The sequence below is a fragment of the Nyctereutes procyonoides genome, unplaced genomic scaffold, assembly GCF_905146905.1.
Source record: "Nyctereutes procyonoides isolate TBG_1078 unplaced genomic scaffold, NYPRO_anot_genome, whole genome shotgun sequence".
Lineage (NCBI taxonomy): Eukaryota > Metazoa > Chordata > Mammalia > Carnivora > Canidae > Nyctereutes > Nyctereutes procyonoides.
Genome location: NW_026575042.1, coordinates 18,321,546 through 18,465,724, shown reverse-complemented (window position 1 = coordinate 18,465,724; position 144,179 = coordinate 18,321,546). Strand labels below are relative to the sequence as shown.

Here is a 144,179-nt window from a genome sequence, read left to right as displayed (position 1 = left end):
GGAAGGAATACTTGGATCCACTCTTTAAGCAAGGCCCTAGAATGATTAGCACCAGAGTTCAAACTCCAGTTTTCCTTCAAATCAAACCCAAATTGGAAGGATAGGGATATATATATATCTACTTCTCCCTCTGCCTATGTCTGTGCCTCTCTCTGTGTTTCTCATGAGTAAGTAAATAAAATTTAAAGAAATAAAAATAAAATTACTGTGTGCTTATTATTCATCTAATTACCCCAAAGGCCCCATTCTTCCAAGTCTTAAGTATATTACTCTTATTATCAAGTATTGATATTAACATTTATTAGGAAACCTATTCAGAAAAATTAATCCAAGGGAAAAATTAAAAGGCAGTATTTTACTGGCAAATGTTAAATGTTACTTTCAAAAAGAACTATTTTTACTGGTACCTAATGAAGCTTACACCAACTATCATGACCAACTATTAATAATTACTCTAGGCAAAATTATTAAATAGTTTATCTTTTAAGACCTCAGCCACATAAATCCTCTATCTTATCACATCATAAGGATCTGAAAAAACATTTGCATTCAGGATTATGTACTTTAAAATAGACAAAGGTCTTTAGAGGGGGAGGGGTAGAGGAAAGGGAGAGAAAGAAACTCAAGCAGGCTCCATATCCAGTGCAGAGCCCATGTGGGCCACAGTCTCACAATCCTGAGATCATGACCTAAGCTGAAATCAAGAGTTTGATACTTAACGAACTGAGCCATCCAGGCACCACTCAGCATTATTTACAATAGCCAAATTATGGAAGCAACCTTAGAGTTCTTCAAAAGATGAATGGATAAAGAAGATATGTTGTGTACATACACACACAGAGGAAGATCACTCAGCCATAGAAAAGAATAAAATCTTGCTATTTGTAACAACACAGATGGATCTAGTGGTATAATGCTAAGTGAAATAAGTCAAAGAAAGACAAAAACCATATAATTTCACTTATATGTGAATTTAAGAAATAAAACAAAGAAAAACGAGACAAACGAAAAACCCACTCTTAAATATAAAGAGCAAACTGGCAATTACCAGGAATGAGCAAAATAGGCAAATGGGATTAAGAGTATAATTATTGTGATGAGCACTGAGTAATGTATAGAGTTGTTGAATCACTATATTGTACACCTACAACTAATATAACACTATACATTAATTACACTAGAATTAAAACATTAAATTAATTAATTTTTAAAAAGACAATTTGGAACTGGCATAAGTATAAACATTATTGGTCAATGAAATAGAGTTGAAAGTCCAGAAACAAATCCATATCTACTGTCAATTAATTTTCAACAATGGTCCCAAGATTATTCAATAAAGAATCATTCTGTCAATAGATGGTACTGGAACAACTGGAAAGCCACATACAAAAAAACTGAAGTTGGACCCTGACTTCACACCATATATACAATAATAAACTAAAAAGTGGATCAAACAGCTAAATGGCAGAGTCAAAACTATAAAACTCTTAGACAAAAACATAGGGTAATTATTCATGACCCTGGATTTAGAAGAAATTTTTTTAAGATTTTATTTTTAAGTAATCTCTATACCCAATGTGGGGCTTCAGCTCAAAATCCCAAGATCAAGAGTCACATCCTCTACTGACTGAGCCAGCCAGGCATCTCTGGAAGGAATTCTTAAATGTAACACCAAAAGCATGAGCATCAACAGAAAAATAGACAATTTGGACTTCATCAAAATTGAGTTTTGTGGGCAGCTCCAGTGGCTCAGCGGCTTAGCGCCACCTTCGGCCCAGGGTATGATCCTGGAAACCTGGGATGGAGTCCCACGTTGGGCTCCCTGCACGGAGCCTGCTTCTCCCTATGCCTGTGTCTCTGCCTCTCTCTCTCTCTCTCTCTCTCTCTCTCTCTGTCTCTCATGAATAAATAAATAAAATCTTTTTTAAAAAATTAACTTTTGTGCTGCAAAAGATACCATCAAAACTGGAAAGACAAACCACAGGAAAAAAATCTTTGCAAATCATATATCTGGTAAGTGACTTGTCTCTAGAGTATATAAAGAACTCTCATAATTTCCAATGATAAAAAGACAACTCAATTTTTAAAAGGGCAAAGGATCTGAATTGACATTTCTCCAAAGACAGTCAATAAGCACATGAAAAGATGTTCGTCACCATTAGTCATGAAAGAAATGCAAATTAAAATCCCAATGAGATACCACTTCAGACCCAGTAGGAGCGCTATAATCAAAAAGTTGGATAACAGTAAGTGTTGACAGAATGTGGAGAAATCAGAATTCTCATACTCTGCAGATAGAAACAAAATGCTCCACCCACTTTGGAAAACGGCCTAACAGCTCCTCACTGTTTAAACATAGAATTGCTATTTGACTCTATAATTCCATTCCTCAGTATACACCCAGGAGTATTCAAAACATACGTCCACACAAAGGCTTGTACAGGAATGTTCATAGCAGTATCATGCATAATATCCAAAAGATGGAAACTACCCATAGGTTCATCAATTGATAAATGAATAAATAAAATCTATCCATATAATGAGAGATTATTTGGCCATAAAAGGAATGGAATACTAATGCATGCTACAACATGAATCAACTTTAAAAATATTATGCAAGGTGAAAGAAGCTAGCCACAAAAGATCATATGTTACATGATTCCATTCATATAAAATATCCAGAACAGGAAAGTATACAGTGATAGGAGACCATGATCAGCTGAGGGAAGGGGGGGGGTGGGGGGGGACTGGTGGGTGATAGCTAAAGTATTGAGTTTCTTTTTGAGGTGATGAAATGTTCCAAAGTTGGTTGTAGTAAAGGTTGCACAACTCTGAATCTACTTTTTGTGTACTTAAATGAATGGATTATTCATTTAATTATAAATCTTTATATGAATATTTATAATTCTAAATATTACATTATTTATATTAATTATAAATAAATTATAATTATAAATAATTATTCATTAATTATGAATATTTAAAAATGTCAAAATGTGGTTAGTGAACTAGTGCCTTCCATGAACTGTGTTATCGGTCCATGAAGAGTTAAGGAGCTTGCACCAGAATACAAAATTGTAACAATACTTTATCAAAAGGAATTCGTGCATTGATTAACCAAGCACAAACTGCTTCTCTCACAGACAGGCTCCTTTGAGTAGCACTGACCTACAGCACCTCATATGTTAAACAGAAAGATTTCCAGTGACTCTGACTCTTGAGATGGAAGCCAGGAAGTCAAGTGATTCTGTAAGAGGGACTACTCCAAAGTTTTCATACTGGCAGGTAGATGAATCACCAAGGGCATGAGAAAGAATAGGAACAGAAATACAAAGATAAATGCAAGAGGGAAAGTTGGACAGGAGAACCAGAGCTAAGGCAACAGCAACAGCAATTTATTCAAAGTTAGCTTCTTTACGAAGCACCTGCAGAGCGAAAGATGTGAGCGCCAAGCTGCCACCCCACTGCCCTGGTTGGGATATAGAAGAACCTGAGGTGAGGGTAAGGAATCTATACAAGCACTCCAGACAATTCTAATTCAAGCTGTCCTTGAGCTCCACGTTGAAACAGTGAAGCAGAGGAAGGAGCAGAAAATAAATGTGCAGGGCAATGTAGGAATACTTTCAGGGATTTTATGAAATCCCTAGTAGTCATGGGAGGACTCCTAAAAAACAAAACAAAACAAAACAAAACAAAACAAACAAACAAACAAAAAACAAGAAAAATCTCATCTTAAGAAAAATCTATCCTGGGGCACCTGGGTGGCTCAGTCTGTTGGGTGGTTGCCTGCAGCTCGGGTCATGATTCCTGGATAGAGGCCAATGTTGGGCTTCCTGCTTTGCAGAGTCTGCTTCTCCCTCTCCCTCTGCTCCTCCTCCCACTTGTGCTGTCTCTCTCTCTCTCTGAATCTTGCTCATTCTCTCTCTCAAATAAATAGATAAAATCTTAAAACAAAAAGAAAAATCTATCCTTAGCCATTTTACAATATAAGCTTTTGACTTATTCTTACTCTACTTATAAATCAGAATTTTAAACAAGTTCCGATTTTTAATTCAAACATTAAAAGTAGGGTGTAGGGGACACCTGGGTGGCTCAGAGGTTGAACTTCTGCCTTCAGCTCAGGCCGAGATCCCAGGATCTGGGTTCGAGTCCCTCATCGGGCTCCTTGCAGGGAGCCTGCTTCTCCCTCTGCCTATATCTCTGCCTCTCTCTCTGTGTCTCTCATAAATAAATTTTTTTAAAAAGCAGGTTGTAGTAATAAAAGGTGTTAGCATGTAATAATAAAATTAACAATAAAATTATAGCTTACATGAATTTCAGCTTTTCTCAATTTAGACTTGTAGAGGTATACTTCAATAATGCATTACAATTAAAATAATTTTATTAGGCTAAATATTGGGTTAGAGTCAAGAGATCTATGGGTTAGGGTTAAATTTAAAGATAGCTACAAACATAGGAAAAGTAGGCCTTAAATAATCAACGAACTTACAAGCATTTATTGAATACCAACCACATAACCATCATTATATAGGTACCGTGAAAAAGAAGACAAATTTAAAACACTGTCCTTGACTCCAAGGATACTATAAATATGGAGACAAGGCATTTAATAATAAATGAGAATCATTTATTCATTCAACAAACATTGACTGAGTACCTACAGAGCTGCTGAACTATGAAGGAATATTTTATATGTTATATTATTCTTTATGTCTTCTTATATGTCTAAAATAATTTATGATGATTTTAAAGCAGTAATTAAATTGTCCAGTATGAGTGTTGGTTGGTATCTAACAACTGCTGTATTAAATTTCAGGTTTTGAAAAAGAAATACAGCACTCAAGGCAGAATTAAGATTAACACTAATTGGAAATGATGCTTTCAAATTATCCCAGCCAAAGTAATCTGGTAACTCCTTTTTGCTTTGAATGACTTGGATTTGCCTTTCCTTTCAAGGTGGGTTTTTTATGAACTCTTCCTTCATAATGACACTTAATGAACATGATGCCCAGTGTTGTTTGTAAGACTTTTACACATGTGTATTTTGGTCTCTGAATAGAGTCAAGGGACGGAAGCCCTACATTATGCCTCTTTGTATTCCCATCATGCAGCACCATATCCTAAAGTTTGTTAATAATGTCGTTCAAATATGAAAGATCCTTGTTATAGAAACAATATAATTGGACAGCGTAATAGTAAGCTATGGGCTTGTCACATTATTTTAATCTTTCACTGAAAGGGTTAGGTTTCTAAGAATGTAAGTGATGCCCTATTCCAAAGAAAAGTAAACAGTGAAATAATGGAATGATGCCATTTTACGAAGAAAGCTGGTAACAGGTTTCCCTGATGAAGAATGATTAGATTCATGGATCATTTAAGTCCATGTGCTTGCTCAGAACTAAAGTATTTGAATATGCTGATCCGCCCCGCTCCCTGTGCAATGTGTGCCTGTGTAAATGCAAATCCCAAAGTAAAATCTCTGCCCAGTAGAAATGTAAAATCCAAAGCAAAGATAACAGGGAAAGGGGAGACATTTATTTAAAAGGAAAGAAGATAAGAATTTTAATGCACTTGGTTTAGCTTTTGTGTATTTAGAGAGTACTATGAACTGATTGTGGGTGGTAGGATTTTTCCCACAGAGCATGGCAATATTAGGTGCGCTCATATATCAGCTTCTGGAAACTACATGACTTGTTTTTATTCTGCTTTGCCAAACAAATCAAACAACTCGGACCTACGTTAAGTACCGTCAGCTTGTTACTTCTACTCAAATGCCTGCTTCCACCTTCAAAGTCCTCCTCGTTGGACCTGTAGTCCCTGGCTGATGGCTCCTCTTAACCTCCTCAGCTTTCCTTTCCCTCTTTTCCTTCTATGGAGCTCCAGCCCTGGCTCCCACCCTCCACTGGTCCTCTGGGACGCTGGGGCTGCTGAGCGTGGCTGGAAAAAAAACCCAAACCACCTTTGACTCAATGGTCCTCAGCATCAGCATCACCTGGGCATTTCTGGGAACTGCAGAATCTCCGGCCTGCCCCAGGCCCACTGACTCTGCATCTGTAGGGTAAAAAGGTCCCTGGGTGATTCTTATGCATATTAAGATTGGGATACTAGTGTTGCTACAAGAATCATGGTCTCATGTCCCAACTGGCCTCGGCCACCTCCAGACACCCTTGAGAGGTTTCCCTAGGCGGCATGCCATCCCATTCCCGGGAGCTGGGACTTCAAACTCGATACTCTCTTTAGAAATCTACCCATTACTTTTCCCCTTTTGTCAGCAGTTCACATTATCTCTTCTTTTATTGAGAGAGACAGACAGACAGACTGAGTATGCACCTCAGGCAGAAGTCCTCCATTGCTGCCCAACCACCTAAATCCCACCTCAGTGTCACTTACTTCCGTGCCTACTCCTTCGCCTCTCCTCAACAATAGAAGAGGTGCTTTCCTACCTCCTATGGCCAGATCTTCTGTAGCCTCAAATCTATCTTCTCCCTCCACCTCCAGTGTTTCACTCCATCAACAGACAAATTTCATCTGCCATCTTCATTCTAATAGGCTTCTTTTATGGCCTCAACTAACTCCATTCTTTCGCCACCAGCTTCTACCCTCACTGTCTCATCTCTGATTCAATCCTCAGCTCATTGCCATCTGGCTTTTCCCTTCACTATTCAGGGAACCCTACTCCAAGAACCCAGTCTCACTCGGCAGCATCTGACACTGCCACTCTCTCATCGGGGCCCTCTCTGGAGTTCACTTCTGGGATACCTCTCCACCTGGCTTTGATTTGCAATCTCTCACTATCCTTCCAAGATATTCCCTTCAAAAATCCATTCTCTTTTACCCAGACCTCAAGATTGGTGTTCCCAGAGACACATCCTTCACTTTTCCCTTCTCTCCTTCTTCACTGTCTGATCTCATCCGTTTTGCCATATGCTGCTGATTCCCAGTCTACAGCCCAGACCTCCCTGATGAACCTACATTATCCATCTGCTTGTGTGTACCTCCACTGAGCTGTAACTGAGGCAACTCTAATTCAGCACATCCCAAATTGATGTCATTTGTTCATTCAAGAACTATTGATGGAGCATCTACCTTGAGCCAATTCTAGGTGCTGGAGATATAGTAATAATTAGGCACATCCTCGGCCCTCAGTCTGAACTTTCTATGAGGGAAATGTATAGACATAAATAGACACTGGGTGGTGGTGTTGGGAAGACCATTGAAAGGATATGGTAGCTGATTGACCTGTGAGCTGAACCCAGGCATTCGGAGGCTCTTATCCCCACCCCTGTCTTTGGGGGTTCTGCTTGCATTTCCTGCTCCCAGAGGCTCTAAGGACACAGCCTTGAGATAACAAAGTGGTGTTCAGAACAACTTGCATAGCATATGTGACTGAACCCAGTTGAGGCCTCTTTATGAACTTCTGAAGTTTGGCAGGTGGGTGTGGAGGTCCATTCGTCTTGCTGCCATCCAACAGAGGCCTCATGTGTAAGTTCCTCTGCTGTTTTTTCTTTTTCATTTTTTTTTTCCTCTGCTGTTAAACCTGCTACGGGCCCACCTAGAATGGCTAGACTCTTTCTTCCTTCTAGGCCTGCCCTCCATCCAGGGCCAGTTTCAGATTTCACTCAAGAAACTTCTAGGAGGGTTGCAAACCAGTAGGTGGTAAGGGTATGAGAAAAATAAAGGCCGCCAAGGGAGAGAAAGGACACCAGGTGAGAGAAGGTGTGTTCATTGATTTGTGGTGTGCTCTTCGACATGCTGACATTTGAGAAGAACTTGAAGGAAGGGAGGCAAGGAGCCAATGGGGAGAGAATATTCCAGGATTAGGGAAGGGCAGGTACAGACACCCAGGGGTGGAAGTATGTTCCAGAACCAGCCAGGCTGGCGCAACAGAACGAAAGGGAAAGAGGCAGGAGGTGAACTGGAGAAGCTGGGCCATTTAGTCCAGAATCCAGAGAGTTGTGGGAAGGACTTCTCTTTTACACTAGTGAAGCAAGAGCCACTTGAGCAACAGAATGGCATGTTCTGACGTGATTCGTATTTACCCAGACTCACCCTCCCCAACCTGTTCTTCTCCTTGTCCTCTGTCCCAGGGAAAGGCCCTCCTATCATCTTGACTCTTAGTTCTCATTCTCTTTCTGAAGCTTCATGGACCCCCAATAAAATACTCCAGTTTTAAAAACTGTTATTCTGCATTAAGGGTCTTAGTTGTTTAGAGCTCACAATTTATAATGACGTGCCACATAATGCCATTAATTTGAAAATTAATTTTCCAAATCCAGCAAGTAATAAAAGGACTTCAAATCTAAGGATTGTTTTAAAAGGAGAAAACGCATGAATTACTTTAGCATTAGAATAACAGAAATCTTGAAGTAAGGTAGTTGGTCTTTCTGTGTTATAAGAACGTATTTATCACAAAGCAGTACATTCCCAAAGTGTTCTATTAGAGATCCCAGAGGATTTTGCCATGAATTACAAAAATGATCATTTCACAGAACAGGAAACTGAAGCTGGGAAAACAGGGTGACCTGGTTCACACTTCACAATTCCCGGGAATATAAACTGTCTCCTGGCTCCTTGCTTTTTCCACTTTACCATGTCTCTGCAGGAAAGCCAAACTGCAACAGGTGCACCTTTATTTTTTGACAACCCTTGTGAAGAAGCAAAAAACAAATCGTCACATTGTTCTGTTTGAGAGAGGATAGCAAGACATGTTAACTGCAGAGAGGAGGTCAAGTGTGCTCAGAAGTCCTTGGGACCTCCCTGGAGAAGGAGGTCCCAGCAATCATCAAGTCACAACCTGGAACCTTTCCCACTACTCCCAAACTTCTCAAACTACTCAGCCCCTAGGCAAGGATTCATCATACTCATCCCTTAGTTCTCTCCTGGCTGAAGCATATGGTTTCCCCCTATTCAGTATGGCATTTATGTTATATCACTCACAAAGGAAACCAATGGCCTTCTTCGTGGTCGTCTTTTCAAAAAGTCTTCCTTCAGGGTAATGCTTTAAATACAAGTCACTCACGTAGCAGGAGAGAAGGTGGGCAGTGTACAGACTTAGAAGGAGTGTGTATATCACAGAGAGACTGGTTATTCAAGAAATGGTTAAAATACCCCGGCGCATATAAAGAAAACAGCACACCCAGGCATTATTTATCTAAATAACTCTTCTTATCCTTGCCCCATATCTGGCATCATTAATGATGCCTAATAAATGAATGAACATGTCCCATCCTGAAGCCCTGAACTTGTGCACAGAATGCCTCAGATCATAATGTTACTGATGAAGGCATGAAGCAATGCCAGCCGCACTTTTTGATGCACTGGGCTCTAATTAGCTTTGGCTGAGAGCAAGAGACAAAGGTCTTCAGTTTCGTGGCTTTTGATTTGTTGGCTTTTTTCCCCCCCTCCAAAGATCTTAGATCCTGACAATATTGGGAAAAGCAGATTTGAGAGAGAAGATGTACTTTGTCTGAGACTCGTTAAGTGAATATCTCCAGTAACTTGGAGGAGATGGGTCTGGAACTGCCCTGAGTATAAACATTTCAGATACAATTTTTGCAACATGCCCACACAGGTTGACTAGGGGAGACTGTGAAGGTAGGTGCATAGGTCCAGGAAGAGCACACAAAGTGGGAGGAGGCTGTAAGGAGGACTCCATGGATTTCACCAGCAGCCCAACAAACTGCAGGTAATGCAGGGAAGCATGGCCCAGTTGAGAGATGAGGGATGGTAGAGAGAGTGATGGAGAAGCTGAAAGGAAAAGAAACAAAGGAAGCAAAGCCATGAGCAGAGTGAAAGGCTTGCAGAAAAGGAAGAGGATTGGTTGTAGCTCTCAGCTGTGTAACCTTGAATTTGCCATTTCATATCCCTCTCATCATTTGTACCTCCCATATGCAACTGTGCCAAGGTTCTAGCTTCTGCCCTTACGATGACAAATAAGCTCTCTGATCAACATGTTAAGAGTTCTCCTCAAAACACAGTGCCTGAACCCAAACCAGTAACTCTTTCTAAGGGTAGAAGTCAGGCCATTTGAAAAGAATAGAGAAGGAAAAAGGAGAGAAGATATCCCAGAATATGGATAATCTTTCTATCTCTCCCCACCCCACCCTGACAAAATAAGTTACACACGAGTAAGTCCAACCTCAGTGGGCTCGCTTACACCCATTAACCTGCATGGCTCCATTTATAACATGTCCTGTACAAAGCCTAGAAGTTGCAAGATACATATTTCTGGCAGCAGCAACAAGCAGAGAGGCCCCTCACTCCCATAAACTCCACATTCTTCCTCCAGCTGCATGCCAGACCAACAATAACCAAACTATACTACTCCCTCAGGACAAGCAGGAATGTGAAAATAGAACAGAACTGAAATCTATTAAGATTCATATCCATAGACGTTTTTATGAGGCCAACAAAGGACATTAGAAAAAAACTGAGACCAACTGTAACACAACCCCCATCTTTAAATTGCTCAGAGGTTGAATCAAAGTGCTCGAGTTAATTAGGATTTCCTTTGTGGGGAAGAGAACACAGTTCAACAAAGCTATTAGCTGTTTGGATATTGGAAGAGAAACCCGGTAATATATTGTGCTTTGGAGAAAAGTAATAAAACCCATTCATGATCTGAATCCCAAAAAGCTCAAAATTCCCAATTTATTTAATCATAGATTCTGTTCTTATAATGCTGTGAACACTGCAAAAGGAGGGGAAGTAAAGCCATACTTCCTACTCTTAAAAACAAAGACATCTATCCTAGATATCTGTCTGTATGTTGTTTCAACCTTGTGTGAGAGCACTCCAAACCTGGAATGCAAAGTTTTTCTTGTTTTTGTTTTTAATTTTTAAAGAACTTAAAATACCTTTGTAAAGATAACAATAATCATATAATGTCGCTGGACTGTAGAAAATAAGATGCCTTGACTTTTGGTGCTTCAAGAAGTTGACCAGACCAAGAGTTTGTGGAAACTCTTATGTAGTTAAGAACAACAAATACGACTTTCTGGAACTCCCAGCACTGCTCTGCCTTGGTATAACAAGAAACCTCTCTGGTTCTGAGACATTCTGGAATCTGTGTAGACTGGTAGGGAGAGTGCTATGATCTGAATGCTTGCCTCCCCCCCCAAATTCCTATGTTGAAATCCTAAAAACTGATGTGATAGTATTAGGAGATGGGGACTTTGGGCTCTGAAGTCATGAGAATGAGGACGAGGATTAGTTCTTTTATAAAAGAGGCTACAGAGAACTCCTCAGCTCCTTCTGCCATGTGAGGACACAACAGAAAAGTCTGCAACCCAGACAGTCTGCACCTGTCTGTGCTATCATTGATTGTGAGCAATACATGTTTCATGTTTATAAGGTATCCAGTGTGTAATCTTTTTTAAAATTTAAATTCAATTTGCCAATGTATAGTATAACACCCAGTGCTCATCTCATTATGTGCCCTCCTTAATGCCCATCACCAAGTGTGATCTTTTTTATAGCAGTGAACAGACTAAGGCAAGGAAAGGGCCTTACTTGGTCCAAACAGAGAGGAAAATCCTGGGGAGGAAGGTCTGTATTGTGTATAGTGTTGGGAGAGGGGGTTAGGGTGGGGGATTATAGTTATTTCCATATCCCTATTATTGGTATATACTTGGCACATGTTTCCATAAAATAAGTGAACTAATTCTAGTTGTCGTTTTGCTGTGGCTTCAGGAAAGTGAATTTGCTTGATCTTCAGTTTTTCCATCTGTAAAGTGGGGATGGCCCCTAAGATAGCACCCATGAACAAATTTATGAACTCTAAAGCTCTGTGCACATGAAAAGGATGGAGAATTAGAGTTGCCTCTGTTTTTCCTCTTCTCAGATACTGGCAGATGTTAAACTTTCAGTCTCAAAACCACTACTAGTATTCTCAATGACTTTCTTCTGATCAAAAAGTTTCTTTGGCTTGTAAACATATATTTCCCCATAGGTTAAAAGTTAATTTCATTATGAAATTTTTTTAAAAAATATGCTCTAAAACATCTTTTTTTTTTTCAGAATTGAATCTCAGAAAACATGTTCACCTTGGTTTAAAGTAAGATGGGGTTTGGGGTTTCTAAGCTATTCTACAATAGCTCATTTTAGTGCACAGTGTAGTAACCTGCTGTCAATCCTAAATTCTGACAACAGACTGCCCAGCTCTATCTATCACTGCTAGTCTATATGTTAATAATTGAATACTTATTATGTCCTAGGCTCTGCACTTTGCATTTTATATATATTCTCTTAAAGCTTTCTACCAACTCAGTGGGGAAGATACTCCTTTTCTACACATGTAAAAAGAGGCACTGAAGTTAAAGGACTTCATCCAGCCAGTACATAATACAATCAAGATTTGACCAGGCTTGACTTACTTAAAAGTCCTTAGTCTTTCCACTATGTGGATTGATTGATTGATTGATTGATTGATTGATTGGAGAGAGAGAGAATGAATACTGAGCAGGAGGAGGGGGAAGGGGAGTAGCAGGGGGAGCAAGGGGGAGAGGTAGAGGGATAAGGAGACTCCCAGCTGAGCCTGCCCTGGCAGCTAGATCCCAGGACCCTGCGATTATGGACTGAGCCACCCAGGTGTCCCATGACTGACTGACTTTAAAATACACTTATGGAACACAACTCACTGATAAACTAGAGCCTGTATTTATCAATATTAGAACCATTGACTTGTTTAAAAAAGAAGAAAAGAACCCCTAGTAATTTGTAACTTTTCCAAAACTCTATTTGTGGTGCCTCAAATCACCATACTCAGCGCTCTTCATTATTTGGTGTGGACTGAATCAAATCAATAATATGCACTTTTTGAACATTTTCTAATTCAAATAACAAAACAGCCTTGAAAATACTCAAACTAGAAAGGTGCTGTGAAGAAGACAATGCTCCCTGTGTAAAAAGAATCTTGAAGGATTAAAAAAATAAATACCCACCATCAGACACACAAAGGAAATCCCTGCATCTTTGCTGTATTACATTATATATTCCTGATTTCGACTTCAGCAGGGAATAACTTGCTTAGTGGTCACTGGTGGGTCTTTTCAGATTTAGCTACAGGCATTGTCTTGTCCTTAAGAATGAGCAGCTTCTTCTAGTGTTATCACACTGGCTAGAGGCAAAATTGTCAAGAAACATATAGTAGAATTTGGCTTAAAGCCCTCCGAACATATAATTACTTTCTAAAGTTCCAATCTACACAATAGCAATTTACAGTAGCAACATCATCTCAGCACATTGAGAGAAATGTTAAACTTAGCTTATTGGCAAGAAGAGTCTAAGGCAGCATCAAAGAGTGATACATGTTTTAAATAACTTTGAAACATAAGCTAAATTCCCACATTTCTCCCCAGTCTGCTTGGAACATGGGCAACTTGACACTCAGCCTACAATTAGAAAGTTTGGAGTGTGCAATCAAAAGAGCTAAAAGAGCTTGTAACTGTGAACCAAAGAAATATGCATATTCCAGTCAATTATTGAAGAGTGAATTATCCAGAATGACTCCATATTAGCCAGAATGGATCTGGCTAATCTACTTCTTCTCCCTCATTTTCAGTCACCGGTCAGCAAGTTGTACATCTTTCAGAAATAGTGACAAAAACTAAGCTGAGAAAAAAAGGAACTCTCCCTTCAGTTGATATTTAACATTCTAAAATCTAATTTTCATAAAGAATAGCAATGGTTATCTACTGGGGTGATTGAGAGGAAACAATACACCACGATCACCCTATGAACTATTTAAACCAACTCATTGTTTTTTTTCAGTTTGTGAACTTTGATTATACTGTGAACATAGCTGGACTATGTGATTAATCTAAAGTTCTTACCAAACCTTGCTTAAAGTTAGATCAACACCACCTTTGGAAATCTGAAGTGGGGAAATGGGTGGGAGGGGAAAGCACTTCCACTCCAAATGCAAACATTTAACATTTCATGTAAAACTTCTCTTCAATGTAAAATAATTAAACTCCACATGCTCAGTGTATTCAACTGATTTACAAACATTTATGCAGTAGCCCAAAACCCTAACGTTACAATCCTGTTTAGCGATGGTCTTGCTCACGAGCAGCTCATAGACAGATGATTGGCAGGTTGGCTGGGTCTAAAAATAAAAGAATGAGAAAAAAGGATTGAGCATACACAGAGACATAGAAAATAATGAGGCTGATTTGCAAGTGAGGATTATGGAAATCAGTATCTTCACCTTAAAGACACACATTGTGAATGATTCAAGTTTTAATGAACCACAAGTTAGATTGTGACTCCAAATTATTTCATGAGATTGAAGTGTACTTAAAACTTTAATCTCCTTAGTCTATTTCACTGTCAACAATCATTTTACAATGCCACGGTGCATTTATTAGTTGTAAATGAAAATAACCTGAAAGAAGTGTAATATTATAGTTATGAATTCAATCTTAATGAATTGCACATTTAAGCTAAAACAAAACTGTAACCTCACATTTTGGAAACCAACCAATGAGTTAGTTCATGAGGCATTCAACATTTCTTAAAAACCTACTATGTTCCAGGAATCCAGTTTGTGGGGAATAAAGGGCAAGTTTGATCTGGGGATTGATCTGACGAAATGAATGATTTAGAAAGATCACCTATCATGGTAACAATGGTATGTGGAATATCTTGGAAGGGAGATACCAGAAGCATGGAAACCAGTTAGGGGGGGATGAGGGCCTGGATTGTGTTGTGGGATTAGAAAGGAGTAGGTGAAAGAAACATTTTAAAGGAATAATCAACAAAAAGGACTTGATAGTTTTGTGTGGCATTATTGATAGGGGAAATATGGGAAATGGAATTGCTTGGAGATGTGGAGCTGCATTTGGGGTTGGTGTAGAATACCTTAAATTTAAGATGATGGTGGCTCATCTAAATGGTTGCTGGATCAATTTCATTGACTATAAGAATCCACACTATGTGTAATTTCTTCCCAATGGTGCCTACCACAATTTATACGGTGATTAGTTTTGAAAGAAGCAATCTATTAGTTATATTTTTACACATTTACCTTCTGTTGACTAATACTAGTCACATATAACATCTATTGCAGAAAGCTGAGATTTAACTGTATATTTGAGGCCATATTTTCTTCTAGAATGAACACTGCCTACATCTTATCTATATACAGTCAACAGTTTCATACTTTGCCCATGTTGGCAGCTTGTCAGGAGATTGGGGACTACACCTGTCTTGCATAATACTGATTTAATCATAGCTTGCCATTAACTTTGAAACAGCTCACAGAGGCCAGTGTGTTTAATGTGGATCTCTGAATTCTAGAAATTGGAGTCTCCATATCTATGATTTCTTGTAAACAGGCAACAGCTCCCCAGGCCTATACTTAGCCATCAGACTCTATTTTAATCTCACTTCCTCTTCAAAATTACTGTCATTCTGCAATGCCAAACATATCTGCCACTGATTATGGAGCCCTTTCCAATTCTTGTGATATTCAGCTAATTTTTATGTTACATGAGAATAAGCAGTAAGATTGTGTTTTGTTTTTTAAGCACATAAGAAACAAGAAGACTAGAAAATGGTATATTTGATATTCTATATGTTTAGATTAGCTAATACATTTGAGATTAAAATTTAAAAAATATCTCTGTACCAATCATGCATGTTCCACTAAATCTGGCTGATTTAACTTTTATTAGAGTAAACCAAAAATGTCTTCCTAAGACCCTTGTTTAACAGAAACAGACCCATAAATATGGAGAACAAACTGATGGTTGCCAGAGGGAAGAGTTTGCAAGGAGGGTAAAAATGGCTGAAGGGGAGTGGGAGGTACAGGCTATGAAAAGAATAAACGGTGGGGATAAAAGATACAGCATAGAGACTATAGCCAATGGTGTTGTAGTAGTGCTGTATGGTGACAGATGGTCACTACACTTGTGGTGAGCACAGGATAACATATAGAGTTATCAAATCACTATGTTGTACACCTGAAACTGATATAACAAGGTGTGTCAATTATACTTCAATTGAAAAATATGCAATATGTATAATCTATGTTATATATATATACATATATATATATACATTTACATATATGTATAAAACAAAAGAAAAGAAAACCTTGCCTAAGTATTTCTCTCCCAAAAGTATTAGTCCTAGGCTAAGGAGTCAGGAAGCTCCTTGAAGCCTGGGCTGGGATCCTGAGTCCCACTATAGCATTTGATATACAAGAGATATCCAGGAGTGGCAGGAGGAGGAAGGAAGAAGTTATGTGCCTTGGTGATGGTCACAGTGAATTGGTGATTGTCTCTAAGAGGTTACTAAAGGAAGTGTTGGATACTAGACTTGAGTCTATATCATCTCAAGACATGTTCTGAGTATTTGATTTTTTAAAAGATTTTATTATTTATTTATTCATGAGAGACACATACAGAGAGAGACAGAGAGAGAGACAGAGAGAGAGAGAGAGAGAGAGAGAGGTAGAGACACAGGCAGAGGGAGAAACAGGCTCCACGCAGGGAGCCTGACGCAGGACCGATCCTGGGTCTCCAGAATCAAACCCTGGGCCAAAAGCGGCACTAAACCGCCCAGCCACCCAGGCTGCCCATGATCTTTTTTCAATATTTGCGGAGAGCTGCCTTTTCTCTTCCTTTACCTCTTAAAAAAATTGACAAAAAACACAACAAAACAAACTAATCAAATCATTAAAAACCCAACAAGAGACTGGAATGCTATATAACTGACTACTATGCAATCATAAAAAATGATGAAAAGCACATTATTTATATTCACACATATATTTATAGAACATTATATATAGAGCAATTCTATTTTTGAAAAAATAGATATATAAACTTTAAAATATGTATCCTTATTTATATAAAGACAAATATTAGAATCTAACAGTGGTTATCTCTGAGTAATGGAATTTAGGTAATTTTTAATTTTTTCATCTGTATTTTAATTTTTTCTGTAGTGAATGAATTTATAATAAGTAAAAGTTAGCTCAAGTGTCCATCAATTGATGAATGGATAAATAAGATGTAGTATTTATATATAAAATGGAATATGACTCAGCCATAAAAAGAATGTAATCTTGCCATTTGCAAGGACATGGTTGGACCTAGAGAGTATAATGCTAAGTGAAATAAGTCAGTCAGAGAAAAACAAATATCATATGATTTCAATCATATGTGGAATTTAGGAAACAAAACAAACAAGCAAAGGGAGAAAAAAAAGGGAAAGAGAGACAAATCAAGAAGAAGACTCTTAATTATAGAGAACAAACTGACCATTACCAGAGGTGTGGTGGGAGATGAGTGAAACAGGTGATGGAAATTCAGGAGTGCACTGACTGTGATGAAGTCTGGTATGGAATTGTTGAATCACTATATTGTACACCTGAAACTAATATAACATTTCATGTCAACTAACTGGAATTAAAATAAAAATTAAAAAAATAAGAAAAAAATCCAAAAATTTAATTGCTTTCAAGTTAATAAAAAACATCACTGCATGCTATTAAATGTCTTCAATATCTCTAATATTCTTGCTACATTTTTGAAAACAAGAATTGCAAATTTACAAAATGATGTGAAAAGTGAAGCAAAATTATGAATGAGAAGAAAAATATCTAAACAGGAATGGCCAAGGCCAAAATTTTGGAATAAAGTACAGTTTGGTCAGGCCTGGCCCTCTAAGGAGAGGGAAGATCAATCACTATGATCACTACTGTGCATTGAGTCCTATTATATTCAAGTATTATGCTTATGCTTTGTATTCTTGAAAGGTTGAAATCATTATCCCTATGTATTGTATAATAACACAGAAAGAAATTACTTAAAGCTACACATGATTTAATAAGTTTACTGTACTAGAGCTGACAAGATACTGTGAGACCAAATTAAGACAGCAAATTTGATCCAGGTGGAAATGGAGAGATGTTGATAAGCACCAAGTTTCACTTCCATGTTTCTCCTAATCAATATTTGTCCACCACCACTAGGCCAAAGGCTGGTCCTTTAACAGGTAAGGTCACAACATCACTAACAGATAGAAGAGCAAAGCATTTCAAATGACAGAAAAGGTGCATGATCACAAAGGTAATGTATGGGCAACCCAGCATCAAAGAAAAGGGGATGCTTGCACTCAGCTCAAGGAATTATGCAAAATCCATAGCCTATTTAAGTTCTTCAGTGCTTGCATTGAGAGATACACAAGAATCACAGTGGGATGCTGATATGTTCTTTGTAGCCATCACCTGTCAGGTAAAGGTGAGTGTAGGCAATAAAGCCGCACCAAAATGCCAGTCCTTGTATTCAGGGGCTAGACAGTTGGCTAGGTTTGTGAGCTAAATGAATCACTCCTGTTTCAACAGCCTGATTTTGTTTTGGCAAAATAATAATCACATTTTTTTCTCTTTGGAATGTATCACTTTCTAAATACTTATCTACAAATTTATTGCTATCTAAAGATATGTGTGGGGGCAGCTGGCTAGGCTCAGTCAGAAGAGTGAGATTAAGAATGACTCTTAATCTTGGGGTCATGAGTTCAAACCCCATGCTGGGTGTAGAGATTACATAAATAAATAAAACTTAAAAAAAATATGTGTGTGAATCTTGGTTAAAATCCACCTCCTTGGGGATCCCTGGGTGGCTCAGCAGTTTAGAGCCTGCCTTCGGCCCGGGGCGTGGTTCTGGAATCCCGGGATCGAGTCCCACATGGGGCTCCCTGCATGAAGCCTGCTTCTCCCTCTGCCTGTGTCTCTGCCTCTCTCTGTGTGTGTGTCTCTCGTGAATAAATAAATAAAATATTTTTTTTAAATTTATGATAGTCACAGAGAGAGAGAGAGAGAGAGGCAGAGACATAGGCAGAAGGAGAAGCAGGCTCCATGCACCAGGAGCCCGATGTGGGATTCGATCCCGGGTCTCCAGGATTGCGCCCTGGGCCAAAGGCAGGCGCCAAACCGCTGTGCCACCCAGGGATCCCCTAAATAAATAAAATCTTAAAAAAAAAAATCCGTCTCCTTCTCCACAGTATACATTCCATGAGGGCAGGGAGTTTTGTCTGTTATTTGTTGTATTCTCTGTAGCTAAAACAATTTTTAACACAGAATAGGATGCCAATAATATTTATTGAATAACTGAGTCAAATGTGTCATCAACATCAAGATGGTGCATTTGCAGTGGTTAACCAGAAGGTTGCCACTGTGGAGGCAGGGCTGTGATTGAGAATGGCAATGAGGGACGCCTGGATGGCTCAGCGGATGGGCGTCTGCCTTCAGCTCAGGGTGTGATCCTGGGGTTCTGGAATCAAGTTCCATATAGGGCTTCCTGCATGGAGCCTGCTTCCCCCTCTGCCTGTGTCTCTGCTTCTCTCTTGAATAAATTTTTAAAATCTAGGAAAAAAAAAAAAAGACAGAGAATGGCAATGAGATATCCATGGAAACTGACCACGGGTGGCTGGAGCCATGGAACTCAGACATCTTTGAGAGGTCAGCATGAGGCTCAACTGTGGGAGTTGTCTATGTTTAGACTGATCAGTGAAACTATATGTTCACTTCTGTAAGAGAAATAGTGCATTAGAAAGACGACTCAAATGGAGCTTCCAACAGAAAGGTGGACAAGAACTGACCATGACAAACACAGTTGTAAGAAAGATGTGGTATGTGCCACTAGCTGTCCCAGTGTCCCAGTGATTATTTTAACCGTAGATTTTAATTTAAATAATACATCAATTTTAATAGATAACTACTTGTTGAACCGATTAGAGTAACAGGAAGTCAATTTATACTATGCTGATAGATACAATCAGAAAAAGAACCAGGATGTGGATTGAGAGAGAGCAGGTCCCAGTGACTAAAGAAGAATGAAAAGATACCTATGTATCTGAGGCTACTACCTAAAAAAAAGGTAGAGAAGAGTTCCAGAGCAGATCTGCAATGACACTTCACAAGTTTATGCAAGAATCACAGTGGGTGCAAAGTTTTAAAAATATGTCCTGGGGCAAAAAGGTTAAACATACTCCCAAAGAGTACCAGTCCTCTGCGGAGGAAGAGAAGCCACTTTGGGTTCCTTTTACTCTGAAGCTTACCTGCTTTTTCCTTTGCTGCCCCTTACTATAGTTAACCCTTGAAAAACAAGGGTTTGAACTGCATGAGTCCATTTATACGTGCATTTTGGGGGGGATTATTGCTGTACAGTACTATATATGTATTTTCTCTTTCTTATGGTTTTCTTAATGACATTTTTCTTTAGCTTACTCTATTGCAAGAATGCAGGATATAACACATGTCAGATACAAAATATGTGTTGACTATTTATGTTGTCAGTAAGGAATCAAAAAGGAATTTTCGACCACATGAGAGGTCAGTGCCCCTGACCTCATGTTGTACAAGGGTCAACTGTAGATCCCTTCTGGATGCTGTCCTAGGTATCATAGGGACAACCAAAAAAAGGGAATAGGGCATGGTTCCTGGTATTAAGGGGCTTGCCATTTTATGTTTTCAGCGGAGTATAGAACAACAAAATGCAGTGTGTTCAAAGTGAAATAAGACATGAATAAATGGGCTCAGTTAATCTAGAACACCATTTTTCTTTCTTTTCCTTTCTCATCCTCTACCTGTGGAGGTTATCTTCATCTACTCTAAGACTTGAGAGACAAGAAACAGAAAAGAATTTGAATACTTTTCCATTAAAAAAAAAAGCAGCTACACGTAACAATGCAGAGAAAAAACAAACACAATGTTAGCAAAATCTTTATAAAAATGAGAATGAAAAAATGAGAACACATCAGGTTAGCAATAGTAGAGGCTTCCAAATATTAGGCGCAAAACAAGGAATCACTAACTTGTGTGAACTTGGGCTGATGTATTTTTTGGAGGAAGGGAGGCAGGATCTTAACCTCTCTGACCTTCAATTTCCTCATCATGAAAATAAGAGCATTAGGTTAGAACAGTAGTTCTCAAATGTTTGTCCATTTAAGAATCGAAATGGTTAATAAACCCAATCTACTAGTCTCACCCTATGAGTTTTGTTTTGTTTTTTAAAGATTTTATTTATTTATTCATGAGAGACACACAGAGAGAGAGGCAGAGACATAGGCAAAGGGAGAAGCAGGCTCTATGCAGGGAGCCTGATGTGGGACTTGATCCTGGGACTTCAGGACCACGCCCTGGGCCAAAGGCAGGCGCTAAACTGCTGAGCCATCCAGAGATCCCATCCTATGAGTTTTGATTCAAAATTTCCTGCAAGAGGCCCAGGAATGTGCATTTTAAGTGAACTCAGACGGTGTGATAACAGTCCACACTCTGGGGAACATTGCCTGAAATAGTCTGAAAAATCCTGAGTGATCTTACCCGAAAGAGACTCTGTGTGAGGCATCACCATTACAAAAGGGAACTAGTAGAAATATTAAATACACATCTTGTAATTTCTTTTCTTCCTGTTTCTATTTATGTATTCCCATAGTAATACATTTATAGATACTTTAGGAGTTATTTCATAAGTAGTATAATTTAATCTGTGTGCAATTTGTTCTGCAGTGAGTGAAATCAAAATTATGGTTTATCAGAAAATGTGGCTTAAACATAACAGTGCATTCGAACTCAGAAAAATAATTAACTTGCTCTCACACAGAGCAAAATGAAAAGGTTCTTCCAAATACCATGAGTTATGATTTGTGATATGGAGAGTAGCATCTGAGAAGTCCGATGTAGAATATTTCCATTCTCCCACTTCAAGCACCTTTTAGTAGTTATCGTTTAATATGCATGCATATGTGTTAACAGGCATTCCTGCAGCTCCTCTGTGATCCAGGAACTGGCATGGAAATATTCCATGGAGAAGTGGAAGGAGAGCAGGAGGCAAAGCATCCTACTCTTGGCTGGCGGTTCAGACAGAACAGGAACTTGGTGACACCTCAGTGGAGGCACACATTCCCATACATCTGGATAAAGGGGAAATGGCACCCAGGTTTGCACCGTAGCTTTTGTGCAGCTGCTCTCCCACCTGGAGCTTTCAGGCTGACAATATTTTTCCTTAGTGGCAAAGATGGTTGACTTGATCGCCTGACCGTTTGGTGCTGACACTCCTTATCCTGTGAGGCAATTGGAATCCAACTGAAATTACAGCAGTCATTTTTTTTCAACCATGAAGTTTTGAAACTCAACTACTTTCTGATTCACTTTACAAAGTTCTCCCACCGTCTTTCTCCTTCAGCATTTAATCTGTTTCAAATTTAAGTTTACAAGGAGTACAAGAGCTTTGATGATTCCATATTTATTAAATGAAGATCAAAGGCCCTCTGCTTTTTTTAGTCTTTTACATCTGTGAGGGATGACATAACATTTCAGATGACAGTCTTTCTTTCCACCAAAGAATGCCTTCATTTTCAACCATTTGCCTCTTTCTAAGCCTAAATGTTCTCCAAATTATAAGCATGCTGCCATCACACATGGCGTTTCATTCAGTGTTACATTTCGAGAATGCCAGGAATATAACACATTATTCTATACTGCCACCAGATTCTGCTTTGTCTCTTTACTTTGCACAAAGACCTGTGCCTAATAAGACTGGCTTCAGTGCTTAAAGAAGATTTAAGTCAAAGATTGTTATCTTCCTAAGCAGATCTTGTCGAGAAGATGGCTTTTTGCTGTATTATGTTGTTTCTGTCTAATAAAGGATAATCAACAAATTTAAAAGATGGATCACATTTAAAGGGTAACACATCATAGACAAACGATTACTGCCCCAATACATAAAGACCTAAAAGTCAATAAGGAAAGGACAAAGAACCCAATAAAAAAGGAAGCAAAATATCTGAACAGGCATTTACAGAACAGGGAACCCAAATGATCAATACATGTGAAAGAAAACTCAAATTCACCAGTAATCAAGAAAATACAAAGTAAAGCAACAAAATACTATTTCAGACAGTTCATAGTGGCAAAATTATAAAGCTTAATGTGCAGGCCAGGATGTAGAAAAGCAGAAATTTGGGTAAATTACCAAAGCACTGTTAAGTTGGCAGTAAACATCTTGGAGAACAATTGGGAATAAATTCGAAAATGTGCATAGCCTATGACTTAGGAGTTTTATTTCTAAGACTATATCCTAGAGAAACTGCGTTTACCCACAAGGAGCTATAGATAGCATTGGTTGTAATAGTAATAATTGCTTGTCACAAACACTGAGCATCAGCTAACTATCCATCAGGCTGATAAGGGGGAAATCAATTGTGCTACCGTTAAATGACGGAATGTATGCACGGTTAAGATAGTTAATATCTATACATATCAACATGCATATAGAAAATAATGGAAAGGGGCATCTGAGTGGCTCAGTCAGTTAAGCATCTGCCTTCAGCTCAGGTCATGATCTCAGGGTCCTGGGATAGAGCCCCACATCAGGCTCCCTGCTAGGTAGGGAGCCTGCTTCTCTCCTCTCCCTCTCCTTCTCCCCCTGCTTGTGCTTGTTCTCTTTCTCTGTCAAACAAATAATCTTTTAAAAGAAGAAGAGAAAGGAAAAAGCAAATTGTAGAACCATTATGTACTATTTATAATGATTTAAAACTATACAAATCAATGTAATTAAATAATATATAAAGTACAAGGAAAAAATCATAAAATAAATAAACTCTAATTTTTTTAAAGTTCTGATTATGACTACCCCTGGGGAAAGAGAAAAAGGGGTTGGGACTGAGAAAGAGGTCCATAGGGGACTTCAATTGAGGAAGTGCTGTCTTAATTTTCATTAGAAGATAAAGCAAATAAAATAAAATGTTAGTGTAGTTCACTTCTGAGTGGAGAGTACATTGTTTTTTGTCATATCATTCTTTGCACATCTGTATATTAAAAAAAAATTACAACCAAAACATTAACAAGTAATATGGGGCCTTAACTGGAAAAAAACCACTGCAGGTACCCTTTAAACTGTGAGAGTGCTGAGGTGGGACTGGCCACTCAGCAGAGCCAGTCTGCCAAAATGCAAACAGTAGAATTTACAAAGCATTCTGAGCATTAATCGCAAGATCCAAAGACAACTAAATAAGGGAGTATATTTGCCTCACAGAAAATTAAAAGAAGCTGGGGAAAGGTGCAAATTATAGAAATAAAGATATAAAAATTGGTACATTTCCTACATTTGGCTTTTGATAACAGAAATGATAACAATCTTGGGGCATTTGGATGGCTCAATCATTGAGCACCTGCCTTTGGCTCAGGTCATGATGCTGGGGTCCTGGCAATAAGTCCTGCATCAGGCTCCCCAGAAGAAGCCTGCTTCTCCCTCTGCCTGTGTCTCTTCCTCTGTCTGTGTGTTTCTCATGAATAAATAAATCTTAAAAAAATGATAACAATCTTAAGTAACTTACTGATGAATTTGAAGTACCTGAAAATTCAAAGTCAACAACCTTCCCCAAAGCTATTCGATATGTCAATTATCTTGCTTTAAACAACATACTATGAAGTAATTAACTTCAAACTTGACTGAAATACGCACAAATAGTATATCTCTTTAGGGCAGTCACATACTCCAACATGTATAGGCAGACAACTTTATAAGTGACTGTAAGTAAAAATGAGTTAATGAATAAATAAAACCATGCAACCCAATAGGTCTTTGATTTTACAGTTTTGGCAGACATGACAATGGAGGAGTATTTCTCTAAGAATAGTAGTGCAAATGTTAGAGTAAATAGTGACTAATGCTGGGGTTTAGCACTGGAGCTGGGGGCAGGGGATACAGGTCCCTAAAACCCCCATAATGGGGAATGCAGGTCTTGTCTTAAAGGAAGCACAGCTATTAGTCAGGCACAGCTAAGTGTTTCCATTATGGACATGTTGTTGTGTCATCCAATTTTATAGTACAAGCTGGAATACAGATTTCTTATTAAATCTACTAACATAATCTTAAATTGTTGGTTGTAAAAGGCTGGAGACAGCCCAAAATGTGAATTATCATGCACTCAAAGGAATATTATACACCTATAAAAAGGATGAGGAAGCCCTTAAGGTACTGATACAGAGTGATAAAGTAAAAAAACACAAGATGCAAAACAGTGTCTGTAGAATAGTAGAGTGTCTATTGTGATGGGAAGGGGGAGGTTTTTGTTTTTGTTTTTTGCTTACATTTTCAAAAAAGAAAAAACAATAGAATAAACCCAAATAAGTAATACGGATACCTGTGAGGGTAGGGTGGATGGGAGAAGAGAACAGGGATGGAAACAAGACTTCTGTGCCTCCAACTTACTGTATAGTTTTGACTTTGAAATTATGTAAATGTTTGATTTAAGAAAAACATAAAATTAGATCATAAAGAAAAAAAAAAGAAAATCCCTGAAACAAATGAACCTATGAATACTGAGCAGGGAGGGACTAGGTGTGAGAGTCTCTATCTAGCATGTCTGTCTGCTTGATGATCAGGCACCCAGTAATGAAGCTCACAGTTGGCCTGCCACACCCATCACTTACAGGATTCTGCAATTATACCTCCTAACCAGGGGAGATGACTAGTGAAGAAATACCCTACACCTCAAACCAGCTACCTCTTATGAGTTTATTTCTTAATCATAAATACAGTGAAACAAACATTTAAAGAAAATGAATAGCATGAAAGAGAAACCAAAATGGACCATATATGATCCAGAAGAAAATAGATTTAACAAAAGAGACCTCTAGAAAAGTTCTGATTAGTAATCTTATAGAAATAAAATATTACAATCATTAAGCAAGCACAAGATGATATGAAGGAAAGCAATCATAAAAAGTTAGGGATATAGCAATGATTATCAAAGAATACACTCAGGCATACCTTGGAGAAATTACGGGTTTGGTTAAGACCACTGCAATAAAGTACCACAGTAAAGCAAGTCAAATGAATTTTTTGGTTTCTCAGTGCATATGAGAGTTGTCTTTACATTTTATCATAGTCTATTAAGTGTGTAATAGCATTATGTCTAAAAATACAAGTTACATACCTTAGTTGAAAATACTTTATGCTAAAAAAAAAAACAGCCATCATTTGAGCTTTCAGCGAGTCATAAACTTTTTGTGGTGGAGAGTTTTTCTTGATGTTGATGGCTGATGACTGATCAAGGTAGTGATCGCTGAAGGGTGGGGTGGCTATGGCAATTTCTGAAAATAAGACAACAATGAAGTTTTGCACATCAATTGACTCTTCCCTTTATGAACAATCGATTTCTCTGTAGCATGCTATGATGTTTGATAGCATTTTATCCTAAAAGAACTTCTTTCAAAATTGGAATCAGCTCCCTCAAACCCTGCCACTGCTTTATCCACTCAATTTACATTCTATTCTAAATCCTTTGCCTTTTCAACAATCTTCACAGCATCTTCACCAAGAGTAGATTCCATCTCAAGAAACCACTTTCTTTGCTCAACCATAAGAACAGCTCATTCCTTTAAGTTTTATCATGAGTTTGTAGCAATTCGGTCCCATCTTCAGGCCCCACTTCTAATTCTGGTTCTCTTGCTATTTCCACCATATCTGCAGTTACTTCCTCCACCAAAGTATTGAACCTTCAGTCATCTGTGACAGTTGGAATCAACTTCTTCCAACCTCCTGTTAATCTTGGTATTTTGACCTCTTCCCATGAATCACAAATGTTAATGGCCTTTAGAATGGTGAATCTTTTCCAGAGGTTGCAATTTCCTTTGCCCAGATCCATTAGAGAAATCATTATCTATAGCAGCTATAGCCTAAAAAATGTTTCTTAAATAACAAGACTTGAAAGTCCAGATGACTCCTTGATTCACAGGCTACAGAATGGATGTCAACAGGCATGAAAATATTAATCTTATTGTACATTTCCATCAGAGCTCTTGGGTGGCCAGGTGCATTGTCAATGAGCAATAATATTTTGAAAGGAATCTTTTTTTTTTTTTTTTCTGAGCAGTAGGTCTCAACAGTGGGCTTGTAATGTTTAGCAAACCATGTAAACAGATGTGCTGTCATCCAGGCTTTGTTCCATTTATAAAGTATAGGTAGAGTAGATCTAGCCTAATTCTTAAGGGCCTAAGATTTTCAGAATAATCAATGAGCTTCAACCTGAAGTAACCAGCTGCATTAACCCCTAAGAGTCAGATCGTCCTTTGAAGCTTGAAAGCCAGACAGTGTCCCCTTTCTAGGTATGAAAGTCCTAGGTGGCATCTTCCTCCAATAGAAGGCTGTGTGGTCTACACTGAAAACCTGTTGTTTAGTGTAGCCACCTTCATTAATGGTCTTAGCTAGGTCTTTTTGGAGAACTTGCTGTGGCTTCTACATCAGTACTTTCTGCTTCACCTTGCACTTTTATGTTATGGAGATGGCTTCTTTCCTTACACCTCATGAGCCTATCTCTGCCAGCTTCAAACTTTTCTTTTGCAGCTTCCTCACCTCTTTGAGCCTTCATGGAATTGAAGAGAGCTAAGACCTTGCTCTGGATTAGACTTCAGCTTAAGGATATATTGTAGGACTGCTTTGATCTTCTATCAGACTACTCAAACTTTCTCCATGTCAGCCATTTGGTTATTTTGCTTTTTTATTATTTGTGTGTTCTAATTTCCTTCAAGAAATTTTCTTACCATTCATAACTTATCTGTTTGGTATAAGAGGCCAAGGCTTTGGCCTATCCTTGCTTTTGACATGCCTTCCTCACTTAGTTGAATCATTTTTAGCTTTTGATTTGCATTGAGAGATGTGTACCTTTTCTTTTCACATGAACACTGAAGAGGCCATTGCAGGGTTATTAATTGGCCTAATTTCAATATTGTGTTTCAGGAATTAAGGGAGGCCCAAGAAGAGGGCGAGGAAGGGACCAGGGGCTTGATAGACCAGTCAGAACATAGACATTTATTGGGTTGCTGTCTTATATACCAGTGCTGTTCATAGCACCCCAAAACAATTACAACAGTAACATCAAAAATCCAACTGATCAACAGATCACCTTAACAAATAGAATTATAATGAAAAAGCTCGAAATATTGCCAGGATCATTTAAAGGTGACACAGAGACACAGAGTGAGCAGAAACGGTGCTGATAGACTTGCTGGAAGCAAGGTTGCCACAAACCTTCCATTTGTAAAAAAAAATGCAAAGTCTGCAAAGCATAATAAAGTGGAGTGCAATAAAACAAGGTATGCCTGTATATAGAAAATTTAAATAAGAAGCAAAAATGGCAAAATTGTGAAAAATTGTTTAACCTAACAACTAATCAAGGAAATGTAACTTAAAACTAGGTATTTTTCATTCATGAGATTGGCAAATATAACATTGCCGTTTTACTAAATGTCTTAATTTGGGCTGCAGTAACAAATTGCCATAGGCAAAAGGCTTAAACAACATTTATTTCTCACAGTTGTGGAAGCTGGAAGTCTGAAATTAGGTTGGGTTCTGGGTAAAATCCCTCCCCTCTTCTGGGTTTATAGATAGACCCCTTGTGCTCTCACGTGGTGGTAAGTATAAAGAAGTAGTAGCAAGTGCTCTCAAGGGCACTAATCCCATTCATGAGGGCTCCACCTTCATAACTTAATTATTTCTCAAAGGCCTCACTTGTTAATAGTATCACAGTTTGAGGGGCAGGATTTCAACATCTGCCATGACAGTAACCTAATGCTGTATAAACAAATCAGTTACAAATTGTCTTTTCAAAAATCGATGAGCTCTAATGGTTTTCTGGGCATTAGGGAGTCAGAGTGGTTTGGTTGGCATTTCCACCATGAGGTGTCTCATTCTCATGAAGCTAGTCATTGAAGGCTTGCTTGGGGCTGGAGGATCCATTTCGATGGCTGGCAAATTGGTGCTAGTTTGGAGGGAGCCTCTTCCTCCCTGCAGACCTGCTTGACTGGTCTTATGGCATGGCAACTGATTTCCTTCAGAGTAAGCAATATAAGCAACCAAAGTTTTTTTTTTTTTTTTTTTTTTTAAGACAAAGCCTCAGAAATACCCCATGGTCACTTTTTACCGTATTCTACTGGGCACACAAGCCAGCTCTAATTTAGTGTGGGAGTGACAACGCAAAGACATGGGAACCAGGAGTTGAGGATCATTGGAGGCTGGCTACCAAATATTTGGTTTTGGCAAGAATGAGAGGAAATAGGTGCCCTTATACTCTATCACTGAGTGTGTAAATTGGTGTACCTCCTTTAGGAAATGACGGGATGGCAGACAGGTAAGATTGAGTCCACGTATCTGGGCAGCAGTTTAGCACCGCCTGAGACCCAGGATTGAGTCCCAGAGTCCCACGTTAGGCTCCCTGCATGGAGCCTGCTTTTCCCGCTGCCTGTGTCTCTGCCTCTCTCTGAATGAATAAATAAATCTTAAAAAAAAAATCCACATATCTTTGTATATATTCTGTGTGAAAGAAATATGAATAATGATGTTTACTGCAGTAGTGTTTGAAATAACAAAAAAGGGAAGAACTAAAATATATGTATATAAGGGAATAGATAAAGGAATGCTGCAGGGCAGTTAAAAAAGAATGTTGCAGATCTTTGGCTAATCATGGAAAGTTTTCTTTTAAGACCTATTGTTAAGAAAACAAGCAAAGAGAAAATAAGCTTCCATTTACATAAAAAAGGAAAAAACCCCGAATACATGAAAACTGATTTTGCGTATATATACATGTATGAATACAAAAATCTCCAGAAAAGTTCTGGAAAAACACATGCAAAGATTTTGGCAGTTACTTCTGTAAATGGTTAGTGTGGAGAGCACTTTTATTGAGTTTTTAACAACAAAAAATGGCTTTAACAATTTAAACATTTAAAATCAGTAAATAAGACTTTGAGTGACTACCCAAAATGTTCTCACAAAAAGGAATAGGGACTTTAGTGGTTAGACGTTATGATATTTATTTTAGTTTTTCAGAGGTCCTTTCTGGCTTACTTATAGATTTCTAGTTGTTGCTACAATTAATTGTGTTGATCTCAGAGCAAATCTTTAGAAAATTAAGCGATGAGAGCAAGGTCTCAATTTTTTTTTTTTAAAGATTTTATTTATTTATGAGAGACACAGAGGCAGAAGCCATAGGCAGAGCAGGCTCCATACAGGAAGCCTGATGTGGGACTCGATCCTGGGACTCCGGGATCACGCCCTGAGCCAAAGGCAGATGCTCAACGGCTGAGCCACCCAAGCGGTCCCAAGGTCTCAACTTCTGAGTCTGTATTCACTTGTGGTGTCATAATGATAGGGAATGGCATTAAAATACTGCTGGCACCCCTTTCAAAATACATAAAATGTCAGTAGGCTTAGATATGATGCCGCTGTGATCGAATGAGACACTGAAGTCATTGGCATTCATACACACTACAAAGGTGACCATTATTCGTTCATGTCTGTTCTAAATTTCTTACCAGAAATAAAGCACTGTTTTGGTCCATATAAAGATGTGACTGGAATACATACTAAATGGAATAAAACCAATCATGACTTGTGTTGGTTTATTCTTATTCTTCTTCCCCCAAGAGTATTTAAGGAAGGAATGCCACCTGAGTCAGAGTTATTAGTTTATAAGAGTGTATTCACTTGGGCTATAAAATCAACATACAATTTATTGTTACAGAGGAAAAAAAATGTTTAAAAAATTATTACACAACCACCAAAGCATCCATGTCTAGAACAATCTATCATCAAATTACAATAAATTTGTTCTCCAGGAAAGCTTACCTATAAATTAGAAAAATCATTGGTTCTAGTAACAATTTTAACACCTCAAACTTGAACATTCCTATCAAAGTAGCTATATTCACCAACACCTACTAAAACAGCAACTCATTGTTTAGACAGGTCATTTAAGTTCTCTGGGTTTGAGTTTCCTCTGAAAAGTGAGGAGTCCGAGTGAAATTATCACCAGCAACGCTTCCTATCCCAAAAGTCCACCATAAACTGTTCTCCAATCCTCCTTTAACGCGAGGCACTTCTTTTCCTTGTAAACTGATAAGGCTTACAATTCTATCAGGTGTAACTTCTTATTCATCTTGAGGCTGTGAATTCCAGCACAAGTACTTTTTTAAACCGCCCTTATACAAACCCGCTGTAACAATGTTTGAAAAATGGTCATGATGGGACTTGACCTAAAGCAGAAGTAGAAATCCTTTTTAAACACTGAGCAATGGCAGTAGAAAGCTGGTCAACCAAAGCCTGTTTCAAGGTGGTGGTGGACGTACCCTCTTAGTGATCTGGGACTCACTTTAGGCACAACACCATGTATTTCTAAGTAAGAAGATACTGAAGGACTGCTTACATAAACTGTGCTCTAATATTAGTGCCACTTTATTGAGGAAGAGTGTCCTATTAATTAACCTTTCCTTGCCTGTTACTTTCACCTTTCCAGTTTACTGTTACTTAGCTTTACTCATTATGGAGAATTGTTTTGCTCCATTAATTCTGTACTATTGCCAAAAAATTTCTGTAGGATAAAATATTATTATGTATCAGGTACCCCTGGGGTTGAGAGTCTCGTGGAATACCTTTAAGAAAAGTGTGCAACTACTTTTCCTCAACATTTCACCTCTATAAAAAAAAGACACTTGAACTCTAATCATTCTTCTGCTTACTGCCACAGTAACATTTAGAATGTATCCTTTTCATGGGTGAGGTACATTCAGTTGAGACTGACATTTTACTTACCGTCTCTAGGTTTTCTCATGAGGGTTAAGAGGGTTGGTTGGTTGATCTGCTCATGGGCCTATACCAGAAACTTCAAGACAGGTAAGAGTCAAGGCTCTCCAAATTTATGTATTTGGCCACTATATGAAACTATGATTAATCCAAGAAAATTCCAGAAAAATTTCTAATATTCAAGACTCATACCTTGAGATATCTGAAAAATTTTTTGAAATGTAACTTTTTAGCAAGAAACTGATCCTCAACAGTTTGACTACAATTAAAAAGCAAATATAAGACCTTTGTTCAGGATCTTAGTGCATTTTTTATAATGCATATGAATGTCCTACTGAGTTGCACAGGGTGAGAATCTCTGAGAATGTACTCTTCTTGTATGAAGAGTTGAGAACTTTGCAGAACATCACAAAGATAGTGAGAGTACAGGAGCTGTATCCTTCTCACCACTGCCTCCTTTGGTGCTATCACCACACTTGCACACAAATGCTTAATAAATGTTCACTAAATTCAATTGGAGGGGTTATATGGACACACCAAAAACTCTTGATTAACATATACTGTAGAACCTAGTTACATAGTTTCAAAGACAAGAACAGATCTTTATTCGATGAGGTAGATAGAAATACTCAAAAGTAAACTCAAAAGTAAAGCATATTCTGAAGCATCCACACATAAATTTATAATGTATCTCTGAATATACGCAATGTTATTTTCGTAACTCCTATCTATTCCAACAGTTTTCAATGTTCAGCATACTTATCAGATTCTTATTTAGCCAAAGTAACCACTAAAATGATATAAGGCAAAATAATTCATTTTATTTCTTAAATGCCTATGTATTTACAATCATAAAAATGTTCACGCTTATAACTTAGGAGATACTATACTTTCACATTTATTAAAAATTAAAAATATTAGGAAATCTAATTACTTATGAAGAAATTAATGGCTGATCAAAAAATGTCAAATTATTATTAGCTTAAGATTATATCATAATCATGAATAGCACTTCATCATGAATACCTTCATTTTACTTTTAAAACTATACTTACGGTTTTTAGATTAAAATCTCATATTGAGGCAAGAAGACTTTACTTCAAATTACAATCACATATGGAAGGGAGCTTTTAATTCAAGGTTTCATTATGGTCCATAGTATAAAGATATATTTTCATGAGGGGGTACATGATAGATAGCCAGCAGAAGAAATAATGCTAGCAGAGGGTAGTAAATTGCCAACTAAGCATGCACTGAACCAAGAGACTACTTTATAACACGGTAAGTCCATGATTTTTGCCAGACTTTCTATAATGTTCAGGTTCTCAAAGGTCACTGAATTTTATAATTATCTCCAAACAATTTTCTTCATGGTCATTTAAGCTTTGTCTAAACAGCTGGGTGTGTTGCCAAGCAACACCACCATCTCCTCTGCTTAATTCTGCTTCCAAAATAACTTCAGTGGCACCAGAAAAATCATGATAGGAGCGAAGAGTTTTATCTGTTGGAGGAAAAAAAATAATTAACACTTTGCTTTTGGTAACTTAAAGAATATAAAGAAATAGTTTTGGAATACATATTATATACCTAACCTGTAGGTAAAATCAACCCTTAAAAAGATAAATACAAATTATCCCTTACGGAGGAAATATGTCCTTCGAAACAAAAGAAATGGTTTTTCTTTATCCATTTGTATTTCACAATAAAAAACAAGTGGTTTTATTAGAATAAGGTTATATAAGTTTTAATTTTTTTTCTTTTCTTTTTTTTTACTTGCAGTACTATGAATGAATCTTGGGTATGAGCAACTCAAGTACAATTATTCTTCAGAGTGTTAAATACACATCATGATTAATTCTCTAGTCAAATGCTTACCACCCAGTAGTTCTACTTGGGCTGTTTCAGATCGCAATTTCCACTGTATTGTTCCAGTCTGAAAGGTTTGACTACTTGTTCTAATGGAAACATTATCTACTTTTAGGCCAACTGACGCACACTCGAACTTCCAGGAAATATAAGCATAAGATGATCCTTCCCTTCGGGCTAAATATACCTACAAAGGAGAAGGGGAACAAAGAATTGTTATAAATAATAAAATAATGCAGAAAACACATATAGTCAAAGTCTTACTGTTGTAGGGTACTATATACAAATTATTAAAAATCTAATTTCTTCCTCACTGAGAAGATTTTCACTGTGAACATTCTGCATTTCATCAGCAATTTTTCCTATAGTATATTTTGGTTTGGAAGAAAGATACTTGGATACAGGTGCACTGGTAAGTACAGCCCTAAGGGGGGCATGCTAACCAAATTTTGGTAAGTCAAATTTTCTTTTAAATTAGTTGACTCCAGCTATCTCATATGACCTTTATGATGAATCCTGGTGAAAATGAAGAATCCTTTTAAATACAATTACTCTTTATCTTCTTTTCTAAATCTGGATTTTCAGATAAGATTTCCTAGAGCGAGATGGGCTATATATTCTAAGTTAAGAAAATAACTCAGTCATTGTTAAGTAGTAGTTTAAAATATAGTATTCATGCTTGCCTCTCTAAATAATATGCTCCCATTCCTTCATTATTAGTCATCCTTACCACTTTTAATGTATACTATTTAAGGCATCCAAGTTTACTGGCTACTTCCAGCTCATCTTCTCTCATAGTTTCATCCACATTCTTGAAGATGTGGATGTGAACGCTGACATCCACAGCCTTGGCCTTTCACAAGTAACTCCATTCACCCAAGCTCAAACCCCCAAGAATCTGACTCTTTAATCAGTTATCGCAGATGCTCAAACTCACAAAACAACTCATGCATTTCTTTGAAATAAGTCTCAAAAAAACCCTTTCCTCATTTATACTGCACTTACCACTACAGTCATGACTCCATGCTCATCTTTCTCCAACTGCCTAATTAATGTTTTTGAAAGCCCACTTCGTTCCTGTCATTTGCATGGTCTAGAATGTATAGCAAGTAACTGGGTTGAAATCTAAACTCTCAGCTTTAACAGTCCTCCAGAATTTCACCCCACCTTGAACTGCCAATAATTCTTTACCCAAATGTAACTATTTTATTTCAGGTGTACTTAGTATGATCTTAACCAAATCTTAACTTTTCTGGGGTCACCGGTTCTGGATTCACATGGGTTTAATAAATAGTATTTAAGTATTAAAAGTATTAAAAGTCTGCATATACATATATTCCTTCAGAATCATCAAACTTACTTGTTGAGACCAACAAAAGTACCATATAACACATATGTCATGGAAATGTCCTACTACCTGTTTTTAGTCATCAAGTAAAAAAAAAAAAATCAATCACTGCTAGCAGTCTATTGATATTCTATTTCACAACCTATAGTTTTTCTTCCAGGTTAAATATGTCAGCTAATTGAATTGGAAAGTTTTTAGAATCAGTGAGCTGGAGGTTATCTACTAAAAACAACCACTCCCCAAGGAAAACTATTTGATCTCTTCAGACTAGATACGTATAATCAACAATTGCACTAGAGGGCACACCTAGATATATGGTGTTGATTGCTCCACTTAAGTTTAGGACGACCTCACTATAACCTCCTCTAATACCTACCTGTTCCTACTGCAGTGCTCCTCTTACAAATCTGTTGGTAAGGAGAACTTGGGGCTGAGAATTCCACCAAAGCTCCCTGGGAGTCATTGGTTCCATCTATCCCAAACTACTGGCAAATCTGGGGATTATCTATAACCTAATTACTACTTCAAAGGCATGGCTAGTATAGGGGATTAACTGGAAAAGATGAGCTGAACAGTAGGGTTATTGGAAGAAAGGTGGTTGGAAGAAACTAAAAGACTGGGGACGAGTAGTCCAAAGACCAACACATTCAGATTTATGTCTCAGTATATACTTTTTCATGCCTTATTGTCTTTTTAGAGCTCAGTAGTTTCAAATGATCCCCTCCCCCAAAAAGTGTGGGCATAAAATATGTCAGATTGAAGACAGGTTAGTTTCAAATTCCTAGCTTACCCTCAGAGTTGTCTTAATTATACCACATGGGTCCAGGCCACAACTGTGGTTTTAACTGTCATAGGTTTATAATAGCTGCTGAACACGTCTGAGAGAATTGCTTCTTCTAAAATTTACATTTTTCAGTCCTAAAGGCATCAGCTTTAAAGACTCTAAAAAGTTAAAGGATAGGATAGAATTCATCACTGAATTCTTAAATGCTTAAATAAACATTCAAACACATTGTAAGAAAATAAAAGGTCTCTCAGGCTAAAGAAACAGTATATGGAAACAAAATAGACTATTGATATTGAAAATTCATGTCATCTTTTTCTCACAATATACTAATTTTAATTCAGTGTTTTTATAGGTGGAAGTTACTAAGAATATAACAGTTTGATAAATGAAGTGTGCCAAAACAATACCATTTATTATATAAACACTCCATTGTAATCCTTTCTATGTGTAATAGCAACAGAACCAGTAATTATAATTTAGGAGAACAAAAAAACTTTATAAGCTTTCAAATATTCAGTTGTTTGGTCCGGAGAACCACACCCCCTCTGTTTTTTTTACTATTGGATGTTCCTCTTCTTGAGTTGTCTTAGATTTTTTGGCTGTTGGCTTTTTAATTCACAGGTGTCACTTACCATGTGCATTTATACATGCTCATTCTTGCAATTTCAGGGGCTACCAAGAGCTACCTTACTTTAGCAGCAAGGACAGTAAAATCAGAAGTCATGGAGTTTTCCTTCTACAGACCTGATATCCATACAACACCCCACCCCCTCCCTCTAGGGACTCATCCCTGCCCCTTTTTGGCAACTGTAAGGCATATAGTACAGGCAGATCACAGCCTGTGGGTGACAAGGAGACCAGTATGTCTATGGCTTAAGGTCTAAGCTATGTCACTAATAATGTACACAATGGAAACTTGTCCTTTGGGTTATGGCTGTAACCACTATTTTCAAGACTGAGCATGTCAGCTTCTTTAATGCTTCAGGTTTTTTACATTCTACAAAAGATCTTCGCTTCAAGATTTTTTGATTACTATATGACAGGCTGTTCTGTCCACTGCTATGGTTTCCTGGAGGTTTGGTTTTTACTGGACTGTTTTTCTTATTTATTTATTCATGAGAGAGAGAGAGAGAGAGGCGAGGGAGAGGGAGAGGGAGAAGCAGACTCCATGCAGGGAGCCTGATGTGGGACTTGATCCTGGGACTCCAGGATCACACCTTGAGCTGAAGGCAGATGCTCAACCACTAAGCCACCCAGGAGTCCCTTTACTATGCTCTTAAAATGATTCTTCTGCTTAGCCTGGTAAGATTAACTCTAGTTAAAAAACAAACAAACAGATTAGCTTAATGAAGTTTGCTGTACAGCAGACACTCTGTAGTCATTCCTGAACATATCTAGCCGAACAACTGTATTTCAACATTTTAATTTAATGCTGGTAAACTGCTATTGCTCATGAATCTCATTTTTGGTTATTCCATTCTATCACTGAAATCAAAGATGACATTGTCAGTCTGCACTATACTTACATCTTTCTATACTATGCTAATTTCTTCTATCTGTAGCCTCTGGAATTACCTCTGAATCATTAGTGTGATCATGTCCTTCCCTTGCCTGGAATCTTTCATGGTTTCCTGTTATATAACTGCAAGGTCTTGGGACTTGACCACTGTTCACCTCTTTAGTCTCATTTCCCACTCCTCTCCCCTATATTCCCTACTACTTACTCTTCCTTTAACATACCAGATGTTTCCCCTTCCAGTGCTTTTGGGCATGCTATCTCTTCTGCTCCCTGCTACATCCTGTCATCACAATGAGAAACTCTCCCTCTGCCTCCTTCTCTAAGCTTTTCAGATTTCACTTTTTCTGCAAGGTCATCATCTCTGATCCAAGAAAGGACAGTGGCTCTTCCTTCTGTCTTCTCTCTCTTAGAGTCATATAAGAGTCATATTCTTCTGGCATTTATCTCACTAACCTAAACAGTTGGTCCACATGTCCTTCTCCTTTACTAGTCTATTCTCACCTTGAGGCTTGACTCATAATTGACCACTATATCCAAAGTGCCAGGCACAAGGTCTGACAATGCACATTTACTGAATGGCTAAATGAATTCTTGACATAATGCTACACACTGAAAGTGCTAAAGTGACTCTAGTGACAAACATGATACTTTGCAAAATGCAATGTACTTAACATGCAAGGCATAGTCTGAATGAAGATGAGTACCTATGACACTCTCCACAGCCTGAAGGTGGTATAGGACTCACACCATATGCATTCAAACATTCTTTCCTACATTCAGCAATCTTTATTAAACATTAGGCACTATGCTAGATATATGCTACTGAGAGTACAAGTGAGTAGAAAAAGACAAAGTCTTTTCTTTGAGAATGTTTACAATTTTAGTAGGACAGAGACAAATAATCTATTCTTACACAAACTTTGCTCAATAAATGTTATGAAGAAGAGGTACATGATACAGTGAATAAAGGGGGAAAGGGATCCAGTTAGTTGGGACTAGAGGGAGTGAGGCTTACACCAAGTTCTAAGCAAAGAAATAAGTGAATCTAATAAAAGGGAAAGTAAAAAGAGGTTCAGTGGAGAGAGCAGAAGAGCAGTGCAATGGTGAGCAAGGTGGTAACACAGTGCAAGGTGAGGCCAGAGAAAGCAGAGGCCAGACTCAGAGAGACTTGAGCTGTTTCTTACCCTAAGAGCACTCAGTAGTAACAACTGGGGTCCAGAAAATGCTTTTCTGGCTTAACAGCATGGAAAACAACTGTGAGATGCAGGCAGAATAATCAGGAGGCTATTAACACTTTTATCAAGGTGTTATCATTTGCCTCCTAAAAGATATACTGGTCTTGATTCAGCTTTTTATATTTCTTCCAAATCAGACATCACTGAACTGTGTATTTGTTAAGTAGTAACGTTTATTAAGTCTCTGTGTTCCTGGGAGGCTAACTCTCCCAATTGTCAAAAATCTGCTCTAAATATCTGAGGGCAGGCTGCATGTGATCTGTCATGATTAGAGGCTGGAAGTTACTGAGGAAAGGTGTGGTGGGAAATAGGCTTCTTTTAGTGGAGCTAGAGATTCCCTAATTGGGAACATGCCAATACAAAACTAAAAATATAGACTTAGGCGGAAAATTCAATGTTCAATGGCAATACATTACTTTTGAGTTACTAAGCTCTGCAAGTATAATTAAGATTCTAATATTTTTCATTTGATATTACATATTATAACTCAAAACAAATTCATTTAACTTTTAAAAGTGATGCCCTTTGTACAGGTATATCAAGGCATAAACTCTGAGTAGGAGCCTGTTTTTTGTTTACTGGCTCTGCATATCTCATTTACATTTAAATCTTACTCATAGAATACACCTTCTGGCCACATGGTCCATTTAGAGAACTCCAAACATGCCATGTACTCCATGCTTTTCCCCTACTGTTCCCTTGCTTTATGAACACCTACTCATCCTTCAGCGTCCAGCTCAAATGTCGCCTGCTCTGCAGAGCTTCCCCCAACTCCCACAGCCCAGAGCTAATTACTCCCTCCTCGGTGTTTCCATAGCAATGTGTTGATATCCTTATTATAGCACTCTGCATCGTGGGAAAGATGGCTGTTTATGCTTCAGCTTCCCCTGTTAGACAGTGAGGGCAGAAACTGTGTCTCTATCTTTTTATCCATGTAGCTGAGAACAACGCTGGACATAACAGGCATTCAGTGAGCAAGACAGAGAAAAAAACATGTCATAGAATCGATCTGTTTCTCATCACACCACATCTTCTGCAGAATGTCATTATTTTCTCCATTAACTTTCTACATTAACACTGCTGGTGAGAAAGGTATACTCTTTCTTTAGTTCCACAAGGATAGCTTTTTCCTTGAATAAGTGACATGTTTATCCTATCCTGCTTTCTGTTCAGAAGAATCTTTAGGTTAAGGATAGTCTGTCTTCCAGAGAAGTTCATCTTCTCTCATCAACTATATGATCAACTACAGATATACATAAAATTTTCAATTTGATCTTAAGAAGAAAATTCCTAAACCTACAATTTTAATAATGTTGTAAGTTATTCTTGGTTTAATACAAAAAGATCACCAAAATAAGCACCGAGGTAAGTTTTAGAACAAAAACTTATGATTGGGGGAAAAAAAACCACAGGGATCTTATTTCTGTATGTCTTCTGTATTCTGATTAATGCCTAGGACAGTGATAAGTATTTAGGAGATGCTCATAAACACTAGCAGCTGCTAATCTGTGACTCACTTTTTATTTTATTTTTTAAAGAATTATGTCACTCATTTATTAAATCTAGCCAATGTGTCTTACAAATGAGCAACTTCTCTTCCTACTAAAACATCTTGGCAAATCAACTTTAAAAGTTCCCTATAAGTTGATTACCTTATGAAAGGTAACAATATGGTTAGATTTATTGAGGTCATGTGAATAGTTTTGTGTTCATTTTTGGTGTGTATCCAAGGGAGGGCAGTTTAAAAGCAAAGTTCCTCACTTTTAACAGATAACCTGTGATAACAATGTACAAGTTGGTATAAGTGAACTACTATAGTCCTAGTATCCATTTCTTTTATAGGATGCAGGGAAGAAAAAACCAGTATTGCTGCTCAATCATCCACATTCTTATGAAATGAAAGTGTGTTAAACAGTTAGCTCTTGGGACTTTGGATTAAATGTTAGAGTCCCCAATAGCCTGCAGTTAGTAGGTAATCAGTAAGTATCTGTGAAGGAATTAATTAACAGTATATTTTATATTTTATATATTCATGCAAAAACTAGTCACGAAATTGGCCATACACTTATTTTTCCCCATGAATGAATTAAGTTTAGCCCCTTTGATGAAAATGGATGCTTCCTTGATACAAATGCACACGTTTCTTAGGGACTTTTGATTAAACGTGGGAGCAGGTTTTCTTTTACAGGTTTGAAGATTAATAAAAGTGATTTTGATATATCAATTTTCACATTATACACAACTCAAGCAATCTATATTTGCTTAAACAATGACAAAATTTAAACTAGCTTCATGCATGAAATTACCATGTTCCAGTCTGCTTCAACTTTTCTGAATATGGATTCCATTTTCCACACACCATTCTCCCATCCAGAAATGGTTTGATTATTATTTGAAACTCGGACATAACGATCTTTCACAATATTATAACAAAGGTGGAGCTGTTTCAAAATCTTCTCATTTTCAGAAGGAATGAACAGGGTTTCTTTTCTCTTAAAAAGAAAGCAGAATTAGTTTTTCAACATATGGAAGACTATATATGAGGAACTGCTATGTACAGTAGTAAAAGATTCCTTCAACTTGAAAATGAAAAAGTTGGTGCCATTAAAAAATTTGGAAAGCATTTTATAGGTTACATATGATCAATATGATGTGGGTATAACACCAACCATTACTAAACAGAAAATAAGAAATATAAACTATATATAGCTCTGATTTATATTTTTGTGCTTTGTGTTCAACCTAAATTCATTTCTTTTTCATTTCTACCACCAACATCTCCAAATTGGACTCCATCTCCTAAAGTTGACTCCCAGCTATCAACTCTTACCTCTCTTATCCATCCTCCACATAGCAATGAAAGTGATTTTCTAGAAATTGGGATAAATTGGGATATGTCACTTTCTTGCTTAACTCACTCCAATGATTTCCACTTAATGTACTTAAACTCCAAACCTTTACCAAGGCTACTAGTACTCTAAATGATCTATTCCCTATTTACTTCTCCAACCAATATCGTGTTACTATTCCCTTTGCTCCTCAAAAAGGTCCAGCTAACTCCTGCCTCAGGGCCCTGACACATGCTGTTCTTGCTATCTGGAATGCTGTTCTTTTTACTCTTCATATACTTGATTCTCTCTCATCCTTCTGGCCTCAACTTAAAGCCATTTCACTAGAGTGTCTTTTCCTGATACCCTAAACTAGGAGAGTGCCTGGGACACATAGCTTGAAACAATCTTCTACATGTGTGAAATTACTACAAAAGGTTATGTTTTACAACTTAAATTCCAGGAAAAAATTGCATTCTAGCCCAAAATAAATCCCTGTTTCTTGTAATGTAAATCAGTCCCCAGAAATCCTGAAATCACTGAATGAGAAGATAATATATTTATCCTGTGTCTTTATGTGCCACTAACACAATGGTCCCTTGTTTTTTAGACATGAGCATAGTAGCATTTTGTTATAGGAGCTGCCCTGTGCATTGCAGGGTGTCTTATCAGACATTGCCAAATATGCCCTGGAAGGCAAAAATCATCCTCCACTGACAAACACTGCTTTAGTCTGTGTCAGTGTCTTGCCACAGTATTTGCTAATCAATTAAAAGAGTAGGCAAGGGTTTTTTTTTTTTTTTTTTTTTTGTTAAAGACTGGGTACTAGGTATTAAACAATATGAAAATTTCAAATATCTAAGAATCAACAAGCAGAATATAAAACAGAAACAAAAAGAGAAAAAAAGTATGTGTATGTACTTATCACTGTCAGTATTATTAAAGTAGTAACATTAAATGTATGAAAAAGATAATTCCCTAGAACTTGTGAATAATACTGTCAAAAAGGTAAAAAAAAGCTTATTTTTAGAAAATGATTTATAATTATGAATGATCATTTCAACACAAGCATATAACAAAATTTCCCAATTCTTTTCTTCTTTATTGAAGATATTTTAAAGATGCTGACATAAACCAAATGAAAATAAAATTTAAAAGTAGTATTATCTACAAAGGCTAAAGTAGTATCTACAAAGTATCTACAAAGTAGTATCTACAAAGGCTAAAAGTAGTATTATTTACAAAGGCTAACTAATTTACAAAGGGAAAAGAAAGATATTTATGCCACCAAACATAATCATGTATGCAACTGAATAATCTGGAGTAAGAATAACATTAATATTTCACAAAATCTTTATAAAAAATCCTTTTTAAAAAATATTTTATTTATTTGAGAGAAAGAGAGCAAGTGAGTGGGGGGAGAAGTAAAGGGAAAGGGACAAGCAGACTCTGCACTGAATTTGGAGCCTGATGTGGGACTCCATCTCGCCATCCTGAGATCATGACCCAAGATGAAATCAAGAGTTGGACAACCAACTGAGCCAGCCAGGAGCCCCTCATAAAATATTTAAAATATAAGATTAGGATATAAAACTTTTCTTTCTGGAAATAATATCACCAATGTTTCCTTCTTTTTCCAAATGATTTTAAGGTATAGCTCCATAATTTTTTAGGACTGACATTTTTCATTATTCAATTTACTTTTAAAACAAACATCAACTTCTAAAGAAGAAAATGATTCTTTAAATCCATGGCCATAATAGTCTCCCACTAACTCAGAAATTTAAAAAAAAATTTCAAAAGGGAAGACAATCTGGGCATATGACCCAATTCATATTTTTAAAGTTTAATCAACTTATATGCCATACAAGAGGAAGCACATCCAACCATAAAAAGAAAAAAGAATGAAGACCTAATATCGATGTTTTATTTAAATTGAACACAGCTGTGAATTAAATTAGCTCTTTAAATTGGCTTCATTTGGATTTAAACTTGTAACTTGCACTGCATCAGCAGTGATTTGAATTATCTGTTGAATTTAGATCTTGTAATTCTATGGCTCAACCAACACTTTCAACTGCTTCCTATAGATGATGAAGTAAATTAAAAAGCAAAAAAGCAAACAAAGTTTACTGGGGGTAATTCACTCATTTTGGACATATTCCTTTATTGGAGATAAGAGTTGCAACAATGGCAAATTTAGAAAAAGCAGATATAAAACTCCAATTTTTTGGAACTGTTTGATATGATACTGTGGTGGGTTATTTTCCTTCCAAGCATTTTTTCATTACATATCTAGACATTTATATAAAATAATTTTTAGTGAGTCAACTTTAAGTTTCCTAAGGACAAGGGTCAGGTCTACTGCAGGTCTTTCTTAATGTCCATTACAGAGCACATGACTTTTCACCTAGCCCCTAACTATAGGCATATTTCCATTGTTCATTATTTAATTTTGGGACATTAATCAAGAGACAATGTCTTAGAGATGCCTGGGTGGCTCAGCAGTTGACTGTCTTTGCTTCAGGGCGTGATCCAGGGGCCCTGGGATAGAGTCCTGCATCGGGCTCCCTGCAAGGAGCCTGTTTCTCCTTCTACCTAAGTCTCTGCCTCTCTCTGTCTCTCATGAATAAATAAATTAAAAACAAATCTTAAAAAAAAGAGAGATAATGTCTTAATATAAATCTGACAATATAATAGTAATCACACCAGCAATGATAATTTGTAGGCAATACTAGATGCGATGCATGTAACAAGTATATAAGAAATAAACATTTTCATCCACTGAATTATCCAGATTCTATTATATTTCTCACTGTACTTCATTAAACCTATACATATACATATGTATAAATACACACACACACACACACACACACACACACACACACACACAAAAGTAAGCAAGGCTCTCTAAAATGTATAAAATCCTGAACAGGCATTTCCCAAAAGAGGATACCCAAAAATTTAAAGAACAGGCATTCAGCTTCATTAGTCATCACTAAAATGCAAAGTAAAATCACAATATAATACTACTACATACCACCAGAACTGCTAAAATGAAAAAGACAATACCAACTAAAGGCAAAAATGTGCAAAACTCTCATACATTGCTGGTGAGAGTGTAAACTGGCACAACGGCTTTGGAAAACTGCTTGGTAGTATCAACCAAAGCTGAACATACTCCTAACTCCCACTCTATCACCTAGCAATTCCACTCCTAGGTATAAACCTAACTCAAATGCATAAATACATTCACTGAAAAAATGTATATAAATGTTCACAACAGTACAATTTTTAACAGTCAAAACCTAAAAACACCCCCCCCCTTCCCCAGGCTCCTGGGGGCCTTTCCTACCCCCATCAGCATCAATAAAACCTCCTGTCTCAAAAAAACAAAAAAAAAAACAAAAAAAAACAACCTAAAAACAGCCCAAATACCTATCAATGGTGGCATGGATAAATTGCAGTGCAGTTATACAATGGAATATTGCATAGCAATGGGAATAAATGTGCCACAAACATGCTGCAAAACGTCTGAGTTTTATGAAATAATGTTAAGAGAAAAAAAATATTTACAAGAGTATATGTATTACAATTCCATTTACACAACCATAATAACAGGCAAAACTAATCTATGATGTTAGAAACCAAGATAATGGTTACTCTTAGTGGTGGAAGAAGTGACTGAAAAGAAACTCTTCATTGTTCCTTGGATTCTGATGGTCTATTTCTCACTCTGGTTGGTGGTTTTGTGGGTGCTTTCACAAATCTGTGAAAATCTGCTAAGCTGTACATTCCTGATTTGTGCATTTTTCTGTATGTACCTCAGTTACAGTTACACTTTACTGAAAGTTCACATAGAAAAATCCCATTTTAAAATGCCTTGCTAAGTCCTGCATTTGAATATACTATGTCAATCAGTTACTGGTTCTTTCAAATGTTTATTTTTTAAAATAATTACTCTAAAAAGTTAATTGAAAGGTCATAACCAATGCATTTTTCTGTAGGTACAGAGCACAGTAGTGGAAGCGGTCAAGTGAGAAGATTATCATGCTATAATGAATTAAATACCTCTAGACCCATTTCACCTCGGGCTACTCTCCAAGCCACTGACCCAGATATTCTTCCACCAAGTTCTCCAGGTTTAGGGGTTTTGGGAGATATAAATTCAACAAGCTCCACAATTATCCTCTGGAGAAGTTCTTTTCTTCTGTTTTCTGACAAAGATATTTGCCTCTGTAATTCATGTTTTAAAAAAAGCAATTAATATTAGGGAAATGTAGAGGTCCATCTCTAAGAAAGAATATACATAAAACATTTGTATTTTAACAGGATCTTGAAAGACAACCAACTTTTTGTTCATGTGTAGTTATTTGGAAAATAAGACACTATGGAAAACTTAAAATAATTTTATAAGCTTTATGTAAAAAAATAATTTGACAACCATATCCAACTCTTCACGACCTGGATTTTAAAATGGAGGTAGCAATTTCTGCTTCCAGCTACGAGAGACTAACTTATGTCAGAAACAACTATCTGGGGAGCCCAGGTGGCTCAGCAGTTTAGCGCCGCCTTCAGCCCAGTGCGGTATCCTGGAGACTTGGGATTGAGTCCCAAGTTGGGCTCCCTGCATGAAGCCTGCTTCTCCCTCTGCCTGTGTCTCTGCCTCCCTCTCTCTCGCTCTGTGTCTCTCATGAATAAATAAATAAAATCTTATTAAAAAAAAAAAAAAGAAACAACTATCCTACCAAGAAAAAAATACAAAAGCCGTGCAAAACATTAAATGCAGACACCCAGGTATACACACCACACCTGTTTAAATACAGCAGAAAGCTACCAAGGTAACTAGAAGCTATGATCCCAGGGAAAGAAATGAATTGTATGAAAGGAACATACTCTGACTCTTTCCCTTCCAGGCATTTGCCAATTATTAACCGGTATGAGCAAAAGAGGGTGAGAAAGCAAGCACAAAATGATGGCTGCCGTGTTGAAAAACAGCAAAATTTTACAGAACCACAGTACTGTGGAGTTCAGAGCCTTTCAAGGTGAGAGGCTCCAGTAAATACTCCAGATTTTCAGGTTAGGATCTCTGAAGGGCTGCACATTAGAAGGTGAAATTCCAAAGAGACTGAAAACTTCACCTTGAATCTCAATCACTGAGTTAAGGGGATCTGCCCTATTCTAATTGCTTGCCAGAAGCAAAATTAGGTTTGGCTTTTAAATTATAAAAACCCTTACACATGTATAACGGTAAAAAATTTCAATACTACCAAAGGAATATAAAATAAAAACTGAATTTTCCTTTTTGAACCTCTGAGTTTCTCTTTTCAGAAGTACTCATTGTTAACAATTTCCTGTGCCTTGTTTCCAAAATTTCCACCCTTGGAGAAGTGTGTATAATTATATTCAAGACATAATTTCTTTGAAAAATAAAACATACTATATATGTCTAGTATTACATATATTAAAATTTTGTTTCTAAACTTTGGAAAAGAGATGTGACAATTTAATACACAAAACCCCCACAATATTTAAAATGAGTCCTCAAAATTTTCAATGAACAAAAAAAACTTATGATATTAGAATACTTTTGCTTGCAAAATAATGCTACTACTTTCAGAATTTCAATGGGTTAAAAACTGGCCATTCTTGATTATATAAAAACTTCAAATCTCTTCTTAAAAGTGCCAAATGCCCATACCTGTTTATTAAGTCCATTAATAGTTTCTCGAAGTAATTCTTCTTTAACCTCAGTTCTTCTGGAGATTACCTCATCATGTTTACAAGAATATCGCCAAGTGACATCAACCACCTCAAATGACAGAATACAGTATTTAATAAGATTTTAAAAATCAACCTTAATTTGCTAACTACCTAGAATGTATGTAATCCTTAAATAGATTTTTAAAATTGTATCCTTTGTTTAAAATTTTAAAACATATGAAAAAAAGAATGTACTTTTTATTCATTTTTTCTCTAACAGGTATACTCCCAAGAAAGACTGTGATAAAACGAGATTTTCAGAACACTCAGCTTTTTAAAACTTATCTCCAGAGTTGATTTCATAAAATTCAACAAATAAAACCTTGTTCCGTTCCGTTTTTATTATATTAAATTTATATTAAAGAATGAATTTTTGACAAAGGTACAAAGACAATTCAATGGAAAAAAGACAATCTTTTCAACAAATGATGCTAGAACAATTCGTTATCCATATGGAAAATAATGAATTTCAAAATACACAGTGTACTATATATAAAAATGAACTCAAAATGGATGATAGATCCAAATATAATACTGAAAGTATAAAACTTTTTAAAGAAAACAGGATAAAATCATTATGGCTTGGGCTATGGAAAAATTTCTTAGATACATCAAAAAGCACAATGCATTTCATCATCTATATAAATATTAAATTATTATATGTTGTACATGTGCAAGTATATAATGTTATATGTTACTTATATGTCATATAAAAAAGAAAAAAACACAATTCTTAAAAGAACAAACTGATAAGCTGGACTTTATCAATTTTATCTCTTCAAAAGTCACTGACAGAATGAAAAGACATGCCACAGACAGGGAGAAAATCTTTGCAAAGGATTTATCTGAAAAATGACTCCTATGCAGAATATATAAAGAATCCTCAACAATAAAAAAATGAACAATCCAATGAAAAAATATTGGCAAAGAGGATGTGCATGGCAAATAAGTACATAAGAAGATACTCAGTATCATTTGTCATTAGAGAAATGTAAATGAAAACCATAATGAGATACTACTTCATATCTATTAAAAGGGCTAAAATTAAAACAAAAAAACAAAACAGATGACCATACTCTGTGTTAACAAGGATATGGAGAAATTGGGAACTCTCACATATTGCTGGTGAGAATGTAAAATGGCACATAACTCTGGAAAAGAGTTCAGCAGTTTCTTAAAAAGTTAAACATACGCCTACCATATGATCCAGTCATTCTACTTCTAGGCATTTTTCAGAGAGAAAGGGGAGCATATGGCGATATAAAGACTTGTGCCTAAATGTTTACAGCAGCTTTATTTCAAATAGTAAAAAACTGGAAATTACCCAAATGCCCATCAACAGGTGAGAATGGATAAACTATGGTACATGAATTCAATGGAATACCTAGCAATAAAAATAATTTTTAAAAAATATTTTAAAAAATTATTTGAGAGAGTGCAGTGAGCAAGAGAGAACATGAGCAGGGGGGTGGAGAGGGAGAGGGAGAAGCAGCAGGGAGTCTGACTTGGGACTCTATCCCAGGACTGTGAGATCCATGACCTGAGCCAAAAGCAGATGCTTAACCAACTAAGCCACCCAGGCACCCCGATATAATAAATTATTGATACAGGAGAATAAATGGGTGAATCTCAAAATAATTATTAGGCTAAGTAAAAGAAGTAAAAGAAACCGGACCACACCCACCAAAGAGCATATACTGTATGATTCCATTTCATGTAAAGTTCTGGAAATGCAGATTAATCTATCATGAAAGAAAGCAGATCCATAGTTGCCTAGAGAGGGGCAAGAGGGATAACAAAGGGCATAAGGAAACTTCCTGGGATAGTGAGTATGTTCACTACCTTGACTACAAAGATAGTTTCATGGGTGCATACAAATGACAAAATGTATTAAGTTATACATTTGAAATAGACGCCACTTGCTATATGTCAGTAATACCTTCAAAGCTGTCCAAAAGCAAAGAAATTATATTTCATTCTTAGAAAAAAATTTTTCTTTTGCTTATGCCTTACCTCATCCTTAGAAAATGCAATGACATAGGAAAGCTTCTTGCCCCACCCTATTTCATAAAGGAGTGGCTTATCACATACATCTTCACATGCGTCACAGTGCAGCCACCGCTGCTGAGAAGGAGAATAGACTTCTGTCCAGACATGGTCTACTCAAGTAACAGATAACAGAGCAACAGAAAGAAAGGAAATAAAAGTTAAGTTTATAAAACCCGAATGATTTCCAACAACTACATACAAACTCCTAAGATAAGGATCTTATAATAATTTCTAACAGTCTGAAATTTAATTCATAGGTCTGAGTATTTTGGGGCACACAAGACTCTAGAATACTTGTTTTAAATTTTTTGCCTCTTTGAAATCCTTGAAAATGTTTTTGGAATATATCCTGTAATGTAGTCAGTTTTAAGTTTAATTGAAAATAATGTGAGCTATAACTCTAAGGTGAAATACTGAATAGTAGCATCAAAAACATCAGGTTTAGTCTTTGCTAATGTGAAGGAGCTAATGCCACTTTTGAAACTGCAGTCTCTCTTGACCTTTAAGACCCAGAACCAGTAGGTGGTCTAATAAAGATTATTATGTTCTGGTTATTGATGTTCTATATTTGATTGGAAGAGAATAGTAATTTTTAAATGAAGGTTTCATTTTATCCTAAAAAAACAACAGAACCACAAATAAAAATCTGAGAACAAGGGAAACAACTTTTTAACATTTAGATGATGAGTCACTTCTAAATAAGGACAATATAAATTTCACATGGCTTTCATTACATTTTTTTTTTAATATATATATACTGGGATTTAGGGTAAGTCTGCCCACATCATGTTTTATACCTGTATAATCCCAAACATAGCGAGCTTCAAACCCTAAGGCTCGGCAGCACAGTGTAAAACAATTGGCCCACTCGCCGCACCGTCCACATCTTGTTTCCAAAAGTTTCTCAGGGTTATTATACCTATTTTAAAATAGCCACAAAAAAACTTTGATTCATTAACAAAATTAAGAATTTTAAACACTTCATATGATCTCTGTGCTGAATAGTATTATTTCTTAATTCCACATTTAAAAAAATTATTTTTAACTGAAATACAGTTGACATATAGTATTAGTATATATATATTAATTTCACATTCTTAGTGATTAAAGAGTCTAGAATACATGAGGTGTTACGTTAGAATGTTTAGTGAAAAATGATTAATCAGTGGTACAGTCTTCAAGGAGCTTATAGTTCTCAGAAAAAGGAATTAACACAAATAACTAATAATATATGGCAGAATGCAACCAAACCATACAATAGCTCAGATGTAGTGTTACGGGGCAGTGGTTGAGAGGAGAGCTTATATTTGAAGTGGGCCCTTCAGGACAGATTAGATTTGAACAGGTAGAGATTCTCTAGGAAATCTGCTTAAAGCATTAGTATTATTCTAACAAGTGGTATAATTAGCTCATGCATTTAAAAGGTAAACAACTTTAACAAACTACTCAATCAAGATTTTAAAACTTAGTTGAACTCAATTCCACTTAAAATACTTTTCTAATGATCTTTTTGGTCAAAACTTTTTCCTTAACTACTTAAAGGTGCTTGCTAATTTGAAAGTTGTTTTTTGAAAGGTATTTACAGTGACGTTTAAAAAAGTTATTCCCATTAAAAAATTATCATAAAACCAGAGAACACCAAATTTTGCATACTGTGTTGAGGAGGATTTCAGTTGATAAGGCTAAGCAAGGAATGTGCCCCAGCTGAGCAGAGATGTTGGCCGTGAGCCTCTGGAAGGAAACCATTACATGAATAAACTGGCTTGGCAACGACAAGTTTGTCTTAAGCAGATGCTATTGCTTAAACTAGCTAAATTAAATTAATTTATAACTAAAGTAGTTAAGTAATTGAAAAAAGATGTAAATTTACATGAAGAAGTAATAATGGCAGAATTAGAGTATCCTTTGCCTCTTCTATATACGTGTGCCAAGCTGAATGACCAGCTTAGCCTAGAATTAATAGCGTTCATTATCCCAACTCTATACAGAGAACAGTTAACAGTAAAACAAGTATCTTTTTAGCCTGTGCTCCTTCACAGTGCATTATCAGTTTATATCTAATTGCCTAAAAAAGGGGCAGCTCAGGTGGTTCAACGGTTTAGCGCCACCTTCAGCCCAGGGTGTGAACCTGGAGACCCAGGATAGAGTCCCACATCAGGCTCCCTGCATGGAGCCTGCTTCTCCCTCTGCCTGTGTCTCTGCCTCTCTCTGTCTCTAATAAATAATTTTTTTAAAAAATTGCCTAAAGGGATCCCTGGGTGGTGCAGTGGTTTGGCGCCTGCCTTTGGCCCAGGGCGCGATCCTGGAAACCCGGGATCGAGTCCCACGTCGGGCTCCCGATGCATGGAGCCTGCTTCTCCCTCTGCCTGTGTCTCTGCCTCTCTCTCTCTCTCTCCCCCTGTGTGACTATCATAAATAAATAAAAATAAAAAACAAACAAAAAAAAAACAAAAAAAAAAAACTTAAAAAAATTGCCTAAAAAAGTTTAGGAGGAAAGATATTTATATATATATATATATTTTACCTTCCAATCTTTGCAAAATTACTGTGCAAATGTATGCTGAATGAAAAAGCAACTTGGACTAATTTTATATAATTACTGGATATTGGATTCTGTATATTCTATATTGTATATGTCATAGGACTAGTACCTAGTTTTGTCCTAGTTAGGACAAAACGGAGTCCCTGAGCTCCAAAAATTAGGAATTTCAAATACTTGGTATCTTTTCTTGACTGATGATACAAAGTTTTTAAATATTGTCAACTGAAAAAATCTGATAAGAGGCTTATGAATTAAAATATGAAAAACGTTAATTGAAAAGTTCAAACTTCTTTAGTTTAAAATTTAGATAATGGGGTGCCTGGGTTGCTCAGCTGGTTAAACGTCTGCCATCTGCCTTCTGCTTTCGGCTCAGGTCAAGATCCCAGGGTCCTGGGATCAAGGCCCAAGGTCAGGCTTCTCTGCTCAGCGAGGAGTCTGCTTCTCCCTCTGCCTCTGCCCCTCCTCCCTGCTCATTCTTTCTCTCCCTCTCAAATAAATAAATAAATAAAATTAGAGACAAATAAAATTTAGATAATGAAGATATGTTAGGTTGGGTGGAGGAGGCACCTGATTAAAAAGAAAATAAAATAATATGATGGTACTAGACTTCTACCTTCCTTATTACCATTTAATGATTATTTTAAGCACAACACTGTGTTTACTCTCATGATTTATCAATATTATTAATGTTGCTAGTGTTATTTTTATGTGCTATCAATCATTATTAAAGTTACCAGAAAGTTAAAAGTTACATAATTAAAAGAGCAATACAGGATTTACAGTATTAAATGTGCTCAGACTACACTCAATTTATATTCTACAGCAAGAATAAACAAACTTCTCCTATAAAAAGGCAGTAATTATTTTAGACTTTGCAGGCCATATGGCCTGTTACCAGTATTCAACCCTGCCACTGGAATGTAAAAATCATAGACCATAATAAGCACACAAATCAGCATAAATGTGTTCCAATAAAGCTTTATTTACAAAAATAGGATGTGGGCTGGATTTAGCCTGCCAGCTATAGCTTGCTGACCTCTGTCCTAGAGAAATATATTTCTAATAATTAAAAAGTTCATTTAATAAAAATCATTTTCTAACCATTCCATTAAGAGATCACTCTAACTTTACTGTCCAGTGGACACCCACCTTGGGAATCGATTGCTGAACTGGCACACATCACAGTAATGATCTTCTACTCTGTTTGCACCCCATTTCATCTCATCCTCATTGGGAAATAATGATTCACCTCTAGACTTAGTCTGGCCACCACATTTGCTGCACAAAATGTCATTCACCCATTGAAAAAATTCTTCCTTAAACCAGTGTAAAAGCTCCAGCAGAAGAAAATCCTCATCACTTACTTTAGTACCTGAGAAGTTAAAGCACAGTCAAGTTAAGATCTAAAGCTGACAAAAGCTAAAAATAGTACACATATTTTATTCTTGACTATGGAACTGAAATATATGAAAATAGAAGAAGATCTAAAAGGTTTTCACAAATATGATGCAAGAAAAGAACGTCAAAAAAAAAAAAACTGTAAGCATATTGTGAACCAGGCTGAAATACAACATAATACATTGCACATTTATAGCAGTAGAACATTTATCACTCTCTAACCTCTAACCAACATTATATACTAACAAGTGAGCTGAATATGAAAACCTCTTGGTAAACTATGGTCAATGTGTAATTGATCTTGAAACACAGGGAGGTTAAAAAAATCAGTCTAATTTTTAAAAATATTTAAAAAGAACTATAGTCAACTTGTTACCAGGTATATACACAAGTAAACAAGAAATAATCACAAACTCACAAACAGAAATCACAGAATTCCAGACAACTAAAAAAAATCAACCTATCAGCTTTTCTATCAGTTTTTTAACTATACAATATTATCCATCTGTGAATACTCACCACAAATCACCTAAAATACAATGTCTGCACAGTATAAAACAACCTAGCAAGTAAGTGTGGCTTCTAATATTATAATATTGTATCTATTTATCAAATAAAAAGATGTCTCTTGACCACATTCAAGACTGGTATGTCTGGGAAGAAGAGAAGGAGAGGAGAAAAGAATCTAGGAGATACCGGGAGTTCTCATCTCTTTCATGTTTTATTATTAAGAGGTGATTATAGAACATATATATGAAGGAAATATATGGCATAATGTTAAGATCCAGTAAAGTTTAAAGCTGGTCATAGGTGTTTGATACATTATATTCTATTTCTATACTCATACTCAATTTTTTTGATATAGTTCAAAATGAAAATGATTATAATAGAAAAAAACTAGAGAATATAAAGCCTGGAAATATATTATGTTCCTGGATGGGGAAACAATATTCTAAAGTTAATTCTCTATTAATTAATCTGTAATTTAATGCAAACCCCAAAACAATCATAAAGCAATTTAAAAAGTATTTAATTTACAAATTTAAACTTTATAAAATAATTTTTCATAAAATTTGACTAAGAACTATACGATAAATTCATCTAGTACATGTAAAATACATTAAAGAATTCTAATAATTAGAAGTTGTGCTATTAGTGAAGAACAAAGCAGATCACTGAAACAAAAGAATGACTCCTGAAAGACTTCTGAGTGATACATAGTATCTAATGAAGTTATTGGCCTTTCAAAGTAGTTCTAAGAGGATGGACTGTTCAATAAATGATTTAGGGACAATATAAAATACTATATTGAGAGAAGGAATAGTATAAAGGTAATAGAAGTTACAAAAGAATCTGTTTATGACTTTGTGGTAGAAAAAGGCCTTCTTAAGCAAGATGCAGACTGTGAAATCAATAATGGGGAAAATACACTTTCTTATATTAAAATTAAGCTTACAAATTTCAAAAGATACACTAAATGAAATTAAACGAAGAACACTCGGAGAAAAAAAAATGTAACATGTCTAACAAAGAAAAGATCCAGAATATAAAGAACCTCTATAAATTGGTAAGCATATTAGCAAACCCATTAGAAAATTTCAAAGTCCATAAAAGAAGTCCAATAATTTCATTAAGTGGAAATAAATACTCTCGGACACTTCTGATGTAAATTGAAAGGCAATTTGTTTGACAGGATCCTTTACAGTGTTAAATACCACATACCCCTGACATTTTTATGTTTCTCTCCCAGAAACGCTTGTGCATATATACCACAGGACATGCTCTACAAGAATTCTCACTGCAGAAGCATTTAAAACAGATATAAATGGTAAGTAATCTCAATGTGTATTAATAGGGAACTGTAAAATAACAGTATATGCATTGGAGAGTTAAAAAGATTCTATGGAGAGTTAAAAAGATTTCTAAAATAAATTAGTAAATGAAAAACACCAAGAAACTGAAGATATATGTGACGATTAGTTTTATGTAAACACACTATTTTTACAGGTAACTCTTTATGGGTGTAAATACATAAGAAAAGATATGAAAAGGAACATATCACACGATAATAGCTGTTACCTACGGAAGAGGTGTAGTACCGATTAGCAGGAAGAGTTTAGCTTTTCTCATGAGATTAAGGTTCATATTAGATTAAAAATGAACTTTAGAAATACAGCCCTGCCCCCCTTCTTCTCCATCAAGTACCTAAAGCAGAGTAATCTTTTTAAAAATGCAATATTGTATCACTCAAAACCCTCCAATGGGTTTCTATCTCACTAGGATACAATCCAAAGTCTTTACTCTTTCTTACCACAATTGGTCTCCTCTGGTAGGCTGAAAAATGGTCTACCAAAAGATACCCACATTCTAACCCCTGGAGTCTATAACTGTTACCAAATACAGAAAAAAAAGAAGGCAGCCTTTAAAGCTATGATGAAGTCAAGAATTTGAAAACAGGGGATTATACTGGATAATCTGGGAGGACCCTAAATGCATACAATCTTAGAAGACGGAAGCAGAGGGAAATTTTACACATACACACAAACACACACACAGAAGGCAACGTGATAGCAGAACAGAGAGAGATAGCGTGGCCTTGTTAACATCATTTCAGCCCAGTGATACTGAAAATGGACTTCTGGCTTCCAGAACTGGAAGTGAATAAATTTTGTTGTTTTAGGTCACCAAGTTTGTGATAATTTGTTACAGCAGACACAGGAAACTAGTATACCCCCTTTATTTCTCTGATCTTGTTCATTCTGCTACAGGCACCATGTTCTCATCCTTTAAACATGCCAAACTCACTCTCACCTAGAGGAGCCTTTTCAGTTGCTGGTGCCTCTACCTGGAATGGAAATCATTGCTTTCCAAAGAAGCCTTTTCTGACAACCCTGTACCAACTAGCATCCTTCTTAACCAGTCTCAATTCTGTTATCCTGACTTATTTGTTCTTCCTGGCACTTATCTACTTGCTATCTTTGAGTATTTGGGTTTTTTAGTCTGTCTTACCCATGACAGCAGGGACTTTTGTTCTGCTCTTTGCTGTATTCCTAACACCTCGAGCTGTGTTGTCACACAACAGGTGCTCAGTAAATATCTGAATAAATGATGGACTAAAAAAATAAGTCTCATAATATTAGAATTAATACTGTTCACCAAATAGTCATTATCAAATTGGGAAAAGAAGGGAAAGGAAGACAGCATCCTTGTACTTCTGTGTTATATGTGCTCCAGACATACATTAGCGGCCTCCCAGTTAGAAGTAGGACAGAGAATGAGGTCCATCTGAGGATCAGTACTCCTTGATCAAGCAATATCTTTAATTATGGCTCAGAGAAACCCACGTGGAATCCTGTCTGTAGAGGATAAGAGCTCAGAAAGCTCACAGATACGGGGCTTAAAGGGAGGTTTGACTTAGATACTGAATTCTTTTTTTATTTGCTTTTTGGTTTTTTTAGATGCTAAATTCTGTGAGAGTATGGACAATGTATCAGAGTGTGAAGAGTACATTTTAAAATTATAAATAAGACTTCAGATTAATACATTTATCATCTTCAAAAATACCATGCAAATAGATTTCTGGTTAACCTTCAGTGACAAAAATGAAGGTCTTTTTGTTGTTGTTGTTACAGATTTTATCGATCGGAGAGACAGAATGAGTGAGAGAAACATATGAACAGGGGCAGAAGGAGAGGGAGAAGCAGATTCCCAGTGAGTGGGGAGCCCGATGTGGGGCTCGATCCCGGGATTCCTGGATCATGACCTGAGGCCAAAGGCAGACCCCTCAACTGACTGAGCCACCCAGGCACTGCAAAAATGTACATCTTGAGTTCATCCTATGAAAATTACAGACATTAGTGTGCATAAGAGGAAATGAGAAGAAAACCAGTAAAAACATCAGTACAGGTAGTCTCATCCTTATATACACCTTAATACTCAAGATTCTTCCTCCCATGTCTTCATATTCAATTTAGTAGGCCAACATATATTTTATTTCACTTTTCCAAAATGACAGGGTTCTTTCCTCTTTACAAAAGGTGTTTCGCCTATATTTGGAACACTCAATCATGACAAATCTTCTTCTGTCTTCCAAGCTAGAACTATGAAATCATGGTTCTCTGAGCCTCACCTATCTCTAACGGTATCTCAGTGGGTAGGATTGTCAGGTCCTCGCTTCTGCTTCAAACCAGAACATTTTTCTTTGTTCAGAAACCCAGAACAAGATTTACATGGGGATAAAATGAAAATTAAAAAATGAATGAAAGAAAATCACCATTATATCTACATGTGGCTAGTAATGCCCTGTTTTCTAGAACTTCTGCAATCCCTCCTTTCCCCCTTGCCTTTTCATTCTGGGAAATCTCATTTACTTGCACAGCTTTACCTATCATCTTAAAATGTACATCAAGGCTTGACCTCTTAATAGAACTCCAGGCTTATATTTTCACCTGTTCCAGATAATGGTCAGCAGGTACTTTAAACCATTTCCTTTCAAAGCCTGTTCCTATTGACTCCTCTAATCTTCTAGTTTCCTGAATTCAAAACTAGAGTTCTTGACATTTTCCTTAAGCATATCACAGCAAACATACTCATCACCGGCAAACATTATGTATTCTATCACCCCAATAACTCACATCCATTTTCTTCCCTGCTGCCACAATACCCCATTCACCCTAATTCCTCTTATAGAAATTCTATTACTACTGTTTCAGCTGTTTTCTCCTTGCACTCCGTTATTCTTGTTCATCTTACAACTTATTGCTAGATCAATCTTCCTTAAGCACACTTCTGATGTCACTCACTTGCTTAAAGCTTCAATGGTTAATGCTGCTGAATTAAGTAATCAAGAATACTTGGCTTCTCCGAGCAATTGCTTTATTGCCTCTTTGCTGATGAGTACAGTTACATGATATTTTTGCTTAATGTTCAATCATACTAGCATTGCAATGTTAGCCTTACAAATAAGACATGTACATCCTCCTAAGTTCTTTGGTCCTTATTTTCTATATCAAAACTTTATTAGAAGTATTCTTTGTTGCATCCTATCTCTAGTTCTTTGGTGTACATTTTTTCTGCCTGAAATTCAGTGTCAACCAAAATATGGTCTCAGCCTATTTAATCTCTCACTACTGTTTTACCCACTCCTTATGCTATACACAGCCAGGCTGTATTACTCATTGTTCCCCATATAGAGCCTGTAACTTTTTTGCCTTCATACATGCTGTTCACTACATTCATAATAATATCCCTTATCCCTGCCTTAATAAGTCCTTTGGCATCTCAGGTTATTATTCCAACTTACCCTTCAAAACCTTTAAAAAAAAAAAAAAAGCTCAATCTTTAACTGATTTTCACAATACCATTCTACCAACCTGATATGTTCCTTCTTTCCTACTAAACCTCCATTATAGTGCTTTTAATTTTAAGTATGAAAGGATATATACAGAAATGTCAAAAATCATACTCTGATGTGAAGTTATAGATGGCTTACCCATATTTTCCAAATTTTCTACAAAACAGCCATGTATTACCTTTATAAATAGAGGGGAAAAAATGCCAGGCAAATATCAACAGGGATACTGCTGTGTTTCCCTTATGGGGCTCAGCCCAATGACTCACATATAAAACATGCTTCAGTAAGTACCTGTTAAATAGGCATTTATGGAGGGATCATTTAAAGGAGCACAGTACTTTAATGTGAACAGGGCCTTTGTGATCACATAAATAAGCATTCTCGTTTCATAAATAGTAAAAAAACTGTTAATCCAAGAAGATGGAAGAACTGTCTCAAGGTCTCACAACAATGTTATTGAATTAAGTCTAAGGCCCATTCTGGTTTTCAAATACAAGGAAATGACACAATATAATACTATAATAAAAACAAAACTACCAAAATACAACGGGCAGCTAAATACCTAAATGACATATGTAAGAAGTGATTAAATGATCAAAAAAAAAAAAAAAAAAAGGAAAAGAGATACATAGTTAATCCCTCAGAGAGACTTCTGGTTTTAGCTCTGACATGTAAAGAACTTAGAGTTGTCATTCCCATCATTATGATAACAAAAAACTGAACAAACCAAAATCATGGACTTTTCTTGAGCTCCTTAGAGTTCACAGGGCAAAGTATCTCCTGAAATCTGAAGAGACAGACAAATACAGAGAATCTTGGCCAAATACAGAGAATCGCAACCAGCCATCTGCTTTATGGAACAGAAGCCACTGGAGTCATAAGTTCGAAGAAACACTTAAAGGGTAATTTTGACAAATTGCTGGAGGCCGAATATGGACTAGTTTGAGTAAGAAATACAATCTTAGGAGGGGTTCCTAACATTTTTGTCTGTTTTCCCTCTAAGGATCAGATTTTCTTGGTGAAGAATCAAAAAAGATCCCCTAATAGGTCTGAGAAGGAGAGGAGAAGGTTAAGATATACAAAGTATGCACAGAGTACTCTCTACAATTAAGGCCTTACTCTTCAGGGAAAGAGATTTTACCAGAGCCTTTTCTGAAGTGGGGAAAGGAACTTCCCTGACCCTAGCCACCTCTAGCCTTCCTATCTTGCTTAAGGGAGGGGTGGGGGAAGTTAAGAAAGACTAGGGAAGGTCACAGACCCACTAAAACACTGAGATTTAATCATAAGATTACAGAGGCCTTCTGCACCCCATGCCCTACCACTACACCAAGGCTCTGATGTAACAACAATGGAGTCTAATAAGAGATGCAGACCATATTTAAGGAGGAGTTCTCAGAAAACCCCAAAGACAATGGGGGAAACAAGAAGAATACCAGAGGAATGCTGAAGTTCCTGACATTTGCAGCTAACATTAAACACAGCCCAACTCGGGATCCCTGAGTGGCTCAGAGGTTTGGCGCCTGCCTTTGGCCCAGGGCGCGATCCTGGGGTCCCGGGATCGAGTCCCGCATTGGGCTCCTGGTATGGAGCCTGCTTCTCCTCCCTCTGCCTGTGTCTCTGCCTCTGTCTCTATGTCTATCGTGAATAAATGAATACAATCTTAAAAAAAGAAAAACGAAAAAACACAGCCCAACTCCTCTTTAAAGACATAAGACCTTATATAAAGGGCCTATTCACCTCAGCTCCTACTACCCAATACATCATGTCCAACTTCCAAAAAGTACAAGATGTGTTAAAAAGCAAGAAAAAACAGTCTGAAGAGATAATGCAAGTATCAGAACCACTCAAGATTTTGGAATTAACCGGGGATCCTTGGGTGGCTCAGCAGTTTGGTGCCTGCCTTCAGCCCAGGGCGTGATCCTAGAGACCTGGGACTGAGTCCTACATCAGGCTACTGAATGGAGCCTGCTGCTCCCTCTGCCTGTGTCTCTGCCTCTCCCTCTCTGTGTCTCCCATGAGTAAATAAATAAAATCTTAAAAAAAAAAGATTTTGGAGTTAACCAACAAAGGACTTAAAATAACTATGATTAATAATAATATTAATAATATAATAACCATGATTAATAATATTAGGTGCTCTCATGAAAAAAGTAAACAACATGTTGAACAGATGGATAATGTAAATACAATTTTTTTGTCTGTTTAGAAACCTTAAACAAATCCAGAGGAAATGCCAGAAATCAAAAACACTGTAACAGAAGGGAAGAATGCCTTTCATGAGCCCACAGTAGATGGGACACAGCCAGGGACAGTCAGTGAGCTTGAAAATAGGTTAATAGAAACTTCCCAAACTGAAAATCAAAGAGAAAAAAAAAATTGGGGGGGGGGGGAGGGAGGCACAGAACATCCAAGGACTGCAGGAGAATCTCAAAACGGACCAGAACATCTAAGAACTGTGGGAAATTAGGCAGAGTTACATGATAGCAAAATAGGATACCTTCATTTTGAAATACCAGAAGGAAAAGAGAAACAAAAATATTTGAAGCAATAATGGCCAAGAATTTCCAAAATTAATGAGATTCCAAAACCACAGATCTAGGAGCTCAGAAAACACCAACCAAGAAACTACACTTGGGCCTGTCATAATTCAAACTGCAGAAAACCAAAGACAAAATTTTGAATAAAGCTGGGGATAGGGGGTAAGCTAGGGGATGTAGGGGGGAAACCTTACCTATACAGGAATAAGGATGGGAATTATAGCAGACTTCTTGTCATAAACAATGTAGGTAAGAAGACAGCGGAGTAAAATATTTAAAGTGCTGTTGAAAGAAAAACCTCACCAACCTAGAACCTGTATCCCAGTGATATTATTCTTCCAAAGTAAACAAGAAATACAGGTTTTCTCCTGCAATGAAAAAAAACTGAGGGAATTCATCTCTAGCAGATCTGCCCTGAAAGAAATATTAAAAGATCTTTAGGAAGAGAGAAAATAATATAGATCAGAAATATGGATCTACAGAAACTGTCAGAAAAAGGAGTATATGAAGGTAAAAAGAGAATCTTTTGTTTTTCTTATTCTTGGCCTAAAAAGTAACTTCTTTAAAGAATAACAATAGCAATGTATTGGGTGACTGGAGCATATGATAGCAATGTTATAAGGATGAGAGGAAAGAACTGGAATAATTCTGTTAAAATGTTATCTATACTATACATGAAGGAGAACAGTGTTTTTGAAGGTGGATTTAGTTAAAACATTTATTGCAAACTACAGTAACTGCCAGAAAAATTACATAATCCCCTAGAAAATATAGTACTAAGAAATGGTTTAGATAAAAGCTAATTACAAAAAACCTTAATAGTTTAGATAAAAGCTAATTACATAAAAACTTAAAGTAAAAATGCTGACATTGGGAAAATTTAACAACTAAAATCCTAAGACTTTTAATGATAACACACAAATATTATTGGTTGATAACACACAAATATTATTGGTTGATGGACGTATCATTCTGAGCCATTTACATGTACTATTTCATTTATTTTTAAAAATCATCCTATTTTCAAATGAAGAAACTGAGGTATAGATTAAATTACTTGCTCAGTGATGCACAGTAAAGTGGCAGAGCTGAATTTATCCCCAGGCAGTAGACAGCAGTTGGTGAGGAAGAACCAGATAGCAGTGGACACTATCTCTTTATTAGCCAAAGTGAGTTAATGGTCTATTCATATGGATTGATCTTAAATATGGTTTCTGTCCAATTCACATTAAAATTCACTCATAATACTATCATATGTCCCACAGACTTAAGTTCTACTATACCTACAAAATCTACATATCAATGATTAAATTACAAACACATATACTGAGGTTAAAATATATATATATATATTAAAAAAAGATGTGTTAATAGATGTGTCTATGAGGTACATGCAGTAAAATTTTACTATTGTACTTCTTAAAAATCAAAATAGAAATAGGTTAGGATTTTATGATGTATACAGCAAAAGGCACCATTTCAGAGTTTCTCTGCAATTATGTATTCTTAGCAATGAATGGTTATATAAAACCACTACCTTTATCCAATTTTCTAGCTCTAGATAACTTTTCTTGAGATCTCCTTTTTAGTTCTTGGACTGGAATACAAGCCAGTGCTTTCTCCTGGAGAGCAAGGTTCTCATAGACCAGCACATGCTGAATGTTGGACCGAAGAACTTTTAGAATGACTGAATCAGTAGTAACCTAATAGAAAAAAAATACTGATTAGCTTTTCTCCATATGCTACAAAAATAACACATAACAGAATATGATGGTTCTATGATTTCATACATAAAGAAGAATGTATGGATTCACTGAAATATATCACTCAAAGCCTGTATAATATTATTTTTAGGAGATACTCATATCTAACAGTCTAAGATATATCTATTCTTTTCCTCTGAATGTACTATTGAGGATATATTTAAACAGAGATATGTGGCGCTTGGGTGGCTTAGTCAGTTGGGTGTCTGCCTCCAGCTCAGGTCGGGATCCCAGTTTTCTGGGGTCAAGCCCCACCTCGTTGGACTCCTGGCTCAGTAGAGTCTTGCTTCTCCCAGCTCATGATTTCTCTCTCTCTCTCTCTCTCTCTCTCTCTCTCTCAAATAAAGTCTTTCAACAAAACAAAAACAGAGATATGCTAAATTATTGACTACAAGTTTGGATCAAGATAGTGCTGAAAGGCGCCTACATGGTTCAGTTGGTTAAGGACCCCAATCTTGATTTTTGGCTCAGGTCATGATTGCAGGGTCCTGGGACTGAGCTCTGAGTTGGGCTCCACGCTCAGTGGGGAGTCTGCATGAGGATTCTCTTTCCCCCTCCTTCTGCCTCTCCCCCAGCTTCTCAGTGGGGAACACACACTCCTGTGTGTAAATGTGCGTGCGCACGCATAGCTCTCTAGTAAGTAAATCTTTAAAAAAATAGAGTGCTCTGAGCAACACATCTGACAGCCTTTCCACTTCAAATCCCTATAAGTAACATAATTAAAAAAAACAAAAAACAAACCCAAAACACTCTACATGGCATTAGCAAAGGAGGAACATTCTAAAGGGATCAGGACTTTTGATAAATTCCTTTTTTTTTTTTTGATAAATTCCTGAAAGGAAAAATAGATACATATGGATTAAAGGAAAAAACCATGGCAATATGCTCCCTTCAAAAGAGTGGTTATACTAACACAAAAAAAGGTTCTCAAAATAATCCCAAGGGCAGAGGAGACACAGAATCCGCAGGGCAGAAAAGGGCCTTGAATAAACAGTGATCCTGGCTGGGCTCTGCAGGAGGAATCGCTAGACAAATCTCACCCCTCCACTACCATCATTCCTTCTCAACAAAGAACTATGCCTCTGAGAAGTGAGGGAGGCTGCTTAGATTCCCAAAAGGAAAGAGAAATGTCCAACCTCAGAACAGTTGCTTCTGGTATAGCCCATCTTGAAGTATGTCCTACCCCTCCCCACAGTTGCCGCATTCATAGAAGATAGGCTAGCAGATTTCTGACTCACTAAATCTGCAACGACCCATACTGTTATGAAGATACATTAGAATCAACATCAGAAGAACTAACCCTGTAGCCATAGCAGCAAGTCTATCTTCAGAGATTCAACAGTATACTGTATTCAGAGAAAGGCAACTATGAATCCTGGAAATTAAAAATTTAAACACTAAAATAATAAAGTACAGAAGATGTCAAACAGTAGAATAAACACAGCTAATGTGTGATCAATTAGAAGACTGAGCCAAGACATTTTCTGAGAATGTAGCACAAAAAACCCAAATAGACACTGAGGATAAATCCAAAAGTTTCCAAATTCAGCTAACAGAAAGTCTAGAAAGTAGAGTAGAAAAAAGTGGAAAAGAGAAACTTCTCAAAGAAACAATGGAAGCCAATTTCAGAGTTAAAGAAAGAGCCAGTATGAATGGGGGGATAAAACTAGGCATATAATAGTGACATTTCATAACAGTAAGTAGAAAAACAAAATCCTAAAAGCCTTTTATTTATCAGACATCTCAGAAACAATGAAGCAAAATCTCCGAAATTCTGAGGGAAAATGACTGGGAACACAGGATTCCTGCCCAGCCAAACTTAATCACACAGAATAAGATGTGTGTATATGTAACAGTGTAGAAAGTATATTGCTCCAAAATCTAAAATAATTCTTAGAGATGTTACTGTCCCCTCAAAATATAATATAACCAAAGTAAATAAACAGATTACCCAGGAGTAGAAATTGAGATAAAAGTAGCAGGAGTGCATTAAAAAAATAAACTAGTAAGACCTAAGTTCTGATTATTACAAATAATCATAATTAAAAAGCAAAACCTCTAACTTTCTCATAAACAGAATAGCAGGGAAGGGAACAGAAAAAGAGTAAAAGCTTTCTGAGGTTCTTGTTATGTTAGTAAAAAAATATAAAAGTAAATATTTGCATTAAAAATTTAAGGGCAATAATAGAAGACTAAAAAAAATATTTAACTTTTTTATTTTAAAAGATTTTATGCATTTGAGAGAGAGAGAGAGAGAGAGAGAGAGAGAGAGAGAGAGAGAGCAGGAGCAGGACGGGGAGTGGTGAAGCAGGCTCCCCACAGAGCAGGGAGCCTGATGTGGGGTTTGATCCCAGGACCGTAGGATCATGACCTGAGCTGAAGGCAAACGATTAACCAGCTGAGCCAGCCAGGTGCCCCGATATTTAAGTTTCTAATTTTTAAGGGGAAAATAATAGAAGAAAACTATTCTCAATATAAAACAAAAATAGGAGAAAAAAGGGGAAAAAGCAAAAAGACACAGGCAACACAAAAATAAAATGTCAGAAACAAAGTTCAAAAATATTAACAATGATGGTAAATACGAATGGGTTAAATGCGTATATTAAAAGGTAGACATAGATTAATTTAAAAAAAATGTTCAGGACTTTCAAAAGCTTGGGGATGGGTACACGAGACAGACACAGTCACTTTATTGTTTAAGGGAGGGACAGGCATTAAGTAACGACAAAACCACTGTACTGTCAACAAATATTTAAGTATGTGTGTGGGTCACATACTGGAAAAATAACGGAGACTGAAATAGTCAAGTCAATATCTTCACAAAGTAGTCTATGGATACAGAAACTAATATTGGTACAATGTTCATTTCCTGGGAGTGTGTGTGTAGGGGGACACGCTTAGGAAATTATGTAGGATCAGAATAGAGAGCGTGGAGAACCCAGAGGAAATGGTGGAGAGAGAAAGCTGGGGATGAAGTGGAGTTGATAAGCAACTAGATCTCTGGTCTCTTTCACTGTAATGGGAAGCTATTAAAGATACTTAAGCAAGAGAGTAAAATGGTCAGATTCACATTTTCGGAGTATCACTCTAACTGTAGCTAGAGAAAGGACATTACAGACGACCCAAGGGGGGACCACTGGAGAACTCTAAGAGAGTTGGTGGCTTCAACTAGATGGCTTAGTAGCAGTAGAAAAGTGAATAAAAAATAATTTAGGAAATAGGATCAACAAGTCTTGAAGACTGAATTGTGGAGTCAGGAGGCAGTTAGGAAAGTAGAAAAATACATTAGGAATGATCTGTGGATTCTGAGTGAGCAACTAACTAACTCAATAGTTGAATTAGAAGAAAAACCAAGAAATGATTGAGCTAAAGACGATGAACAGTCAAGTACAAATGAACTGGAAAAAAGTACATTAAATTTAGCAGCATGGAGATCTTTGATGATCTTAGAAGTTTTGTAATAGTGTTAATAAGGAAATAAAAGTTATAAGAAAGTTGTACAGCATAATGGCTTAACAGTACATTATAGAATTTATAAACAAAATGTATATTGAAAGAATATGCTCAAATATTTTACTGATAGGGTACATGATTAAAGAATGGAAGCTTGCTAGACAGGTGTGTGAGAAGTAAAGACACAAGGATGAATATAGGAGGCCCTTCCAGAAACTTGCTGTAAAGAAGAAATGAGAACTACAGGACATGTAGGATCCAGGTCATATAGGAACCAGCATGCTGCCTGTTTCTAAGGTAGAAGAGTTTGCAGGAAAGGTACCTAAACATTAATCTGCTTGTGAAAAATACAGATTTCCCCAATTCCTTCCCTCTTTTTCTGATTTAGCCAGTCTGGGGTTACACCTAGGAATCTGAATGTCCAGCTCAGTCTGATGCTAACAGTCTAACCTCAGACAAAAACTGGCCTAAAGCAAGGTTTAAATGACAACAAGGAGAATCCCCAAGAGAAGAGGAGGTTCAAGACTGCACAGTCCATGTGAGATTCCACAGTGAGCAGAGAAGGGATGCAGGAACAAAGGAGGAACTGGCTTTTATTAAGAGCAGACATGTTTCTCCCATTTACGGAAGGGATGAGTGAACAGATGACTGAAGAAATTTACGATCCAGTGATGAGAAATCCAGGGTATTCCCAGCAGGGAGGAATGTGCTCCTTTACCAGAACTGATACAGAAACACACAAAAATAAAGATCTTCATTTTTGTTTTAAAGGATTCTTACAACAATGAGGCACAGCAGTATTCTTGTTGTTCTTAAATGTAGGTTTTCATTTACTGAGAGGATAAGAACTCATTTAGGGAATTTTTACTTTCAATTTAATACTTCCAATCTGGAAATTACTTCATTCATTGTGGTTTTTATGGCACTCAAACAATTCTGAACAGTAGAGTTTATTTTCTTGCCTTATTTTTATACATATTCTTTGGCACAACTCCATAAATACTAAGTGATAAAAGTGAAGTCTGCCAATTGCGTGGCGACTCCAGCAGCTGGGCAACCAGGTACACAAGGCAGCAGTTAATTCCCTGAGTGAGCTGAAGTTATTTGGAGTAGGAACAGAAGTTCAAAAGGTGCAATCTGTCTGGTTTTAGGTCAAATAGGCAGTTTGCTTCACTGACCATACCTGGATTTCAATTATTTTGGTTTCTAATGTGAAAAATATTCAAGACTCTTCTAAGAAAAAAATTATATAACATGTATATTTTGCTAAATCATGTGATAAAACCTGTGGAAGACGGATTATCAAATTCACTTCTTTAGTAAAAACAACCATAGGTCTTCAAGCCCACCAGTCTTTAAGCAGCCTTTTGCTTTTGTGCCTTTTAAATTTAGAACCTGCTTTTAAACACAAAAGTTCTGTTTAATAATTTTTTGATGATAGTTTTAATCAACTTGGGACTTCTATCACTTTATTTCTTACAAACCCTTCCCCCTTTTTTTTTTCTATTTACAAAAGTAATAAATGTTGTTGCAAGAAATTCTCAGGAAATACTGAGGGGTATAAATAATGTGGAATCACTTGTAATTTCACCCTAAGATAAAATTATGGCTGTCTATGTATAGCTTTCTAGACATTTTAAAATGAACATATTTATGAACGTATATTTTTATTTTTTTTTAATATTTCATTTATTCATTCATAGAGACAGAGAGAGAGAGAGAGAGAGAGAGGCAGAGACAAAGGCAGAGGGAGAAGCAGGCTCCATGCAGAGAGCCTGACGTGGGACTCGATCCAGGGTCTCCAGGATCATGCCCTGGGCTGCAGGGGGCGCTAAACCGCTGCGCCACCGGGGGCTGCCCGAACGTACATTTTTAATAAGAAAATTGAAATATTACACACACACACACACAACATATGCTGTTTTAACTTTGGAATTAGTAGTTTACTGTTTTTTTCTCCCATATAATAACTCTTGTAATGCCAAAATAGACCACATCATCATTTTTAATGGAGGCTAAGAATTCCGGTATACAGATGTGTTATAATTTAAGTGATCCCCTATTGAAGGGTATGCAGTATATTTTACCTTTAAGAATTGTAGGTTCACAACAAGAAACTGGACATTTAAATCTTATGTCCAAATAGAACATTTCTTCTCTAATAAAGATCAGATATAGATCCAAACTGAAAGGTTTCTTATGAGATTAAGTTTAAAAATAAGCCAGTTCCTAAAAACATAAATAAACCAACTCATTTTATTGTTTACCATTGTCTAACAATATAGTATATTTATAATTTCAAAAGAATAATTTCAAATGATAATTCTTTTAAATAAATGCATACCCATATACACAATGGGCAATAATTTCTAGAGTGATTAGAATTGATGAAAAGTCCTTAACAATTCTATACACATTCTAAAAGTAGGCATGGGCCAAATAAAGGTATGCATCTAAACTAGCTGTGTAATAACTGCTGCAGGCTTATTTTAAGCAAATCATAGTTCAGAATCACCTGTTTTCAACCTAGATGAAGTTGCAAAATTGGAAATATAATGCTTTTAACATTGTAAGGTTCTTTGTCTTTGAAAAACTCTGCTGTTTTGAAATGCTTTCTGAAGGCAAAGGATACATTAAGGGCTATTGGGAAATTATGTCCTTTAGGAACACTAAACATTCAGCATGTATAACCAGCAAATTTAAAAGTCAATTGAAAAAAAAAATTAAAAGTCAATTGAGTCACTGGGGAAATGCAAATTAAAGCCACAATAAGATATTACCTAATATCCACTAAAATTGCCATAATAAAAAAGACAATAACAAGTGTGAGGGTACTGAGAAATTGTAACATCACACACTGCTGGTGAGAATGTAAAATGGTGCAACAACTTTGGAAAACAGCTTGGCAATTTCTTAAAACATTAAACATAAACTTAACATACAACCTGTAGCTCCACTCCTAGGAATCAACTCAAGAGAAATGCAAACCTATGCCCACACAAAGTCTTGTATGTGAATGTTCAGAGCAGCATTATTCATAATTGGCAAAGATGGGAAACAACTCAAATGTCCATCATGGAATACTATCAAGCAATAAGAAGGAATAAAATACTGATATATCCTACAATCTGAATAAACTTCAAAAACATACAAAATAAAGAATCCAAAAGCAAAAAACTACATATTGTGTAATCCCATTTACATAAAATATCCAGAGAGAGCAGCAAAGTAAGTTTCTAACAACATCACCTTTTATTGAGTACCAATATATTTCAGTACTTTAGATCTTAAAGGAAAAGCTTATTGGCAAACTTCAACATTAGTGACTATCACTTTAATTTATATTTCAAAATCTTACTTGATGTAGTTTCAACCAAAGAAATATAATAGCTATGAAGGTATCAATGTTCAGGATCTGTCTATTTAAATGCATTCAATACTTTTTAAATCTTTCTCTTGCTGCTTGACTTTGATCTTTAATTATCAACTGAGTACCCCCACTCAAAATGGGCAAGGCAGGGGAACATAGCTGTCAAATTCTGTAGTATAACAAATAATAGTGACGAATGCTTACATAACAAAATACTATTTTAAACTATGTATTCCAGTGATCCATGGATAACCAAGACTTGGTGATAAAAAACAAGATTTATTCTAATTTCTTCCAATTCCCTTAAGAAACTCAGAAAAAGATACTGTGTCTCATGGACTAGAGAAATAAGAATTGGTAACAGATTGTCTACTAAAAGCATATGTCTGTAAGAAAGTTTATTTTCTTTTAAACTCTACATTTGTTGTGTCAATAAAATGACCTTTTCCTTTTTTTTTGGTTTAGTATCCAGAGGCTTTCTGGTGATTATAGAGTTTTAAAGGCCTCAAATTATATCTGAATTGCAAGGTTAAGAATCAAAAAAAGGAAAGAGGTTACAGTAGTCAAAAAATATGAATGGATCTCCTGAGTCAGAACACTAACAAAATACCGCTTAGTCCAGGAAACAGCTATTTTGTAAAATAAAATGTTTTCATGTATTATATGCTTTTCTCTAAGAGTGGTTAGTACTGTGCATTTTAAACTGTAACACTGAGATTCCACAAAGGATAAAGTAGGGAATCTTAAAAGATAAATTCTAACACTAGAATTAGAAAACAAGAAATAGAGCTCAAAATGAAGAATTTAAGTGTACTTCTGTATCAACCTTAACCACAAAACCGAAGAGAGCCTCAGCTCATCTCACGAGGGGCACAAAAGAATCTCCTGGGGCACATTTCAGATTTACTTTTTATTTCACCATTTTTACACAATTGCTATATAAGGTACATATTAGAAGTACATAATTTATAAGGAAATAAACACTGGGTTATATACTCAACATTTTATTACTGTTAAGATGTGTAATCAAAAGAGTAGAAACCACTCTTCTAAGGAATGGACTGACGAGGGTTACTATTAAGTCACATTAAAGTTAAGTAGTCACGTTTTTCCATTACTCTGGGAATGCAGCAGCTCAGATACTTTACAAAAAGAATTATTATTACCAGGGGCAAACCTTTATAGTTTACAAAGTCCTTTATAGTTTACAAAGTTTTCATGTATGCTATCTCATGGAATACCCAGCCACTTAGCATCTTTACTAGTTGATCTGACATATTCAGTAACAGTTTCTCAAAAGCTTCCTAAACACTAGTTGTATTTATTATTATTAAAAGCAAACAGCTGTGAAGCTGATGAGAGGAGAAAATATTTTAATCACTTAAAGGTTAATCTAAGTAAACTGAAGCACAAAGAAATATGTTTAAGTTGAGTTAATCCTCCACAAAAAAAAGTTTGGAAACCACTCAATAAGAATTATATAAAAGGACAGTTAACATTCTGTCACTTCTCCTGATAGCCTTTACCACCTTTATTCTTTATTTTTTCAAGACAAGCTTAGGGTCTTCTCAGCACAAACAAAGAAATGACCACCAGGGAAGTGAAGTTAAAGACTCTGGAATTACTCAATGAGAAGATTAAGGGTAGATTTCATAACTGACTCTATATACAAGTTCTGCTTTATGGAGGTAGTGACAAGATGTTTTACCAAAATTAAGAGGATACAAGTTGAAGCTGGCTACTAAATAAAATTACTACAGAAAAAAATTATAAGTTTTTCCAAGTGAAAATTCAGAGGAAAACTTAAGGATCTCTATCAAAAGGCATTTTTGTTTTGCAAACAGGATAGTTTCCTATTAAATGAGATCAGTTAAGTGTACCAAGGATGCCTGTAAGCAATCAAAAAGTTTGACTGCAGTTCTTCAGATGTATTTGTCTGTGTATGCTAAACTAAAGCTAAACTTAACTAACCTGGTAGCACACTCCTCTAAAAAAAATTAATATATTATTATTTGCCTTGAAGAAGCTGACTTCTTTTACTAAACTGAGGGATTGATAATGATTAGGTTATTGGAATTAATAATCTTCATAATGAATGGCAACAGGTAAAAAGTAGTATTGGTGTAGTAGAGGAAATCTAGTATGACTGCCATTGTTTGGCAAATCTGTTACTTTGTTTTAGGTTAAAGACATATTCTAATTTATGTTACTGATTTACCTACCAAGGCAATGGGTAGATTTATGAATGATACAATGATGAAATGCCTAAGAAGCAATAAACCAAAAGATTTAAAAGCATATAAAAAATAACCATTTTTCCCTACTGTTATAAATTTGACAATTTTTTAAAGAGCTAATGAAATCTGGATATATTTGTTTGTTTGTTTGTTTGTTTATTTAATTAATTCACGAGAGACGCGGAGAGAGAGGCAGAGACACAGGCAGAGAGAGAAGCAGGAAGCCCGATGTGGGACTTGATCCTGGGACTCCAGGATCATGCCCTGGGCCAAAGGCAGACGCTAAACCGCTGGGCCACCCAGCGATCCCCATGGATATATTACAGTTCTAAGAACCGAGAAAATGATGGCATAAATTCAAGAATCACAACGTATTTCAAAGCTGTTGCCGTTTCAATACTTTCAATGGTTAAAAATGGTTTAATTCTAACATTACCATTGGAGCAGACGGTGGGTTTGATGACTGTCCTTCACTGTTCCCTGCATGCTGGGTTAACCCATTAGGATTTGAAGACTGTGTTATAGGAAGCTGGGTACTGGATGCAGGTTGCTGAGATAATTCTACTTTGTAACTCTTATTTGATCCATCCAATCTGCTACTTCTCTCTATGGCAATCAGGTCGCGAATTTTTTGCAGCTGCTCCACTGAAGCTTTTTTAGGAAAGATAAGATGTGTTTCTCCCTGGAATTTATAAAATTGGCGAAAATTTTAACCTTTGCTTTTTACTGACATTCATATGCATACCTATAAAATGAAACCAATACTATAAAATACATCGTTTTTTAACATTCTATTTTCGTACCATTATAAGTATTTTCTTTTAGATGGTCAAAGGTAAAAAGTGCCTATATATGAACTAGGAAGTTAAGAAAACTGGTCTCCTTCTTTGCATATAATGCTTAGCTTATTTGAGTGGTTCAAAGGCCTTTAGAAAAAATATTTTCTTTTAGGAATAAGAGGTCACAAAGTCTCATAAGAATGATAAAAATGCACTTTCCTAACTTCTCTGCAAAAGTATGTAATACTACTATTCTCTGTGAAATTCCCTATGCAATAATAGGAATTAGTAGAGATGCAGCCATACAAAATGATCTGGGGTCACATAAAACCAAGAAGTTATATAATAACCTTTGAATCTCTTAAACCTAAGACTTTAAAGAATAGCTACACGATTAGAAGTTTGGATATGGGGTCCACTAATTTTTCCAAGAAAACAAAAAGTACACCCTGATAGTCAGTTCAAAACTATGGACTGTTAACAGTAATACAAAGGTGGTCCAAACAAAACAAACAATAAAAATCCCATTTTTAAGTAGTAGTTCATTTAATGAATACTCCTAATCAGAGTGCTTTAAGATGCAATAAACATTACAACAAAGCTCACAATGCAAAACAGCAAATTATAAAACAAAAAACAAGTTAAATGAAAAGATCTTCAATTAAATTTCAAAGTGTTAAGAAGCAACAATGTTAAAATAGTAATTCCACCAACTGCATGTGAGATACAATGATTGTTAATATACAGAAGATAGACTTGTTGATTCTAAGCATTTAAGTTGAGCTCCACAACTGAGAATGATCTTATTTCCCTGGTGATGGCAGACCTATCAGAATCAACTGACCAACACATTTCTCACTAATGACATGGAAATTAATTCCAAATAAATCCCTTTTAAAAAGCTAGAAGAGGCTATTAAGCTCTATATATTCTGTAAAAACAAAACTGAACTATCACTTATTGTGTTTATGTGTTTTTGGTGCTATGCTAAACATTTTATGTATGTTATTTAGAATAATTCTCACAATCACCCTGAAATGTAGGTATTAGATTTATCTCTATTCTTTATATGAAAATACAAAAGCTCAGAAAAGTTAACCTGCCTGAAGCTACATAATAATTGTTGAGAGTAAAGATTCAAACTTAACAAAACTTAATTGTTAAGCTATAATTGACTCCATCTTAGACTAACAGAGACCAAAAACCATAAGCTTGTACTAACGGATGGAAATGTTGAGCAAAAAGAGAGTATTTCTACAGCTGAGATGATTACATATATGATTAACACAATTTGGACCACAATGATTTTCTACATTAGAAAGGAACCACCTCACATCTCTGATGAAGTTTCTTTTCAGAAATTAGACATCTAGGTTAAAACCAAATATAGAGGTTTCCCATCTCATACTGTTAGTGGAGCAGCACTGAGAGAGGTAGAAGACACCATGGGCTGAGGCGGAAATACAGTAAAACAAGTGTCTGGATCTGTTCAGTCTACACCTTAGAGAAGGCCCTTATAGGACAGAGATGCTGCTTGTGCCTTGCTCCCTTCCCTTCCAACTTTTCAGGACCAATCCTAAAAGAATATATGATATGGCCAAAGTGCCTGTGCCAAAAAGTTTCATCAGCAGCACTGTATTTTCACAAAAGACAAAATCACAGGCTTAATGCACCAGATCCAATAACACTTTATGAATGAGAACTGTAGTATTTAGCAAAATCCGTATTTCTCAACATATTTTTGCTAAGACAATTCTTACAGCCAGATGTTAAACAAACCTGGCTCCTGCCCACTATATGCTGGTAATATCTTCCAGTCATCAGGACAACCAAAACTGCCCTCCTCCTATGGTGTCTGGTGAGAACCACCGCACTCAGCAAGCCAGATGAGTCACATATATACCCATGTGGATCCCAGTCTTTCTCAACCTTCTTCTCAGAATTTTCACAAAGACCATAGCCTCAGAGGCAAGGAGGCCCAAAAGTGCCCAGGATTTTAATATACAACTGAACATTTTGGGATGGATCTGAGATTCCTACTTCATCTTAAAGCCGATTCAGTTTCTTTCTAATGATAAGAGTTCAGGTGCAGTTCCACTGGTTCCTTCTGCAACTTAGCCAGTGATAGAACATTTACTTGACAGGTCCTGAGGTGTGAAGTCCAAAGACAATCGGAAACTTGAAGTATAAATTAGTGTCATCAAAACATGGTAATCTTTTCTGAAACTGTTGCTCCATTTGTGTCAAATACTTCTGCAAGTTTCAATCTGGCTTATTACCTGGCACTGGTGTAACCAACCTTTTGGTCTGCCTGAGATGGGTTTTCTAGAATGTGGAATTTTGAGTGCTAAAACCAGGACAGCAAAAACAAAACAAAACAAAACAAACAAAAAAAAACCCATAAAAATAAGTACATTAAAAACAAAACAAAACAAAACAGGGCAGCCCGAGGGAAACTGGGATGGTTGGTCATCACACCCGGCACTCAAATATTTGTTGAATGAAAGACAAATATGACTCCACAAAATGTGTAACACTTCAAAACTGAGAAATCAGTACAGTTTCCAGTTGTCATTTACTACATTTTTCTGTCATTTAACTAAAAAATCTGTATTTACTTGAACAAAATGGGCAATGTTTACAATTTTGCCTCCTATATTTTTAAGTTCTCTATGTTCAGATGTCTGTAACTCCAAGCAGATGACACCATAATTTCTATCTCCAGCCTGACCTCTCCTTTTGAGTTATAGACTCAAATATCCAACTGTCTACTGGCTATCTCTATTGAAAGTTTAGCAGTATGTCACTTATAATTATCCAAAGGTAAGTAGTGATCTCTCCCATCATCTGCTATACTCCCAAGGTTTCTCAATTTGAATTAATGGTATTTGCATCCGCTTATATGCTCAAACCAAAACCTAGAAGAATCCCTCATTTCTTTCTTTCCCTTATACTCCACATTGAGTTGATTAGTAAGTCCTGCAGGCTCTGTTTAAAAAGAAAATTCTAGATGCCTCTACTTTTTCCTCATCTCCACTGCTATCAGTCGTTAATTCAACATATGCTTACTGAGTGCCTCCATGTATTCTAGGAGCTAGCAACAGAGGGGACAAAAGGCTTTTTAGACAAAAGGCTCTGTCCACATGGAACTTACACAAACCATTACCATTTCTCCTTTAGGCTGAGAAAAGCTTTCTAACTGATCTTCCTGCTTCATCCCTTGCTCTCATCCCAGAATATCCAGAACATTTCTCTTTACAACCAGTAATCTTTTAAATATTCTTCCCTGCCTAAAACCTTCCTATGGTTTCCCATCTCACTTAGAATGAAATCCAAGTCTTTATCAGAATCCTCAAAAACCCATGTCCTGGATCCTGCCTGCCTCTGTAGCTACTTTCTGTGTCAAAGCTAATCCTGCCAGAAGTCTGTTGCACACCTGAATCCTTCTGTCTGAAGTACTCTTACCTGAGGGTTTCAGGTACCTGAAATGCTTCTTTTCATTTAGGTCCCAGCTCAAATGTTTTCTCCTGAGAGGCCTTCTCATACCATTCATTCTTTTAGAGCTGTCCCCTCTACAGGTGCTTTTTTAGTATATTACCATGCCTTATTTTCTTCTTTGCATTCATCTTTGCTTTCATGTCTACATGTCTACTGTTTGTCTAACCTATTAGAATCCAGGCTCCATGCGAAATGGGATCTATTTCTCTAGTTCACTACTATACCCTCCAGGGGCTTGAACACAATCTGGGGAGGCAGGAAGGAAAGTACTTTTTATGGCAACTCAGCATATCTCTGATCATTTCTACAGCCTTGACAATTCTGACTGCTATAGACTACTGTGTATCCACAACCTGGTTCAATTTCTTTCAGTATTCCATAAACTAGAAATGGTTAAGCATATATTACATAAAGAAAATTGAAAATATTGATAACTACTTTCATTGTGTCATAAAATTAAACCATGCCACAAGATTCCAGAAGATGAAACTACCAAACTTATTTTGACTTAACAAAAAAACCACTGATATTCTCCTCTTGTGTCACAGAATAAATTCCTTACATGCAACAACTGAACTCAGCTTTTCTGCATTTACTCTTTTCATTTCTTACTGGAGACAGGCAGTTAGACCTTATCAATATTCATGGGTACTCACAAATTAAGTTTTTGCGGAAAGTCTAAAGTGACCCACAATTTGGTCTTTGGGTTTTATGTCTGACCTGTTCTAAAGGATTAAAATTTGTAAGAATTTTCCCTGTGGGGGGGAAATATATATATATATATATATATATATATATATATATATATATTTATATTTATATATGATACATAATATATATTTTTATTGTGATTTTAAAGTACACTTACTGTCACTTTTAAATGTCCAATAGGCGAAGAATTAACTAGTTCCACAGATTTCCAAAATGACCCATTAATTTAAAAATATTATCTTATTTAGGTAATTATCCAACAACATTATAATAAACTCTTTACAAATGAACTGGGGAGAAGAAATCCTTCAACATACTTACCTCTTCAAAGCCCATTTCAAATAAACATTCAACGGCTCCTCTGACAGGTAGGAGTCTAGTAGAAAAAGCTGTGTTTCCAATCCGGATAGATCTGTATTTTTCATCATTAGGATTTCTGGTTTAAATAAAAAAGTTTGATTATATATAACAATTTATACTTTCCGCAGTGTTTTTGCGCTCCTTTTTACATTTTATATTGGCTATACTGCTACAAGATAGTATAGTTCCCTACTTTAAAGAAAAAGGAAGCACAGTCTGGAAAAATAGCCTGATTTTGTGATTCTTACCTCAATAAACATTTACCACCACCTACCATTTCACAGCTGATAATATTAATGTTTCCATAAGGGAAATCCATGTGACATTTTAATTCTGTGCTGTTAAAGCCACATACCTTTATGAGTTTTTAGGTTGCTAAGAAAAAAATCCAGGTAAGCTCTAGACATGGGTGCATAAGGCCTTGCCTATTTTGTTCTGGTGGATCCCAATCATTAAGAATGGTGCCTGATGCATATATGATAGTTAATAAATACTTGTGAAATGGATGAATAAAAGAAACTAAGAAGCTATATAAAAATGGGTCTTTGAGTTCCTCAAAGACTTTACCTCTGACAAATACAAATTTAGATATATCTTATAGTCACTTGATTTTCTTTCTTCCCTAGATGATTGTTTTTACTCTATATTCTGCTTCAGCTCAAAGTATATTTTTGTCACAATTTTTTTTTTTACCACGATTAAGATTTTAAATAGCATACATGGGATGAGACCAGCATATGAAAAGCTTTGAGATTTTTAATAACCTTTTAAAAAATATTTTATTTATTTATTCATGAGAGACACACACACACACAGAGAGGCAGACACAGGCAGAGGGAGAAGCAGGCTCCATGCAGGAAGCCCAACACTGGACTCGATCCCAGGACTCCAGGATCACACTCTGAGCCAAAGGCAGACGTTCAACCGCTGAGCCACCCAGGCATCCCAAGATTTTTAATAACCTCAATAAATCAGAAAGGCTGTTTAAAAAAAAAATCAGAAAAAAAAATACAAGATTAAGATAATCACAGTTTGGGGCTCCTGGGTGGCTCAGTCAGTTAAACATCTGCCTTTGGCTCAGGTCATGATCCTGGGCTCCTGGGATTAAGCCCTGAGTTGGGTTTCTGCTCAGTGGGGAATCTGCTTCTTCCTCTTCCTATGCTCCTCCTCTCTGTTCATGTGCGTGCTCTCTCTCTCTCTCTCTCTCTCAAATAAACAAAATCTTTAAAAAAAAAAAAAGATAATCACAGTATTATACTCAAAAAACCTCAGAACATAATTTAGGATGAGTAGATTTCACATCTGATATAAATTCTTTTCCAATGGTAGTGGACTCCATCAGCACTATTTTAAGAAGGATTCTGAGGTTGTGTCAGGGGTCCGTAGGAAGGAGTGCTGAGGCCACCATCTGCTTGGGGTATGGAATGGGGATGGTGGACAAATGCTGGCAACTGCTAGCAACTCATTAACCATTTTTGTCCTAATTTAATTGTGGAAACTTCAACATATTTCACATTTGTTTTTTATCAAGCAACTCTCTATTGCCAAACTGTAATAAATACATTAATCTTCTTTAAACTTTTCTTTAATTTCAAAAATTATACGTTTGTTACAGAACGTTCAGAGACAAAGCTCTAATATAGTGTTATTCAAAATGTCCACAGACCAGTGACCATCTATAAACTTCCTAGTCATTCATGAGAAGTGCAAAAATTGAGAGTACTCAGCAATTTTTATAGCAATTTGATTTGCCATGAAATTTTTATTGTATTTTACAAAGTTGTAGCTCCACAAAAGATTGGAATTAAAAACAAACATTATTCTTTACCCAGGTCATTTGAGTATCATAGGTGGTTGAAAAACACAAAGAAAAATATATGCTCTACTCTTTTTTTCTGTGTTTTATCTTTTTTTAAAAGATTTTTTTATTTATTTATTTATTTATTTATTTATTTATTTATTTATTTATTTATTTATGACAGAGACAGGCAGAGACACAGGCAGAGGGAGAAGCAGGCTCTATGCAGGGAGTCTGATGTGGGACTCGATCCTGGCACCCCAGGATCACGCCCTGGGCAGAAGGCAGGCACTAAACCGCTGAGCCACCCAGGGATCCCCTTTTTCTGTGTTTTAAATGAGAATTACTCAACTTTGGTATTTGAAGTCTTTGTTGTAGGGGCATTTGAAGTCTTTGTTGTAGGGGCCTGCCCTGGGCACAGCAAGAGATTTAGCATCCCTGGTTTTATGCCACACTGTATCCTAAGTGCCTCCCTTTCTTACCACTTAAACAAAAAAATATTGAGATCCCTGGGTGGCTCAGTGGTTTAGTGCCTGCCTTCGGCGGCCCAGGGCGTGACCCTGGAGTCCCGGGATCAAATCCCACATCAGGCTTCCTGCATGGAGCCTGCTTCTCCCTCTGTCTGTGTCTCTGCCTCTCTCTCTGTGTCTCTCATGAATAAATAAAATCTTAAAAAAAAAAATTAAACCATACAACACTCTTACATTTATCAAGGCCAGTTACACATAAATGAAGCATCTTTTCATGATATTCAATACATTTCACCGGGTCATAAATATCAGTACCACCAGGATGATATAACCTACTGGTACAAAACTGCTTGATTTTTTTTTAACCTATTTTTTTCCCCAATAGCTTCCAGATTTTTACATGATCAAAGTCTTTCTCTGGCTTTAATTTCCTAGTTTTTCCCATTTCACCACTCTTTAAGAATTCTTATAAAAACTACACTAGGTGATCTGATACAGCTTATTATTTTGATACATGTTTCAAAGTAACTTGATATAGCTTTTCTGCTCTAGTTAGCAATTTTATATGTTTTAACATCTATGGGCCTCACATAATATTTATATTTTTTTCACTAAAAACATAACACAAACAAAAACAAACCAAAAAAAAAAAAAAAAACAAAAAAACAAGAATAATGTCCAGTTACCCAATCCTAGCTTCCTCTTTTTTTTAAGTATGTTGAGCATACCAGCCATAATCTTGAACATATAATAATGCCAAAGTTCATCCTGAAGCCCTCAAAGGCTTAGAGAACTTGGCCATTAGAGCTCAAATCCATCACATCCCATTTCCTGACCTTGGAAAACTACCAAACCAACACTTTCTAAATCTTTAACTTCATAGTGTCATCCCAGTATATCCACCATCCTTGAACTCATTAGTACTATTCTCCTTATCTTACAGTGTCTAAAGTGCCCATAAGGATCACCTTTATTTTTGTTCCTCTTCTTCCACTAAATTTTCTCTGCAGACTTTTCTCAAGTATTTTTTGCTATAATTTTTCAAAGTGTTTTTTCTACCTCTGCTGACCATTAATTATTTCTGCAATTTGTAATATTTATCTTGCTGTTAGCAATAATTTTGCACCTTCACTTGAGGGTTGTTTTTTTTTTTTTTTTTTTTTTTTTGGTTGTTTGTTGGATGATGTTGAATGAATGGGATCTTGAAAGAGCAGCAAAATGGCCTGCATCTCACTCACCATCACTTTGAACATATTTTGGTGTATCCCTAGTTGTCGTACCCCCCTAGTTGTCTTTGTTTTTACAACTGAATGGTAGAAAAAAAGTCATGCTTTTCACCTTAAAAGTCATAATCTACCATATACTTAAGATCTTAAGTCACGTTGGGGCACGTGGGTGGCTCAGTCAGTTGAGGGTGTGGCTCTTGGTTTCTGCTCAGGTCATGATCTCAGGATTGTGAGATCAAGCCCCACGTTGGTCTCCACACAACACAGGGGTCTGACTGAAATTCTTTTCCTGTTTCTCTCCCTTCTGAATCCACACCCCTCTCCCTGCTCTAACATAAATGAAAAAATAAAATCTTAAAAAAGATTTTTTAAAATAAATCATTTTTAAAGTAAATCTTTTAAAAAGATTTTATTTATTTATTTTAAAAAGAGAGAGAGAGAGCGCACAAGCCAGGGGAAGTGGGAAAGGGAGAAGCAGACTCCCTGTTGAGCAGCGATGTGATGCGGGGTTGGATCCCAGACCCTGGGGGATCATGACCTGGGCCAAAGGCAAGACACTTAACCGACTGAGCCACCCAGGTGCCCAAAAAAAGATCTTAAGACATGTCAACAAGTAGGTGTCCCACTGAGGTCACAGACTCAGAAAAAAGAAAAATGTAAATGTTTCTATTTCAGAACTTCAGAAATGATGAGAGTACATCTAACCATTTACTAGCCCTCTTTCTCTTTAGAATACATAATCCTAGAAAGAGTTTATATAAATGGAAATTCAGTATATGAGCGAGATCCTATAGTCTTGTATTTTTATTACTAATCACAAAAGTTGGTTTGTAGGACAGTTAAAAAAATTATTTCTAGTCCTTCTGAATACCTATTATTCTGAGAAACATGTAAATTTTTCAAAAACATCTTTAGAACCATCTGGGAACCATCTCTGGCTCTAACTCTACCATTCTATGTAGCTGACAAAAAGGGAAACATACACATAATCTAGCTTGTTCAACATGAAAAACTGAATAATGGTAATAATAGATAACATATGTGCCTTCATTTCTCTTTTGCAACAATCTTATAACACAGGCATTTTGCTTTCCTCTCAAAAATGAAGAAAAAAAAAAGAAACTGAAACTCAGAGACTTTACATAAAATTGCCTATAACCACAATCTTAGGAAATGGATTCAAACCCACTGGTCTGATCACAAGCTTACTCTCCATCATACAATATGCCAACTTACTCACCAATCTCAGTAACTACCCTCTCTCAATTTCTCCAGTTGTCAACTGTTACCTAGATTAGAAATCTGAAGTTATTTGTGTTGTCTCCTTGCATTACTGGTTCTATTCCTTGCATTCAGTCATCAAGAACTGCCAATCCCTGCCTCCAATTGTTCTCTCTCCATTCTAACCCCATTTATGCTTGTGATTACTGTAATAGCTTTACAAATGAGACCCATGCCTTGTGTCTTTTTATATCATTATTCTACATGAAACTCTTTCATTATGTTTCTCTTTGATTCTAGAAAGTATGATCATTTTCTCTTGCCTCTTATGTCAAATATATGTTCTCTGCTATTCCATCAACCCATCCCATCTTATGAAATCTCCATTCTCAAAATTCTTCCACACTAGGTTCCCCTGCTATCTCCAGACATAAACATGCTTGAACAATATTTTGCATTTGTTCTCTAGATTTTATGCTGTGGCTATTTTCCATACTTGTGTCTTTCTCCTAAACATATTTATTTTCTTGGAAGAAACCACTTTCCATTCTTGGCCCTTCCCAATCATACGCAGTGTAGTTTGTAACCAATAACTGTGTGCAGTTTGCAAGGAAATTAGTGGGACATCAAACTTATTTTTTAAAGAATGAATGGAGCAAATTATCTAAGGAACACATGTGGAATGCTAGTCCAACTATTATAAACTTTGAAAAGCAGATATTACTGAAGACAGCTCATTTTTATCCAGAAGTCAGTGAACTGAAAAAAAAAAAAAAAAACTAAAAAGTTCAAACCCATAGTATATTGTGCATACAAGTTGCTTATACTTTATTCTATAATTTCATTAGCTTTTTGATTCTTAATTGGGAAATAGGTAAACAATACCTGAAGCAGAAAATTGAACTGTAAACAAAAGTATTATCTTCACTTGAGTGCAGGGACAAGTATTGCTGTTAAAAAAAATAAAAACAAAAACTACTAATAAAATTCTCATTTCAGCACTCATTTCATAAAATACCATATCAAATAAAAACAAAAACTACTAATAAAATTCTCATTTCAGCACTCATTTCATAAAATACCATGTCAAACTCTGAGGCAGGAACAAGACATATCAAGACATCCCTGACATAGTCCCTTATCTCTAACACTGATGGACTTCCCAAAACAGCAAAAGGAACAGAAACATTGGTTTTCTCTACTTTTAAATAAACCACATCAGGAGCTTTTCTGTTAAGAGGTTAATATGTCACTGGACTTAGAAATAGAAGAGTCTTCCTGAAGCCTAAAGGAGTTTTCATTCTAATATGAGAATAGGGACTAATACTATTACAAACACACCACTGAGATATTATAGGTTTGTGTCTAGACAACTGTAATAAAGAGAAAATTGCAGTAAAGCAAGTCAAAATAATTTTTAAAATTTCCCACTGCATATAAAAGTTATGTTTATACTGTACTGTATGTAGTCTTTTAAGTATTTAATAGCATTATGTTTAAAAAAGTTGTACATACCTTAATTAAACAGTACCTTAATGCTTGAAAATGCTAAGTACTATATGAACTTTCAGTGAGTTCTAATCTTTTTTTCTGGGGGAAGGTTTGCCTCGATGTTGATGGTTACTAAAGGTTGGAGTGGCTGTGGCAATTTCTTAAAAAAAAGACAGTACGTTTGCCACATCAATTGATTCTTCCTTTTATGAACAATTTATCTGTAGCATGCAATGCTGCTTGACAGACATCTTTCAAAATTAGAATCAACTGGGCAGCCCGGGTGGCTCAGCGGTTTAGCGCCGCCTTCAGCCCAGGGCGTGATCCTGGAGACCCGGGATCGAGTCGCGCGTCAGACTCCCTGCATGGAGCCTGCTTCTCCCTCTGCCTGTGTCTCTGCCTCTCTCTCTCTGTCATGAATAAATAAATAAAATCTTTAAAAAAATTAGAATAAAGTCTCTCAACCCTGCCACTGTTTTATCAACAAAGTTTGTTATATTCTAAATTCTTTGTCATCATTTCAACAATCTTCACAGCATCTTCACCAGGAGTAGATTCCATCTCAAGAAACCACTTCCTTTGCTAATCCATAAAAAGCAATGTTCCTCATCCATGAACGTTTTATCATGAGATTGCAGCAATTTAGCTATATATTCAGGCTCCACTTCTAATTCTAGTTCTCTTGCTATTTCCACATCTGCAGTTACTTCCTTCACTGGTTTTGAATCCTTCAAAGTCATCCATGAGGGTTGGAAACAATTTCTTCCAAACTCCTATTATTGTTATTTTGACCTCCTTCCATGAACACAAATGTTAATGGCATCTAGAATCCTTTCCAAGAGGTTTTCAACTTTGCCGGGATTGATCAGAGGAATCATTATCTACGGCAGCTATAGCTTTATAAAATATAATTGTTAAAATAAAAGACTTGTAAGTCCAAATGACTCCTTGACCCATGGGCTGCAGTTATGGATGCTGTGTAAACAGGCATGAAAACAACAGTATGTCATAATATATTTCCATCAGAGCTCTTAGGTGACCTGATACATTGTCAATGAGCAATAATATTTTGAAAGCTATCTTTTTCTGAGTAGATCTCAACAGTGACCTAAAAATAGTCAGTAAATTGCATGGCAAACGGATGTACTGCCATCCAGGCTTTGTTTTTTCCATTTATAAAGTGTACACCAAATAGATTTAGCATAATTCTTAAGGGCCCTAGGAATTTCAACATGGTTAATAAGCACTGGCTTCAACTTAAAGCCACCACCTAACATATGAATCAGCCTGTCCTTTGAAGCCAGACATTGACTTTTCCTCTCTAGCTATGAAATCCTAGATGGCACCTTCTTGCAATAGAAGGCTATTTGGTGCACACTGAAAATCTATTGCAGTGTAGCCATAGTCACAAATTATCCTAGCTAGGTCTTCTAGATAACTTGTAGCTCCTCATCAGCACTTACTGTTTCACCTTGCTCTTTTGTGTTATGGAGACAGCTTCTGCCCTTAAACTCCCCTGCTAGCCCGCAACTTTTTTCTTCAAACTTCATCACCTTTCTCAGCCTTTACAGGACTGAAGAGGCTGAGCTTTGCTCAGGATTAGGCTTTGGGTTTTCAGGGGAATGTTGTGGCTGGCTTGATCTTCTATCTAGACCACGAAACCTTTTTATATTAGTAGCGTTAAGGCTGTTTCACTTTCTCACCATTTGTGTGTTCACTGCAGTAGCACTTTTAATTTTCTTCATGAACTTCTCTTGCATTTGCAACTTGGCTGCTTCGCACAATGGGCCTAGCTTTTGGGCTAGCATGGATTTTGACATGCCTTCCTCACTAGGCTGAATCATTTCTAGCTTTGCATTTAAAGTAAGAGACAAGCACCCCTTCCTTTCACTTCACTTAGGCTATTGCAGGGTTATTAATTGGCCTAATTTCAATTATTATTGCGTTGCAGGAAACAGGGAAGCCTAAAGAAAAGACGGACAGGAAAGGACCAATGGGTGGAGCGGTCAGAACACACATAGCATTTATAGATTAAGTTTGCCATCTTATGTGGGTGCAATTGGTGCACCCTAAAACAATATTAACATCAAAGATAACTGGTCACAGGATAAATAAGATGTGGTATATGTATATACAACAGAATATTACTCAGCCATAAAAAAAGAATTAGCTCTTGCCACCTGCAACAACATGGATGGACCTAGACAGTATTATGACAAGTCAGTCACTCAGTCAAACACAGAAAGACAAATACTGTATTTTTTCACTTACATATGGATAAAAACCCAAAACAAACAAAAAACAGAATCAAACAAATAGAGTACAAATGATGTTTGTGGGGGTAGGGAAGGGAGTGTGGGACGGGCAAAATTGGTGAAGGAGAGTAGGAGACATAGGCTTCCAGTTATGGAATAAATAAGTCGTGGGGGTTGGGGTGGGCACCTGGCTGGCTCAGTCAGTTGACCATGTGATTCTTGATCTTAGGGTCATGAGTTCAAGCCCCACACTGGGCACAGAGCTCACTTAAAAAAAGTCATGGAGATAAAAGGTATATAGGGAATATAGTTAATGGTATTATAACAGAATTGTATGTGAGAGATAATTATACTCCTGAGCAGAGCATAATGTACACTTGTGGAATCACTACATTGTACTACTGAAACTAATGTGACCGTGTGTGTCTAACTATATTTCAATTAAAAGAAGAGCTCACAGATCACAACAAATACAATAATGAAAAAGTCTGAATATTACAAGAATTACCAAAATGTGACACAGAGATATAAAGTGAGCTATTGGAAAAAATGGCACTGACAGACTGGCTCAACACCACAAACCTTCAATCTATGAAAAACAGTCCTTGCAAAGCACAATGAAGTGAAGAGCAATAAAACAAGGCATACCTGTACTTAAATTAACAAGGGTAGCTTTTCATACCATCTCGAATTATGAGTTCCACACTAATTCCCTTTTTAGATTAAAAACTTTTCAAGATCAAAAAAAAAAAAAAAAAAACACTTTTCAAGATCAGAAACATAAGCCATAGTTAAGACCGCAACATGAACTGACAGCATGTGAAGTTCCTTCTATGAGTTTGATAAATATTCATAATAGTGATTATGATGCCAGGTCATTATTTGCATGCAAAGGTTTTCCTTCCTCAAAACACCTTGATCTTAGCATTTTGGGTTTCACTAAATTAAAAGCAGAAGTGAATCTTATTACAAGGCCACTTCCCTTTTCTGAATAATAGGGTTTAAATAGTTTGGTGGCTTTCCAGGTTGAAGGTCCCAGCTCATAAGATCTGGAGGACTCGGCTTAGGAGTTCATTTATGCAGAGTCCACAGGCAATCCTGTACTTTGTTGTTGTTGTTGTTGTTGTTTTTTTAATCCTGTACTTTGAAGAGCTGTTAGACTCAAGGGGAGAGGTGAGTTGAGATGGTGTCATAGAGGAGAAAGGCAGTCTCTACATATGTCACAATCGTGTAACTGTGTACACTGCATATGCTGTACAACCCTTATAGCATTTGGTAAATAATAAAGGTTCATTTTCCCTTCAACTTACTTTTAAAATCCTTAATGTCACCTCTGTGAACAATATATTGCCACGAACAATGAAATGCTAGGAGTTAAAACACTAGTAACCAGGGTCACTAAAATTGGGTCACATTAAATCTATTATAACCTTGCAATCAAGAGTTTCCTTTTAGATTTCATGCCAATATACCTGCCACTTAGGAGAACAAGTGTGCCCCAGGGGTAAGGTGGGAGAGAGAACCTAGATAGTAACCATGGGGACCTGATGAATGAGGTAACCCCACTCAAGTACCTGGCACCTGGAGGTCCTTTAACTTTGGCTCCATTTCCCTCCCCCACACAAGCCACCACATGATGGGATCTAAGAACTGAAGTGGATAACGCTTCAAAATGAATAACCAAACTTGTCTCCCAATTCCCCAAATCTGTAAGGGTCCCTTGAGGACCTACGAGTGTACTTCTGCTCGCAGGAGCATGAAACAAAGTACTCTCCGCCAAGGTACTCTTCACTAATTCTTATCTAAAAGGTCACGCTGGAAAGTGGAATTACAGGTATTAATATGAAAACTGTAACTTTAATATGGCTAATAATATTTCAGTCAGTGACAGTGGGCACGAAAAGACCATAAAAAAGAAAAGAAAAAAGAAAAAAAGAAAAGAAGGAAAGGAAAGGAAAGACCCCCCACTTGAGTAGTATGCTTTACTATCAAGGTCTTCACAAAACGCTGGAGCGCGGGGCGGATTCCGCCGGGGACTGACTTCTCACAATCCTGCGGCGACTTACAGCACCACGTTCGGTGAAAGCCACGCAGCGGGGATGAACCATGACCGTTTCCGAGCGACGGGAAGACAGTTAACAACGCGAAGGGAGGCCAGCGTTCCGGGCACGCCTTCTCACCTGCCTCCGCCCTGCGCCCTCCTCGCGACCTCCAGTTCACCCCCAGAGCACCCCGACATCAGGTGCCGAGTCACAAGTGCAAAGAAACTTGCTCCTCTCCGGCGCGAGGGCCCGGCCGCGCCGCCAGGCCCCGGGCAGGTAGGCTCCGACGCTGCGCCGCGCTCCGGCCCAGGCCCCCGGCCCCTCCGCGCCTCGCCACCCTGGAGGGGCCCGAGCCCGGCGACCCCAAACCCAGGCCGACCAGGCGCCCCTCACCGCCCGCCCTGGCGCCCCGGTGCGACTCCTCAGCTCCGCACCTGAGGATGTTGTCCGCATAGGTGAGCAACAGCTTGGAGGCCTCCAGAAAGGTCTCCGGGGTGTTCTGGCACAGCTCGGCCACCGCCGGGGACGCGGAGCCCGACGAGCTGCCCAGCGCCGCCGCCGCCATGCTTGAGCGCCCGCGGCCGTCGCCGCCCCTCGCGCGCCGCGGTGCCGCACTGAGCAGGCGCCACAGCGCGCGGCCGACTCCGCGGCGGGCCGGGAGGGGCGGGGCCCGGCGGGCCGGGGGCGGGGCCTGAGCGGGGAGGGGCGGGGCCTGGGCGGGGAGGGGCGGGGCCTGGGCGGGGAAGGGCGGGGCCTGGGCGGGGAAGGGCGGGGAGTTGGACCTGCAGGGACTGGGGCGGCGTCTCCCCGGCCTCCCGGCTCCGCTCGGAAACAAGGGGCGGGGTGCTTGGTTGTAGGGCCGGGGGCTTTGGCTCCCTGGGAGGGGGGATGCTGCCCTGTGCTGGCCCGCGTGTCCCGAAACCCGGAGCCTAACGCGCGCCAGCCTGGCCTTCGATTCATCCAGCTACGAAGGTGGGGGGACCCCCTGGTACAACCACCCCTCCCCCGCAGGACCCCTCCTCGCAGACTGCCAGGCATTCCGAGATAACGTGTAGTTGGAAGACCCCAGAAGCTAGGAGCAACAAAATGTTCAAAGCCCAATGGGTGTCTGTAGACCCTGCTGGGTTTCTGGCACATAGATGAATGATGTATGATGAAGAATCTTTCTCATAGGGGATCCCTGGGTGGCTCAGCGGTTTAGCGCCTGCCTTCGGCCCAGGGCGTGATCCTGGAGACCTGGGATTGAGTCCTAAATTGGGCTCCTTGCATGGAGCCTGCTTCTCCCTTTGCCTGTGTCTCTGCCTCTCTCTCAGTCTGTGTCTCTCATGAATAAAAAAATCTTTTTCGTAAGTACCATTCAAATACTAATGAGGTCTCTATAGAGAAGTAGTTTTCAAACCGCAGGTTGCAACATAGTAGGTTGTGGACTCCATTTATCATGTAGCGACCAGCATAAAACATACCATAAGGACAAAATAGAATAAAATGGGAGGGGGAGTAGTAAAAATACGCATCTTGCATAGTAAGGGGGTAGGTATTATTTTATGACTTTGTATCACAGGTAGATCAAGTGATTAATGTTTTTTTATTACTTTTAGAAGATGAATCCTAACTTCTTTAATCCGTTTTCTGCCTCTCAATGTTAAAAGTATACTTTACCAGGGTGCCTGAGTGGCTCAGTGGTTGAGCGTGTCCCCTGCCTCAGGGCGTGATTCTAGGGTCCTGGGATCAAGTCCCACATCCTGCTCCCAGGAGTGAGCCTGCTTCTCCCTCTACCTATTTCTCTGCCTCTCTGTGTGTCTCTTATGAATAAATAATAAAATCTTTTTTAAAAAAAGAAAAAGGTAATTTGCCAATGGCTTCCTTCTTTGCAGACATATCTTTCCAAACCTCAACAAATATTTTTCTTGACCTTATGTTTTTAAGGTAAATTATTTGCGTAAGTAGCTTATTTAAATGTTCTTGATGATTTATCTTCTGTTTGCTTTTTAAATTTGAAGTTTTCCTCCAGTATCTCAGAGGAAGTGCTTGAACTATGCCATGCACTTCAATTACCATTCATCTGCTAGATACGTGGGAAAAGTTTTTAATATGTAGGTTTGGGGACCAACTTCTAAGACTAGTGTTTAACTGATAGCTGTTACTAGCTGCTATCACTAAAATTTTCAGTGACTTAACAGAAATCTTTCTTGCTCACATAACAGTTTTAAAAGCAGGTGTCCTTAGTCATTGGACAACTTTCCCCCATTCAGGCTCCCAGGCTCCTTCCATCCTGTAAAATAGAGGTCAATAAACATTTTTTTGTAAAGGGCCAGATTGTAAATGTTTAAGACTTTGTGGCCATAGGGTCTCTGATTCTTTTTTAAAAGACTTTATTTATTTATTAATGAAAGACACACAGAGAGAAAGGCAGAAATGTATGCAGAGGGAGAAGCAGGCTCCAGGCAGGGAGCCTGATGTGGGACTCAATCCCGGGACTCCAGGATTACGCCATGGGCCGAAGGCAGGTGCTCAACCGCTGAGCCACCCAGGCACCCAGGGTCTCCTTTTCAAACTCTTAATTCTGCCTCTGCATCTGTAGTTCTGTAGACAGTACTCCAATATGAATGGACATGGCTACATTCCCATCAAACTCTTGTTTACAAAAACAGGCAGCCCACTGGATTTGGCCTGTAGTTTAGCTCCTGCCATTGAGCCACAAAGGCTTCTGCATTTAGTTGGTGGTTGGGCAGAAAGAAGGCATACCTAATCAACCACATGGGCCCAAAATGACATACAGCATTTTCTCTACCATATAATTGGAAAAAATGAAGCCCCGTTTAGATAAAAGAGGGAAGGCTGGGAAATGTAGTCTCCAGCTACATACGTATTATCCACAATTTCAAAGGATGGAAAGGTGTGGGGAGGGGGGCTATAGAATTATAGCTAGATGTCTCTAATCACCAACTATATTCACCTTAATTTGAGTCTCTTTTTTCACATTTATCCTTAGAATAGCTTAAGGTTATTATATACTATATAGTATTTTGATTTTTTAAAAGTAACAAGACACTTTTTTTTTTTTCAAATAGATTCTTAGGAGGAAACCCAGTATGTATAACCAAAGTGGAGAGATGCTCTAGAATTGAAGCAGGAGAGCATGGGGAGTGGGAGGGACAGAATGCCGTTAGCTTAGCCTGTCTCCTGACAGAGATAATGACTAGAAAGCATCTTTTTGGGGGACATGCAAACAGTGTCAAAACCAATGCCATAGAGTTAATACTGTGATAATAATGCACAGTCAAAAAAAATCATAGAAATCATTTCAAGGGTAATTCAGTAAGTTATTGCTTATTTTAAATCACCTGAAATTTAAATCATTCCAAATTCCTGTTTACCGAAACTCCTGTTGAAGTTCTTGAGTACAATCTCTCTTGGATACCACCATTTATGTGTTGTTAAGAGAATTTATTATAAGGGACTTTGACTTGTTCTTTTTCCTGTCTGCTTCTTCCACTAAGTTGAAAATATTTTGATTTTCCAGTTCCTTTAGAAAAATTGGAGATAGTAAGCTACTCTTAACCTCTTTATACATACAATTGCTTCAACTAAAAGGTTTTCTTCTATTAAATCAGCATTGAAGTTTCTCCATTCTTTTACTTGATTTTTTTTCCTACAAAATAATGATTTTTTTTTTTTTCAGGATTCCAGTTTTATTAAGCACACCAAGGTTAGAGTTGACACATGGTGGCACTATTCTTAAATGGAACAGAAAAAAGAAATAACCTGTTAAATTTCCCCAGGATCAGTTTTGACATAAAAAATAAAACATTGACCTCAGTGAAGACTGTAACATGGAGAGAGGTTGTAACTTTTCACGAACTGGTATGGTAATTCACTACTGTGTGATTGCTTAAGTGATTAACCAACAATTATTTATTGAGCACCTGTTGTGTACAAAGCAGTCTGATGGTGAACATAAAAGATTTATAATCTACTAGGAAAGACAAAATCGATGATCATACCTTACATACAAATAGCCCTTATGCTGATGAAACAGGTACTGTGAAAAGAAAATAAGTCATTTGGTAAAAACACACAAAACACTAACTGATAGAAGTGTATGTTTATTCATTCATTTCATAATTCAGTCATTCACCAAAGATTTGTGAGGTGGCTACTAAATGCCAGGCACTATGCTAGGTACTGTGAAGCAGGGAATCTGATAAGCATGGGCCCTTCTTTCATGGAAGTCATAATGAGTTTACAGCAGTGGTTAGATCAGCATCACTAGCAAGAAATATGGTACTAAATCATTTTACAGCTATTGGAATATCATAGACATTTTTATTTATTTATTTAATTAATTTATTTATTCATGAGAGACAGCGAGAGACACACAGGCAGAGGGAGAAGCAGGCTTCCTACAGGGAGCCCGATGTGGGACCCGATGCTGAGACTCCAGGATCACGCCCTGAGCCGAAGGCAGATGCTCAACTGCTGAGCCACCCTGGTGTGCCTAAATGAAATCTTTAAAAAACAAAACAAAACAAAACAAAAAACTGTTTTATAGAGTTTGGGTTCAAAAAGTATATTTTAAGTCTCTCACATTATAATTTCAACATAGTGTATTACAATGAAAAGGGACAGTAAGATTGGGTATTTCTCACTCACCAAATTTTAGTTATTTTATTACCACATGTGTTTGTTTAATCTCTCTTATAGTTAATGAATGATAAGTCATACTAAGAAATAACCAAACAGGCCTTTGATCACAGAAGACTCAAGGTCATATTTAGCTTTCCTAAACTATTTTAGGCAAAGTACACTTTCAAATTCATTTAAATCCAGTAGTAACCTGGAAAAGCTAAGCTTGACCAAAATTCTCCAGAGCTGGGAAAGAAGGCAGAGCACTCGGAAACGATCATTTCAAGAGACACTGTCCAGAAAGACACAATATGGCTGGGAGGATCAAATGCACATTACATCATCAATCTTTTATCTAAAAAAGAATAAAAAGGACACAAACCTGACACCTGGGATAGCATCTGAGCAAATACATACCTTACTACTTTCTTGTTTTTTAAAGGTCTACCATCTATTTTCTTGTCTCCATCCCTGTTAGACATTGCGTCTGGCATTTCGAGCCCTGCCCCAGATCCAATAATTTTCGAAAAGTAAAAAACAGCTTATTATCATTACAAAAAGTATTATTTATCGTAGAAGAGATAGTAAAGAAGACTAAGCAAAAATGGGAAAAGGAACTTCACAATCATTGCACATCCCTGCAGATCTCAATATAAACATCTTTTTAAAAGGTATATATACTATTCTGTAACCTGTTACCTCCTGATGTGCTTTCAACATCTCTCCATAGAACATTCACTTACAAAATCATTTCATTATTTTTTTTCCCAAAATCATTTTAAATGGCTGCACAGCCTCTAGGTGTACTACAAAATAAGCCATTTCCTGATGTTGGGCGCTTCGGCTAGTCCTACTTTACCATTATAAACAAGTGTGGGAGGAACCGGAGTAACTGGGAGGCTACAGCAATTTCCTTAATGCTTTCCACGGCTTTCAGTAGAAGATGACGGCGTCCCTTCTCCCAGCAGACGGAACGATTTGGACATCATAGTCACCCGCCCTCCCCCGCCCCCGAATCCTTCTCCGATGGGCAAAACCGGCCATCTCATCGCGTTCCGTGCACGTTCTCGGTCTCCCAGTCACTGAGGTCTCGCGCGGGGCGGCTCGTCCCCGGCCACCCGGGCCCGCCGCCTCCCGCGGTCTGACCTCCACCAAGGTGACGCGGAGGCAGGGCCGCGGGCCACGCCCCGCCCAGACGCAGTGCGCGCGCGCGCGCGCATGCGCGGACGTGCCGGCGCAGACGGCGGCTGCGCGGCCGGCGCCGGGCCTCGCGTAGGTATCCGCTGCTTGCGGCTCTCCTCCTCCCGCCCCTCCACCGCCGATCGGGTGGGGGTTGCCTCGGGAAAGGGGAGTCTGATGACCCGGGCCTGGTTTCCTTTTCCCTCGGCGTCCTTCGGGTGTGTGCGCGTGTGGTGGTGCTTTAGAGGCGGTGGCCACATCGTCTCACTCCCACCCCCACCCCCCCCACCCCCGACCCCGGATTAAAAACCAAATGATCTCCACGTTTTGATGATCAGTAAAGCTCACACCCCTAACTCAAAGAATAGGCCCTGGAGGATTGTTCTTGTCGCACTGACGCCAGAAATACTCCTTAGGATAAGGCCTCAGGGATGCTGACCGAGGATGCTGCCTGCAGTCCGTGAAAGGCCGGGAGTGCCTTTTTATTGTTCATGGTGTAATTGTGTTGTGAATTGAATGAACCATCATTTCACCTTTGTCTCGGAATGTCTGAGGGTACTCAGCCTAAAAAAGGGAACTCCCAACGGTTCGATAAGCATGAATTGTAGTGATGTTAACGTTATTTTCCTTGTGTTCATTAACAGCTCACACCCAGCGGCTGAGTGGAGGTTTCGGCTATTGTATCCTAGGCCCTCAAGTAGTGTGAGTGTTTCTGATCATCTGAGTCTCAACCATGTTGTCAGACTGCTTGCAGAATTTCTTAAAAGTCACGAGCCCTCATCTATGTTCAAGATCATGCCAGCCATTAATAGGAGGCAAAAGGCGGCTTTTCGGAACCGAGCCGACGTCCAGATTTCGTAGGCGGGTTGTCATTACAGGCATCGGCTTAGTGACGCCTCTGGGTGTTGGAACTCAGCTGGTATGGGATCGTCTTATCCGAGGAGAGAGTGGAATTATGTCACTGGTCGGTGAGGAGTATAAGAGTATCCCTTGCAGTGTTGCTGCTTATGTGCCAAGAGGTTGTGATGAAGGTCAGTTCAATGAACAAAACTTTGTGTCCAAATCCGATATCAAGTCCATGTCTTCTCCCACCATTATGGCCATTGGAGCTGCAGAGTTAGCCATGAAAGATTCCGGCTGGCTCCCTCAATCAGAGGCTGATCAAGCGGCTACTGGAGTTGCAATTGGCATGGGGATGGTTCCTCTTGAAATTGTTTCTGAAACTGCTTTGATGTTTCAGACAAAAGGTTACAGTAAAGTCAGCCCATTCTTTGTCCCTAAGATTTTGGTCAATATGGCAGCAGGCCAGGTCAGCATTCGATATAAACTCAAGGGCCCCAATCATGCAGTGTCTACAGCCTGTACCACAGGAGCCCACGCTGTGGGAGACTCTTTCAGATTTATAGCCCAAGGTGATGCTGATGTGATGGTGGCTGGAGGGACAGATTCTTGCATTAGTCCTCTGTCTCTCGCTGGGTTTTCCAGAGCCCGTGCTCTGAGCACAAACCCTGATCCTAAGTTGGCATGTCGACCGTTTCACCCAAAGAGAGATGGGTTTGTCATGGGAGAAGGTGCAGCTGTGCTGGTGCTGGAAGAATATGATCATGCTGTTCAACGAGGAGCGCGGATCTATGCAGAAGTTTTGGGCTATGGACTTTCAGGTGATGCTGGTCACATAACTGCACCTGACCCTGAAGGAGAAGGAGCCTTAAGGTAAAGCCTTTTTTTTTTTTTTTAAAGATTTATTTTATCTATTTGAGAAGGAGAGAGAAAGAGAGACCATGGGGTGGAGGGGAGGGAGCAGAGGGAGAGAGAATCCCAAGCAGAATCCATGTTGATTCCAGGACCCTGAGATCACCATCTGAGCTGAAACCAAGAGTGGGCTGTTCAACCAACTGCGCCACTCAAGTGCCCCAAGACTTGTTGTTTTATTTAAAATATTTCTCCAAATGAGACGTTTTATTAGACTTTCAAACTAGGGAGTCCAGTATTGTAGTATCTGCCCTTGGTGTACAGTATCTTTGATGTTTTTCCATTTTAGACTAAACAAAATGGCTTTGAATTCTTTGCTTTAACATGCTTGGTATATTTGACATTCCTTTTTTTTAAAAGTTTTTTTTTTTAATTTTATTTTATTTTTATTATTTTTATTTATTTTTTTTTAATTTTTATTTACTTAGGATAGTCACAGAGAGAGAGAGGCAGAGACACAGGCAGAGGGAGAAGCAGGCTCAATGCACCGGGAGCCCGATGTGGGATTCGATCCCAGGTCTCCAGGATCTCGCCCTGGGCCAAAGGCAGGCGCCGAACCGCTGCGCCACCCAGGGATCCCAGATTATTTATTTTTTGAGATAGAAAGAGAGAAAGCACAAACAGAGGGAGAGGGAGAAGTAAGCTCTCCGCTGAGCAGAGAGCCCGACACGGGGCTCAATCCCAGGATTCTGGGATCATGACCTGAACCAAAGGCAGAGGCTTAACTGACTGAGCCACCCAGGCACCACATTTGAATATTCTTAACAAAAATTGGATTTTAAAGTTGTGGAGAAGGCCATGTGTGTTTTTTCCAACTTTTCATACTTCCAGTTGTAACAACTGTCTTGGGTGCTCCCTCCCACAGTTCTTCTCTTTGGCCCTTCATCAGACTCAGACAATATAATTAACCCTTTCTTCTAGTGGTGTCTGGGCCCTGTGCCATTTCAGCAGGGTTCTGCTGTTCTTAAATCAGTACTTTCTAACTTTTCACCACCCAGGAATACTAAAATGCAGATTCTGACTCTAGGCCTAGGATGCTGCTGGAGATCTGCCATTTGTAACAAGCTCCCATGATGCTGATGCTGCTGGTCTGAGGACCACGATTGGAAAAGCAAGTTGATATTGCAGAAGAGATAGTTAAGTTAAAAAAAAAAAAATCCCTGCTTATGTGTTAGCTAATAGGCTAGCCGGCTTAGATCATATTATGTTTTATTTTTCTTTAAGATATTATTTATTTATTCATGAGACACACAAAGAGATGCAGAGATGCAGGCAGAGGGAGAAGCAGGCTCCTGGTGGGACTTGAATCTGGAACCCCAGAATTATGCCCTGAGCCAAAGGCAGATGCTCAACCACTGAGCCACCCAGATGCCCTGGATTGTATTGTGTTTTAACCAGTTAACTTGACCAGGGCAAACCTTTTCTGTAAAGGGACAAATAGTTTTTTTAGCTTTGTGGGCCATAGGGTTGCTGTCACAATTATTCAAATCTGTCTTGTAGTGTGAAAGCAGCCAGATATTATAAATAAATGAATGGGCATGCTCCAGTGAAACTACAGTTGATCCTTGAACAATGCAGCGGTTAGGAGCACTGACCCGTTGTGCAGTCAAAAATAACATACATAACTTTTGACTCCTCCAAAACTTAACTTCTAGTAGCCTACTGTTGACAAAATGCTTTATTGATAACATAATCAATGAACACATGTTCTGTATATTATATAGTGTATTCTTACAATAAGGTAAGCTAGAGAAAAGAAATGATACCAAGAAAATCGTAAGGAGGAGAAAATACATTTACAGTACAGTACTATAAAAAATCCACGTGTAAGTGGACCCACATAGTTCAAACCCATATTATTCAAGGGTCAGCTGTATTTGTGAAAATAGTATCTGGCCAGGGCCATAGTTTACTGACCCCTGAGTTATGCTTTTGAGTTTTAGTAAATAGTTGCTGGTGCTAGAAGGTTTGAACATAGTAGCCAGCTAGATGGGGAAATAGTTATGTTTAGGTGAGACTTTTCATCACACTTCAAATTATACCCTTAAGCTGCCTCTTTAGGAAATATATGCAACCCAGAGATCAGGAACTAAAAAAGAAGGTGTTGACATTCATGACATTTTCAAACATTCTTCCAGAGAAATATTTTATTTTTGGGTTTGTTTGTTTTGTTTGGCTTAGCGTACTTCATTTATTTAGAATTCTTAAAACCTAAATAGAATTTTGAAAGGTTATTTGAAGCACCAAAGTAATGGTGCAGACATTTTTAGATTATTGGGAAATATGCCAAGTTTTACATTTAAATGTGAGAGAAAAAAATTAAAACATAGTTATAAATTTTTTTTCCACATTTGGAATCACTACATACACACACATATACACACACGCTCCACTGATAAAAAAAAAAAAAAATTCCTAGAAGAAGAACTATTCTAGGCTTGCGTCAATATGGTTTTTCCCCCAGGGAACAGTATCAATTCAAAAAAGTGGAAATACATTTTATTAGAGATGATAAAACCCACAGGCCTGTATATTTATCTCATGGTGTTAAATCAGTCCGGAGTATTAAGGGTGACTCATTATTTCCATGCAGGTAGCATTCTAACTCATATGGTAATCCAAGTTTGGGTTCTGTTATTAGAGCAAAGGATTCTCTTCATCCAGGATATATGTTCCTTTCTTTCTCATAAGCTATATAGATAAAGACTCCTGTGTTAAAATTAGACTTAGTTTTGATAAATTTCTTCTTTTATTTTATTAGATGTATGGCTGCAGCTGTAAAAGACGCAGGTGTACAACCTGAAGAGATATCCTATGTCAACGCACATGCGACTTCCACCCCATTGGGAGATGCTGCTGAAAACAAAGCTATCAAACATCTTTTCAAAGACCATGCACCTGCCCTTGCAGTTTCGTCAACCAAGGGAGCCACAGGACATCTGTTGGGAGCTGCAGGGGCGGTTGAGGCAGCTTTTACTGCTCTGGCTTGTTATTATCAAAAACTACCACCTACTTTAAACCTGGATTGTACAGAACCAGAATTTGATCTCAATTATGTTCCACTAAAGGCACAGGAATGGAAAACTGAGAAAAGATGTATTGGACTCACCAATTCCTTTGGTTTTGGCGGTACTAATGCAACACTTTGTATTGCTGGCATGTAGGACAAATCATTTGTAATTAAACATTGATTTCTTAAAATGTTATAGACTATATTAGGCAGAGAAATAAAATGTTTATATAAATATATCAATATTTACCAACTATATATCAATCTGTTATCAACACCCAGATACCCTTTATCCGTGTCAGGTTTTCTCAACCCTGCCACTATTGATATTTTGGGCAGGATAATTCTTTGTTGGGTTAAGGGAAAGTGTCCTATATATCATAGGATGCTTGGTAGCATCTTCTTCTTTACCCAGTAGATTCCAGAATCACCCTCTTCTCTAGTTGTAAAAACCAAAAATGTCTCTAGACATTCCCAGGTCTTTTCTAGGTGGTAAAATAGTCCCTATTTGAGAATCACTGATCTATATTTTCCTAATACTCTAGGTCAAACAACTCTTTGATATTTCACCTGCTCTTGTCCCTTCTACCAACATTTGGTGAGTAGCTGCTTGGTGCTAGGCAATGTTGTTGCAGGGTACAACTCCAGGTATACCATTCCCATACAACAGGAGGAGAAGGAATACAAGTATAACTGGGAGTTTGCATCATTGATCAACATTCTTTGGATAAAGCAGTCAGCCAGTAATGAGCTACTTACCCTTTCTATCTAGCTAGCTCTTTTTTCTTCATATTATTATACCGAGATATAAAAGGTGAAAAAAAATAAAAAAAAAAATGAGTGGAGTTTCCCTAAACTCCCAGGTCATGAGTTCTCTGAAAGGAGGTAAAATTAGCTTGGTGTTTCTTACCTCATTTATGGTGGCAACTAGTGATTAATGGAGATAAAACCTTTGGGAAGTGGAACAGAACTTGTTGGTGACTCAAGCTGCATCACTCCTGCCCACCCTTGTTGCAGCTCTGGTAGATAGTTTTTGCCTAATATCCTGCCACAAGTGCTGGTGGTGCCTTTGATTTTCTACCTTGAGGCCTTTTCTAAAGATCTTTTGAGATCTCATTCATCCCCATCTGGCTGGAAGTATTGGGAAGGGGACAGGGACAAGTTCCTAGAGCAACAGTCAAAAACAGTGAAGGATGGGGTTAGTAGTTAAGTGTGTCAGCCTCCTCTCAGAGGGATATCTAAGGTTCTCCACAGGTCCTCAGAGGGTTTCTGGTCAGATAAAACTTCTGCTCAGGGCAGTAGCCAGCTCAATAACCCTGTTTACTGGACTTTTCCCCCTTCCCTTTCCTCCCTCCCTGATTTTTAATCCTGCTCCCAGGAATCACCTTCTAAATAAATTACCTTGTGTTAGGCTCTGTTTGGGGGAGAGTCAAACTAAGGCAAGCAGGATGTGTTGAAATGGCAGCTTATATAGCAAAGGGATAGAGTGAATAAGTGGATAAATGGAATGTGTATATTTCTGTAGTACTGAATAGTGTTCCACACATTTTAATAGACTGGATGTATTGTCTACTCACTGACCTTGACTATAGCACTTTCTCTGCTGTATGCCTAAGACTGCAGCTATGTTCATTCACTTAGAATCAGTTGTCGGGATCCCTGGGTGGCGCAGCGGTTTAGCGCCTGCCTTTGGCCCAGGGCACGATCCTGGAGACCCGGGATCGAATCCCACGTTGGGCTCCGGTGCATGGAGCCTGCTTCTCCATCTGCCTGTGTCTCTGCCTCTCTCTCTCTCTCTCTCTCTCTCTCTCTCTCTCTCTGTCTCTCTGTGACTATCGTAAATAAATAAAAATTAAAAAAAAAATTAAAAAAAAAAAAAGAATCAGTTGTGTCATTGTCATATATTAATTTATTTAACCAAGATTTGTTGGATGCTAACTACGGACCTGATTTTGTACTGGCCACCGATGATAAAGAGGTGTCAGGGAAGGTTTCCAAAAAGAAGCTGAGCCCATTCACCTATTCGGGTGAATAGGTTTCAGCCAGGTTAAGGGAAAGAGAAGAAAGGAAGGAAGAATATTCCAGCCACAAGGAATAGTGTGGAAAGATTAGAAAATTTAGAACGTTTGTACTAAACATAAATACATATAGCCTGAGATGGGGTGTGTGTGTGGGAGGATAAGAGATAAAGCCAGAACGTCTGGCAGATGTTAGGTCCCAAGAATCTCGCAAGTTTTTTTAAGAGTATAAAAGTAATAGGAAGTCATTTAAGGTAAGGTTATGATGGTTTTGTAAGGTGTCAACTTGGCTAGGCTGAGCTACCTTTCCTAGAATTCTCTTTATGTTTTTGGTTAGTACCAGCCATAAGAGATTCTTGTGGGAGATTTGGAGGGTAGCAGCCACTTTTTAGATACATGTTGGGGCTTTGCTGGATCACCTTGATGAGAAGGCAGTGGCTGAGCCAGCAACTTCTTCCCCTTCTGCTTGATCTTCCTTCGGTTTCCATGACTCCTGGACCAAGTATGTGTCTAGTGCCATGACAGTGAAGGGCCCCAGCTTTGCCCCATACCATCAATATCAGAAGCAGCAAGGTCTGAGTGGTTTCAGTTCCTTTTTGTGGTTGTGGGTTCCAGCTTGTTATTGAAACTTTATATCCATCTTCCCTTTCCAACTGCCTGCCCTGTGGACTTCAGATTTCAGCATCAGAGGATGACAGGTGAACATAACAGCCTAAAAGAGACTGCTTAACCAGTTCTCATAGAAGAGGAAGCTTAGCAGGACACATAGTAGCTCCTAATGCTGCGGTAGGTTTCAGGGTCACATTGGCCTTCAGCCTCCCTCTAATCTGCTATTCATCCTAAATTCCCCTCGTACTCAGTTATTATCTTGGCAGGACTTGCTGGCTCCCCTGGTGGTGTGACTCAAACCTTCATTCTCGATAGCCTGGGGCCTAGGCAATCATATCACAACTTTTTCAGATGGCAGTTGCTGTTTGTATCTACAACACTGGCTTCAGGAGGCAAGGAAATACCAGAAGGCACCCAAGTACACCACCTAGATTCCACACATATTCTCTCTGTCCTCCTTGTAAAGAAAGCAGTGCCACTTTCTTCAGCTTATTAGGGTCAAATACCACAGCCAGGATGTTGACTTTCTGGGCTCTGGGCATAAGGAGTCCAAAGTGTCCCAGTGGTAACTACAGTTTGTTGTTTAATGAGACACTTTCTGTGTTTCCTGCCAAGAGGATGTATACCCATTGGAAACCGGAACTTTTAACACTGCAGAGCCCAGAGTTACAAGGATGGGAAGCACAAAATTCCCTGTTGTGATTGGATCATTGAGAGTGTTGGTAAGTGGGGCCGCTCCTGTTCCCCACACTGTTTGTGTTCTTCTTATTGGGGACTTAGCCCCATACAGAAGTCTTTGATTTAAGCATATCCCATAACCTGAGGATGGCACCACATTCAGAATATTGCTTCTGAGCTGCTGATTCAGGTTTGCCTTTGGAAGGCTGTTCCAGCATTCTTTGAGGCTGGCTGCTTCCGGATGGTGTGACGTGATACAACTCCTAGATCCCATGTCTTTGACTTGCTCCCATGGTCCATCTCCTTTTCTATGCAGGAAGCCCCCTGCTCAGTATCGGAGGAGTCATCAAGAGGATGTGTTGGGATGCGTGATGGCTCAGCTGTTTAGTGCCTGCCTTTGGCTCAGGGTGTGATCCTGGAAACTCAGAATCGAGTCCCACGTCGGGCTTCCTGCATGGAGCCTGCTTCTCCCTCTGCCTATGTCTCTGTCTCTTTTTCTGTGTCTCTCATGAGTAAATAAATAAAATATTTTTTAAAAAAAGAGGATATGTGTCACAGAAATAACCAAATTTCCATGTTAATCATATTGTAATGAACTCTTACCAGATCTTTAGCCATAGCTACTTTTAAGTCTTTTGTCATTTACAGATAGTTATTGTTGTGCTCTGATGCCCTTGCAGAGGTGTTCCTGCAAAAGTACTTCATCTTCAAGGAGATTCATGGAACAGACTGACAAGTACAGGTGTCTGATAACTGAGATCATACTACTGGACTGAATAAGAATTTACAGAATTCTAATGGAAAAACTGATAAGGATGACTATAATTTCCATGACTTTTTATTGGGAATTGTTCATGAAGGTGTATGTTGGCAAATTGCTTATAGCTTAAGAAAACAGAGAAAGAAAAAGGTTTTCTTTTTTTTTTAAGATTTTATTTATTAAAAAAAAAAAAAAAAAAAAAAAAAAAAAAAAAAAAAAAAAAAAAAAAAAAAGATTTTTATTTATTTATTCATGAGAGACAGACACACACACACACACACACAGGGGGGGGGGCAGAGACATAGGAAGAGGGAGGAGCAGGCTCCATGCAGGAAGCCTGATGTGGGACTCAATCCCCTGACTCGGGATTATACCCTGAGCCAAAGGCAGACGCTTAACCACTGAGCCACCCAGGCATCCTGAAAAAGGTTTTCTTAAGTCTGGAAAAATAAAACATAAAAAAACCCAACAAAGTTGAAACATTTATCTTTTCCTCTTTATCTGATCCCTTCAGAATTTCGAGACTCTTAGTGTGTATTCTTATTTTCATGTCCATATAGTTATTTGCATAAGTTGGATAAGAATCTGTCTTCCTTGTAACAGGAAAGAACCATAGCAGTCAGTGAGTTGAACTCAGAGCATTTTTGGTTGATGATCACTCATGAGCCCTGGACATTAACCCTTTGTTGGACCCTCAGTTGGACTTTTCTAAAGGGATTATCCCAATGGCTTAAACCAATGGGAAATTGAGAGGTGGATGATAATGAATTAGCCCTTGTGAGGTCAGGATATGTGGAAAGACATTTAGGTTCACCTGCAAGAGCTGAGACATTTCTCACTGCCTTCTACATCCCAGCTCATAAGGCACTGACACCTCCTGACAATCAGGAAGTTGATGCTATTTCTCTATACTGGCCCTCATATACATTAGTAGACCCACCTTAGTACCCAGGTGGAATGGGATATTGCCAAGGATGCCAAATTGCCCTCGAAATACAGTGACTTGGTTAGTGAAGTAACATGTCTTGTGTGTTCTATGCAATGCCCAAAGCAATTGCCAAAACACTCTAGAGCCATTCAATGGAGTTCCAACCGATGAGGGATTGGCAAGTTGATGACCATGGCCCTGTCCCTCCAAGTGAATGTTCTAAATATGTCTTGGTTTGTGTGGGCACTATCTGGCCTAACTCAAGTATTCCTCTGTCACCACACAAACCATGTTGCCACCATTAGGGGATTAGGGGATTAGAGAAGTGGCGTACCATGTAGATACCTCATCAAATAGACTGTGGTCAGGGATCACATTTCAAACGTCATGATGAACAAAACTGGGCAAAAGAGTATGACTTTGAATGGAGGTTCCATCTTCCCTATAACCTGCAAGAACTAAATTAAATTACTAAAGGGTAAAGCCACCTTGCTGGGTAGGTTAAGGAACTATCCCATGTTTTAATACATTTGAATGATCAGCCAGTAGCACTTATTGCTCCATATACCAGACTGAGTACTCTATTGAGATACCCAATACCACAAAGGTATGGGAATTGTGGGAAATAGTGCCATTTCTCCTCAATTGTCACCATGGATCAAAGTGCTGTGCTGCTGAGAATACCAAGTCCTATGATGCCTGGGAAGGGTGTCACCTATGGGAATTTCCAATGGGATGCTCCACTAGAATGGATGAATAATTACTTTGCACCCTTGGGTGAGGAGGAACTACTTAATCTCTACTGGGATTCAGTTGTTCTGCAGAAAGCTGGACCTTTGAAATGTACTATACCTGGAATGAAGCATGCACCATTGTAAAAGAGGAGAAGATAGAGGTCCTGGTCTGGCACATCCAACCCCCAGTTCATCTCCTCATGCCTGACAGTGTTGCTTCCCCCAGGAAACATGTATGGGATTATAGCCAGGTCAAATTCCTAAAGTTGCCAACCTCACTCTCCTCTAGGCCAGAAGAACACATTGTGTTTTCCACCAGTACAATCATTTGGCCATTGTCTTTGTTCCCACCATTGGCCTGGAGGACGTTATAGCTCACATAGAAGGCCTTACTGAATTCACCTAGGAAGACTTAAGTGATAGCCAACAAAGCCTGTCCTTAGTGAACACTGAAATGTCTCTAATGAGAAAACCTATTCTCCAAAGAAGGATGGCCTTGAATGTTATTGCTGACTTGCAAGAAGTCACCTATGCTGGGCAGCCCTGGTGGCTCAGCAGTTTAGCGCCGCCTTCAGCCCAGGGCATCATCCTGGAGTCCCGGGATCAAGTCCCCCATCAGGGTCCCTGCATGGAGCCTGCTTCTCCCTCTGCCTGTGTCTCTGCTTCTCTCTCTGTGTCTCTCATGAATAAATAAATAAATAAATAAAATCTTAAAAAAAAAAGTCACCTATGCCATTTACTCAAGAGACTGCTGTGTGTTCATACCTGATAACTCTAATGTATGAGCAGAGTCACGTCAGGATACAAATGAATGTTCTGAATGATCTGACATTCTTCTTAGGTGAGTTAATAAATTGGTGGTTTGGATCATGGGTCTTGGTGGAAAAACTTGTTCTTTATTTTGGGAATCGTTCTCTTAATCTGTGTTCTCTACATTGTTATGGTATCTGCCTCCAATGCAGCCAGGTAGTTGTCAAATGAGTCACCTCTATCCCAGTGAAACTCCTTGTTGCCTGCTCAAGGTAATTTGCAGAAGAGGCTGGGGTGGGGGTGGGGCCATGTAAGATTGGAAAGACGGGTCACCAGGGATAAAGTGTCGGAGGAGGTCATGCAGAGGACAGAAACACCAGTTGACCCTTGGGCTAGACCCAGGCAATTAGAAGCTCCTGACACCCTCCCCTGTCCTTGAAATGTACAATCAGCCCTCAGTTTCTATAGAGGGAGGCAATTAAAGGACACAGCCTTGAGTGAGCAACGTGTGCAGTTACATGACTGAACCTCATTAAGGTCTCTATATAAACTCTAAAGATTCTTTTTTTTAAGATTTTTATTTATTTATTTGAGAGAGAAAGGGCACAAGCAGGCTGAGCGGCACACAGAGGGAGAGGGAGAAGCCGACTCCTCACTAAGCAGAGAGCCCGATGCAGAGCTCAATCCCAGCACCCTGGGATCATGACCCCAGCCAAAGGCAGATGCCCAACCAACTAAGCCACGTAAGCACCCCTAAACTTTAAAGATTCTTGTAGCGGATGCAGAGATCTATTCATGTAGAGATCCACTGGAAACAGGTGTCATAAAGTTCTCTTCCTTGTTAAAACAGCCACCTACCAATCAGGGGTGACCAGCCTCTCTCTGGTTTTTCCTTGCCCTCTGGCGGAAGGTACCAGTTTCAGGTTTTGTCAGGGGAGCTTCGGAGTTTGTGAAGCACCATTCAGATGCTGTGCTGTGCGGGGCTCCATGCCTACAGGTCAGATAATCCACGAGCCTGCAGATCGTGGTGCTGGTTGAGGCTCTGTGGGCAGGAAAGGTGCACCCACTCCTGAAGGAGATATCTATTCCTATGACAATGAAACACAGATGCTTCCTTCAGAGCTATGTGGACTTTCAGAGGCAACGGTACAGAAGATCTCCCTTACCTGCAGTTTGGCTTTCCGTGGTTTAAATTCCCTACCCTCACCCAATTCTAGAAGCCAGTCGTCTTCCTGATGGGTGGTCAGAAAGTCAGTAAGAGCTCAGTGCTTGGTCACAGCGCTGGCAACATTCGCCTCATGTCATCTCCTCATGTAGCCATTTTGCATCTCCCATCCTCACAAGAAGGGTGAGTACAGGGCAATATGGTATTTTGAAAGCACACACTCACATAACTTTTATTACAGCATATTGTTATAATTGTTATATTTTATTATAATTGTCAATCTCTCATTGTGCCTAATTTATAAATTAAGCTCTATCATAGGTATGTATAGGAAAAAACATAGTACATACAGGGTTCCGTACTATCTGTAGTTTCAGGCATCCACTGGGGATTTTGGAAGGCATCCCCTGCAGACAAGGGGGTGCTGCTGTAGCTAAATTAGTAAATGGAGGCAGAGTAAATTAGCTAGGTCCATCTGGTAAGTGGGAGTCCATATTGGTTGTCCATATGTAGCCTCCATTTCTGCCATTGTGACTACTTCATTCATGGGTCTTTCATGCAAGTTCTGAGGTGGTTAATGACAAGGCTGACTAATGTCAGTCGGCAGAGTCCCTTTGTCTACTCGGTTGTTCAGTTCCTATACGGTGGTCGATGTTTTCTGGTGGGTATGTGTGATACAAAAGTCTATAACTGTTATTATTCTTCAACTAAGTGTCTATCTGTCCATCTGCATGACTCTGTACCAGATATTCTTATCTCTGTTCTTTCTTTTTCTTTCCAGACTTTGGCTACTTTCTAGGAATCTTTGTATATTCTCACTTCTTGAGCTTCTTTTGTACAAAGTAGATGGCCAGGTGAGTTGTTTGCAGCTCTGCCCTTTGGGAGGACTTCCCCTCACCAATGTCTTTCAAATCTACTCCTTGTTAAAAGATAAAAATGAGGCATACTAAACGTTTTCAGAGTTTATCTGAAAATATATTGTTTCAAATTGGCCAGTAACAAACCAGACATGGTTAGGAGCATTCTACCAGCAAGAGCTCAGGGAGAGACTTTATAGAGAAAAGGCAGCAGTAAAGCAATTTTTGATTGGCTATAGCTTAAATCCTAGCTGGCTGTTTGTGATTCATTGTCCTTAGGTTTCTATTTAATAACTTTGAGGCATAGACAGGCCTAGATTTTGGTTTGTTTACATGAGCTGCCACAATATTGGAGCCACCTCAGGCTAATAGCCTCCTCATTTAATTAATTTAACAAGGTGAATGTGGCTTTAATGCAGCTGCCATCTTTTTCAACTGGAATTACTACAAGAAATATTTAGAAGACAGAATCAGGAGGATCTGATTCTCAGAATCTTCCTCCTCAGATTCTTTGCTTCTCCCTTAATGCTCTGCATTCTCTGTTCCCTTCTAGAATATAAATTTTGCCAGAGCAGGAATTTTTGCTGCTTATTTTATTGCTAGAGTTCCTGGTGCCTAGAATAGCACCTGACACAAAGTATGTCCTCAATAAACATTTGCTGAGTGAACAAATCAGTACATTTTGAAAATTGCTGTATCAATTACCTGGTTGCTTAGACCACAAGACTAGTAAGAGCCGGCCTCGATTCCCCTTTTTTTGCTTTCCCATTTCTAATCCTTCAGCAATTCCAACTGATTATATACCCAATATATACCTTGAGTAGTCATTGCTCTTCATATCCATCACTACTATCATCTCTCCCCCAAAATAACAAGAGCCAACTTTGTGGTCTCCCTGCTTCTGCTCTCTAATGCTTCCCAAACACTATTCACATTTGTCATAGCTGCCAAACTGATCTTTGTATGACATAAATCAGATCATGTCATTTCTCTGCTGAAAAGCTTCCCATGGCTTCCCATTTGATGTAGGATGCAATTCAAACACCTTACCAAGGCCTGAGTCCCTTTGTGATTTGGCCCTGAAATCCCTATCCAATCTCACCTCATACTACTTACGTTCAAGCCACACTGATATTTTTCTCTTCCTCAAATGTGCAGTGCTCAATTCTGCTTTTATGCTTGCTCTTCCCTTGTCCTGGAACATTTTAAAAAGATTTATATGCAAATTGGCTTCCTCTTGTTATTCAGGTATCAGCACCAATGCCTCTTCTTGGGAGAGGTATTCCTTGGTCATCCAATCTAAAGTGGCCCCCTCTCTTCCTTACTAATCCCTCTTCAACCCAGAGCCCTATGGTATTTCTTTTTATCTCTTGTTACTATCAGAAATTATCCCCTTTTAACAATATACTTTCTGGGCTTTAAAAAAATCTCTGTTAGAATATAAGCTTTATGGAAAAAGAAATCTTAATCAATCCTTGGAACAAAAATGGTATCCCCCTGCCTCTGTCAAAATTGTATTTCCAGAATCCAGCAAAGTGTGTGGCACACACAGGTGTCACACACTAATCTACACAAACACATACATAAAAACAAATATACTAGTCCCATCAGTGACTAAAAATACCTTTGTTCCAGAAAGGTAATGAGGAAGAGCCATTCATCCATGGTCTTAGGAAACCAAAAGAGTTGTTATTAAGGCAAAAGTTGCACATTTAGGGTAAGTAGATGGGATGGACCTCATGACCATAATTAGTGGAAACTGTCATGCTTTTTCTTTGTTTAGTTACTCAAGATTTAGCTTTGATGTTTGGGATCAAATAGTAAAGCTCATGGTTATCTAGGTAGTTCTTTAGAATTGCTCACAAGTAATGTTATCTTGAATTGTAAGAAACTAAATATTCTGTCTTGAGCAAAAATACCTTTAACTCAGGGTTCAACCCATTTTTTTCTGTAAGGGCTGGATAGAGAATATTTTTGGCTTTGTGTGTCATATGGTCTCAGTTACAGCTTCTCAACCTTCCCTTTATAGTTCAAAAGGAGCCATGGACAATGCATGAATGAGTGGGTAGGTGTGGCAGGATTTGGCTGAGATGGGGGCAGATTTGGTCAATAGGCTATATTTTTACAGTTCTTGTCCTAACTCTTCAAGGGAGCCCATTCTTTGAAATGTTTAGCCATATAATCTTTCTGGATCAGTAAAGTGTCCAGAAACTTTGCAGTATAACCTTAGAAAGCTGGATTTTGGTTCCAGAGTAATAATAATAATAAATTATTACATAATATATAATTATAATATAATATTAATATCATATAATTAATATTATATATAATTATATTATATAATAATAATAATTATTATTATGAGAACAATAGCTAATGCTTAATATGCCACACATTGTTTCAAAAGCCTTTCTTAATATATTTTCATTTAATCCTCATCACAGGGCAGCCCCGGGGGGCTCAGCGGTTTAGCGCCGCCTTCAGCCCCGGGGCGAGATCCTTGAGACCTGGGGTCGAGTCCCACGTTGGGCTTCTTGCGTGGAGCCTGCTTCTCTCTCTGCCTGTGTCTCTGCCTCTTTCTCTCTTTCTCTGTGTCTCTCATGAATAAATAAATAAAATCTTTTTTAAAAAAAGAACCTGAAATTCCATGAAATTAAAAACTTGGCCTAAAGTTACACAGTCAAAACGTGGCAGAGCAGGGGCTCAAGAGTATTTTCTGAACCCAAAGATCATCTTCTTAACCTCAAGTATATACCACCTGCCTAAAGAGCAAGGGTTGAAGCTACCTACTAGGAGAAATCATACAGAAAATGGTGAAGATAACTCTTTTGGATTCTGTTTTGAATTGGGGAAAGGAACGATGGAAAAATTATTGAACATCTTCTTTTGTCTGTTTGGAAAAGAACAATGATGTGGCCTATTTGGGTTTTGCAGATATTGGTAGATTAAATTAGAATGTTTAAAGTCTGATAATCAAATCCCAACTAGAAAATCAAAATAATCCTTCTCTAAGTGTAAATATTCTGCTCTTTCCATGTACAATATTTGTATATCTTTATTTAGAATTTTAAAATTCATCATTGTATTTTAGGGGAAGGACCTGTTAATTTATAGGTAAAAACATTGATGATATATTTTTCAAATACCACAGATGGTATGTGATATATGCCCACATTTTTTTTTTTTTTAGAGAGCGAGAGCTAGAGAGAAAAAGCAGCGAGCAAGTGCAGGGCAGGGGAGGGGCAGAGAGAGAGAGAGAATCTTAAGCAGGCTATACAGTCAAGCACAGAGCCTGGTGTGGGGCTCCATCTTACAATCCTGAGATCATGACTTGAGCTGAAATCGAGTCAGACTCCTAATTGATTAAGCTACCCGGGCACCCCAATATATGCTTATTTTTAAAAATTAAAGCAATATGAAAGAATATAAGTCAACCCTTTCTCCACACCCTCACCACTGGCTAGTAATATTTTATAACCTCAAAGTAACTGAAGTGTATGTTGCCATTTTGGTCTGGCCTGACTTTAGCAAACAGCATATGAGAATTTCCTTTTTCCTTTCACTGCTTAATTCTACTCTAGCCAAGCTCTGTTAACCATGGTCTGGTGGTAAACAACCCACCTGAGGATCTCCTTGCTTTCCAAGAGTAGGATGGTGGGCAGAGTGGGAGATTGGCCTCAGTAGACCTAGATTGAAATCACTGCTGCTGGGCCTTGGTGTTCTCATCTGTAAATGGATCAGTAATACTACTTGTGCAACAGTGATTTTGAGCCTTAAATAGGTTGATCAATAATACACTGAATGTAAGCATCTGTATATATCATATAAGCATCATATAAGCAGCTTATATGTTAAGAGACAGTATGATCTTTTCCATATTAATGAATTCTCCAGGAGATTTGTTGCTATGTCCAGAAAATTCAATTGCTTTTGGATTTTATCATTATTTTTATACTATATATATATTTATTATTATTATCATAGTGTCATTCTTGAGACCTATTATTAAATGGAGAAAAGCTTTGTCAAGGTAAAAAGCACCATAACCAGACTTCAGGAATTTTCCCTAAAATAAGCGTTTTAAAGCATAGAAATGTTAACAAAGAGGCTTATGAAATTCCTGGTGAAGGGATGAAAGGTTGCCTCTCTTGGCTGGCTCAGGCCCACCCCTTTCTAGCAGCAGGGGGGATTAGATGACCTCTCAAGGTTCCTAGTAGCCTGGGTTTTGTTTTTTGATGTCTATTTAAAGATTATGCTAATACTGCTGATGTGAAATCCTTTGTACACAGTGATGGTTGAAAATACTGGCTCCTGACCCGAATCTATGCCTGCCCGGTTAAAATTGTATACTTGAGATTAACAGGACTCAAATGCTCATGTTTTATACAAGCCATTGGGTCTTTTTTCTCAAGAAGATTTTTTTTGTTGTTGTTGTATTTTGGATGAAAGCAAGAGGGAGAAGGTTGATAAAAAATGCATTCAGAGACATAAGGATTTAGATTATTTTAATAACTAAGCTTAGTTATCATATTGCAGTTCAGAGAGATGAATGAATAATAATGTAGAATGCAAAGATCCAGGAGGTAATCCTCCCAGACTAGACATTACTGGAGCAGCATATTAACTAGAAAAGAGTCATTGTTAGCAGAGAACAGAAAGAGAATTCTACAAATCTATAAGCGTCTTATACCTAATAAGTGACTTGTGTAGTATTTTAGGAGACTTGGCTCTGGAGCCAGCCTGCCTGGGGCAGATACAGATTCTGATCTTTTATGAGCTCTGTGACTTTGGCTATTTATTTAACCTTTTTGTATCTCGTGCTCCTCATCTGTAAAATGGGAATTATAATAGTATCTACTTCTTCAGGTTGTTTTGAATATTAAATAAGTTAGTACATATAAAGTGGTTAGCGCTGTTCCTGGAGTATAATGTGTTCAATAATAGTGATAAATTCAAAATCTTAAGTATTATTGTGTTTTGTTTTGCTTCTATTTTACTTTTTTTAAACCTTTATGGTGGGAAATAGTAAAAATATTAAAAAAATATATAGGGAAGTATAATAAACTTTTATGTACTCATCAGCAGATATCTGTTTATAGGCAATCTTGTTTTACCTAGATGTCCATTCACTTCCCCTGCTTGATGATTTTCAAACAGATTTCATACATCATATTATTTCATGTATAAATATTCCAAATGTATCTCTAACATAGAGGTAGAGAATTACAGCCCAATGTCTGTTTTACAGTAAAGTTTAATTGGAATATAGTGAAAAGTTATTTTGTGGCATAAAGATTATTTTGAGCTGAAGTCATTTGAGAATAGGCTTTTCTTCTATCTACTCCCTTATCTGCCTAAGAGCAGAGTCTCCCAAAAGAACTCAATTGTCATAAATCCCTTCCCAAAGGAATTTCAGGACTTTGAAAGATTGATTCTTATCACAAAGAAGTTGGAACCACATCTAAACAGACATTGTCACAAAACGATCATATCTGTCATCTATTTTCCTAAGGGCCCATTTATCTTCCCTAAAAGTCATTTGGTTTCCCAGCAGTGTCCTTTGTCCCCTCCTTCTTTTATTAAGGTGGTATAGAAGTCCCCATTTCTAATCACTTTTTATGTGTGTGAACTCTTATGCATGTACATGAATAAAAATCTGTCTCTCCTGATCTGTTTTTCAATCAGTTTAACTCACACTCCCCCAACAAGTGAATCTAAGAGGGTAGAGGAAAAGATTTTCCTCCTCAACAAGAGTGATGCCTATTCATTTACTTATTGTGAATGGTTGTTTTTGTGCTAAATAGTGGAGTTCAGTAGTTGTGACAGACTGATACACAAACTTAAAATATTTTCTATCTGACTCTTTTTAGAAACTGTCAACTTCTACTCTAAAGACAAGGATACTCTCTTTTTCTTTTAAGAACATAATGATCCATTTTTCACACCTAAAAGCATTAACAATAGTGTGTTAATATTATCAAATATCAAATTGGTGTTAAAATTTTCCAGAATAAGTCATAAACTTTTAAAAATAAGGATTTATTGAAAAATGATATCCAAATGAGGTTAATACATTTGGAAGATGTGGCTCTTCAGTCATTTTCAATCTAAAGGAGTCAGTCTCTTTCCTCTCTTTACCCCTTGCAATTTATCTGTTAAAGAAACAGATCATTTGTTTTATAGAATTTTATGCATTTGTATTCTTCTGGTTGCAGATCTATGGTTTTATTTAACATGTTCCTGTATCCTCTGTATTGCCTAAAAATTAGTGGTTAGAACTGGGGGCTTGACTTGATCCAAGTTCATAACACACACTGTTTAAGGGTAGTATGTACCTTCATGGGTCAGCACACAACTACTATATTTTGGTCATCTTAACAGACAGGCCAAATTTTGTAATTCTGAATAAAAATCAGCAGTAGAGGCAATGCTTCTTTGAATAAGGCAAGGCCCACCCCCTGTAATTTTACAAAATTATTCATATTTATCTTTACCAATTGGACATCATGGCATTTGTAAATGGGTGGAGGTGAGCAGACCTTCACTGGGGCAAATCTCTGACCTCTATTGCCTTAAAATATAGCTGGAATCTATCTGTTTCTTGCCATTTCCCAGGCCCCTGCTTACCATGGTCCATGTGACCGTCATCTCCTGTACATATCACTGCAATAGCTTTTTCACAAGTGTCCCTGTTTGTGTACTTGCTTTCCTATGACATATTCTCAACTCAGCAGCCAGAATAACCCCTTTAAAATGGGCCCAGGCCATGTCAAATGACTCCTCTCTGTTTAAACCCTTCCTATCATACCTGTACTACTCAAAATAAGTATTGAAGTCCTTACAATGGCTTACCAGCTTCTAAATAATCTGCACCCACTTCTGCTCACTCTACTCTGGCCCTGATTATCTCTTTTCAGACCCATCAATGCACCTGGCATTGCACTGGCTGTTCCATTTTAATTTCAGTGCTCTTCTCCCAGATACCTACATGACCAATTCTCTCACCTCCTTCAAGTCATTGCTCAAATGTTACCACCAAGACAATAGTCACCTTCTAACGTATCTTATACTTTATTTATATATTTCATCTGTTGCTTATACATTTGTTTCTGCTAAAAGCTTATAAGCTTTCTGACAGTAGCATTCTTTGTTTTGTTCGCTGAAGCATCCCATGTGTATACATCAATGTCTGGTGCATAGAAAGTGCCTACAACATATTTGCTGAGTGAATGAATGGATTGCTGTCACTTATACCTATAAAGAGAACACAAATGCATTACATAAACTGAAGGACCTCTGGACCTCTGACTCACATGACCACCCTTGCAATACTCATAGCTTTTCTTCCTCCCAGCAATTGGTCTATGTGCCAGGTACTGTGTTAAATGTTTTCCATGTGTTATCTCATGTAATCCTTCAAACAATCCTAAGAAAGTATATACTATTATTATTTTCATTTCCAGATGATGAAATTCAAGCCTAGGAGTTTAGATCCTGCCCAAGCTCACATAGTTTGTAAGATGCAGAGCTAGAAATGGAACTCAAAACTCAAATCTGTCATAACCCTAAATCACTGCTGTAAACCACTACACCAATTACTTCCTTGGTAATTGGCCATTTATGGCGATTTCTGTATTCATTCATTCAACAAATATTTACTGAATACCAACTATGTGTCAGGTCCTTGGGATATGTTAATAAACCAACAAAAAACTTTGCCCTCACTAAGTTTTTATTACAACTACTTCTTTTAAGAGCTGTGATTCAGGGCCAATGTAAAGGAGGAATCAGGTAGCCTCCTAGGCAGCATGATCTTAGGGTCATAGACAAAGTTCCCTCATCTAAAATCACTGTCCTTTATCCCAACTTGTCATAATATTTTATCTGAAGTGTCTGAAGTAATAGTACTTTTGGTGAGATTTGAAAGCCTGACTTAAAGTACATTTATTCTCTGCTTAGATTCATTTTCACTTTGTAGATGAGAAAGCCAAGGCTTAAGATGATTATGAGATATTCTTTTTTTTTCTTTTTGAGGGGGAGAGAGAGAGAGAGAGAGAGAGCAAGAATGAAGGGGAAGGGGGAGAGGGAGAGAATAGTTTTTTTGTTTGTTTGTTTGAGAGGGAGAGAATCTTAAGCAGGCTCCACACTCAACTCACAGCCTCACATGGGGCTGGGTCTCACTACGCCAAGATCATGACTTGAGCTGAAATTAAGAGTCTGACACTCAACTGACTGAGCCACCCAGGTGCCCCAATTATAAGACATTCTTAAAATCAGTTAGTAAATGACAGAGCTGGGATTACTGGTTCCAAATTTTATGCACATGATATTATAGCAAACACTGGACAGGAAAATGGTGAGCTAAGGGGATGCAGGGAGTGTTCTGAGTAGCCAAGTAGATAAGAGGACAATTAGAAGATTAAGGGTCCCTGGGAGCCCCAATTAGCCCATATGTTTTCCTAGAGCTGGATAACAGGGTCATCTTTATACAGGTACAAGGGCAGGTCAGTGTGTTTTGCAGGGTGGTTGACCAACGAGAGAACTAGGTGAGGGACTGGAGCTGAGGCCCTACTGGTAGACACTCTGCTTGGAAATACCAAGACAACTTACTTCAAACTGATTTCCAGAGGGTAACTTCACCTTGGCTTATTTATTTGTTTATTTATTTATTTATTTATTTATTTATTTATTTATTTATTTATTTTAAAAGATTTTATTTATTTATTTGGCAGAGAATGAGAGAGAGAGAGAGAGAGAACACGAGCAGGAGCAGAGTGAGGGAGAAGCAGATTCCCTGCTGAGCAGGGAGCCCAGGGCTGCATTTCAGGACCCTGGGATCATGACCTGAACTGAAGGCAGACACTTAACTGACTGAGCCACCCAGGTGCCCCTTGCCTTGGTTTAGATCAGAAATGTCTAAAGAGCTAGGATTCTGTTAGTTTACTTTCTGTTGTGTCTACACTAGAGAGGGAGTGAGTTGTAGTAGAATGTACTATGTGTCCTAGGCTCGAGTTTGGATTCAGAAAGCTTCTTTCAATTCTGGCTCTGTCACGTGCTACACAAGGTATTTAAATTCTTTAAGTCTCATTTTTCTTATCTGTAAGAAGTAATATTCATTCATTAAGTATTCATTAGCTTCTATTATATATAAAGAACTGTATGGGGATGTCTGGGTTGCTCAGTGGTTGAGTGTCTGCCTTTGGCTCAGGGCATGATCCTGGGGTCCTGGGATGAGTCCCATATGAGGCTCCCTGCTTCTTCTTCTGCCTATGTCTCTGCCCTTCTCTCTCTTCTCTTTGTATCTATAATTAATAAATAAATAAAATCTTAAAAAAAAGAACTATATATAATAGGTGTTGGGAATAAGATAATATATATAAAGTTCCTGGCTTATAGTAGTTGTTCAGTAAGTGGTAGCTATTAATATTGTTATTATTATTAGTGTGCATAATTAAATCAGCAGTGAGTCTTTTGGAATGGTAATAGTACAAATATTACATCAGTTATTCTTCCAAGTAACTAACTAGGGTCCTCAGCCTGGTACTATTTTGAAGCTTTATCTGCCAGGAGGAATAATTGTTTTCCTCTTTAACTGGAAGTACCACATCCTTCTGCAATGGTTGTGTGACTTCTGACAACCCTGGTCAACCATATCCCCAAAGGAAATTAGGCTGGTTGCCCTGAATATCATTTTGTTTCATGATGAATGGTTGATACGGATTTGCTAATAGTTTTGATCTGGTGAAGAGTCAGTCAGCAGAAAATTAGAAATTTTAATGAAGATTCCCATTAGCTGTTCCTCACAAATAATGGAGCTATAATCTAACTTAAGATTCTTGGCAAAGCAATTCTCATTTCAATTCTCACAAGTAACTATTATTTAGTGTTTATATTGCTTTGTATTTCTTAAATGTCTTCAATTATTTTTCCCATTATTCTTTGGGAAAAAAATCCAACCCATAAAATAGAACCCTTTGAAGCATCTTAGCATGTTAATCTCCATTTCACAGATGGGGGAAGGTGAGATAGTTCTTGAACAAACACAAATGTATCCTGTTATACTTACAAAAATAATGCAAAATTCTCACCTAATGAGTGGCCACAGCCAGATGTGCAATTAAACAAGAAATATGTTTATATACATACACACACAATAGAAAAGATGTACTTGGATCAATGATTGTAATGCTCAGTAAAGAAAAAAAAACTGTGCATGATTTCTCTCCAGAAAATTCATGTGTTGAACAAACTCAGATTAAAGATAGTGAATCCATCACCTCTTTGCTGGTTTCTTGCCTTCAGAATCTCCAGTCTCCTTGTTGCCTTTTTTCTTTACTCTTTTAATTCAGTTTATTAATAATTTACTCAATGTTTGCTGTTTAGCAGCCACACAATTTCAGTTACATACAATGGAAAGAATTTGTTTTTGGATCACGCACCTGTGGATTGTCTGGGCTGGTTTGCTCCATGCTGACGAGGCAGTGTCTACTCTGGGTCTGTTTTTTTTTTTGTTTGTTTGTTTGTTTGTTTTTTGTGGCCCAGGCCTAAATGCAATAATATAAGCAATGTATAAACAAATTTTATTTTTATTTATATAGTTTTAAAAAGATTTATTTATTTATTTGGGAGAGAGGGAGAGAGCAGGAGAAGGGGAGGGGCAAAGGGAGAGAGAGAAAATCCTGAAACAGGCTCACTGATGAGCACAGAGCCTCTCGTGGGGCTCCATCCCAAGACCCCAAGATTGTGACCTGAGCTGAAATCAAGAGTTGGCTGCTCAACTGATTAAGACCCCCAAGCACTCCAAACACATTTTAAACCTTTGCTGTTGGCATATGTCATTGGCCAAAGCAAGGCACATTGGGTCTCCCAAAGTCAAAGGATGGCTCTGCCATGTGCTACCCCCCACCTAGCAGCCATAGCAAGTATTTTGGATGTGCTGGTAGGAGTTGAGAGACAATGAAGTCTTATAGATGCAGGCAGCATCTTCTTTTCTTCTGGCTCTATCTCTTCTCTGGCTTGCTCTTTAGGGTATAACAGAATCTGCAAGATGAAGCCACAGTGAGAGAAAGTCTTAGCATGAACATGATCCCAAGAATGTGCCAGTTAGAGGTGTAATACCCAAGGAGGCTATCCAGGGATTTCCTATGAATGTTAGTTTTTTTTTTTTAAAGATTATTTATTTATTCATGAGAGACACTGAGAGAGAGAGAGGCAGAGACACAGGCAGAGGGAGAAACAGGCTCCATCCAGGGAGTCCAATTCAGGACTTGATCCCAGGACTCCAGGATTACACCCTGAGCCAAGGGAGATGCTAAATCATTGAGCCACCCAGGGGTCCCTGAATGTTAGTCTAATGGCTACTGGCTAAACCACTTTAATAATGTTCTACCCCTCTATTTTAGCTCTTTGCAATGTGATTTTAAAATCTCATCAAGAAGTAGAATCCACTTTCTTGCACCTTGGATCTGGGCTGACTGGTGACTTCCTAACAGCATGTTGTGGGCTACACGGAATGACCATTCCAAGCCCACTAAATGGTTTGCATGCTTCTGTTCTCTCCTTGTTACTGTCCTGGGAATAAGCCCAGGCTAGCTTGCTGAAAGGTAAGACCACAGGGAGGAGAGTTGAGACCTTCAAGTTGTCCTTCTGGAATGATGGCTGAGGCACAAGAAACCTGCCAGCTGACTGCAGACACATAATTGAAATCAAATTAACTACCTGCCTGTATGAGGAATAATACATGGCTGCTGTTTTGAGCCACTGAAGTTTAGCTGGCTTGGTAGGCAGAAGTAGTAACTTAAACACCCTGACATGCTCCATCTTGGGTACCTAGTACCATAGTGTCACTTTCCCAGATCCTACCTATTCTTGGGAGCAGACTAGAGGTGATAAAAAAATTGGCTGAAACCTTCTATTCCCCAAAACTGTGTCTCCACAGTCATGAAATTCTTGTGCCTGAGGGAGACCCAAACCCAGTGACTTTTCTGCAGCAAGTATGTATAGGGGGTAGCTATTTCTTTAGGAAGATTATGGGGTGCTAATTGATTTTGGAGACTATATTACTGATATGATAAAAAGGAAAGCAAAACACACAGTGTTTTGTGTTCAAGCTGACAGATGCATTCCTATTTCAATAACAATGGTAATTAATTTTAGCTGGGTAGAAAATCCATTTTCTTAGAGGAATCAGTGAACTATAGAGAAATTTGTCAGTAGCCATTGTTTGGAATTTTAGTCTGAATGTAGGAGGCACAATAATTTTTACAGTGACAGCTAATACACAGGAAACCACCCCAAGATAGAGAAAGCTATTTGGCACTATTGTATATTTCTGGAAATATGTGATAATGGGATTGAAGTCAAATCAAAAGGTAAGAGGCATGATATCAGAGCTCTATTTTTTCTTCCCTATTTTATTTTATCATCACTAAAATGCAATATACAAAGAGAAATGTGTAGAGATAAGTGTGGTGACTTACAGTTGAAATTTTTACAGTTATCGAACATATTGAAGGGCATGATCTTTGGGGTTTGAGGAACACATTATTTTATGAAAATGTCAGGGAAACGCTCTATTTCTGCACTTAATCTATAATTCCACTGTGAATTTTATGTGGTGTAGTGTTTTGTTATCGATATTTTTCTGTTCATATGGAACTCTAATAGACTTACTTTCACACTTGTGGCTGTGTGTCACATATTCATTTTTATGGTGGACTGTTGTAGTTGAACTATGGTGGCAGTTTTAATTAGTCTATTAAAGTAGGGGAGAATGTCACAAGTGAAATTTGTGTAAACTAAGGGATACAATAGAACGTTTTGTTTCTTTTTTATATGCACTGATAAACCTATTAATCTACTTGGAAAAAGTTTCTCGGATGTGGTGATGGATTTCCATTCTTCATGGACATTCACCTCATATCCCTGCGGGAGGATAGAGATGCTCTTTTTTTGTTGTGATATCAGAGCTCAGCATGGATAAAAATGAAATAGGCGCATCAGTCATTCTGGGATGAGCAGGGGGTCAGCTTCCAGCAAGCCTCTTTGTAGAAGCCATGGGAACATGAAGGATCCAGGGTTTCTTTGCCTACAGACCTTTACTTGTAAGTTTTCCCAGTATAAAGTTTTTGCTTTAAAGTGTTTCAAGTGGTATTTTGGAATTCTTCATGGACCTTTGAGCTTGACATGGAGTTGATCACAAAGAGACTCAAATTGCATGATGACTTCTTTCAAAATAACTCATTAAGGGGAGAAAATAAATATTACTACTAAGAATGTGAATGCAGAAACTTCTGTGTTTTGTTCTTTGTTCTATCACCAGCAGTGGGAATAGTATCTGACACTATTGAGTAAGAAGCTCAATTAATAACTGTTCAATGAATGAAAAGAAATTTGAAGAGGATAGAGACTAAGAGGTCTAATGAATTCTCATACCAGCTGAAGAAACCCTGAACAGTTACCTCTTCTTTATATTCCCTGGCGAAAAGGATTCCATTATCAGTTTTGAAGATAAATGGGCTTTATGCCTCCTGACACTTTTTATTTACATTAATCCTGGTCCTCCCCATCCTTTCAGGCTCATGTCAGATTCAACTCCAACACCAACATGTTCTTTTACAGTTACACCCCTCATGATCTTTTCTTTTTCTAAACACATGGAATCAGATATGCCTGTGGGACCATAGTAAGTTTGTTATGCCTGTTGTGCCTGGGAACTTGTTAAAATGCAGGTTCTGACTCAGAAGGTCTGGGGTGAGCCCCAAGATTCTCAATTTCTATCAAGCTCCATTACGGTGGTGATGTTACTGGTCCATGGGCCACCCTTGGAAAATGAAGAGGGTAAATGATTGACACTTAAGGAACAACATTTAAATAATAGGCAAAGGGGAAAAAACTACAAAGAAATTGTTAAAAGCCAGAAAATGAATAAATCAGAAAGTTATTGGTGTCATGGAGTCAAGTGTGGAAAGATTTTCAAGGTAGAGGACACACTCAAGTTGGCCAAATATTGCTGAGAAACAGTAATATAAAGATAGAAGATACTGTGTTGGATTTTCCAAGAGGAGGTACTTTAGAGTTTACAATTTTAATAGAGTAAGGAAGGTAGATTTGTACAAAAGGTTGCAGAGAAGGCAAGCAGTAGCAACAATCAGATTTATATAATTTCAATACAATGGAAGTTTGAACTTCAGATGCTGAAGAGAGAGGGAAGGAAAAAAAGAAAGGTTGAATATGCAAAGGGTGGTGTAATTGAGAGAGAAAGCCCTGACAAAGGTGAGAGGTGACTGCAATTAGACAAGAAACCAAAGAGGATGGATAAAGGTTGAAGCCTGGAGTTTGAAGGAGGAAACAGATATAGGGAAATGGAGCTCTTATGTGAAGCTTCCATTTCTCTATGAAGAAAGGTTGGAGTTGTCCATAGAAGAATGGCAGAAAAAGATGGTGTGCAAAGGTAGTGGACTTAAAGAAAATGGTGAAGATATGAAATTGCTTTTGAGGACAAGAGCAAAGGGAATGGATGAGGGGCAGGATTTTTTGGGTGATATTGAGTTTCAAGTTTCAAGATTTGAAGTCTTGAATTTGTAATGATACCAATGCTCAGAGTTACAGGATTTTTCTGCAAGAGAGAGCTCAATGATCTAGGTGCAGGAGCAGAGTAGATGACTTATAGTTGTGTGTCTGCTGGAGAGGTATAATAGTCCACAAGGGGTATTTCAAGTTCTTGGCACATATGTCTGGATGTACCCACATCCACATGTAATCTTGAAATTTTCCTTTTAAAATATCAAAGATGGAATTTTTATTTATCATATTGGTAAATGAGTCTTTGGATTAGGGAAAATCACCCTGATTCCCAGCTCCAAGAGTAATAGGGAGCTGCCATAGAAACTTAAAAACCAGGATATTTTTTCTCTAGACCTTTACTATCTAATATACTAGCCACTAGCCACATGTGGCTATTGAGCACTTGAAATATGGCTGGGGTACCTGGATGGCACCATTGGTTGAGCATCTAACTCTTGATTTCCCCTCAGATCATGATCTTGGGGTCATGGGATCAAGCCCCTCATTAGGCTCTATGCTTAGCACTCAGCATGGAGTCTGCCTGGGACTCTCTCTTCCTCTCCCTCTTCTGAATCTCTCTCTAAAATAAATAAGTACATCTTAAAACAAAAGAAATATGGCTAGTCTGAATTGAGATGAGCTACAAGCATAAAATACACAGAGGATTTCCAGACATACTACTAAAAAAAGAAAGAATATGTCACTAACAATTTAAAAATACTAATTGCATGTTAAAATGATAAGATTTTGGCTACTTTAGGTTAAATAAAATATATTGGTAGAATTATTTTCACCTTTTATTTTACTTTCTAAAATATAGCTACTACTGGGGGATTTAAAATTAGATTTGGCTCACAGGATATTTTTGTTGGATGGGGCTGCTCTAGATTCTTCCTTGGATCAATTAATCTTTACTCTTAATTACGCTTTATTTCTGCTTGTTATGTTAATCAGTGTTCTAATGGTATAGATAATCCAAGTGTTTCCTGAATTCTACCTGCATTCAGATGACAGCTGATTTTATTGCTCACTTTTTGCTTGCTACCATCTGGAGGAAAAATTGAATCACATCCTTGGGTTAACCATTGAATATTTGTGAGAAGTCATTTATATTGGCAACCTGCCAGTTATGCAGAAGCTAAAAGCCTGACCCAAACAATGAAACTAGTTATTTCTGTATGCTGAGCTGGTTCTATTTTGTGAAGATAGCTTTTTCCTAATGTTCGTATAGTAAGTCCAGAGTAGGATTCTAGTTGGCCCTACAAGGGTCACATGCACATTCCAGAACCAGTCACAGGAGGGTGATGCATTTAACTGATTTTGTTTGGGTCACATGCCCAGGCCTATGACTAGTGGGGAAAGTTTCTTACCAGAAGAAAAGAGAGAGGAAAGTGTGTATGCTGAGAGGATAAAATAGTACTTCCTATGGTCTGCTGTGATCAGCAAGAAGTCAAGCCTAAGCCTCTCACCTGGGGCAGGTTGAGCTGTGCCTCTGCTTGTTTGAGTTTAGGCTGGCTGGAGTTCACTCACACAAATGTGTGCAACTAAGAATACCAAATCATCCTGAATCATAGACTAGGCAACTGGAAGGTAAAATGCTTATGCTTTTCTTGATCCATGTACTCTTCTAAAGTCTATTGTTTAGTATTTTTATGGTTTCATTTGGCAAAGGCATAGAAAGTACTTAGCTGTAAATGCTGAGTAATTATATGCTATTGTAAGTGACTGAGCCATTACAGGTTATAGTTTGCAATCTGTCATAGAAAAACAGCCTTTGGATTTATCCTGTAATTAGTCCATATTTGCTACAGTTATGTTCCAGAAAAATGTCTCTTGGTCCACTTTAAACACATTTTAAGAATCAAATCCATATTGTTTCTAATCATGTTGTTGTAGTATTTTATGAAAAAGCTAATTCTTGGAGTTGGTCAAATGAGGTTTGAGAGTTCTCCTTGATAGGAAGATAATCTAGAAATATAAGAAATTTAATTGCTTCTGTTGGTCAGCAAATTTTGATCTTGTTTTTATGGTATACTTTTCTTTACCTGTTGATTTTGCAATTTGAGGACATGGTCTGTCAACAATGATTGAAAAAATATGAGAATATCTTTAGTTTCGACTTGCAGTTAAATTAATTTTTATAGCTATTAGTGGTCCTCCTTTCATTATATCATCCTTGTCAGGAAGGTCATGATAGATAAAGAAATGAAGAATCATAGATACTAAGAAGTCTTTCTAAGGTCATGCAGATAGTAAGTGGAAGAACTGGAACTTAAACCTATGCTCTCTACATCAAATATGGTACTTTTGGCTCATTATGACAGGCTACCTAGCTAACAGTGTTGTAAACAAAAAAGATTAAAAAAAAGATTTTATTTATTTATTCATAAGAGAGAGAGAGAGAGAAAGAGAGAGAGAGAGAGACAGAGACAGAGACACAGGCAGAGGGAGAGGCAGGTTTCTTATAGGAAGCCTGATGCAGAACTGGATTCCAGGATCCTGACATCATGCCTTGAGCCAAAGGTAGATGTTCAACTGCTGAGCCACCCAAGCATCCCCAGAAAAGAGATTTAATAATCTCATATTAAAAGAAGACTGGAGGCAAATTGTTCAGGGAGCTAGACTGATGTCTCCGAGTCTCTTGTCTTTACCTCAAAGTCACAAGATGATTGCAGTAGCTCCAAACATCACATCTTCACATTACAGAATCAATCTTAAGCAGAAAGAGAAAGATAGGAGACCTCTTTCTCTCTCTCAATCTCTCCTTCTGTCTCTTCTTTTCTCTCTCCCTTTTTCCCTATTTCTGTCATTCTGTTTCTCTCTCTCCCCTCTTCTTCTTTTGTTTACCTCTTTCTCTGTCTTTTCATCTTTCACATTCTTTCCTTCTTCCTTTCTTTAATTAGGAGATACATCTTTCCAAGAAATAATTATGCAAATATTTATCTATATATCTCTTTGGCTAGCACTTGGTTATATTTTTATCCCTAGTAACAAGGAATGCAGGAAAAGTAAATAGCTGGCATTTTTAGTCTCTCTCACTGGAGGCATATCTTGCTGTAAAAGATTATAGTATTGCAAAGTGAATGTGTACTTTGGTAGCCAACAGCATCTACTACATCTCTGTACTGAAAGTCCAGTGTTCTTTTAATTTTATCCCATCAGATTTGTTTTTACTGCTTAGAAATAGAATTAGAACTCATTCATTTATTTGGAAACCACTTATTGAGAGTCCTCTCTACCAGACGATGTGGTAGGGGTTCTAGGGCTTCAGTGATTAATAGATACTGTTCTTGTCTTTAAGGAATATATGGCCAATGAAGGATGGCAGCACCTGAATGAAAGTGCTTTAAATGCATATCAGCATCTAAATGCAATTGTACTGAAAAACTGAACTATGGGAATTTATTTATTTATTTATTTATTTATTTATTATTTTTTGAACTATAGGAGTTTAAAGTAAAGAAGCAAGTATTGTCTTCTATTGGTATTCAGTATTCAAGACCTAAAATGAGTGTATCACCAATTCAGTATTCTACTAGGAAGCCTGGCAGCAATATGATGTTTGGTAATGATGCAAAGCTCTTGCAATGTATATTAACATACAGACAGCTGGAATCCCTATTTTTGGTGGAAAATGGAGGACAATGAGTTGAAAATGTGTCAGCTGGATTTGTTTACACAGTCATATTAAGCTCAGACTGAGTTATATACACTAGATTCTCCTGACAACAAACTATATTCAGGAACTTTAAGTAGTCTTTGGTGAATAATCACCTTGGGATATTGGCCAATTTTGTATCACCATACTAGGTTTACTACCTAATATCACTCTTTTTGTTCTTTTTCTTTAGCATAAATTCTTTTTTTGTGCCCCGTAGTCAGAATGCTTGTAACTGGGGGCATAAAGTTGCTTATTGACTGCCCACAGTTTTTTGGAGCAGTTTCAAGCCAGTAGAAGCATGGACCCAGAATACCTACGTAGTCATTTCAAGCCATTGATGCTAACATGAGAACATTATAAATGAGATGGATCTTCTTCATGGAATTTAGCTTTGATACTTAGATAATTTTAGAGGTATAAATTCTTCATATCATTTTCTACTTAGAGAATATTCTTCAGAATATGAAACTTTTAGCTCTTTGAGAGTAAACTCTTTGTCATGTATGTTAAAAAAGCCTCCCATAGCCCTTGATATAGTATATTGTGTACAGTAGGAATTCAATAAATGATTGTTTTATTAAATGAGTGATTATTTCTTAAAGGATTCCAAGAAATTATTAAAAATAGTCTCAAATTTGAACATCTTCCTTTTTGGACATCAAGACTCAGACTAATAAAAAATTGTATTTATAATACAAATACACTGAATAGTGAAACAGATTTAGCTTAGGAATTTTTCAAAAATATTTAATATGAAATATTTAAGACACATAAGAGTACAAAGCATAATATAACAAATACCCTTGTACTTTCTACCTTGTTAATTAAAAAGTAAACTTTTTTCCAAGATTTTGTTTATTTATTTATTTGTTTGTTTTTTAAGAAGATTTTATTTATTTATCTGAGAAAGAGAGAAAGAGATAATGAGAGAGCATGAGTTGGGGCGGGGACAGGGAGAGGGAGAAGCAGACTCCCTGTGGGAACCTGATGTGGAACTCGAACCCAGGACCCCAGGATCACACCCTGAGGAGAAGGTAGACACTCAACCACTGAACCACCCAGGTGCCCCCTACATCAATTTTAATAGCAGTATAAATGATCGTTTTCTTATATCACGATGTGCTTCACAAGGCTTCTATTCATGGATATTTACATTTCTAATTTTTCCGTATTGTAATCAGTATGCTAATGATAGTCCTATGAATAGTTTTGTTTTTTTATCCTTTTAAAATATTTCCTTGGGTAAATTCTGAAAAATGGGTATGGTAGATTATACCAGTGGCTGGATTTTTTCCCTCACTGTATCTGTGCCCTTTGCCATGTTAGTTTTCAGCCTCTTCCACTGTGAGCAGGATGTAATGTCCCAACTTTGAGCTCAGATGACTTGCTTTGGTCAATGAGATGCTAGAAGTGTGGCTCAGTGTTTGAGTGTCTGCCTTCAGCTCAGGTAGTGATCCGGGGGTTGCAGGATCAAGTTCCACATTAGGCTTCCTGCATGGAGCCTGCCTCTCCCTCTGCCTGTGTCCCTGCCTCTCTCTGTGTGTCTCTCATGAATAAATAAAATATTAAAAGAAAAAAAGAAATGTGGTGCAAGAAGAGTCTTGAAGAGCGTTTTTTGCAATTGAGCTTCTGCTATCACCATGAGGACATTCCTTGCTAGCCTGCTGTTTTCAGGAAAGTAAAAGAACTAGCTCAGTTAAGTGGATTCATAAAGCTCTGACTAAATCAGAACCACCTACCCAACCCACAGACACTTGAATGAGCCTGGCAAGATCAGCAGAAACATACCACAGTGATGTGAACACTGAATGATTGTCTGCGTGTGCCAATGAGGATTTGTGGGTGTTTGTTACAAAGCATTAATGTGGCAATAGATAACTGATGCAGTGGGATTTGGCTATTTACTTTTTTATTGGTACATATATTGATTTGTAGTTTTTTAAGCCTTGATATATTTTGTCTGGCCTTTTTTTAAGGTGATAACCATTATACGTAGGTAAAAGTAAAACAAACAAACAAACAAACAAGCAAAAACCTCCTTGGTGGTTTACAGACCTCATTCTTATCTTGGCTTTAACATGTATCTCTGCTGTTTATTTTTCATGTATATGAAAATCATTTTAATAGTAAAAAGGAAGATGAATGATTAATTCTTCAATTACAGAAAGAAAATGGAAAAGTTAAATTACTAAGAAAAAGGAAAAATCGCCAAATTGATAAACCAAATTTATATTTAAAGGTGGCTTAAAAGATTGTTAATTTATTATATTTGTATCAGTGTGGTTAACTCTTATAAATACTATAGCATTTAGTTCTGACCATTATTCTAAGTAAATCTAAGGTTGTACTCTGGCCTCATTTTTCTAGCTCTGTACCCATGGACCCATATTAATATTTATGCTGAACTAATAGAAAGTTTTTGTCCATTCTCACTTTAGACTTTGAAATGAGATCATTAGTTCCCATCAGTTAAGCAGAATTGAATTTCGTTGCATATTCAGTCCAATTATCTTTGAAATCCACCAATAATCCCTAAACCTCATCTGAGTGATTAGTATCCATGTAGTCTATATCAAGCCTTCCACTCAGAATTGTAATTAAAGAAGTAAGATGGACATTTTAAAGTTTCACCTTTTTGTCCCTTGTCAAACCCATCACTTTTTGACCATCTTGATTCTTTTAGACTATTCATTGTGCCTGGCTTCTGTACCTTTCCCATTCAATATGAGTCCATGATCTATCCCTTGAACCACATCATCACATAACCATATTCCCTCATCTGTTTATCTTTCCTCTGCAACTATCCTGCCAGCCCCTCAACCCAGGGCAACCCAAACCTCCACATGAGGACCTCACTGAGGAGGGGCATGTCTACCATTCCCCTGGGGCCCTGGTTCGCTCCTAGGCCCAGCACTATTGGCAGATTATCAGTTTTGAGGAGAGACTAATCATTCAGAGGGTATATTCTTCAACTTACTTTGCTCCTCATCTTCATGGCTCCAGCCTTTCTTCTTCCCATCTACCATCTACACGGTCATTGGTTATTTTTCTAAAATAAGATCATATTCCTCCCCTGATTAAAAACATCTAATGAATCTCTTCTGCCTACAAACTCTGGGCATGGCATCCCAGCCCTTTGGCAATCTGCTGGTCACCTGTTTTCTGGGTTCATTTTCTCCTTCTGGCTGTGAGGAACAGAGGGAGTAAATGGGCAACCAGAGTAGAACTGATAGTCAATCAAGGCGAGGTGAGTATGACAATTTGTGACATTCCAGGCAGGTACCACATTCTAGGGTGCTGTATTCTGGAGGAATAAGGGGACAGTTTCAAAGTGTAGGGAGGTGTCTTAATCTGGATTTCCCCTAATTTCCTGCAGAACTTGAGATATGTTTCTGTGAAGTCAATTTATGTGGAGATATGGTCTCAGCAGGAGTACAGGATGTAAGAATGAAACTAGAGAGCAGTAAAAGCCAATAGAAGGATGTGTTACTGAGCTGAACCAGTGCTAGAAGCATCCTGTATTGGATCCAGTGAGACTTCATGAGAAGCCTTATGAAATGCATCTAAGAACTGTTTTCTTGGTGGGGATGCAAGAGGGAAGCATTTACTCATTGACTTCTATTCCCCATGGTCATGAATGGCTTCTCTCATGTTAACTTCCCTGTACATCTGGATGAAGAATTCCAAGTGATTTGGAAGATATCTTGGTTTAACCTCAAAAGAATCCCTGGACAGAAAGCAAGTGGTATGCAGTGCAGCATAAAGCAGGGCATGTTCTAGTTGCCTGGGGACAAAGGATGTCAAAAAACTAGTAACTCCAATAGTGACTAAAGTCAGAGGTGGGGTTAAGAAGATTCAGAAGTGTGCTCCAGAAGCCTGTGATTCAGGAAATATTATGCTGAGCTGGAGTCATTGAGGGAAACCCAGCCTGCACAATGAGAAGTTAAGCTGGCCATGAGCAGGGCCTCTGCTCAGAACCTTGCTATTTGCTCGTGACCAAAGTCCTTATAATTGCCCACAAGGACCTGATGTAATCTGTATCCCCCTTTGCCCCTCTGATCTCATTTCCATCTTCTCTTTCATTCTTACTCCTTTTTGACCACACTGGTCAGTTTTGGTGCTGAGCCTCTAACATGCTCCAGCCTTAGGACATTTGTCTAGGCTCCGCCTGAAGCACTCTTGATGGTAAGTATCAGATTCCTGGAGATCTACCTCTTTCTTCCTTAACACCTGTGTTCACATGCTACTCTTCCAACGAGCCTTAGCTTGATCACCTATTAGAAATGTTAACCCTCTTATGCTTCTAATGATCCTTACCTTTCCCTTTTCCCACAGTACTTCATCACCTTCTAACATACTATAAAATTTACTTCCTTGTTAAGTTTATTATTATTTTCTCTCTCTCTCTTTACAGAAGGCAAGCTCGACAAGGACTGGTATTTTTGATCGGTTTGTTGATAAATGTATCCCAAGTACTTGACACATAGTTGATGCTCAACAATGTTTAATTTCTGAATAAGAAAATAAAACAGCAACCCCAAAGTGAACTGTGCCCTTAGGGAAGGGGCTTGCAGTTGTTGCCTTTTGTGTTTTTTCGAGTCCACACAGTTTGTAATCCAGTCAGTAGGAACACCAGCTGCCTGTTCCTAATTGGAGCAGGGACAGAGATGGGCTAGAATTTTAACCATGACCTTCCTTTTATTGAAATTCAAGCAGAGCAGGGGTGGAAACTAAGCAATTTGTTGTCCTAACAGATTTACGAATGACAAACCACAGCTGAGAAGCTTTGAAAGGAAGGCAAAATCTGTCCTAGAAGAGAAAACAGCATGATTATGATCTATTGGATCATGCTGTATTTGTACAATGCTCTAACTTTCTGTGTATCATCTAAGAATTTTAAGAACCATTTGCAGTAGGTAGAGATTAAGGTTCACACCTTAGAAAGAAATGTTTATTATATATTTGTATTTAAAGAAAACTGAGGTAAAATTCACAAAATGTAAATCTAACCATTTATTTATTTATGTTTTGCTTTTTAAAGATTTTACTTACTTATTCATGAGAGACATGAAGAGAGAGAGAGGCAGAGACATATGTAGAGGGAGAAGCAGGCTCCCGGTAGGAAGCCTGATGTGGAACTCGATCTCAGGACCCTGGGATCACAGCCTGAGCCAAAGGCAGACACTCAACCACTGAGTCACCCAGGTGCCCCAAAACTTAACCATTTAAAGTGTACAGTTCAGTGGCATTTAGTATATTTATAAATGTTATGCAACCATTCCTCTATGTAGTTCCAAAACATTTTCATCAACCCATGCAATCAATCTCCATTACTCTCTCCCCACAGTCTGTGGCAACACTCATTTGCTTTCTTTCTCTAGGGATTCACTTATTCTCAATGATTTCATATAAGTGGAATAATACAGTATGTGAACTTTTGTATCTGGTTCCTTTTACTTAACATAATGTTTTCAAAGTTCATTAGGTTGTGGTATGTATCAATATTTCATTCCTAGTAATGACCGAATTACTATTCCAATGTATGATATACCACATTTTATTTATTCATTCATCATGTGATAGATATTTGGGTTGTTTCAACCCTCTGGGCTTTTTTTTTTAAAGATTTTATTTATTTATTTGAGAGAGAGAGAGAGAGAGAGAGTGAGGGAACTAGGGTGAGGGAGGGGAAGGAGAAGCAGACTCCCCACTGAGCAAGAAGTCTGACATGGAGCTTCATCCAGGACTCCAGGGTCATTCCCTGAGACTAAGGCAGCTGCCTAACCAACTTAGCCATCCAGGCACCCCTCACCTTTTGACTTTTGTGATCAGTGCTGCTATAAACATCTGTGTATGAGTTTTTGTTTGAACATCTGGTTTCACTTCTTTGGGGTATGCACCTAGGAAGGAACAAACATTTATTTTTACCCACTGTGTGCTAGGACTTAATTTCCTATAAGACTGAAACATTTATTGAAGTAGCATTACATATCTTAGCTAAATGAAATATTAAATAATATAAAGAAAATTAGAATGCTGAGATGAGAAAGCAAAAATTTCAGATGAAAATATGTAAACCACAGATTCCACATGGTTGCTACAATTAAACTGAGAATTTGACTCCTGGGCACCTGGCAGGTGTCACAGGCTTTTTAAAGTTAGAAATGAAACTCAGAAGTAAAATGCTTCTACAAGCTGTGAAATCTAAAAGATGGGTTTGTCTACATAAAAATGAAGAACTGTACAACATCAACAACAAAAAAGTTAAAAGGTAAGTAGGAAACTGGAAGGAACTATTTACAAATTGGTAAAAAGGTCAGTATATAATATGTAAACAGTACCAAAAACACATTAAAAATATCACCCAATATATTATTATATTTTAATTATTATTTTTTATTTTTAATCACACAATATATTAAAGGATAAGCATGCATTTTGAAAAAAAGGAAGATTTTTCTAAGGGGGGAGTCTAGTAGATTTGAAAAAATAATTAAAAAGACAGATAACATTTAGTGTTGATGGGGATGTGGATAAAAGGTCAATGTAAAACAGTGTTGGTGGGAGTATGTATTTGTAAACCTTTCTCGGAGAGCAAACTGATAGCTTGTTGGTGAAAGGACAGACACATAGATTGACGTAAACCAATGGAACTGAATAGACCTCACAGATCTTTGACAAAGGAGCAAAGGCACTTCAATAGAGAAAGAATAATCTTTTCAGCAAATGGTGCTGGATAAATTGGAAATCCATATGCAAAAAAAGAAAAAAATGAACCTACATACAGGCATTATACCTTTCACAAAAAGTAACCCATTGTAGTGAAACTTCTAATAAACACTAGAGATACAAAGAAAATCCTAAAGGCTACCAGTTATAAAAACTAGATTACCTACAAAGAAAAGAAAATCAGAATGATATCAGACTTTTCATCAGCAATACTTGAGGCATAAAACAAATGTGCAGTACATTCAGGATCAATGGGAGAGTTCTGTGGGCAGGAAGAAATGGACACAGACAGAACTTATATATGCATCCTTTGGCTATGAGAGAAGGTATTGCATTCTGTAGCTTCTAAGTGTAGACTTAAACCTAGACAGAAAGCTAGAGTGTAGCCTAAGCCTGGGGATAAGGGTACAATTAACTTGTAAGAAAGAGAAGTGAAAGCAGGATATGTTAAGGGGAAAATGATTAGTGCATTCAGTTGTGGCTAAGCTAATTAAGTAATGTGCATCTGGATAGCTGTAATTTTCCTCAATTGTGTATTTATTCTCTTTATACCAATCGTGGCAAAGCAGTTACCAAAGGTACTCATTTAATCTCTGTGCCATACTGTACTTTCTATAGAGCCTGAGCAGCTGACAGGGTTTGCTTTAAAGAAAGCCTTCTGGTCAGTGTGATTGCTTAGAGCATGACAGCTCCTTCTGCTGTAAAACATGATTTGGGGATAAAGGCTTTTGCTCAAAAACAATGTAGTTTAGCCTAGTCAGTCATTCAAAAAGTATAATGCTGGGAGATGCAATTTCATCATGTGGAAAACTTCTGATGTATTATCTCATCCACTCGCCAAATGCAGTCTTGCAATTAAAATCCCTCCATATACCACCAGATGGAATTTTATGCAAGCACACATAGATGTGTGCCAGGAGAGTAAGAGAAGTTCCAAATCACAGCTGCCAGCTCTACCTGACAGAGGGCTAGAAGAATCAAATTTATAAGTGAGTGCTTGCCAGACAGCAGACCTCTCAGTTTAGCCAATTATGTAAATGGAACTTGAAGAATGATTTGTGCCAGGCACAGTTTCGGGTAAAACTCCATTGTTGTAAAGCTCCATCCTGAGTCTACATTGTTTTAAAAGTTTTTTCCTCCTTCCACTTTTGATTTGATTTTTCTGACTTCTGGAGAAGCTGTCTCTCCTTAAGCAGCTGTGGGCAGACAGAGTGAGACCTTTTGTTAAATTGATAATCTTCATAAAGTCATAAAATCAGCAGAAACATTGGTATTTTAATCACTCAGTGTGGTATGTTTTTAAGGTCAAGAGATAGGAATTTTCAAGAAGGAGCTAAATAGGTCACCACGCACTGTATTTTGTTTTTTGGTTCCTTAAAGCCAAATCAAATTCCAGAATATGATGGTCATGGAATATTCCATTAGGACTGTAGTAAATGCCCTATTTATTTGTGTCTAAAAGTTATCTTGGGACCCCCATACATTGAAGAAGAGTAATTTTTGGAGCAGCATCAACCAGACAAGCTCAATTTTACATATTGTGCTCCTCCCCAAGTTTTCATTTGGAAAAAAACTTAAAAAGTATGTGAACAACACCACTGCCCAGATGGAGAATGACATTAGGAACCTTAGTTCAGGAACCACATACTTACTTGTTTTACAAAACAATTTTATTTCTAAATATGTGTAATTTTGTGGTTCCCTACTCTCTTTCCCCAGGTGTTTAGCAGTAAAATTCCCCTGAACTGCAATCGTATTTAACAGCTCCTGTTGGTGGGGGGAGAGACGGAAATATAAAAAGTAGAAGGGGTAGGTAATGAAACTACTGGAAACAATAGATGGTTCAATAAGGAGTTCAATTATAAATTAAACATGAAATCAGCAGATTTCTTATATAAAAGCAACACATTTTATACAACCGTATAGAAATTTATATAGAAAATATAATAGAAAAATATATTCCATTCATAGTGGGATCACAGAACATAAACTATATAGAAATTAACTTAACAAAACCTGTAAAGGTCCTTCTAGGAGAAATTGTAAAAGTTCATTGTGATACTATAAAAGAAGTCTTGAATAAATACATTAAGTAATTCTTTTTTTTTTTAAGATTTTATTTATTTATTCAGGAGACACACAGAGAAAGAAAGAGGCAGAGACACAGACAGAGGGAGAAGCAGGCTTCATGCAGGGAGCCTGATGTGGGACTTGAACCCAGGACTCCAGGATCACGCCTTGAGCTGAAGGCAGAGGCTCAACCACTGAGCTACTCAGGTGTCCCAAGTGCTTTTTTTTTTTTTTTTTTGAGATAAGACTGAATATTTATCATGCTTTTGTTATTTAAATACAAACCATGGACATTTTCTTAAGACAGTAGGTGAGTTACAACAGGCCTTTATCACATGCATAGAACCTTACTGAATGGATATACCTACCCTAACCAGTTCCTAATAGTGAATGTTAAATTGTTTCCAATTTTTCTGCATTGAAAACAATGTAACAAGAGGTTGCTCGTACATATGTTTCTGTATATTCACTTAATAATTTCTAGAAGTGGAATAGCTGGCTCAAAAAAATCTGCACGTTTAATATTTTGGCAAATGTTGTCAAGTTGTCCACTAAGAAAGGTTTACCAATGTACACTCCTACCAATGCTGTTCTATAGTGCCTTTTTTGGTGTTCCTTTGACCCTGTTATATGTCTCTTAACATTTTTTTCTCAATCTACTATATACTCCCCAAATACAATTATTTTTTTCCAAAGGTCTGCTTATGCTTCTATACGTTGGATTTTCTTAAAAAAAAAAAAAAAAGATTTGTGAGTGTTATTTATGTATTGTGGACGTTGGCCTTTTGTTACCTATGCTGCAAATAATTCCCTAGTTTCCTAGTCATCTTTTAACTTTTTTTCTTTTGTCATACAGAAGTTCATTTTTATGTAGTCAAACCTGTCTTTTAGACTTCATGGCTTCTGTAAATATTTTACTTCTGGGTTTCATTTCTAGCTTGGAAAAGCCTTTGACACCTGTCAGTTGCCTAGGAGTCAAATTCTCTGTAATTATAGCAACCATGTGGAACCTGAGGCTCCCAGTTACCACTCCAGCGGCTTCTCCTCCAGGTAAGCAGACCTTGGCTGTAACTCACTGCGCTCACCTGCCTCTCCGGATTTCACGGTGTGATCTGCCTTGATACCTCAGTTCTGTGATGGTCCTAGAAAAGGCATCGATTTTTCACCTTGTTCAGCTCTTTCTTGTTGGAATTTAAGAGTGATAATTCAAGTCTTTTCAGATTGGAGCTGTAATTGGTGGCCTTTTATTGTAAATCATTTTTGTTTGAGTGGTAAATAGGTTTGTGTAGATCTAATTTAGCAAGACAAGGAATCCTGGGTGAGAAGCAGGTCTTAGCAGGACAGGGAGGAGTGGCATATCAGGAATCAGTGTTGTCGATGTAACACCTGAAAGAGTATTTTTTAAAAGATTTTATTTATTTATTTATTCATGAGAGACAGACAGAGAGAGGCAGAGACACAGGCAGAGGGAGAAGCAGGCTCCATGCAGGGAGCCCAACGTGGGACTCGATCCAGGATCAGGCCCTGGGCTGAAGGCGGCACTAAACCGCTGAGCCACCCGGGCTGCCTCTGAAAGTTTTTAGACGACCAAGGGAAGATGTGGAGTGATTGGATATACAGGTTCAAATCAGGTAAAGAGCTAGGGCTGGAGATAAAGTTTCCTTCTTTCTTCCTTTCCTCCTCTCTCTTTCTTTCCTCCTCTCTCTTTCTTTCCTCCCCCCCTCTTTTTTTCTCTCTTTCTGTTTCTTTCTCTCTCTCTCTCTCTTTCTCACAAGAGTGAGAGAGCATGCTACAGGGAGAGGAGAATCTTAAGCAGACTCCAAGCTGAGCGCATAGCCTCACACGGGCCGACCTCATACCCCTGAAATCATGACCTGAGTCAAAACCAAGTTGGATGTTTAACTGACTGACCATGCCCCCAGGTGTCCCTGGAGATAAAATTTCCGAGTCAGCATAAATGTGATATTGACAATCTCTGGTAGCTTCCTAACTCCCTCAGCTAGAGTCCTTATTACATCCTTTAAGAGTCTAAATGATCTGGTTCTTGGTATTACCCTGATCTCTCCTCTCCTTGTTTGCTGAACACAAGCCACATTGACCTCTTTGCGAGTTCTTAAATAAACAAGGTCTGCCCCTGCCTTTGCTCTTGCTGTTTCCTCTGCCCATAATGATTTTCCTCCTAGTGTCTTCCTTCACTTTTCCTACAACTCAAAATCACCTACTCAATAACGCCTTACCTAGAATGGGTTATGTAAAATTCAGCCACGGGTCTGGGTACCTCATCTCTCCCTTTTTGTTAGCATATGTCATTATCTTACATATTCTCTGATTTACGTTGTTTATGCCCTCTTTCTCCCATGAGATCATAAGTACCATAGGGGAAGGAAATTTTCCCATTGCCTTCACCAGAGCCTCAGGTTTTAGGTCCACATTTGTAGAAGTAAAAAGAAACCTGTGAAAACAAGTTTAAAATGTATTTAGCCCATTTTATCCGAAGTATTATCATTTCATGTAACGTAATCATGTAATCACTATAAAAATTAGTAATGAGGGGTACCTGGGTGGCTTAGTGGTTGAGCATCTGCCTTTGGCTTGGGTTGTGATCCTAGGGTCCTGGGATCGAGTCCTGCATTAGCTCCCCACAGGGAGCCTGCTTCTCCCTCTGCCTATGTCTCTGCCTCTCTCTCTCCATGTCTCTCATGAATGAATGAATGAATGAATGAATAAAATCTTATGTTTTTAAAAGTTTAATTTTAATTCAATTCAATCAATTTATTAAATACATAGTGTATTACTGGTTTCAGAGGTAGAGGTCAGTGATCCATCAGTCTTATATAATACCCAATGCTTATTCTATCACATGCTCTTCTTAATGTCCATCACTGAGTTACCCCATTCCCCCCCCCCACACACACACACTCTTCCCTCCAGGGGGTCTCAGTTTGTTTCCTATGATTAAGAGTCTCTTATGGTTTGTCTTTGACTTCATCTTGTTTTAGTTTTCTCTCCCTTCCTCTATGCTCCTCTGTTTTATTTTTTAAATTCCACATATGAGTGAAATCATATGTTAATCGCCTTTCTCTCATTGACTTATTTCGCTTAGCCTAATACCCTCTAGCTCCATCTACATCGTTGCAAATGGCAAGATTTCTTTTTTATGTTTTAAGGATTCAAAGTCTGGGGTACATTTTACACTGACAGCACACTTAATTTGCACCATCTATATTTCAAGGGCTCAGTAACCACAGATGGCTAGAGGCTGCTGCTTTGGACAGTTCTATGAGGCTTGTGGGCTGTGTTAGGATTAAGACATTTTTCTTAGGAGAAGTGGGATGTTATTGAAAGGCCTCAGGTAGAGTTTAGGAGTTATACGATCAGTTTTGTAGTAACACAAATCACTGTGGCAGCAGAGTAGAGAATGAATCGGAGGGAATCAATAGTGTATGCAGGGAGCTAGTTCTAGAAGCCTATGAGACAGACTGGCTGAGAAACAGATGTGGTACCTGACAAGGGTGCGGGCAGTGGGAGAGACAAGAGAGAAGATTCAGGCAACATTTAGCCAGTACATTCTACAAGGCTTAACTTTCTAAGTCAGGTAATAGTTTGATTATAATAATCTTTTGTCCCCTATCAGAGGACAGGTTTGACTGAAACCTGGTTTTGAAGAGTTTCCTTTCTATTTCCAGATGTTGGTTATGATTTGTTTGGAGTTATGGGAATATCCTGGTTACGGTGTCACTTGTTTTAGTTTTTAACGGATAAATCTAAATGGCCACATGATGGTGCCAAAACCTTGATAGTTGGTATGGCTTTTCAGACCAGCTTGCAAACTCCTGCATAAATGTTGCCATCTTTGCCTAGTTATTTCATTTTAAAAAGCAAATTCAGAAGATAAGTGAAAAATTTTCAAAGTAATGTTTTATTTCTAATCATGTTCTGAGGTCAATAGGTAAAGCTGACTTTGTTCTCATTAGTTTTCTTTTTTTTTAAGATTTTATTTATTAATTTATGAGAGACAGAGGCAAAGACATAAGCAGAGGGAGAAGCAAGTTCCTCAAGGGGAACCTGATGCAGGACTTGGTCCCAGGACCCCAGGATTACAACCTGAGCCAAAGGCAGAAGCTCAACCACTGAGCCACCCAGGTGCCCCTTAAAATTGGAGTTTTCTAATGCAGAGCAGCACATTCTCATAGTGGTGCAGAAGAAAGATAAAATTCCATATTTATATAGTTATTTATTTAAGAATGAGACCAGTAGGATCTGAGTATAATACCATTCCCATTCCTTTGGGATTGCAGAAATTTCTCCATAGTGCTTTGGAAGATACACCAAGCTTCAATAAGAGATATTTATAAAGCTGTGTACCCAGATACAACATTTGAAATGGTTAGAGGAAGTCCTATACCCTGCACATAGTAGATTCTTAATTAATATTTTTAAAAATGGTAATTATGAGTATGAATTAATGAAAGCCCAAGGGACCTGTTGGCCAAAGTCTGTCACTTTTTCCAAATTAAGTAGCCAGTTTTTGTTGACTACAAGGCATGGAATAGAGATACAATATTTAGCATACCATGAAGATTCCCAAAGAGGTCATTTATTCACTCAACAAACATTCTTTGAGTGTTTACTATGGGCTGAGGCCTATGCCTTCAGGATTGGCAAGTGAACTGTAAGGCTCTTAGATAGCCGTCTTCTAGAAATGTAAATATCACTAGCACTCACAGCCACAAGGATCATCAAGCATAAAACCTCAAGTGCCATCAAGTCTCAAAAAGCCTTCATCCTTTGTTAGTTTCACAAACTACCAGAAAACACCAAAATCAAGATTGTATGTGCCATTAAGGTATTATCAAGTGCTACAAAGTGCCAAGGTAGTAACATCTAGAAGAGCAAGTTCTATCAGCTTCTAGACCAGAGGCTAGCAAACTATGGCCTGCAGGCCTACCATCTGCTTTGGTAAATGAAGTATCACTGGGACATAGCCACATCTATTCCTTTAAACATAGTCTATGGCTGTTTTTGTGCTGTAATAGCAGATTGGAGTAGTTGCAACAGAGACCTTTGCCTACAAAGGCTAAAATCTTTACTATCTGGCTATCTAAGAAAAAAGTGTCTTGACACATGCGCTAGACCCACAAATGTCCCCAATCTATAACCACAAGTATCTTTAATTCCTAGAACCAGATTTGCCTCAACTAATTTAAATCACAGTTGCTACCCTGTGCAACCGACACCTAGAAACACAGCTTCATCAATGAGTAAACTTAGAGAAACCATTTTGGGAGGAGTGATTAAGAACCAGCTAGAAAGTTTGTAGACTCTATCTTTGCATTTCATTAAGAATAAGATTATAGAAGAGAGAAAATAGAGATTATAGGTTTTGTCAAAATTCTTACATTAATTATTCTTGCCTCTAATTGTAACCTTTCTTGGGGACATATATATACACACATATATTTTAATATATAAATTATATAAAACATATAAATTCAATTTGCCAACATATAGTTGGCAGTGCTCATCCCATCAAGTGCCTGCCTTAGTGCCCATCACCCAGTTACCCCATCTTCCTACCCACCTCCCCTTCTACAACCCTTTGTTTGTTTCTCAAAGTCATGATTCTCTCATGGTTTGTCTTCCTCTCTAATTTTTCCCCACTTAGTTTACTCCCCTTTCCTTATGGGCCCTTTCACTATTTCTTATATTCTACATATGAGTGAAATCATATGATAATTGTCTTTCTCTAACTGACTTATTTCACTCAGCATAATACCTCCAGTTCCATCCACATTGATGTAAATGGTAGGTATTCATCTTTTCTGATTGCCAAGTAATATTCTATTGTATATGTATATCACATCTTCTTTATGCATTCACCTGTCACAGGACAACTTGGCTCCTTCCGCAGTTTGGCTATTGTGGATATTGCTGCTATGAACATTGGGGTGCAAGTCTCCTGTTGTTTCACTGCATCTGTATCTTTGGGATAAATACCCAGTAGTACAATTGCTGGGTTGTAGGGTAGCTCTATTTTTAATTTCTTGAGGAACCTCCACATTGTTTTCCAGAGTGGCTATACCAGCTTGCATTCCCACCAACAGTGCAAGAGGGTTCCCCTTTCTTTCTTGAGTATATTGTTTTTGTAAAGGAAGAAATAAAAATGAGGAAGTATTACTTTTTTTCATGTGAATTCTTCTTGGGTATTCTCAGTTTCAGGATTACTGATTTCATTAACCTTGAAATATCACAACGTGGATAAAAGATTATGAATATAAATGAACTCAGTTAGAACTTGTCGACATCTTCTTTAATAGCCATCTAAATACTGTCAGAAGGGAAACTGCTGTGGCAAATTTAGTGACCAGGCTGATATGAGGGCCTGAAGACACAAATATTATGCCACCTAATGTTCATCTGTTACTTGTTTAATTTAAAAAATAAAAAGGAAAAAAGCATTGCCTCTGGATTTGTGTAGTGGGTTAGAGATGGACAAGTAGGGTCTAAGAATCTGGAAGGAACAGATTGGCTGATATCTGGGACTTAGAAGTCAGTCTGCAAATGAAATGTCCCCAAGAGTGAGTAAGAAATCAAAAGTATTTATATACCCAAAGTCCCAGGAGATCCTTGGGTGCCACCAAAGTGAAAGTCCAAAAGACATAATTTAGTTCGAAGTGCTCTTTGCCAAATATATGGCATCAGGCAAGACATTAAAATATGAACCTCAGTTCTTCACAAACTGAAGCTCAGCATCACTGTCATTATCGCCTTCGTCACCACTGTTATCAATCTCATCATCATTTCATAGCATCTTCACTGGTGTTTGGAAGTTGCTTATTGTGGGCCATCTTTACATAGATTTTCTTTTTTTTTTTAATTCTCACAGAAGGCATAGATTATGTTCCTCTTTTGACAGGTGGCATAATTCAAGCCTAAAGTAGAAGTGACTGCCCAAGGTCACACTGGAGTCTATGACAGAGCTGGGCTGCTCCATGCCCATTTTTTTTAAACCCTGTGCTAATGAAAACTGCTTTGTGTAATTACTTTGAAGGGAAGGTCCAAAGCATATTAATAATCAAAGACTGTTACTGTTTATCTGGTAATCTAATTTCTGGGAATATCAAGGAAATACTCCTATAAAAGTAAATTAAATAAAGACATTCATTGCAGCATTATTTATCATGGTAAATAATTGGAAAGTTCCTAAATGTCCACCAAAGCAGAAAGGATTCAATAAGTAATGACATGTTACACAGAATCTTAAATATTCACCATGAGGCCTATTTAGTAATATGGTGTAATGCACAGATCCACTATGTGAAGAATTGGAATATATCATTTTATCCACATGATGATGCCAATTTGGTAAAAGTTTGCATACATGTGAAAAAAAGGATAGAGAAGTATAAAGAAAAATGTCAAATATATTTTCCTTAGGTGGTGATATTTTGGGTTAATTCTTCTTCTATTATTGTCATTATAACCTGTTAAAAAGTGAACAAATTTGAAATGCAATATACACATATATCTGCTCTATGTATCTAATAAAATCATTGTGAAGAGCAAACAAGAGAATGTGAGTTACTGGATAAATTTGATAAACTCTAAGACAATTCAAATACTATCATTAAAAAGTCAGACCTCTGAGTTAGGAGAACTCTTTTTTTTTTTTTTTTTTTAAATTTATGATAGTCACAGAGAGAGAGAGAGAGAGGCAGAGACAGAAGCAGGCTCCATGCACTAGGAGCCCGATGTGGGATTCGATCCTGGGTCTCCAGGATCGGACCCTGGGCCAAAGGCAGGGGCCAAACCGCTGCGCCACCCAGGGATCCCATGGAGAACTCTTACATTCAAACTGAAAGAAGTCCTGGGATACCAGGACAAGCAGGATTGGCTGCTTTTCTTATCTGCCCTCACCATCCATGCCAGACATTAGCAAACTATAGCCCCTGGGTTGAATCCTGCCCACCACCTGTTTTTGTATGGCCCTTGAGCTAATAGTACTTTTTACATTTTTAAATGGTTCCAACCCCACCCCCCACCAAACAACAAAGAGTATTGTTTCATGACCCATTAGATTTGCATGAAATCCAACTTTCAGTGTCCATAAGTAAAGTTTCACTGGAACACAGTAACACCTATTTATTTACATATTGTAAATAAATGGCTGCTTTCCCACTACAGCAGCAGAGTTACCTTGTGGCCCATTGTATGGGGCCCATTGTATGGGGCCCACTGTATGGAGACTGTATGGTTCACAAAGTTTAAAATATTTACTATCTGGCCTTTTACCAAAAGAATTTACTTGTCTCTGACCAGATCAGTTCTCCAAATCTCGTCCCGGCCTCATGAGATTTTTATTCCATAGATTTTTCTCAGTTGTCCTTACATAAATGTTGTCTTTTCTTAATATTTAGATTTTTAAAAATGTTTTCCAAACATTAGGATTGAAGATCAGTGGGTGGCTCTGACACTGACTAGGGTTATATGACAGCGTTTGCTAACGTGCAAATATAGGATCTGATAACGACTCTTTGGGAGGTATAAGACCCATTTTGGGCATCAGGAGATCCAGTCTTTGATCTATTCAATGTTTGACCCACCAGGGCCTCCATTCCCCCATCTGTAATAACAAAGTTGACTGGATGATTTCTGAGGCCCTGTACAGCTCTACATTTCTACAAGGACTTGTATCATCTTAATACTTGGTGGTTCTTTATGGCATTGAATGTTTTACTCTTTTTATTATCTTCCTGACTCTGGGGGACAAGTAACCAATCAAGTTTAAGGCCAGGAATCAAGACTTACATGCCTACCAGGCCCAGGCGGGTCAAATAAATGAATGAACCCACCTGAGGTAATAAAGAGTCTTGTTAAGCACGGTGGCAAGCTACAGAGTGAAGGCAGCTGCTGTAACTAGGCTCCAGCCGATTATTATATTTTGCTGGAGTTTTCATATTTTCAAGAGATCATAGAAAATATGGATTTTAGGATGAAATCTTCTAATGTTTGAAATACATAAAAATACAGTGTATGTCCTGCCGACCCCACCCCCGATCCCTAAATACAGAATGGGCCTCTGGGTCGCCATTTTAAGAACTCTTACTTCTGTGTGTAGGAAATTCTTACATAGCTTCCCACTGAGATTGTACAGCAAAGTTTTCCAGCAACCCTTGTTCATCACAAAACCCTATCTTTAGAGTGTGACACCAAGCTGAAGTGACTGAGCATGTTTCCAAATGGACTTGGGGCATTGTAGTCACTTAGGACTTGAAGGACTTAAAAAGGCTTTTAGCACCATGGCTCTGATTTGCTAACAATACTGTTTCCAAAACTTTTCAGAGGAGTCATCTTGCCCAAACCCGCCCCCCACCCCCACCTTTGTATCCTTTTGAAGCTGATCTTTTCTTTGTTTGGTTTCATGCAGTTAGTTGGACAGACTGTTTAGTTCAATTAGAATGGGAGCAGAGAGCCTGGGCCTGCCATGTAAAAATTTCTAAACACAGTATCCTTTTGTTTCTTCTTTTCTGTGACGTGGGCATATGCAAAGTATTTATTCAATAGATGTCTATTGAGTGTTTATTGTGAATAACAGGAATTGCTGCAGCATTGAACTAAATACAATCTTCCTCTTAAAGGACTTACATTCTGGAGGGAGAAGATAGGTAATGGATAATTACATGTAATGATAGATATTGACAAGTGTTAGGAAGAAAAATCAAGTCAAATAAGGGGAGGGTACATAGTAGTTTCAATGGTATGGTCCTGGAGGGCCTCTCCGAGGAAGTGATATTTGAGCAGAGACCCAAATGGAGTGAGTAGGCCATTAGAATATTTCTAAGCAGAGGGAACAGCAAGTACAAAGACACTGAAGTAGCTTTCTTGTTGTGTTTGAGGAATTTCTAGGTGCAAATGCAGATGGAGAGCAGCAGTGAGCCAGGGGAAGAGTTATAGGAAGTGAAATTGAATAGGTAGCCAGATATCAGGTCATAGAGGTTCTTATAGACATGGTGAAAACTTTTATTTTAAGGATATAGCAAAGCCATTTGAGGGATGATATTGTCTGATTTACCATTTAAGAGACCCCCTCTGGCTTCTGTAGGAGCATGAGTTCACAGCAGGAAGACCTGTTAGGAGGCTCTTGTAGTGACCCAGGTAGGTGGATGATGGACTTGGCTAGTAGAGGTGGGTATGTGGAGGAGTTAGATTTGAATGTATTTATAGTAGGTAGAAGTAACTTCTGTTCATTGTTTAGGATACCTCAAAGGTCATTTTCTCTGAGAAAATTTTTTTGGGTTGTTCTATCATGCTAGGATAGGTTTCTCTCTGTGATTTCTCAGAACAGCCCATGCTTACTTCTATTAGACACATGATATTGTATTGAAATGCCCTATTGGGTGTTTGTATCTGTCTGTGAATTCTGTAGTTCGAGATCCTGGACCATGCTTTATTTCTTTCTAGTGCCTGGATTGCCTAACTCTGACCTTCTCATTGTGTGAGAAAAGTAACCTCTACTTGGTTTCCTATTATTATTTTTATTATTTCTATTATGCTTGCATGTAATTGGTGTTTAATGAATGCCTGTTCAATA

The 144,179-nt window shown here is 37.8% G+C and overlaps 2 protein-coding genes and 1 long non-coding RNA gene across 8 annotated transcripts; 1 reads left to right on the top strand and 2 right to left on the bottom strand.

The window, feature by feature from the left end:
- Positions 1–30,480: 30,480 nt before the first annotated feature.
- On the bottom strand, positions 30,481–88,095 carry NGLY1 (N-glycanase 1). Of its 2 annotated transcripts, XM_055321272.1 has the most exons (12): positions 87,932–88,095; positions 76,956–77,070; positions 72,083–72,328; positions 62,361–62,526; positions 52,685–52,907; positions 49,791–49,912; positions 48,958–49,103; positions 46,883–46,993; positions 45,253–45,417; positions 40,657–40,842; positions 33,471–33,648; positions 30,481–33,096 (listed from the first exon to the last, which is right to left on the bottom strand). In XM_055321272.1, the coding sequence occupies exons 1-12, from the start codon at positions 88,060–88,062 to the stop codon at positions 32,921–32,923; spliced, it is 1,965 nt and encodes a 654-aa protein (XP_055177247.1). In that variant the 5' UTR covers positions 88,063–88,095; the 3' UTR covers positions 30,481–32,920. The 2 variants fall into 2 exon arrangements, with proteins under 2 accessions (XP_055177247.1, XP_055177248.1); XM_055321273.1 differs by lacking the exon at positions 33,471–33,648.
- OXSM (3-oxoacyl-ACP synthase, mitochondrial) lies at positions 87,687–98,303 on the top strand. Of its 5 annotated transcripts, none has more exons than XM_055321279.1 (3): positions 87,687–87,773; positions 93,947–95,015; positions 97,816–98,303. In XM_055321279.1, the coding sequence occupies exons 2-3, from the start codon at positions 94,036–94,038 to the stop codon at positions 98,216–98,218; spliced, it is 1,383 nt and encodes a 460-aa protein (XP_055177254.1). In that variant the 5' UTR covers positions 87,687–87,773; positions 93,947–94,035; the 3' UTR covers positions 98,219–98,303. The 5 variants fall into 5 exon arrangements, with proteins under 5 accessions (XP_055177254.1, XP_055177249.1, XP_055177251.1 ...); XM_055321274.1 differs by lacking the exon at positions 87,687–87,773 and adding an exon at positions 87,786–87,952; XM_055321276.1 differs by lacking the exon at positions 87,687–87,773 and adding an exon at positions 93,363–93,395.
- LOC129507080 (uncharacterized) lies at positions 91,591–93,296 on the bottom strand. Its single transcript, XR_008663918.1, has 2 exons — positions 92,983–93,296; positions 91,591–92,006 (listed from the first exon to the last, which is right to left on the bottom strand). It is a non-coding gene; the product is annotated as an uncharacterized LOC129507080 (long non-coding RNA).
- Positions 98,304–144,179: the final 45,876 nt, after the last annotated feature.

Excerpts from the sequence above, each read along its gene's own strand:
- NGLY1 (XM_055321272.1), bottom strand. The coding sequence starts at position 88,062 with ATGGCGGCGGCGGCGCTGGGCAGCTCGTCGGGCTCCGCGTCCCCGGCG. Across the intron at positions 52,908-62,360 it reads AGCTAGAAAATTGGATAAAG|GTACTAAAGTAAGTGATGAG; the intron begins GTAGTGGTTTTA and ends TTAACTTCTCAG. Across the intron at positions 40,843-45,252 it reads GAGGTGAAATGGGTCTAGAG|AGAAAAGAAACCCTGTTCAT; the intron begins GTATTTAATTCA and ends TTTCTTTTTAAG.
- OXSM (XM_055321279.1), top strand. The coding sequence starts at position 94,036 with ATGTTGTCAGACTGCTTGCAGAATTTCTTAAAAGTCACGAGCCCTCAT. Across the intron at positions 95,016-97,815 it reads GAAGGAGAAGGAGCCTTAAG|ATGTATGGCTGCAGCTGTAA; the intron begins GTAAAGCCTTTT and ends TTATTTTATTAG.